The sequence below is a fragment of the Manis pentadactyla genome, chromosome 2 (assembly GCF_030020395.1).
Source record: "Manis pentadactyla isolate mManPen7 chromosome 2, mManPen7.hap1, whole genome shotgun sequence".
In the NCBI taxonomy this organism is placed as follows: Eukaryota; Metazoa; Chordata; class Mammalia; order Pholidota; family Manidae; genus Manis; species Manis pentadactyla.
In genome coordinates, this window is record NC_080020.1 from 32,493,791 (window position 1) to 32,610,772 (window position 116,982).

The 116,982-nt window shown below is 43.9% G+C and overlaps 1 protein-coding gene across 2 annotated transcripts; it reads right to left on the reverse strand.

Annotated features, from left to right (window-relative positions):
• Positions 1–462: 462 nt before the first annotated feature.
• Positions 463–76,001, reverse strand: ADAM19 (ADAM metallopeptidase domain 19). Of its 2 annotated transcripts, XM_036913770.2 has the most exons (23): positions 75,803–76,001; positions 73,025–73,110; positions 68,804–68,874; positions 45,164–45,242; positions 40,468–40,544; positions 31,711–31,903; positions 30,954–31,019; positions 26,467–26,538; positions 22,797–22,963; positions 20,796–20,880; positions 19,958–20,097; positions 18,025–18,202; positions 15,409–15,498; positions 12,637–12,832; positions 11,658–11,766; positions 10,166–10,370; positions 9,319–9,396; positions 9,121–9,229; positions 8,002–8,146; positions 7,116–7,200; positions 6,574–6,798; positions 1,392–1,544; positions 463–600 (listed from the first exon to the last, which is right to left on the reverse strand). In XM_036913770.2, exons 1-23 carry the CDS (start codon positions 75,867–75,869, stop codon positions 547–549), a joined length of 2,730 nt encoding a protein of 909 aa, XP_036769665.2. In that variant the 5' UTR covers positions 75,870–76,001; the 3' UTR covers positions 463–546. The 2 variants fall into 2 exon arrangements, with proteins under 2 accessions (XP_036769665.2, XP_057347157.1); XM_057491174.1 differs by lacking the exons at positions 40,468–40,544; positions 45,164–45,242; positions 68,804–68,874; positions 73,025–73,110; positions 75,803–76,001 and adding an exon at positions 38,212–38,232.
• Between the last annotated feature and the right edge of the window lie 40,981 nt (positions 76,002–116,982).

Sequence of the window (116,982 nt, forward strand, 5' to 3'; positions counted from 1 at the left end):
CCGGGCAGGGCCACAGCCACAGCTGGTTTGACCCCTCACAATCTAAGAGCTAAAAGGGATGGGGAAGTGCCCGGCCTCTGTCTAACCTGGGACCTTCAAAGAGAAAGAAGCAATGGAAAGCTCTCATGCATCCACCCCAGGATGTGCATGGATGGCTCCTCCAAGTTAAGTCTTGTCCTGAAGGGCTAAATGGGATGTTTCCCAGGTCAGGCTCACCAGCTCAGACCGCCTGGCACATCTCCACTGGCAGCTCTGAGGTGACAGGCCAGCTAAGGGAGGATGGGGGACTAGCTGTCATTCATCCTCTTCCACACTCTCCCCTCCCCACCCGGAGCTGTATATTGCACAAAACAACACTTCGATGCCATTGGATATTGTCCCTCTGGGCATCTGAGGAAGCCAAGGAGACTTTCAGAGATGTGGTGGTTACGGGAGCGGACGAGGCGGGCAGGAGGAGGTCGGACATGCTTCTTCCACATTCTGTGGCCACGGGTCCTCTGTGGTACCCAGAGTCCTCAAGGAAAGGGAGAAGCCTTTTGGATGAGTTCAGATTTTTGAGCTAGTCATCCCCTCAGCCCTCTGTGATCTGTATTCAGGAAACTGAAAAGAAAGAGATGAGAAGGAGAGAGACATCAGCTAAATTGTGACCAGTGGGATCAATGGAGAGCTGGCCTCTTGCGTTTGACCAGTCCGAAGGATAGACCTGTCTGTCTTTGAAAAAGAATGGTTTCCCATAGAAGTCTGTGGACATGTCTGCTTGTCCAGACCATCAACCCTACACGGCGGTGCCCCCACCCCGAGCTGATGAGCCATCCTCTCTCCTCTCTCCTCTCTCCTCCCGGAAGCTGCAGCTCAGTCCACGGATAACCCAGGGCCTTGCGGGACGATGTGGCCATCAGCCTCCCTCCTTCACCCTGGGAATGCCCCAACACCCAGGACCGGCAGCCTGGGAATACATCAGCCCAGGGGAGAGGCAATAAGAGGAGCCATTTGTGCACAGCCTACCACCGGCCAGCAGTTTATATAAATTAATTGCCTTGACCTTGATGGCAGCCTTATGGTTGGCCACTCCTGCTTCTTATTACCTCTTTGCAGAGAAGGAAACTTTGAGACTCAAGAGAATGACTTGCCCTGGGCCATTTAGCTGGTGGGTTTCAGGTGCAAGTTTGAAGGCTCCTCCTAAACATTGCCTTTCACATGAAACAGAAAACCCCTATCACCACTTTAAGGAATTGTCAAGCAGGCACCAAGAAATGCTAAGCTTTTGTCCTTGGCTTTTGAAGTTCAGCCCTACAATCAGAAGCATGAACTGGTTTGTTTGCTCAACCACATTCTTGTTCCCTGGGGCCTTCAGGCCCCAGCTTCTACTTTGAGGGCTTCTTCAGACTCACCTTTGGGGCAGATGATACCAGAGGCCGGGACTCCTGAGCACCAGCAGCAGGGGGCCACAGTATGGGGGGGGCCCCTGGCCTGGGGAGGCTCTTGCGGCCTGGCACTGGGTTGGCTGGGAGTGCTTTCTGGGGTGGCCGAGGCCTGGAGAAGTCCTGGGGAGAAAGCCACAAGCCTCACTCAAAGGCCAGAGGGGGCCCGTTAGAAAGAAAGTGTTCTCAATATATTACAGATCAAAATCAGGTGAGAGAAGGGATATACCATGTGGTTCCATCTGAAAAGAAATTTTGTGCGTGTGTTCACATGCTCAGGAAGAAGCCTTTTTAGAGAGCAAGCTGGCAGCATGTGTTGAAATGAGAAGTAGCCATTCTCTGATCTAATAATTCTACTTCCTATTGCTCACGTTAGAGAACTATTTGCACAGGTGCACAGAAATGAAATTACGAGGGTGCTCCTTGCAGCACTATTTGGGACAGCAAAAGAAACTATCAACACCCAAAATTTCCACAAGAGACAAACAGTAAAACTATACAGTGATATGTGACACAGCATTTAAAAAGAATGAACTAGGTTGATATACGCTGAGATGGAAAGATGATCAAGAGTCCTTGCAAGCTGAAATACAAGTTGTAGAGGACAGTTTATATAAAATAGGTCACCATGACCAGCCTGGCCCCTGCCCAGATGCACATGTACAGAAGAAAGTCAGGAAGGATGCAGACCAAACCTCTAACAGAGGCTGGGGTGGGGGTGGGGGTGAGGGGAGGGGCTGTCCAGGTGAACATTCAACTTGTTTTTAACAAGAGCATATGTGTATAGTATCTACGTAAATAAAAATAAAATTAAAAAAGAAACTTGTATTTTTCATATTGCTTGTCTATGGATGGCACAATTAATAAAGATTCTTTCCTTTGTGTTTTTAAATTGTACCTTCATGTTTTGTCACTTTCTCTATAAAGCCTTCCCAGACACCTTATTTAAAATGATAACACCCCCCGCTGCCTGGCACTCAGCATTCCCACTCTTTTATCCTAATCCACTTCTCTTTTTTTGTTTGGTATATATCACTTATCCCCCTCCAACATACTATACAATTTACTTATTTCTTACTTCCTGTCTTTCCACCTGCCACTAGACCAGAAGCAAGGGTAAGGTTTCTTGTCTGTTCGGTTCATGATAAAGCTCAAACTTCCAGAACACTGTCTAGTGCACAGGAAGCCCTCAACACATATTAGTTGAATAAATAAATTTCTGTGCTAGTCAAAATTCTTAAAATAACCATGTATTCCTTCTGTGATCAAAACAAATTGTTTTAAGGAGCAAAGAATAGACTGTGCCACCACCCACAAATCCCCAAGCCGGTGGGGTGTAGGAGAGAAGCCAGTTCCACAGGCGGGAGCTCCAGTGCCTGCTGCCCTGATTATTCCCCTTCTTGAGAAGGTCACCAACAAGCAGAAAAATGTCCAAAAGGCCAGCATGCAAAGAGGCAAGAGCAAATCAGGGAACTGAGATTTTCTCACAGAAGCTTCTCAACAAGCAGAAAACAGAGCAGAAAATAAGGTTCAGAGAATGAAAGAGCAGCAGATTCTTGTGACCAAAAAGCCATGTTTTCCAGATCCATCCCTTCCCTGAAGGTCAATGTGATTCCTTACCCTTCCAGCCCAGACAGCTGCTCAATTGCAGAGGCTGTTGGAGGCCAGGACAGAGACCTTCTGGGGGAGGCAACAGCTGGGAGCAGATGCCAGGCTGGCGTGGGGAAATGCTCTGCTCCCTTGGCTGCTTGCTGCGCACAATGAGTGACCCAGCAGGGGACGGGAAGGGTGTTATTCTGGGAAGGAGAGTTATCTGCATGCAACTCCGGGTCTCCCAGAGCAGCACCCTGCCTCAGGCCACATCTGCTATGACCCAGCTCAGGTCTACTGGAGGCCCACCCAGACTGTTTTCCAGGGCAGAAACAGTCCCTGAACCACTCTGGCCACCGCTCCCTCCCTCAAGGAGTGGCATTTCCATCAGTCAGGCTGCACACACCAGACACTGGTAGGTGGTCATTCCCTGCCACCTGCCAAATCCCGTCTGTTACCTCTTCTACACATTTCTTACCAGCTTCACTCTATCACCCCACCACCCCCTGCTCCCAGCCTCCATCATCTCTCTTTTAGAGACCACTTAAACCTTCTAACCAGTGTGTGCCCAGTCTCATCCCCCTCCCATCACACTGCTAGAGGAGCATTTCTTTTTTTTAAAACAAATTTATTTTACATATAATCATAAATATACAACTAGACGAATTATCACAAAGTGAACATACCTGTGTAACCCTTACCCTGGTCAAAAAATAGAAGATTAACAGCCGAGAAGCATCTATGGTTCCCCCACTGGGCTCTGCACCTCCCTTCTGTCTAAAGGAGGCCCAAAGAGCGATCCTTGTAAATGGCAAACTGGATCATACCACTCATGCCCCACCACTGCCCCTTCCCATGGAATGCAGACCATAGTCCTGACCAAGGCCTGTGGCATAATCCAGCCCCTCCTGGCTCTCCAGCCTCATCTCATAGCTCCTTGGCACCCTGGCACACAAGCCTTTAAGTTCCTTCCACAAAACCTCTCTATCAGGATATCCTTGGACCAAAGAAACTTGTTCTTCTCCTGCCCCTCCCAGCCTGCTAACTCCTGTTCATGCCTCATGTCTCAACTCAAATATCACCTCCTCAGGGAAGCCTTCCCAGATTTCTCAGACTAGGGCAAGTGCCCCTATAATTCTCTTTCTGGGCACCATGAACCTCTCCTTCATAGCACTGATTACCATTGTAAGTACATGCATTTGAGTGTCTCCCGAGAAGAATCTGAGCTCTGTGAGGCAAAGACAGCATCTGTTTTGCTCCACACTGCCTAGTACAGAGTAGAAGCTTCTATAAATTTTCAGAGAGAACAGAAGAGGTTACAAAACTTCACCCACCACCTCTCCGGGGTGGGCCACATCACCCAGCAAGAAGATAGTGGAGCTGAGATCTGGAGAGTGTGATTGTTCCCAGGACAGGGTGGTGTCTTACTCAGCTAGGGACCTCAGGGCCTCAGCCACCAGGTGGTGAAGGATTTGGAGTCAGATCTGAGTTCAAATCCTGGCTCCTTCACTTATAAACTGGGATCTCAGGTTAGTCTTTTCAACTCTGTGAGACTTGGCTACTCCCCAGGAGAAACAGATAGTAGCAATAACTCACCTCCTGGAATGGTTCTTAGCATGGAAGTGACGAGTCTCTCCAGACTTGTCCTGCAACTGCCTCCCACTGCCTGACCTTGGAGAAACCTGTCTGGGCCCAGAGGCCCAGCAGAAGCCATGCTTGAGATTTCTGTCTCAGGATACCCGCTACTGGCTGGGCAGCCTTCTGTGCTCTGGACTCCTGCCAGTAGCCACCAGGGAAAGGAAGAATCCGGGCAGGATATGAAGCCTCCCAGGTTTTTCCCCCAAGCTGAATTCTACTGTCCCTGGTGCTCCCCAGTGTACTGCTCAGGACCTTGGGGGTGAGACTGGCCCCATCTCCACTGAACAAGCCTCCGTGTGGACTTCTAGGAACAATGGCCTGCATGGCCTGCTCCCCCCACCGTCCTCTGTTCTCCCTTTACCCACCTGTCTCCATGCAGTTGCTTTATCCCTCTTGTCCCCTATCCCTCCACTCCCTCCACTGTAGGCCAAACTGTGTACCCCAAAATCATATATTGCAGCCCTAATGCCCAGTACCTCAGAATGTGACTATATTTGGAGATGGGGCCTTTAAAGAATTAATTAAGTTAAAATGAGGCTGTTAGGGTGGGCCCTGACCCACTGGTGGCTGGTGCCCTTACTCAAAGAGTAAATTTGGACACACAGAGAGGCATCAGGGCACAAGCACAAAGGAAGGCCACGTGGGACATGGGAGATGGTGGCCATCTGCAAGCCAAGGAGGTAGGCCTCAGAAGAAAACATCCCTACTGACAAGTTCACCTTGGACTCCCAGTCTCCAGAACTGTGAGAAAACAAATTTCTGTTGTTTGAGCCCCCCACCTGCAGTCCTTTGTTATGGCCGCCTGAGCAGGCCAATGCCCCCTCCCTAGTTCTTCTCTCGGCTCCTCTTGCTCTCTTCTCTCTTCTCTTCTCCCTCCCTCTCCCCTCTCCATCAGGCTTTTCCTTTCTGCATGGATCTCCTCCATGCCACCCCTGCCCCAGAAGAGGAAAACAGGAGAGTAATAGCTGCAAACCTTCAGGAGACCAGGAGACTGCCCCTGTCTTGGGGGCCCTGCAAGATCTCTGCCAGCCCCACAGTCCTAGGGGCAGCCTGGGCCCCACTGGCCCTCTGGATGGTGCCCAAGAAAAGTGGCCCCAGGAAGAAAACAGTCCTCTGCCCCCCTTGAGGAGTCACACCCAAAGCACACAGGCCAGCCCTGGCAGGCACCATGCCCGGCCACTGCCCTGGAAACATCTGTGCCCATATTGTGGGAACGTCTGCCAGGAAGAACAGTTGGAGCCGTCAGAGCATGGACACATGGAGTGCTTGGGCTGCTGGCGGGGTGGCTCCACTTCCAAGGGATGCCAGTGCTGGGGCTTGGAGCCCAGACCCGCTCCCATCTCCCAGGGGCCCTGCCCCTTGACCTGCCCTTGTAGGGAGCAAGACATCATGGCAGCCCCCCAGGAAGACCTCCCACCTAGTGGAAGACACTGACAAGTACAGCTGGGAGGAGGGGGAAGTACTATGATGAGAGATGTGCAGGGGCACCAAACTCAGGCTTGGGGGTCAGAGAAGATTTGTTGGGGACAGTGGCATTCAGAGATGTGAGGCTGAACAGGAGCTGGCTATGCAAGGGGGAGAAGAGAGTATTAGCAGAAGACATAGCATTTGCAAAGACCTAGAGGAGGGAGAAGGAGCATGTGGTACTGAAAGAAGGTGATTTGGGGTGGAAGGTGGGCAGTGGCTTGTCACAGCCTAGGCCAAGCCAGGGAGGAAACCCTCCATAGTTGAGGGGCTGCCTGGGGAGTGTACTTCCCTCTGCGCAGCACTCTCACCCCTGACATGCCCCTGTGTTTACCAGAATGGAGGAAAGGCAGGCAGCTCATGACTCTGCAAGTTTCATCTTCATAGCCCCTCTCATTCCCCACTGTCAGTGGCCTTAAAAGCAATGCCCCTAGTCCAGGGTTGCCGAGAATCCACTTACCTGGGAAAGGATGCAATTTGGTGCGGGGGGCACTGGCCGGCTTGGGGGAGGCCTCCTGGATGACTCCTTCCTCTCTACTTGGGACTCGTTCCCTGGGGAGTTCCTAGCAGCCCTGCTGAGGTGAACTGGCAATGGTGCAGGTGGGGACCCAGCATGCAGGTAGTCTGGAGGGGGCCGGGGAGGAGGCTGGGAGGGCTTCCGTAGGGTTTCAGGAGTGTTGGTCACCTGCATGCAAAAGACAAGGAATGCCTGAGACACAGGAACCCTCAGTGTACTTAAAGACTACGGGATGCCTTTGTGGGCCTCCCTGAGATGACCAGAGGCCAACGGGAGGGCATGCTGACCAGCTGAATCCCTAGGATCCCAGAGGTCAGATGCAACCTTTGAAGTCATGAGGGCATGTCAGAACCAAATGAACATCTCTTAAACCAAGAAAGCAGCTTTTATTACCAATCCCACAGGCCCACAGAGATTCTTAGGACAATCCAGCAGTCCTGAGGGATAAGGAACAGTAGCAAAGCGCAGTGGTGCAAACCCCTTACCTTTCGCTTGCCCTGGGGCGTCTGCAACTTGAACGTTGGGTTGGCATGGCCAGTTCCACTATTCTGGGACACCCTGAAGGGACAACTGGTAACAAGGAATGGGGCAGGAGAAGGAAGGGAGGGTGTTCATTGAGGGTCAGTGCCCGAGTTCCCTCTGACCCAAGCATGGCCAGCAAGCAGCCAAACCTTCCCCAAGCCTGCTCTGAGGGTGGCACCGGTTCTCCTGAACATGGCTCGCTAGGTGAGGAGACCCTTGCCGATGGAGAACTCTCAAGCAAAGGGAGCTGGCCTTCACAAAGCAGTTTCCTCAGTACTTTTTCTTTGGCCTTTTAAGAACTTTCTCCCCCAGAGACATAGGATGTTACCAGCCATCAACTAGGCCCCCTCAGCTATAGATCCAGAAAGACTTGGGATTTAAAATCCCCTCCAGAACAATTGTAGTTTAATAGGGAACTCGGAGACTACTCATACGAAATATCCAGAAGAATCAATCGCTTGAAAAAAAGTTAACTTTGTCTTGATGTCCAGTCACCCCTGTGATTGACTTGGACTAGTCAATCCCGCTCTGTTGCCTGTCTCCTGCTCTTTAAAATGGAAAGGAAATCAAACAAGTAAAGATTTCATTTCACAGTCCAGCTTAAACTGGTCCAGGGTCAGTCTACTGAGGATTCTGAAAGCAATGGCCAGGCTTAGTAGAGAGTACTTCCATAGTAAGGCCAACTAGTAATTGTCTGCCATGGTCTTGGAGCACTGCAGAAGGGAAGAGGGCGGCAAGTGCCTCAAATGCGCCCTCCCTGAATTAGACCCATCACCACCAACTTTTTCACCAGGAACTGCTTTATGATCCATAAGCAGACCCCAAGTCCTTCATGGCACCCCATCATACCTGAGCTGTTGCCTCAGCTTGGAAGGGAGGGCAAAGGGCTTCAGCTGGCCTAGTTTGCTGTTCTGTCTGCAGCAATAGTACATCATTGTGAGGACCACCAGCACAAAGACGGCCGTGAACACTCCAGCTATCACAGGGCCAGCACCTTCCAGAAACAGAGCCCAAGGGAGAGGCTGAGACACTATTTTAGCTAATAGCAGTGGATTTCAAACAATGTTTTCCTGATTCTTCTTCAGAATATTTGAGCTGCATTTAGCTTATATTACTTATTTTAACTCAAAAAGTGTAGTAAAAAACACACATCGTATACCACTGGGAAATTACTAATATTAACTTAAGCAGCCCGGTCAACTTGCTTTGCACAGATCTTGTAATAAAGCTTCTCCAACCACTTATGTTTAATTAAGAGAGTCTCTTTGGAGGCAAGTAGCTCCACTTCTATTATTTACCACTAGTTTTCAGCCTGAATCATGGTTTTCCTGGACACAAAGCAACCAACACAAAACGCTAGGAACCTTAGACTGATGTAAGACTAGAACTCACATGCATAATCCACGATTCCATGCTTGGTTTCATCAAAGCTGCCTCTCATGAATTATACACTTACATGTACAAAATATATAGACACCAGTGACACACTACTTTTATCTTTGAAAGATATTGCTAAACAAAAGTGCTTTGCTACTATTGAAAAAAACAAAAGCTTGGAAATCAAAAGGCTAGAATCACTGAGATGTGTTTAGTTTCCATTTTAAGCTTTGTGCATCCCAGGGAATCTGAACTACTTATAAAGTGCTCCACGTTCATGATTATGTTAGTTACTGAGAAAGACTGGTCGCCATCCCACCCCCCAGAAAGGATGGGATTCTTCAGTAACCTCACGTCTACCTTAATCTCCCTTGACCAGGCAGTTTAACCCTGCGCAGTGGAAAGGACAGAGGAAGCGCACCGAGCTGCGCCCCGCGCCAGGCTGCTAGCCTCTGCCGCTCTCCCGCGCCGCCCTGCTTTTACTTGTCTCCTCATCTACAGAATCAGGAGGATGCAGCTGACGCATTACCCCTCTGCAGCAGGCCACCTGCCCCAGGCGCCCACCCCTCTGACCGCGCAGGCGGCACTCACTCTCGGCGGGCATGGGCCCACTGTCGATGCTGCCCCCCAGGCCGGGCGTGCTGCAGAAGGGCGGGGCCCAGCCCCGGAAGCAGTGGCAGTTCTGGTTGTTATTGCAGACCTGGAGGGAGAGGCAGGAGGGGTCAGCTTCCAGGGGTCTCCAGCTCCACCGCCAGCGGTGCGCAGGAGCCCAGAACCCCCGGCACTTACCCCATGGCCATTGCACTTCTTCCTGCAGCCTTCCGTTTCAAAGAAGGAGGTGTTCCGGCAGTGACCCTCGAAGCAAATCTGTCGTGAAGAGGACACTGAGCCATCAGCAAAGCGGAAGAGACATTGGTTGGCCATCAGGGTACTAGGGTTTGGCACTTAGAACATATGGGACTCAAAAAGGCAGTACACTTCAGGTTATTTATGACAGTAAAAAATTTAAAACAACCTAAAATGCCAAGGACAGGATGGTGTTAACTAAATTCTGTTACTACTTTTGTAATTAAGGAGAAAACAAATAATTATATTGTTAAAATATTATATTTACTAGTATAATAAATATGTTATTACATACTATATACTATATTTTGATTATATGTTAATCACTTAAGTGTATATTAATGGGCACTAATTTTAACATTAGACATTAAAATAATGACAATGGTGACAGCAGGCTACTCTGTGCCAAGTACTACACCAAGTATTTCATATGTTTTTATAATTTCATTCCTAGTTAACTGAGATAAGTGCCATTATTTTCCCTGGGCTTCTCCAACTCCTAGTCTACTCCATTTCTCATTCATATAATAATATTGATTATTAATGATGAGGACAAAAGTAATAATACCTAGCCCATCTCCATGGTCTACAGGGATTATCTTATTTAATCGTTATACCAATTTTAGGGGGTGCTATTACTAACATGCTTAATAAGGAAGCCACTGAGGCTCAGAGGGGTTGTAGGAGCTGGGATCTGAGGCTGGGCATCTCTCTCCAGAGCTCACACTTCTCAATCACTCCTTCCCCTCTGCAGCCCAGCCCATGAGTGAGATGGGAGGAAGGGACTCACATGGTTGTAGCCACACTTGGTCCCAGTCATCACCAGGCCTGGGTCCAGCATGTCACCCTCGTCCTCAGGACCTCGGTAGACATGGGTGCCCCGGCACTGGATCTGCCTCCCGTTCATGTTGATGATGGTGTCGATGGGTACCGCATTCGACTCCAGGGGCCGCGCCTCAGAACTCTGACACTGGATCTTCCCACACTTGGCATCTCTATGCCCCAGAGAAGGAGGGAAGGAGGTGGAATCAGAGGAAGGGTAAGAGCTGGGGCGTAGAGAGCTTCCATCTTTCTTGACCAAGACAGCAGGCTTAGGCTGGGGAGAGGCAAGGGGCAATGAGTGTGTTCCAGGGACCCAGCAGGAGAGACCCCATGTGGACTTAGACCAAGGACAGGAAACAAGGTCCTTGTCCCTGAGCAGATCTAGGCCAGAGAGCTGGCCTTGGCACGTCCTCTTTACTGCAAGGACAACTGCCTGATCTGGGCAGCCTGCCCCCTCTGCCCCTCTCCTGTGCACCCAGGTGCTACACCCAGAAGCCTGGCACCATTCCTGAATCCCCATTCCCCCTCAGTCCTGGGTTCAAGCAGTTTTAAAGCTCTGTCAATCCTGCCTTCTAGGTACTTACTGAAGTTCACACCACCATCCTCTTACCTAGACACCAGGAAACTGATTTCCCTGCCTCCAGACTTGCCGCATTGGAGCCTAATTTCCAAACTGCTCTCAAGCCTGGCCAGACTCCCTTAGCCATGCATTCAAGGCTTTCCTTCAAGGTCCTTATCCAGGCTCATTTCTCAGCATTGCACCCTAGCATTATACTTTAACTGTATCAAACTGTTATCAGTTCTTCCTGCTGCCAGCTTTACTCCTCTATCTACTCTCCTGTGTACCAGCACCCCATTCTGTTCAACTAGATCATTTCTCCAGATCTTAGCTTAGGCATAACTTCTTTTGGAAAACCACCTCAACCCACTGAGATTGGGTTGGGTATCTCTCTCCGTATTTCCATTATCACACTATACTGCTAACTAAAAGTTCCATGTACTCAGGATAGTATCTGGCACATGGTAAACCCTTAATAGATGGTGGATGGGTGGATGGGTGGATGGACGGATAGATGAATAGATGGACAGATGGATGGATGGGTGGATGTTGGGTTGAAATGAATGAATGAGTGAATGAATGACAGGCTATTTAGACGAGGTATAATTAGTGCCCTGAAGAAATGACCCAAAAGGGCTGATTCCTGCCGTTCTGTAAGAAGGTCCCAAGAGGAAGTCTGACCAGCTTTTTAGGAAGCATTGCCACCCACACCCGCCCTCTGACTTCCTTGTCGCTGAATGGTGCATTGTCCAGCAATGGGCCTGGAACAGAGACTGACTCTAGCCGATTTATCTAAAGGCCCAGTTCTGAGGCCACCACACTACTGAGCTGGGCAGGAGTGAGGACAGAGCAGAAATTGCTGTCACCCCGCATCTCATGGGGTCTGCCTGTGGGTCATCACCTCATGTTGCACTTCTTGTGCTCCCCATTCATGTCCTTCCCACAGTTTCCAAAGGTGTCCCCAGCCACATTCACTTTCTCGAAGCAGAGATCAGGAGCGGGCCGGGCTCCTAGGTGGGCAAGAAACATTTATCAGTACACTAGCCAACTTTAGTAGAAATCAGAAGCTCCCTTGGTAAAATCATGAGGTTAAAGTTCTTAGGGAGGGAATATTCAGGCCTTCACTATTCTGCATCTTGCATTCTTCACTTTATTTATTGTGAGAGACGACTTTATTCAGCACATGCAGAGCTGCCTCTTCCTTTTATTTAGCTGCAATGTTCCACTGTATGGATATACCAGATTAATTTAATCAGTCACTATTGAAAGATACATAGGTTGTTACTGCTATCACTAACAGTGAATATCCTTGCAAAGCTAGCTCCACATATGTGTGCAAATACAAGTGTAGGATACATTCCTAAGCAGTAGAATGGATGAGGCCAGTGATAAATGCACTTAAAATTCCGTTATCTCCAAATTGCTTTCCATAAGGTTGTACCTACCTGTTTCCCCAAACTCCACACTATTGTTGTTCTTGTTGTTATGCTATTATTATTATTATTATTATTATTATTACATTATTATGGTAACTCTTTTGTCTTTGCCAATCTGATATATGAATGAGCAGTTACTATTTCCTTTCACTCAGTATGAGTGAGGTTGAACATCTTTTCAGAGCTTAAGGGCCATTTGCACTTCCTCTGCTGTCTCCATCCTCTGCCCATTTTTCTGGTAGATTATTCTTATCCATTATCCACTTAGAATTTAAAGCATCAAGGAACTGGGAAGAACACTGTCCACTGATTCTCCCTGAAGGTCTACGCTGAGCCAAGGGGATGAGAAAGGAAGCACCCAGAGATGCTATTTTGATTCTAAGCTACCCCTGTGCCTGAAGCAGGAGGCTGGCCTGGGGGCGGGGGCAGGAGGAGGGCCCTTACCAGGACCCCAGAGCTGCTGACACTGCTCCTGGTAGGTGAGGCACATGCCGTTGTAGCAGTAGGCCTGGCCACTCTCGCAGGGGGTGCCGTCCATCTGGTAGAAGTTGGTGGGGCAATGGGGAGACTTGCCTGTGCAGAACTCCGGGAGGTCGCACTGCCGTGCCTGCTCACGGCACAGGGTGCCAGGGGCCAGCAGCTGAGCCGAGGAATGAGAGGGAGAGTACAATTAATCTCCCACCTGTCCTCAACTCTACCAGCAAAGGGCTCATGCACGTCACTCTGTGGAACAGAATTTCCATTACCATAATTTCAGAGGCCTTTATTTTACATGGCCTCATTAGCTCAAACCATGATTAACCTCCTAATGTGAATAGTCACTTTGAGTTTTCACCACTGCTAACTCCCTCTCCATAGCAGTCATAAGGAGGAGTTAAGAAATAACATCTGTGCAACAGTATTCAGTGTACCAAGTACTTCAGCAATAATGGCTACTGTTACAGAGCTCCCACTTTCATGCCCAGTACCACTATTACTTAATCTACTTTTCATGATAGTCCTATGTAATACAATTATCCCTATTTTACAGATGATGAAACCTGAGGCAGAAGAAGTTAAGCAATGGGTCCAAAGTCTCATGGTTAGTAATGGCTGAAGAGCCAGGCCACATACATATGTATGTAGACACACGGATACATACACACATACAAACTCCCATATGCAAACACATAGATCCATGCACACTTATGGATTTACAAATGCAATACAAATATAAATACACATTTACTCCTGAACCTATACATGTACTCCTGAACACCACATGTACATCTGGGTGACACACACACACAAACACACTAAGCTGGTATTCACACAGTATCTTTGACTTTACAAAGCACTTCAACAAAAATATATCCCCATCATTGAGCCAAGCACTGGACTAAGTTACACATGCTCATCTCATGTGATCCTCACAATATCCATGAGACAGATACTACTACTTGCCTCATTCTGCAAGTAAAAAAACTTGATCAATAGCAAACCTTTGGACAAATGGTAAAGACTGAGTTTCCACTTGAGTTTTCCAGCTTCCCTTGGGGTCAGTGTTATTACTACTCTTCCCATTTTACAGATAAGGAGCCTAGACTCAAGATGGTTAGTAGGCTATCCCAAATTACATAATCAGGGCTTGAACTGAAGACTCAGACTCCAAGCCTCATCTTTCCCCACATACTTTTCTCTAAGGAATACTTTCTGAGACACTTTTCTCTATGGAATCCTTTCTGAGACTTTCAGGATTTCTGAAATCCTGGGAGTGAATGAGATGAACATTCTCTCTCCATGCTTGTTCTTGGGCTGCGGTCCAAGACCCTTAGGGACAGAACCCAGCACCTTCCTAGGTGAATGCTGGGTCCACCCTACAGTCAAATGAGATGACAAGTTTCCCTAGGCCAGGCAAGGAAAGCTACGTCTGAGAACAGCGCCCTCCCTGCTCCCAGGTATGTTACTTCACACCACCCATAAGGCCCTCCCTCCAAAGAGGGAAGCAGAGAATGGACCAGCTGAGCAGCTTGCTGAAGAGCATAGAGCTCAGCTGCAAGGGTGCACATGGGCCATGTGTTGAGGAGGAGGCTGTAGGATGCATCTCTACCACCCAGGAGCAGGATGGAAGTAGAGAAGACCCACCCCGGAGCCAGCACGTGAGGGTTCAAACCCCAGGTGCTTAACCAGCAGTGGGACCTGGGGCAGCTACTTAACCTCTATGTTCATGCAAAGTAAATGGGGATAATAACCCTCTTGTAGGGTTGTTAGAAGGAATGAGTTCAAATAAAGCACTTGAACAGTATCAGACAGAACACTCAGAGGTGCTAGGTGGAAGCATAGATCCACAGTCCCTATCCAAAACTGTGGGGCTGGATGGGCTTCACACTTCTCAGATTTTAGAAAGAAGACCCTGTACATATTCACACACATATATATGTATATACATGCACACAGTCCATATGTATATTATATAACCTCCCAGCAAGGCTTGGGATTATGCCTGATAATCAAACATATTACTAATTCTGCAAAAAAATACAAATTATTGACTTTAAGTGTACTTGTTTTTAGAGACTATAATTAGTCTCATGTCAATTCAGGTCAAATTTCGCCACCAAACGAGTTTAAAAAATGTTTTTGGTCACCCTTTAGAACTTTTTGAATTTCAGAGTTGTAGATAAGAGATTGTAAACACATAGTAATATTAGTAGCAATGTCTTCCACATCAATATTAAGAGGGTGGGCTCCAGGGTCAGGGAAACCTGGCTTGCCCCACCCTGGCTGTGTGATCCTAGATAAGCCACTTATCACATCTGAGCCCCAGTTTCCTCATCTAATTTGAGGGTATTAATATACATCTCATGGGGCTTTTGTGAGGTCTGAATGAGATAAGATATACAAAATTCTCTAGTGAAGAATTCCCTAATAAGAGATCTATTAATGTTAATCAAAATTATGGTTATTATTAATCAAACCCACTCTCCCTGGACACTTCTTTAAAAAAAAAAAAATCTTCCATCTTCCAGGAGGCACAGCCCTCTGAGATGATCTGAATGCAGTGAGGCCCAGTATAGGAAATAGTCAACTTTGTTCAATGGGCCTGCCCAGCTCCATGTTTCTGAAACTTTGATGCCGTCACTACCCGAGGATAGAGGTCTGAATCCCAGCCACCGGCCCCAGCAGAGCATGGGGCTGTCAGGTCAGGACGCGGGGCAGGGGGCCAGGGCCGCTTACCTTACACTGGTGGCAGCAGGAGCCATGGGCGCACTCCGCGCCTTCTCTCAGGGTGCAGTTGGAGGCATTGCAGCAGCGGCTACTGCATTCCTGCGGAGGCGGTGGGAGTGGGTGTGAGCCTCTGGGGCGGCAGGGCAGGGAGACAGAAGTCTGGGCAGGGCGAGAGCCTCCACCAGCCTCCTGTGTTTCCCCACCCGCCCCACATGCCCCTGAAGTCCAAGCTCCCTAGGAAGTCTTAACAAAAAAAAAAAACACTTTATAGCTTTATCACTAAGCTGTATTTATTGTTAGGATATATACAAATGCACAATGATTAATAACACCACAGCTTAGACACAACTACATTTTGAGAGTGAATATTTTTACAGGCGTTTTCCTATACATATATAGACATATGCTTATTTTACAAAGTCATAGTATCCACACTGCTTTTTAACTTAATAAAATATGTGCATTTCCCCCTGTAATCATGTATCTTTTAAAACATGATGTTTAGAATGGTATTACTCTGTATGGAAATCCAGAGACCCTGTCTTGTACTGCTACCCTGCTTGCCTCCTATATGCCTTAGAATCCATAAAAAGAGGCCATCGGGAGTAAGGCATGCCGGAACACCTCCGCGCACAGTTCACGGCGGTTCCTGGGGCCTGTTTCCTCAGCCTTCTCTCGCCATCTGCTGCTCTATTCTCACTGGCCCGAATGTTTCTGGAACAGAAGGTCTCTAGGAGTTCCAAACTCTCCTCTCTTCCTTCCTGACCTATGAGTCCTGATTTCCTGACATACAGCATGAGATATAAAAAGATGCTGAGACACCCCAGTGACTGAGTGTCCTTATCACACTGCCACTACATTCCTAGGTGGATCCACTTTGTTGACAGTGTGCCAGGCTCCACGCACAGGTCCTCCACAGCCTGTGGAGCAGGACTATTCTGTCTCACAAATGGGAAAACTGCAGGTCAGACATATCTAGTGGCTGACTGGTGCACACATGACTCGAGGCAAGTGTTGGAGCTGAATTCAAGCAGTGTCTGCCTGTGGCCCACCCCATGGTTACTGAGCACACCGGAGCCAGAATTGTCTAGGTCTAGCATGTTGGACAGACATCCTGCCACCTGACTACACGTACCCAGCCACCTGCTTCCCCAAAAAGAAGAAATAAAGACACTTAAGACACCTTCAGCCTCCATAAAGCGTCCTGGTGTGTGGTATGTTGGAGAGACGCATCTCACCACCTGCCTGCAGATACCTTCCATTAATCTCTCACCAGCTCGGGCTCCAGGCAGACCCATGTTCCTTCTCTTCTAACATAACCATGTTTCTTCCCACCTCAAGGCACGGTTCCTCCTCTAGCTGAAACGTGCCTTCTCTCCTTATGCTCCTTACTAACTCCTAACTTAGCCTTTGGTTTTGGGGTCAGAGGTCATACTCCCATCTACTACATACTACATATTCTCATAGGACAATGTCATTGGCTCTCCCAGCATTTACCATGGCTTGTATTTTTATACTTTTGCAATTATTTGGTCAATGTGTATTTCCCCGACTAGACTGTATGTTCCACAAGGACAGGAACCACATGTATTTTTACTATCTGTCTAGTCTCTAGCCCCCAACATAGTACTCCACACTCAGTAAATATTTGTTGAATAAGCAGCTATTCTGAATATAAGCCAATTGGCTGAACCCGTTGGTGGGTTGCTCCTCACCCACACTGATTCTCCCATTACAATACAACTCTCTCCTTTCAGAAGGGTCTGGGTTGATCTCTCTCGACTCACGGTGGTGGGGGTGATGGGGTTTTTAATAACTAGTTCTTGTTTTCTTATGAAAGTTACATGCTGACATATAAAAAAAATCAAACCATAGAGAAGGTCATAAAATCAAATAATCTTTTCGCATACATATGAACTCTCAGTCTCCACCCCAGAGTTTCCTGTTAACTCATGTATTCTCTCCCAAATTGTTTTTCATGTTAACATACATATTTTTACTCTTCAAAAAGCAGAGATGAAACTACCCAGTTCTGCTTTTTGCAGAACAACACTCATCTGCTAAAAATGACAGCTATATTAGAAGCCCACCACACTCATTTTGAAGATCAAAAGGAAGGAAGCAGCTCATCCACAAACAGTTCTGCTCCTTCTTCCTCCTAGCAGCCCTTTTCAGGCCGGACAGTACTTCCTACATCCCCTTTCAACCATCTCTTCTCCAGGCTAACCAGCACAAGCTTGCTATTTTGCGCATCCTCATAAGGCCCAGGTTCAAGTTCCTATGTCCAGCTACATGGCCCCCAGTATGAACTCCGGGCAGCTGGAGGGCCAACGAGGCTCCCTGTAGCTCCATGGGGAGGAGACTGAGGCTTTCGGTGGGACCAATCCCAAGAACTCCATCCTGACTTGGACACAAAGAGTACCATCCTCAAACTGGGAGAATCTGTGAAAACGGTCCATACTGAAGGCTTACTTTCCACATCTTATTTGTGGGGGTCTCTGACAGCCATGCAGGCAGGAAATGTTGAGACTGAGACATTTCCGACTGCACTGTCTCCAACTTTGTGATTTGAAACCAGGGCACATTCTTCCATTCCCACATCCCTTCCCTACCACGACACCTTACCTCTTCCTCCCCACAGTCACATTCTTCCCCATCCTCCAGGTACCCGTTCCCACACCTCCGGCCTCCATAAAGTGTCCTGGTGTCTGGCATGTTGGAGAGACACATCCCACCACCTGACTGCAGATACCTATCCAGCTCCTTCCTGTTGCATCCGTTGAACACTCTGGGAAAGGGGTGCCTGGCAGAGAATAAGGTTGGAGTTAGCTGGGAGTCTGAGCACCAAGCAGCCAGAACAGCATCAATCCTGCTGCCCATGGGGCTGATTGTGATTCCACCTGGACGCAGAGCCACGTCGCCCTTTGCGCATACATTCCCCCTTAGAACATCACCAAGGCATATTACATTCTGCGCCCTTGGAAGATCCCAATACATTTACTTACAAATCTTACTAAGAATTAAAAAATATTAACCATCCATAATGTTTTTTCCCCTCACTCGGCATGGAGGAAGTATTTAAGAATGAGAAACAGCAATTTCTGCCCTTTGCAGGAAGGGGTTGTGATAAGTAAGGATTATGAATGTGTTATACTAAATCTCTTGAGCCTGACAGATGAATAAAATACCAGCCAACCCAAACTTTTCCTGAAGCTGATGTTAGTGGAGATTTTCTTGGGATAGAAAACCAGGCCAAAAATGGCCAAGATTTTTGGTTTCATTTCTTTGTTGAGTCAATGATCCGATCTCTGTTCTATGGATACAGGAAGTGCTCCAAATTCAAACCAGCCAATTCACAAACGTGTGGTTTTTATTGCAAGAGTATGAAAGGTCCTGGGGTCCTGCGATTGGGAGATGCAATCAAATGTCATGTATTCTCAGATGGCAGATCACTACCACCATTTGCGTCTATAAAGAGTTATTCTGATTGCAACTCACTAAACCAATTAAAGTTTAATCTGGAGGTTTCCTTCAGTTGACAGGTATGTCACAGGGAATTTATTACTAATAAAACTTTGTTACTAGTTTAAAAACACATATAAGCAGTAATTAATATAACTCTCAATTATTTGTCTACAAAAATGCTTTTGACGTTGGGAAAGGGGCGAGTGTGACCATGAGCTCTCAGGGAACAAGCAGGGCCCACGGAGTCGTATCCTGCATGCCAACATCATCCTTTGTGCATCACCAACAAGAAGTGGTAGAAAAACACTGGACACTGGGGCTCTGAAACAGCCACACTTCCTCCTGGAGACGCTGAAACACCATTCTCTAAGGAGCATAAGCAGGCCCTACAGTGGTTTGGGTTGGGGGAATGCAATGTCCTTTACCATCATGCCTCCCAAAGAGTGGCTCGGGTCCTGGAAGAACCCAGTGCTCTCTGCATTCTGAGCCCAGACACCGAATAGGAAAGGTTGTGACTAAAGGCTGAGGCTGTTACCAGACTTCTCTTTCCAAAGCTCTGGTTTAAAAACCTTTCAAAATGACAGGGAGACAGCTGCCTTGTCCTCATTCCTCGTGGTAAACCCAGCCTGAAAATGCCCTGTATGGACGCGAGCATCCCCTCCTTTCACTTGTTCTGGAGGCTACATCGCACTTTCAGTCAAGCCTGGGTATAGCAGCACTGACCGAACTCCCTTGGGGTGGAGGGAGAAGGAAGGCTCGTGCTGTTATCAGAATGGGTTTTCTTCAAAAACTCATGAAGGGAAAAAGGCACAGGCTGTCAGGCCAGTTTCACAGCTGACGGCCCTAAGACAGGAGTTAAGTATACCTAGGATCCCACCAGCACCAAACTGCCTGCTTGAAACCTACTGCTCCTTCCACAGATTTACTTTCTTGGCCCTCTTCCAGCTTCTCTGTTGTCAACCGAATTTCTTTCCCTGGGCTCCACCAGAGGTACGGGAGAGGCTCCCTGGAGGCAGCTGGGAGGAACGCTTGGGTCGCACTGGCCTCACACGCTCCGCCCTCCTTCCCATCCTCACCTTCCCGCATGACTCACCCCGTGGCAGCTGCCATGATGCACCCGCCATCGGCCGCACTGGCTGAGCAGCAATCTGCAGAATCGTGGCTCATGCCGAAGTTGTGGCCCATCTCATGGGCCATGGTGGCAGCCACGCCGATGGCATTCTCAGAGTGGTCCTGCTCAGGGAGACAGTTCAGGTGAAGACAGCTCGCCCGCCAAACCCTACCTTTTCTTTAGGCAAGCCTCACAGCCCTCTGCTGCTCCACAATCACTGTGCACACGGGCACAGGGATAAAAGCCCGGGTTTTCAGCTACCATGTCATATCTACTGATAAATACAGGATGGGGTGGACACCCTAAAAGGATGGACAAGTAGATGGAGGGCAAGCTTCGTTGACATATACTTCACAGGTTAGAAATGAACAGTCAAATGCCCTCACAGAGTCAGGCAGTTTCAAAAGAAGGCAGTAATTTCCTAACCAAGACTTTGAGATAGGCTCTCGTGTCACAGTGATATGCATAACAATACAAGACCTAGAATAAAAATGTTGTTTTTGATCTCTATTATCTTGCTAATCCCCAGCACCTTGTATGTTTGGAATATATAAGAGATCTAGTGATGTACTGATGTAATTGCTTCAGGGTTCTCTTGAGCTTTTGACAATTGGGGGTAAACTACAATAAATGAAAATTCATCCCTGGATACCTCTACCTCTTAGAATGTAATGATTTCATTCTAAACAATTGCCCTTCTTGGGATTAAGCTTTTTTTTCTGGCAATAATAAATATAAAATTATTTTTTACAAGATAACTGCCTGTTTTGTGTGGCATTTTCCCACCTTCTGCAGCATCAGTGTAATGGCTGAGACTCACCATGTTGACCCCTCCAGACTGGTACACAGAGCACATGGCCATGAGCGGGGCCAGGCCGATGGTGGTGCCGTGGAAGGACATCCCCCTGCGGGAAGGAGAGGGGGTGACTCGCATGGGCGCTGAGAGGGCCGTTCCTATGTGCCCAGGAGCAAGTGGCCTTCTTCGTAGACCTTGGCCCCACTGAAATTCCCAGATCATTCCCAAGGAAAGAGGACCTGGCATTCTAGGCCAATTGGACAACTTCCAGGTCACCACACCTCTCAATTCCTGTCACCTACTCCCTCTCTGCCCCAGAAAAACAAAAAGTCACTTTTTCCCACAATATGCCCATAGCCCCCTTCCCTGGAAGGAAATGGGCAGGACTTGCAAAGCTGCATCCCATTCCTGCTGCAGAGGAAGAGGTCAGAGGGAGGGCTTGAGGGCAGAGTGGCAAGGTTCTCACACTGAAGTGAATCAAGCCCACTTCCGCCAGCCGCCGGGGTCCCATGCCACATCGCTGGCTCTGTGGTATGTGTGTGTGGCAGGAGGTGGGGAATCGGGTAGCAGCTGGGAGCTGATGCTTCACTCTCACATCACTCTGAGGCCAAGGAAACAGATGTGTCCCATCAGGAGACTCACAAAGTGCAGCTGGGTGCCAGGATGAGCTGTTTCTGACATTGTTTTGCAATTGTGAACCTAATCTGCCAACAGCCAGCTGCATTCCCCCAGTTTAATACATCCCTCTGTTAGCTGCATACAGGTGGGGCTGGGGACAAGGAATGAATACAGTACCAGTGTTTTTGTGCATGCCACAAACATGTAATATATCTAAAGGATCTGCATGGAAATTCATTATTTGATACTTTTATATCTCTGTGTTTGTCTTCTTATCTAGACAAAGATATAGTTCAGAGCTGAGACTGTCTTATTTATTCTGGGGTCACTAGAACTTAGCTTGGAATCTGACACATGTGGGTGCTAAATAAATGTTTGCTGAGTTCAGGGAGACTCTTCTTCACATAAACCATTTGCAAAGGAGTGGGAAAGATATTCAAATCAATACGAAGCCCTACATATTATTTTAGGAACTTAGATGAGGCTCTGAAGAAGTCCTTTTAGAAACCTATATTCAAGCAGAACACCAGCCTTCCCAAATTCAGGCCAAAATTTTGGTCACCAAAAACTCTTGCTAGGTGAATGTACCATCATGAAGTAACCACTCATAGCCCAGATTTTTAGAATAACTATTTCCCTTTGTTTCTTTTAGAGTAAACAAAGGTTTAACTGATTGTTGCTTCAGAGAGACATTTAGGAAACAGGAGGAAAATGGTTTTATTAGCATGTGCTCTTAGTCATAAATGCCTCAGAATACCTTTGAAGTCAGCACCAATAAATACCAGACAATCCCCCGACCCCCACATGCCACCATGACTCCAACAGTGTCTATTCTTTTCTCTCTGGGACTGAGAAACTTCAACACAACTCCCCCACCCCAAGGGCCCCCAAGTCTCCCTCCCAGCAAATACAGTTCCTGCACGATCTGCCACCTAGGCCATCTCAGGCTGTCAGCCCAGAGTCCCTGGAAACCAAGTGAAGGACAACCCGAGGAAGCCTCCCTCCTGCACCTGTTTTGGGAGATCAGCTCATATACTAGAACAAAGCACCAAGATCAAGATGAGCCCCTTAGGAACTTTGTTTCAAAGTGCCCCATGACCAACGGTCAGTCACTTCCCAGTCACATGCCCAACTGTTTGAGCTGAATGTGTATAAGCCTGGTTTTCTTATCTAGGTTGTAAACACCTAGATTCTTGGGATTGTTATGACTCAGGCTTTAAAATGTTTTCCAGGGTGTGCTGGGGGTACAGAGCACATGCCTGAGAAATACTTGATTACCGGGAGTCAGGATAGCCTGGTGCAACCATCGCTGGGCGCTGTGGAAAGAAGGGGGCAAACGGCACAGCACTGCGGGCAGCAGCTTTGCAGCCAGGGCCAAGGCAGAGTATACAGAGAAAGGCTACTTACGTGATTAACTGTGCATTGTCATGGTTCTTTTGGGCAAGCAGCTTGCGCCTCCAACTAAGAAATGACCAGAGGGTAGAGTACGGGTTCTCCGAGACTTCACACATATTCCCATGAGTCCACACTTCCAAGCCCACGAGGGCAATCCGGATGTTCAAGGATCGGTAAAACTGCAGGCACACACAGAGAAGCCACAGCGTCCTCAGTCTACGCCACCTGGGATAATTAAGCCCCTTCCTAGCCTAAGGGCTCAGAGCAGATACCAGAGTTCCCCTCTGCATGCGCCTCCCAGGGTAGGAGGAAACAGGTGTTACTATCCACGTTTTTCAGGAGGAGGAAATGAGATCCTGAGAGAAAGGCACAACATTCTGGTGGCAGAGCTGGGGTGACCTATCTTCTCGGGACTGGGATAGGACACAGTTGCTCTCAAATATCTTCAGGGCTCTCATAAGGATCAGCACTGTTCCCCCTGAACATGGGGCTCAGTCAATAGGTAAAACAGACTAGAAAACATATTTCATTTAAAAATAGGGAGAAAGATTCCAAATAAAGCTGGTCATAAGTAAGCTCAGAGCTAAGCCTTGCTGTTGTAATTAGTACCCTGAGCCTGGCTGTCTGGTACAATTATCCCTTTACATGGTCCTCAGCTCTTGTATATGACTTTTTTAAAAACAACTTTATTGAGGTAAAATAAATTTTTGAAGACAATTTTATGGAGCTATGACTTACCATAAATCCACCCATTAGGTATACAGCTTAATGTTTTTTGGTAAATTTACCAAGTTGTAAAGTGATCACCACAATCCAATTTTATAATATTTTCATCACACCAGTAAGATCTCTTGTGTCCATGTAAAGTCATTTCCCATTTGCATCCTCAGACCCAGATAACCACTAATCTGCTCTCTGTCTCTATGTATTTGTCTTTTCTGGACATTTTCTATGAACAGAATTATGCAATATGTGGTCTTTTGTCTCCAGCTTCTTTTGCATAGCATGTTTTTGAACTTGATCTGTCTCGGAGCGCCTATCAGCTTGTCATTCCCTTTTATTGCTGAACAGTGTTCCATTGTGTGGATATACATTACTGTAAGAGGTCTCCCACTCATTTTGGAAGTAAATGGGTAAAAATGACATCCAAATAGATATGTTACTCTCAAAAGTTTCCTTTCCCATCACTGGATGTGTTCAGGCTTCATCAAGGATACCATAAAGAGGTTGCAAGCATGAGAGTACAAAAGTCCCACATAAGCTTCAGGGTTCAGTCCATCCCAGAGATCCTGAAATTCTGTAAATGAGACCTGGTTTTCAGGGACCTTAAGGCTAGAGCAACACCTGATCTTCATGATATGGTATCTTTCATCTCATACACATGTAAGCAGGAAAAGGGTTTTCTTTAGAGCTAAGTACTAGAAGGTGTGTAGGTTCAAGGAATTCTTTGACCTCTCCTAGAGATTACTGAGGTAATGACTTTGAAAAAAAAAAAAGGCTCATGTAAACATAGGTCACCTGAGCAAGAGATACCATCTTAATCCAAAATTGGCAGGTATTACCCCAGCTAAAAATAACAATCTCAACACTAATGTTTATCAAGCATTTAGTATATATTAAGCACCAAGGCATAGAGAAAATCAGTAACTTGCCCAAACTTTAGCAGGAAAATGGCGGAGCCAGGATTAAGATCAGATCTCAGATTATCAGACCTCAGAGCCCACTCATGACCTCACATTGCATAAGAGCTGTTACTTACATTCAGAGAATCAACGTGCCCCCAAGAAATCGTGGTGTAAAACGGGCTCCAGACTGAGACAAATATCAGTTGATTTCAGTGGAAACTTTTATTTTCTTGTCTGGTGCCAGGTCAGTCATTACAGAAAATAAAGGGTTTGGATTCCAATTTAAAGTTGCTTCACTAGGGAGCTTTTTAAGGACTTAGACTTGGCTTTTTCACAGTTAAGGAAAAACAATTTGGACTGGGTTCATCATTCAGCAAATCAGTGCAGTTCATTCCAGTTTTAGTTCAACAACAGTTCAGTGCAAGTAGCTGGGTCAGCAAGCCTCAGAGAAGCGGTTTGCCTTCCTTCACCGCAGCCGGGAGGGACTAACGTCAGGAGAGACCCGAGACTGCTGCACAGAACGGGCCGTGAGCAAGGCGAGGGCTTCAAGAAAGGAAGGGTTTGCTGGTGTCTGTCTTCCATTTCTCATCAGCACCTTAGGTTCTTTCACCCAGACCAGCTGGGGAGTCCACAAAGGGGAGCCCCGGCCAAGTCTCCCACCTGCCAGGCCTCTGGAACAGATGTCAGGTGGGTGATTACAGGGCCTGCATCCTGTATGCCCTCAGGGAAACAGGCGGTCCTTGTTTTCTCAGACGGTGAGTGTTTGGGATGTAGGATCGTTTAGATGTTATCGGTGAGTGGGTTGTGAGCTAGAAAGAGGATTGAACCGCATCCCTGGATTCCTTTCTTCCAGGAAATGCCCGCCTTTCACCTGTTACTGACCACTGCCTGGTGTTTCCAGAGCCATCCAGGGCAGAACAAAAACAAGGGGCATAGACTCTCCCACCTGATGACTTCAGAACACTACTAAATGTGCTTGTAAATCCCTAAAAACATTTATATTCTCTTCTTTATCCTCTAGTGTTTAGAAAGAAAAAATAAATTTTCCTTGAGACCTGGGATCCATGAATCCCTCTAAAGCCCAGTGTTAAGCTTCAGACATTCTGTGAATGACCTGAAATTGTACAATAAATGTTTTCAGATTCTCAGAGACCTGTGACCCCAAACATATTAAAATCTAGTTTTAAAAGCTATATATTACCAGCCTGTCAAGAGGCTATTGTCATTCTAGGCTGCCCATTCTACTGCATTTTGCACTCTAACAAATACCCTCTTTCATATAAACAAAGTACTTCTAAGTACCAGACCAGCCTGTCCGTGTAGAACTCAAGAACTTGGGTATTTCTGAAAAGCATGTTTAAAAGGGCCTGATCTGGAAAGTTAACCATCCGTACGGTCGTTCTAAAAGACAAGCCATAATTTTAGAACGGTTCTGCAGATAGCAACCATGCAGATCGGCCCAAACAACCCACTCCTCAACTTACGTTCTGCAACCTTCCCATGCTGACCTACCTCAGTTCTCTTCTAAGTCAGAGAATTTCTAGGCTTTATACCTGGAAGGAATCTTGAAGAAACCTCAAAGTGTTCTTAAGCTGGGTTCCTCCGTGTCCTGGGTTCCACAGGGGCCACCACAGGGATGAGGGGCAGGGATCAAGGACAGCATTCAGGGTCCTCACCTCTGCTTCAGCTTGGAGCAGTCTACTTTCACCTGACTTTTATACTAGACATTGGCATGACATTTCATTTAAAAGAAGGATTCCACAGAAATAGGAAAAACAAAAATAATTGAAAGCGATTGATTTAGGCCAACCCATTAATTTGAACATTCAAAACAAAACAAAACTGCAACCTAAAGAAGGTAAGTTATTTGACTCGGGTCACATAGCTGAGGGCCTTGTTATGACCACCCTGAACCTCTGTGGTCCTGCTACGGCCTCGCAGAAACTGGCTGAGGTGGCCAATCCACCAAGTGGCAGCTCAGGCGCCACATGGTCTCCTGTCCTGTGGACCCTCTAAGGTGTTGGCACTTTCCCCACAAAGTACACACCTGGTCTCACCTTATCAACGTAATTGGCGATTTCCATGAGCTTGTGTTTGGTGGCATCTGGGTCTCGTCGATTCTTCTGAAACTAAACGGAACAAGCAGAACTAGATGAGACTGACCCCGGAACCGCTTCCAGGACCCCTTCTGTGCCCCATTATTTGTCTTTGAATTAATGTTTATTTTCTTCTGTGTTCTATAATCAGTCATTTTTAGAACTCTCTCCCCCCAACGCACAGTGTCACCTCAGGGAGGGCAGAACCTGGATGACAGACATCTTGGTGTCCCCAACTACTGGTTCAGTGCCGGGCACAGTGAGGCATGTAATAGGTGGGCAGTGAACTGAGTTCTTTCTCTGACCCTTGAGGTCAACCTTGTTTTCCTGTCTTCCACATTACAAAGCCTCCCACAAATTCCCACTGGGGCTTAGAAGAGAGACCGATTCCATCCTTGCCTCAGTCATCACCCCAACATGATGACACCATCCTGGGGCTCTCACAAGTCCTCCCTACACGTGACACCAGTCAACATCAGTCAAATGGTTGCTGAACCCGTACAAGGCATTGTGCTTGGCACTAAGTAGAACACAAAGTATAAAACCTGTTGGTAGTGTAGAGAAGCTTCCATTGAAGAGAGAGGGCCAGAAATAACAATAGCAGATTCCGTATTGAAGGAGTGCACAATTAAAGTGGGCTGAGAAAACTTGCACAGAAATAACCCCAATGGGAGGGCCGAGTGAACGACACAATATGGGTGCTGGCAAAGAGGACCCAAGAGACTTTAGCAATATAGGCCTCATCTGGCACAACAATCAGAGGGACCGGCAGTGCATTCTACAGCGAGAAGAATTCTGAGACTGCACAGAGCTCAGCAGGAAAGAGTGCTGTGCTTGATTAGAAATGTCTTCCCCAGGACCAGGAGGAGAACATTTCAGTATACAGCTTCATATTTATCATTCCTGCTTCAAAAGGTTAGATCTCTTTCAGCTGCAATGATGAAGAAAAGCTTCATGTAGTGTGAAGATAAAATCTGCTACATCTGCAACCTAAATTTTGCAAAGGATGGGCATTTCCTGTACACAGCCATTGTTACATAGAATCTGGGTACCTATCAGATCACCCTGGGCACACACTACATGTTACTCCAAGTCCAGATCTCACATTCTTCCAAGAGTGCCCACGCAAGAAATAAACAGAACAGCCAACTAAAACACCTTGGCATATTTATTGGGATTAGGGTGTGTCCCAATCACGACACAGGGGAGAAACCCACCATTTCCTATTCGCCCACTGCTTTTAGACTTTCCTGGGCTCCTCAGAACTGTCAATCATCTCACTTTCACCATTACTTTCTACAGAGTTAAATTCAATGTTAAGACCCTGTGACTTAGATCTTTCCAAGGTGTTAAGCCTGAAGTTATTCATTCTGGCTGTTTGTCAGTGGATAGGAAGTGTTGCATTACTTAGTGAATATTTATTAGAACATCAGAGTCTGCTTTCATTGTCTTTCAAACATATTAAACCTATCATCAAACAACTTCCTGAAAATACCACTACAGTTTAAGGAATGTATCATGTTGTCTAGAAGAGTCTTACGCAGGAGTCAGCAAATGTTATCTGTAAATGGCCAGACTGTAAATATTTTAGGCTTTGTGGCCACAATGTCTCTATCAGAACTATTCAACTCTGCCATTGTAGCTCAAAAGCAGCCATGGACAATACATACAGCATTAGCATGGATGTGTTCCAGTAAAACTTTATTTAAAACATGTGGTGGGCTAGATTTGGCCAAGGGCAGACCCCTGATCTAATGAAAGGAATATCTCAACCTTATACTTCCTAGGGTAACCCAGGAAGTAAAACATGGTGCATCCTCTGGCCTTTTCCAACTCCTCCCATTCTGTTTTATCATGAGTCCCTTGCACACCTTTTTTATAGCTGTCTTGCTCTTCCTGACTGGACTTCCTGTTTCACCTGAGGAATAAATAAGCTGAGAACCACCCCAGGCGCTCTGTCCTGGGGGGCCCAGTGAGTGAGCAGCTGCTCTGTTGTTTTGACTGCTGACAACTCTCTTTAGGCACAACACTCCCAGGGTCTCTGTTCCCTGTTCTGAGTTCCAAGCCCGGGGGAGGAGCCTGGCCTGTCTCAGCAGCAGGTTGTAAATCACAGATAAGGCAGGCATCCCCTTCCAGGCTTCCCATCCTCTCAGATTAATTAATTGTCAGGAATACATTTCTGCCTGCAGACAATGAGAGGCCCTTTGAAGAGGGAGTGGGGTACAGCTGGGGGTGGGGTTGTGGGCCTGCAATGCAGCCTGGCCTATTACAGGTCCCACCCCACATCCCACCATGAATCACTCAAAGCCCAGGACCCCAAGAAATGAGCACATTCCCCTACCCACCTCCACATGCATGCCCTGTAGGGCAGGCCTGTGAGGCTGGTGCTAAAGGCCTCCTCCTCGGGAACAGGGGGATGGCTTAGGCGACACCACAGTCCTGGAGGCATCTTGGGCAGACACTGTTCCTCTTGGCAGTTCACTGTGACCCTGGAGGTCAGGAATACTGAGGCTGCCCAGCTTCCATACCCCATGGGTTTTAAAACCTTGATCCCAGGTTCCACTGGGGAGAGTACAGGGCCTAAGAGCAGGGTCATCTCTGTAGAGTCACATCAGAGCAGCTGGGTTTCTATATGTTTAACTCTCAGGGCCCCAGGGGCTTTTCCTCTGAAAAGGATTCTGTGGGTCAAAAAGCGGTTCAAGACCTCTGTATTAAATGATCTTCCATGCAAAACTTAAATGGAAAAATGTCCCAGAGTCAGAGGAGCTCAGCTGTTCCCAGCAGCCCTCCCACCAGGGCAGTGCGAGGGGCAGGGGCAGCTTCCGTTACCTCCTCCTGTGATCGGGGAGCTGCAGCTTTTTAAACAGCCTTGGAGTTTGCTCCCACCACTCCCCCATCCTACACACACAGCAGTCTTTGGAAAGGAAAGCAACAGAAAGAAAAGAAAAAGCTGCTGGAAAAACCAATACTGACATCAATTAAAAAGCAAAACTCTTGTCAGAGCAGCACACGATGTCCCCTCAGCCTGGCATGCCCTTCACCTCCATTTCTCTGCCCAGTTAACAACTCTTTGTCCTTTAAGACAACGCAAGGGCCTCCTCCTCCTGCCACCAACATTTGAAGGCAGCTCTTCCAGCCTAGTGTTCTTCCCTCTGCTGCCGCCAAGATCTGTGCTCCAGGATGTGGATGAGGCAGAGCTGCCCGAGGATGACGCTTTTCAGGGCAGCTGGTCACTGACCCGTCCATCCGGATGAGGAAGGAGATGGATGGGAGGTGTGGTGACTGTCCTAAGGGGAGCCCCAGTGAGCCTGCAGCCTCGGAACAAGGCGAGTGCTTGGCTCATCATGACCTTCCATACCCTGAAGATGTGCTTGGTTATGTGGTTTCCTTGCTACATAAAGTGAGAATTGCAGGTGAAATATGACTCATTTAGGCAAATACAGACTCCGTAGCCTGAACCCATTCTTCAGGTACAGCTTCAATATCACTGCCTCAGGGAAGCTTTCCCCAGATCCCCAAACCATGTTGTATTCCCCATGATCTGCAATCCAGTCCTCTGTAATGAACCATTATTAGCAGTTCTCACACTTGGGAACTGTGGAGTTTTTGCACTGCTGTTGGAAACTCTGAGATGCTGAGCGGGTCTGTCTTTATCTCCTGGGGATCAGCCAGTGTGCTTGGCACATAACAGTGAATCAAGAAATTGCTGATGATTAAATGAAACGGAAGAGTGAGAGAGATGAGTGTTCATCAGCTCTTACGGCCTGCGAAAACCTAATCTGAGGAATATGGAATTAAAGGTCAAACAGCTATTCCTTTAGGTTGGTACTTCTCAAACTTGCCTGTGTATATCAGAGTCACCCAGAGGGCTTGTTAAAACATGGATTGCTGGACTCCGGCCCCACAGTGTAGGATTCAGTAGGTCTCAGGTTCAGGCTAAGAATTTGCATTTTCACAAGTTTTCAGGTGCCCCTGATGCTGCTGGTCTGGGGACCACATTTTGGGGACCATGGTGTTAGGTTCTCATTTGGCACCAGTGTGATTATTAAAATGGACCCATATTTGGGCAAGAAAATTGTGTTCAATCAGATGATTGAGAATACACTTACTCTCTTTGTAAAAAAAACTTTTTAATTTCTATAGTGAATTCAAGGATTCCCTAAGAATAAGCACTTTGACCCAGTTCAAGAAATATTAATCCAAATAACATGAATAGTCCTAATTTTCTATCTGATTAATATATTGAGCTAAAAGATACTTTTCCTTGTTTTCTCCCCAGCAATGTTTAAAATAGCAGAAAGAGGTGTTGGTCAGATTTAAGGTCAAAATCACATGACAAACTAGCAGAAGACGAAGGCTTTCAGCCTTTCCCGGAAGCAGTTCCAAGCCTGGGATGGAAACTGTCCAGGGAGCAGTTTTTCTGCCAAAACCCCCTGCCTCCCTCTTACCTCTGCATAATCAGCCACGAGGTAAAGCTCCACGTACTTCATGGAGTGTAAATCTTCCCTTTTCATCTAAGAAAGAGATACAAGCAGGTCAGAGCTGTAGAAATGGTAGACTTGGTCTCATTTCAAAAACTTGCTGAGAAATGGTGCTAGTTAATAAGCGATGACCCTTCTTGCTAGTTTTGTCCCTGGGCACTAAGGACCATCCCGGCTGTGGCTGCCATCACCCTCACCACACCTTCTGCCCACCAGCTTGGTTATGGCTGGAGGCTGCTCTGGGACACTGGGGTCAGGCCTTTATCCTCAAAAATAATGAGCTGCCCTGGCCAGCACAGGCAGAACAAAGGTCACCATACTGTGAGGGAACACACTGACAATCAAGTTCCTAAAAGCCATTTAAACTACATACCTCTATTTTTGGTATAAATAAATACAAGCATTTTGTGCATATGGCTAAGTGGCTTTTCCCAAAGGGGAGGCATATTTTTTTTCTCTCACATTTTGAAGTTTCTGAAATCAGCATCTCAGAGTATTTTAAATGTAGTAGTGTTTTCCCAAATGTAGAAATGGTAGAAAAGTAGTTATTCCATCAAATACAAGGGTATCTCCCACTCAACAATCACTTAGAGTAAGAGAAAAAAGCTATTTCCTTCCTTCTGACCCATCTCCCTTTCTTTTAGAAATACTCCTGGATCCAAAGTAAGGGCTCTCGGAAGAGACAAGTCCACCCCAAAGTTGACTCCTGCACTGAGAAACTCACCCTGCGAGGTCGTTTCTTGGATTGGTTCGTAAACTGAAGGACCCAGTCCCTGGTGGTGGGCTTGGAGTGCTCAAACCCACAGTTTCCTGGGGGCAGCTTGAGATGTTCAGATCTGTAGAGAAGGTGGTGGCCCTCGCTGTCAGGGAGGGGCTCGATGATGTAGCTGAGGTTACTGTTCACCATAATCAGTCCTCTGTCGATAGGAGAAATAGAATCTCTGGTCAAAGATTATGGTTCTGGAAAGGTTCCTTGCTCAGGCCTCAGTTTCCCCCTACACAAAATGATACCGTTGGTTTTGATCATTGGTTCCTGACCTTACTATGGGGTCATGCGCCCCTTGGTGAGAATCTGACGCAAACTCAGCCTTCCTCTCCAGAGAAATGCACATGTACTACATGAAATGCACTGCACAATTTCGGGATACAAAATGCTTATCACAAAGAAGCTCAAAAGGTTCTAGAAAGGCTTGATTTGGGACAGTTAATACTTATAAAAGATGGTAGGACCAGGGTTCCCAAAAGCCTCCCAAATCCAAACTTGGCATATGACAAATCATAAGCTGAAACTTTATAGACTCAGGCTATGGTGACTAGGGAAAAACCGCTGGCCTGGTGGGAGGAGCCCTGGTCTTAGCTGCAACATTAAATTGTCCAGTGCTCTTCACCAAACCTCTTGAATCACTCCAAGCCTCAATTTCCCCATGTGTGAATGCAAATGATAATTTACTAACTTAACTGGATTCTTGGGATGATTAAATGGAAGGACAAATGTCTTTGTACTTGGAAACCAAAGCTAGAGGTGTCACTGATGGCATTCCAGCTAGCCCCAGCTCCCCCATGTCAGCAAGGCAGCTCTTTGGTAAAGTGGCCTCCACAATCAAGCGTGTGTGAGTACTCTTCCTCTTCTCTTGGTTATAGATACTAGCGTTGAACTAAGAATAAGGATAGGTGTTTTTTCATCATATTCTTTCATTCACTGAGCACTTACACTATACTAGATGTAGTCTAGACTAATCCTTGTCCTCAAGAATTCACAGCCCATTGGAGGACAGACAGCCATTCATTCTACAAATGGTTCCTGAGCTGAAGCTATGTGCCAGCTGCTGAGGATGGAGTAGTGAACAGGACAGACAACAAACGTGCCTGCCCCCATGAAGCTTAGCGTCCGAACACAGGACTAAATCACTATGGCATGTAACAGAGACAGCAACAAGGTTTCCTGCCTGCTAATCCTGAGGGACTGGATGCAGCTGCCTGGAGTGCAACATCAGTGAGGCCTCTGGGAATGGTACCTGGACTCAGTGGGAAACAGCACCGACTCATGGTCAATGGAAGGGTGAGAAGAGGCCCATGAGAAGGGATCTGCCATCCCAGACACAGGGAGACACAGGGAGAAGAAGCAAGGGAACACACCCAGGGCTCCAGGGGAGGAAGAAGCCCAGCAATAGGTCCCAGGGGCCTTGTTTCATGTTCTCCAAAGCCTCTGGCCTTTGTGCATCCAGAAAATTAAAGTATCTCCAAGTCAGCCTCTGCCACTCCAAACTGGCAGGACTTCTCTGTTTGGCTGTCTCGGCTTCCATCCTCACCCCTGTTCCCTCAGGTCCCCATCCAGATGTTGCCCTTTGGGAAGGGCCTGTGATGCTCCCAGGACAGACAGCGCCAGGCTCTGAACAGCAGCAGCCCTTCCTGGAATCCATCGCTGGCTGACCTCATTCCGGTGCCAGGGATCCTGCCTGACGACTTCCTGGCTGCCTCGCCCGGGCTGACGCAGCCATCCCGGGCCAGCCCCTCAGCGGGACACCCAAGGTGCTCCCTGAACAGCTGGGGGTGGGGGTGGGGCAATAGCAAGGGTCATATCCACTCCTGAGCCCAGACAGGAAAGGGGAGAGGGCACAGCTGCTGCGGGCATCCTGTTCCCAGGCTGACCAAGGCCCCTCCTGTCACCTCAGTTTCCCCTAATGGATACAAACATTGGATACTCAGAGGGCTTGACCACAAACCAGCTGATGGCTTTGTGTGCATCAAGCTGTGGTTGTGGAGATAACATCCAGTGACTGGAAAGTTCCACAGTGGGACTGGTGAAAGTTCCAGTATTCTTGACCAGGCATCATTTGAATAAGCCTCTGCACCAAACAGGACTGAGAGCAAGCCAAAGGTTGGTGCATGGTGCATACTGATCGTGGTGGTTATAAATTATCAAGCTACTGCTGTGGACCAGATACTGTGCTGAATATTTTATTATTCACAACAATTTCTATGATTCTTGCAAATAGTATCCCCATTGTATAAGTGAGAAAACTAAGGCTCAACAGGATTAGTTAACTGACCAAAAGCCACACAGAACCTAAGCAGTCTGGTTCCAGGTCCCAAAACCTGAACCATGACCTCACACTGCCTCTGTCAGAATAGCCGTTAAGAATGGTTCAGAAAGATATCCCCAGCTTAAGGATGGTTACAAGAAACAGGTGCCAGCAACTCTCCTCTGAGGTGTGATTGGCAGTTACCCAACTGGCCTCTCTAAAGTAAGACATGAACTGGGAGATAAGACGACAAAGGAGGCATTCAGCCTACTTTTCACTTTTAGATACCACTTTTTGAAAGTCAACCATATACATCAGGTACCATGCTTACGCTTACAATAATCATGCCTATTTCATTTCCACATCAATGCTATAAAGCACCATCATGGGTCCCATTTTAGAGATAAGGAAACAGCCCCAGAGAGAGGAAATAACAAGCTCTCATGGGTTATCTGAAGCCAAAGATGCAACATCTGGCAGGTTCTGGACCCCATGCCCTTAACCTATTTATGCTACCTACCTCCATCAGTGAGTTCCAGCCTAGGGGTCGGAGATCCTAGGGTCACAGCTCTTGGAACTAGCTATTAGAATATTCTACAGATTGTATTAAGAGTGCCGATGTGGGGGACTCAGATTCTGTAGGCCTGAGTCTATATCGCTAATGAGTCCCACAGTAATTCCCTATATGGCCACAGGCCTCAGGAGCTTTGGCCTGGAGCCCAGGCTCTGCAGCAGGAGCCTGTCTCTTCACAAAGCCCCAGACAATTCTGCTTCAGGGAGTGGGCAGGTTGTACTTTGAGAAACACAAGCTCAGAAGGCCACTGAAGGTCCTTCCAGCATCGGACTCGTGGCCACTCCTCTCCCTTCCCCTACTGGGATGCCTGGCGACTTGCTCCAGGTCACAGCTGCAATCCTCTCGGACTGCCTGGAGACGAGGGAAAGGCTGGCACAAGCCCCAGCTCTTCGCAGTGAACCCCAGCTTTGATGGAGGAGATTTCTGAGAATTTAGCTTCTGGGGCCCTCCCCTGTGACCCCCACCCCCAATGTCCTGCTAGGTGGCCTCCCCTGAGCACCCACCCAACATTTATCCTTCTAGGAGTACCAGTTGATCTAACTTGCTAAATGTTAAGCGCTGGCAAAGCTTAGCCGGGGACGTGGAAGGGGGATCCAAGGAGGCTGGGTGGCCAGGACCTCACACACTAGGCAGGCCAGGCAGGCAGCTGGCGATTCTTGTTTAACCCCTAAATGACTGCAGCACAGACCCAAACGCATCCTTCACGGAATCAGGCAAGAACCTCTTCCTGGGAATGTGTTGGGGCAGAGCTAAAGCCGAGGGGAAACGCCCCCCACCCTACATCCAGAACCTCCTTAGCAGGCGACCACCCTGTTACTCTTCCTTGCTTCCCTCCCATTCACATCCACTGAGAAGGAGTTCCAGGGAACTTTGAACGCAGCACGGAAGGGAGAAAAGGAGGCACACAGGTGACGTGCCTCCACTGGGTTAGGGCAGCAGTGAAGGGGAGAGCTCGGGCTCCGGAGTGAGACACACTCTGGCTCCGCTGTCAACCAGCTTTGTGGTAAGCTGCTCAGTAATGCTGCACACCTCACAGCATTGCTACAATAATTGACTGGATAGGCAGTGTTTATTAAGAGTTGAAGGAACACTTAAAAACGACAGGGAATAGTCACTGAACATGTATCATACGTCGAGCAGCGTGCAAAGCATTTTATTTGATAGCCATTCGACACCTATGTATTGAGAAGCTTCTATGTGCCAGGAATTATTCCAGGCATGGGGAAGCAGTATGTCCAAGCAATCAAGTCTCTGACCTTACAAAGGTTGCTCTCGTCACCTAATGTACATCCACCAATGGTGTCACCATTGTTTCCATTCTACAGGTGAGACAACTGATGTGAAAAAACGAAAGTAATCTGTTAGGTTTTAAGTCAGGAGTTTGTCTGACTCCAGAATCTACACTTGCCACAACTTAACAGTACTGCCCTGTGAGGATGAACTCTGTGCCTGACACAGAGGCAGCATTTGTTATCTGTTCTGCAGAAGGAAGGCCAGGTATTCAAAGGGGAAAGGGCCATGCCACTCCTGGGCAAGGGAGCAGACAGACATGGACTGGCTGCATGTATGTGAGCCAGCTCCTCTTGCCCAGGCACCCACTTTCCTGAGGCTCTGCCCACTCTGCAGTGTGGAACTTCACAGTCTTTCATGGTCTGATCTGCCTTCCTTTTTCAGATGAGGAACCAAAGTCCACAAGAGAAGGAACTTGCCTCAGGTCACCCAGTGAATTGCTCTTAGAACCAGGGGCAGACCCAGGCCTCCTGGCGTGTGGCTTATTACTCCGGAGTGGGGCATGCTCGTGGACTCAGCAGCCTCCCGCACCAGGAGCCCCGGCTGTGGGACTGCCCAAGGCCCACGGGAAGCACTAACCCAGCCAAAGCAAAGACAAGGAGAAACTGGAATAGGGAGAAGAAAGTTCAGAGATCATATAGCCAGGAGGTATGGGGCTGGACCTCAAACTCCAGTCCCTCGACTCTAAATTCTGAGGTCCTTCCTGGTCATTGTGCCCACATTCACACACATTCTCTTGCAATCATTCTCAGCCTCGTGTCCTCTTTCTCCTTCCCTCTTCCACAGAGTCTGAGTCCTGGGACCACGGGTAAGTCATAACCACAGTGAGTGTGGCCCAGAGTTTTGAGGACAGAGCTGCTGTAAGAGTGATGCATCACAAAAAAAAAATCATTATGGATGATTTATTGTATGCCTTTCAAAGACTTTTAATGCAATTAAACTTGCCAGACATTAGTATATAAGGTACTATGCAGCCATTCAGAGGAGATAGATCTGTATGTATAGCTAAGATATAACCTTAGGTTGGGAAAAAATATAGACCATTATGTATAGAGTAATCTCTTTTGGATTAAAAAAAAACCACCTATACACACAATATTATATTTCAATTATGTATTCCCCCAACAGTGATTGGAAAGGGGGAACGGGTTTGGTTGGAAGGGTGGGACAGGATAAAGAACCTTCACTTTTTTTGGTTTTACACTCCTGTTATTATTTGATTGTTAATATGCTAATTAGTTACATAATGACAATTTTTAATGAGCATTTTCTTTAAAAATAAATGACCTACCAATCAGGTGAAAAAATGTTTTTACTGCAATCTATACCTCTCTTGCTCTTAGACAATGTGCTAGGGACACATAAACACACACACACACAGGTTCAGGCCAGAACACATCATCCCAGAACAGTCTAGATTTCTTCACAAAGAACCACTGCTCCTTACAGTTATACTCCATGTTAGTTTGCAAGCACTGGTGCATGAGAGAAATCGTGCAGACATTTAAAGGATGTATCCTTATCCAGAGTCAGTCTTGGGGGACATGGAAACTCAATATCCATAATGAAATGGCACGACACGTCTTTTTATTGGTGTATTTAATAAGTATCTATAGCTTCCACTCAATTCTTAAAGGAGTCAGTGGCCTAAATATGATTACAAAATACAATATTACATATTTTTGTTCTTTTTTTTGGCAAGGAATACTTCTAAAGGGATAAACAAGACACCCGAAACAATCTGGACATTTGGGGTGAGAAAGAGACCTATTTTTCATCATATGCTCTCTTGTACTATTTGAATTTGTTTCTACTACAATCACGTACTTCCTCAATTAAAGTAGCCTAAAGTACGGCTCTGGAGAGAAGAGGGGGCCCAGCAACCATTAGAAACTCAGGTGTATTCCTCTGTATTTGTTCCACCAGCCTGAAGATCCCATTTGGTATAAATCCTACCTATTTTCTCCAATCACAAGGACCATGTTTCCAGGAGAGAAGCACAATCACTATGGAGATTTTCCATCACAGTGAGGCTTTATGAGCCTTGGGGCGACTGGAGCATTAGTTAGAATTGAGCCCTCCCACTGGCATGTGCCTCGAGCTCTTAAATCAGTCAGGCCCACAGACACCCTTGGTTTCTGAAGGTGTGTAGTGAGACAGCTGGGAAAGTGAGGCTGGTGGACCCCACCAGAGGGAAGCATGCAAAACAGAAACACGTGGGCGGCTCCTCCGGTTCCCTGTCAGCATGGCTGCAGTAATGATTTACAAGAGGCTAAGCTAAGTTCCCACTGCTCTAGAGTAAGAGGACAGAGGAAAAGCAGAGAGAAGCAAGTCGCACCTGCATGTTCCCTTTCCTCTTCCTTGGAACAGGCGATGTTTACTTGTAGGCTGCAGGTGGCGGCAGCTGGGCCTGTAAACATCACTGGGTGGCCAGTTGGCTGGGCTCAACCAGGTCACTTGAAACAGGCGATTTGGAGCCAACACTGTTAAGGCCTCCCTGCCAAAGCTTGTTTCCGTCCTAATTCCCTCCAGTCAACTAACCATGAAGCTTTACAGAAACATGGCCTGATTTGTAAACAAACACGTGGGTTCTGCAGCATGAGGGGCCTTCCATTTGCATGTGAGCTTGGGTAAGTCTTAGCATGGCTTCACTCTTATCAAATGATAATCATCCTATATGTTTGTAGAGTTAATACAGTACTTATCATTCTCTACCGAGCCTATCACTGACGCCCATTTGCACATGAGGAAACTCAGGGCCCAGAAATTACTTTTCAATGCCTGTCTTTCCTCTGCCTATGTAGGGCATGGGCATACAGCAGGCACCAAATATTAATTTGTTGAATGAAAGAAACAATTATTGAGTGAATCAATCAACAGAGAGGAAGGGTATAGAGTGGAAGCACCTCCTACTGACTCATGAGAACAAGACATGGGCAAATCTTCCCAACTCTGCCTTCAGGAACATCATGTCAACAGCTTTAGGTTGGTCACAGTGGGAGTACTTTTACCAGCATATAAGCAGATGCTACAAATCAGGGTTTTTACTCCCCTTGAGCCAGTTTATCAACACACTGGGTATAGGTACCACACAGTATAGTCAATTAAAACCCAGAAAATTAGTATAAGTAATTAGAATACAGGTTTTTCAGATCATCATCTTTATTCCAAAAGGAGGGGAAAGTCTGAAGAGTCTAAATAACTAATATTACTTCAACATACATGTATAGATATCACTATATGCAAAGTACAAGGGTAGGCTGGAGAAGAGAAACAGATAGTTGAGATATAATTCATATTCTCAAGGAACACATATTCTGAGGTACAAACTCTAATGAGTATATGCCCTGGGGATCCTGGTAAAATGCAGACTAGGATACAGAAGGTCTGGGTGTGACTGAGAAAGTGCATTTTGAAACCGCTCCCCTCGGCAGACCCCATGTAGGAAGCAAGGGCCTGGAAGGTTACTGAGCGCTCTCCTACATGCCAGCCAGTTCAAAACCGTGGATGTCTATTAACACAGCCCCTCCTTGCAACAGTAGTGATATATTCCTCTGATCCACATTTTACAAATGAGGCCATCGAGGCCCAAGGTCACCCAGCTGATAAACTGCTGCTGCCTCAAACCTGGGGAGTCTGGCTCAGGGAATGAACAGTCACTCTCTTTTCTACATGCCACCAAGTTGGAACTTTTCAGTTAATTATCTGTCTTGAAGATTATCCTTGCTTCTCCTTTTCCCTCCAGCCCTCTCTCTTCACTTGCTGCCCATTTCCTTTTTCACCACCTACAAGTACTTCAACCAGAGAACAGCAAAGGGCAAGTGGGACTAAATGCTCAAACTTGTCAGTTTCGAGTATGAACCATGTCTTTTATTTTCTATATTCTGGTGCTTTGGCATCTGAGGCCTTGCCCCTCCAGGGTCAGCCCATTCCTAGAGATACTAAACAACTTCCCAGAGAGAGTGCCTATCAAATGTGGGCTCTCACTGCCTGGGCCACTACCGAGGGCCACTGTCTCACCCTATTCATCCTAAGCCTGAGTACCAAACATCTATGGAAAGCCCCTGGGCCCCAGATCTCACTGAAATCATTCAAATGAGCCAGCCCTAAGCCTGCTCACCCTGCCTTGCCTGTTCCTTCCTGCAGAAACCACAATAAAGACTCTTTCCCACGCTCCTCCCTCCCCCTGCCTCCTGCCTGACCTCCACACTTCCCTGTGTGCCCCCTCACCCCCAGCATGGCACACTCCTGCCTCTTGGGATGTTGAGTCTAACAAATTGTCTTTTCAATGGTAGTCATCTCCTGATCTGTTGGCTTCACCATACCTAAGAAATAATAGTTGACACATAATAGTATAATAGTAATAATAAAATCTCAAATTCCCCAGGAAAGAGAAAGCTCAATCCCAGTGAACCTATGATTTATCCAGGTTCCCCTTGTCCCTCTGAAGCTCAGCCCTTCTCAGAACTGGCTTGCAGACATTCTCAGTGGACAGCTTCTCAAGGTCCCCGCCCGAGGCCAGCTCTGCTTGTCCTAAAAATTCCATTCCTGGAGAGAGTGCCAGGTGCCCCCCAGCACTGTCAGGACCTCTTACCTCATTCCCCGGCAGGTGCTGAGCGTGACACTGGACCGTTCTGCCTTCCTCACTGTCCCGTGGTAAAAACAGTGATCCTGACAAGGAGAAAGGGGGTGGTCAGACTAGAGAACACCGATAAGCAATGTTAATGCCTCATGGAGGTCAGGGAGGAGTACCTACCAACCCTGACTTTACACTCTGCAAAGAGCTTTCCAAGCCACCATTTTATTTCATCCTCAGAATAGTCCTGGGGAGACATAGGCAGGACAGGGCAGATATGTCATCATCCCCACTGAACAGATGTAAAAGCTGAGGCTCAAAGGAACAGAGAGGTTTGCCAAAGGTCTCTCCGCTAGTTGGAGAGCCCACGATTTCAAATCTAGTTTAGAGCTCTCTCTGTGACATGATATTGGCCATGGGAAACACTGGTGTCTGAAGAGCCCTTGAGCCCTGTAGAGCTCAGTAATGTTCCCCCCAAAACTCAGGTCTACCCAGAACCTCAGAAAGTGATCTTATTTGGAATCAGGTCTTTGCCAATGCAATTAAATTAAGAGCAAGAGACACTGGACTGGTGTCTTGATAGGAAGAGGAGAGGACACGGAGAGCCCCACACAGAGCGGAGGGCAGAGCAGGCAGAGATCAGGGACGAAGCTCCCGGGAGAGGAGCACCAGGGTGGCCAAGCACCACGAGGAGCCAGGAAGAGGCGAGCAAGGATTCTTCCCTGGAGACTACCGAGGGAGCCTGGCCCTGCTGACACCTTAGTTTTGGACTTCTAGCCTCCAGAACTGTGAGAATACATTTCCATTGTTTTAAACCAAGTTCAGGGTCCTTTGTCACGACAGCCCTAGGAAACTGGTGGACACCCATCTTCCACAGCTCATGACGGCCTTCCTTCCCTGAACCCCTGGGTGCCTGGGTCAGACTTGACTTGGCACCAGCGTCCACAGATGCAGGGGATCTGACGCTGCTCCAGCCAGTGTGTCTCACGGCCGCCTGGTCTTGCCAGCCGGGCTGGATTCCTCCGTGACTGCAAGCGGCTGTGGAGCACCGCTGTGTGCCAGGCCCAGGGCTGGGCCCCAGAGACACACGATGAGCAAACCCAGACACAGCTCTAGCCTTTGTGGGACTCGCTGTCTTATGAGAGCCAATCTTAATTAAAAAGCCGTAAAAGATTTAATTACAAACTGTGAACAGTGGCTTGAAATGCAAGTTGCAGGTGCCAGCAGAGTGTTGTGTAAGCAGGGTAACCGGAGCATTTGTGCGGCAGACCAGGACCCCGCTGAGCACACGAGAGTGCCAACCCAGCCAGGCGGGCACAAACCAGGGCTGTCCCCGCACACGTCAGGGTCATGACAAGGGACTCATTCCTACAAGCTTAGTCCCAAACAGGTCAGAAGAGGGAGAAGGTACAATCCCCAGGGCAGAACCAGGTTCTGAAAAGGTCTTTAGAAGGATATAAACTATGTAGCTGCAGACACAGAAGCTTTCCTTTCCCCCCACCAACACCTTGAGCCTGAGGAGGGCCGATCAGAAATCTCGGGCATTCACCTCCATTACAGTCCCAGTGACCCATCGGCGGGACCACGCCGTCCTAGCTGTTCCTTAGTCCCCAGCTGGCAGGGATGTGACCCAGGAAGCGGCTAGCCCAAATGTCTGTATCACCTGGTTCCACTTCCCACCCGAATCTAGGCTGGAGTACAGCCTAATAACTAAATTCTGGCATATCCAGGCCAGGTTTAAATTCAAATTCCCACTCCTTCCAGCTACATAAACAGTTCCACAACCTCCCTCTGACCTCTAGCGTCTTTAGTCTCCACTTCACGAGGTGGTTGTCAGAATGCCACACGTCAGAGCTAATGCAGGTTACCTGGCCAAGAGCAGCTGGCCAGAAGCATTAATGATCATATCATCAGCATTAATTTCTCCTCTCTCAAAGGCAGAACATGACCTTGAAGGAGCTAGAAGCCCTCCCAAGGGGCTACCCCCTCAGCCTTAGCTGCACCAGTTCTAGGTGCTACCCAGCTGAGCCATGCAACCAGATCCCAGAAACAGACTAGGTTGGCACTCACCTCTGTGTCAGTCTCCAGACCACTGGTGCCCTTTCACCAGCTAATAATGCTCAGCCGGCAGAGTGGTACCTCTGCCCATTCAAGCTCAGGTATTCAGGAGGAGGGACAGAGACCAGCCTCCTTGGCACCAAACTCTCCTGGACTTTAAACTAGTCAGACCCTGACCTTGAAAGGAGCACGAAGGAAAGCCACCATGTCAGTGGACATCCCCCCGCACCAGGAAGAGAAGGTGAGGCAGGCAACGCTCGGTCCAGCCAGGATTCCACCTGCTTTCAAACAGCAGCCTGTCACACAGCTCCTCCACCTGCCCTTGGACTCTGGGACCTGGCGCCGCATCATCTAGCTCTCAAGTTCTAAACCTGATCCTTAGAATTCAGCAAAGGGGCTTTGAACTCCACAGCCCAGGATCATTCACAGGTGAAAGAGGGGGCTGGCCCTGTACAGGATAAACAGCACTCATAGATGAAATGACGGGAAGCCAAGAAGTTCGGAAATGTGGGTTAGCTATAGTTTCAAAATCTGGTAACCTCTACAAATAAAGAGAATTCAAATGTAGGGATGGATGGATGTAAAGAAATGCTTCTCTGGACTGATGCTAACAGTATTCACTGCCTTGGTGCTTTTTGAAATGGCCTAGCAACTGCTTTCTGTAACATGCCTTATACTTACAAAGGGCTTTCACACATGTCATCACATGTGATAATAACACCTGCCATTTACTGTTATTAACACTATGAGCGAACATCATAGATTTTTCTCCTTTAATTCTGACTACAGCCTTATGAGGTAGATATTATCATTCTCATTTTTTAAAAGGGGAAACTAAAGGCTGGAAAGGTTTTAAGTCATTCACAAGGTCACACAACAAAGTGGAGACTCAAACCCCAGCAGTCTGAGTCTAGACCCCATGCTCTGCCTCTCCTAGCAAAAGCAGCCCCAGGAAAGGGCATAGGACTTAATTTGTCAAAGCTCTGTTATCATCTAGCACCAACAGGGGCTTAAGTTCTAGTCTAAGCCTTGCCTCTCACTGGTTATCTGAACTTCAGCTTGTTACTTTTTCTCTTCTCCTCTTAATTTCCTCATCTGTAAAATGCGGCATCGGAAGAGATACTTATAAATTCCCATAAAATCAGTGATTCATCTTACCCATCCATAGTCCTGCGAGTCAGATCTTAGCATATCCAATTTTCAGATGAAGAAATTCAACACTAGTGTGGTCAAAAGGGTTGTTCAAGGTCACATAAGCTACTTAAAGCCAAGGCTACAATCCTGGCTTCAGACCCCAAACTCTGTAACTCTTTCTACTGGAACATATTCCCAAACCCATTTCCCCAGTGACCTGACCTAGATTAGGGCTGTAACCTACAGATCCAGCCGATGGGTCTGAGAAGGTTCCCAGAACTCCCGCTACCCCAGGCCAGGTTTGGTGGCAGAGGATGGCCCTCAACATCTGGGTCAAGCACAACTACATGATTTATTCCATTCCCATTTGTTTTTGAGTCCTCAGCTACCAATAAGAAAGCAAACTAGGAGCCCCATGATGCTGGGTGGGGGCTTTGCAAGAGCCTAGTAGCAGAGGACATAGGAAAACAATGAGTTGTCTCCTACTTCAGCTAGGATATGCTTCAGCCAGCAAGAGCTTTAGGAAGGAGGGCCATTTGGGAGTGAGGGGAAGTTCTCTTCCATGCCTCTGTTTCTGGAAGGCCCTTAACAACATATCTGCCCGATTCTGAGAGCACAAAGAACAAGTAAATGAACAGCCATGAAGTCATGGCATTCCTCTCAGCTCCTTGGCCTGAGGGGCCACCCCGAGGGGGCTTTCATGCAGGAAGTATGGGCTCATGGCAGTGTGTACACTGGGACCCACTCTGGAGCTGTGGGTACAGAAGTGTAGGAGCCAGCCCAGAGGGGGACACTTTATGAGGTTGTAACGGCTAGGGGCTTTCAAGGCAGACCTGTCCCCCCACCCCCCATCACCTCCCAGAGGCAGAGGCAGAAGTCTCAGCACAGGAAGAAGTTCCACCACAGAGCACTGAAGGTGTGGAGCTGCATCTGGACAGCCTCCCCAGAGAGGAGAAGATACAGCCTGCTTGCCAGCTGCAGGCACTGGGCACCACGCCAACTCCTGCCCCATCTGGGAAGGTCTTGATAAAGAAGGCAGCGTTGATCCTCACATCCAGCAAAAACCAACATAGCCCCTCAGCTACAAGTCACATATAGTTACTATGAGATACACAGAGTTCTATGCTCTAGACTTCTTAGATCTATGAAAATTTAGCTGTCCTGCATCCCTTTCCTCATTCAAGGGATTGTGCTAAATGAATCTAAGCTGGTAATGACTGACAGTCATTTTCTTTTAGACATTTGTACCCTGGCTGAGATATGTATGCTCATGATGATTTATACCAACTTTAATCAGATGCAATTACCCTGAAATATGCTGTTTCTTTGACCACTTTAGCCAGCAAAGGAGAGGGTGTGCTTATGAAACAACAAATTCACATCCTTCTTCTCCTGCTCATTCCCTTGGTCCCCAATGAGGGGAAACAGTCCCTTCAGATAAGGGACTGTCTCCCTACATCTCCTCACCTCCCAGACGTGGGAGAGGGCAGCAGCTCGTAGATAACTGTTGACCTGAACTTACCTCCGATTTCAGTGTGGTGGTTTGAGGACTGCCACTTGGAGTATAATGGGTTTCTGTATAGGTTGGAGCAAAAAGGTGCCTGCAAAGAATAAAAACAGACATTTGTCTCTTTTGCTGATGGACTCCACCCTCTTGCAAACAGTGGCCAGTCATCCTAACTGAACTGGGTGTATCACCATGTGGGAGACACTGGGCAGCCATAAGGGTCTAAAGAACAAAAAGAAGACCAGGAGGAAGTTTCTTACTAACTTTGTCTTCATTGGGATCATGCACACAACCAGATGGAGCTAACAGAACTGCAGCAGTGGTTTTAACTTTTTCTGGGTCCTGGTTACACATATGCGCAAACACATACTCAGAACGTCCCAGGGTCTATGGACCCTATTATGTACTTGGGTTGATTTTTCCAGCATCGAATCTACCAACTTTTAGTATAGCACAGAAATCTTCCTTTAAGGGAATACCTCCTCCCTGTTGCACGTTTTAGAGAGATTGTCAGTCAAGCGTCCTACCTGACCCTAGCCAAGGGTGACCTGTGATCCCAGCTAAGCCAATAGAATAATACTGCAAGAACTGAGCAGGTGTAATTCATCTGTTCCTTTGTTCCTACTGCCTGGCCTCTGCTTGCCCTTTCTAAGACCTAGTGGGTCCTATTTCCTGAGACCCAGCAGTTTGTGCATTATACTTCCAAAAAATTCCCAGTCTTTTTTCTGAAATTGGACATTGGTTTCTCTCTTGCCACAGACGCTGTGAGGCTGAGTAAGGCATGGTGACACCAAACAAGGCTCCTAGAATTTCTCTAAGAGTTAAAAGAAAAATAAAAAGCCTAGTGGACGTTTCAAGCAGCTCAGCCATATGAGGAGCAGAAAGCATCCACAGAAAGTCAAGGTGAGGGGGCAAAAACAATTTCTAATGGAAGAGAAACTGAAGTTAACAAAATAAGAATTAAGTAGATCTAAATATGTTAATATGGAAAGGTTTAAAATGGAGTTTGATAAAAACAAAAAAATTTCAAGGAAGGGTGTATTTTAAAAACCCATTTAAAATGAAAAACTAATAGCAATAGACACTACTGTTCGCATTAAATACAACAGGAGAAGCGCACATGCCCATTGTTAATAGTGGTTATCTCAGGGGACTGCTGATGTTCACAACATGTAAGTCACTTATTTCTGAAAATTGGTTGATTTAAAAAAATAATTATCATGTATTTATTTTGAAAACTGGAAATCTAATTAGAAAGGGCTTTAAAAAAGAAGAAAACACAGGCTGAGACCAGCACAGAAAGCCAAAAGAATCTGCAGGGCACACGCTGGTTTTGGAAGAGGGGACATCTCCCAGCAAGACAGGGTCATTGGAGAGGATCTCCACTGTCACTTCGGCTCCAAGCTCTGAGACTCCTGACTTTCAAATCCACGCCGCCCCCACCCCCTCCCGAGTACAGTCAGAAGGCAAATGCTGCAAGAATTCTCTCTCTTACGCTATGTCAAGCCCTTCAACATACAGTCTTGGACAAGGAGAAAAGAAACCCAGTGGGGAACGTAAAAATAAAGCAAAGCACAAAACCCCACTTGTGTAGAGAAACTCTCAATCACGTGGAAACTTTGGGTCAGGGGCTAACTTGCCAGGTTAGGTCTCCCAGCCCTTTGTCTTCCTCCTTAGGATCTAACCAGCCAAGGATCAGAGGGAAGAGTGACCCATTTGTCTGAAGGAGGTTAGCTATAAGCCCCATGAGGACAAAGGCCAAGCTGTTTTGCTCACCAGTATGTATCAGTGCTTAATATTTATTCAATGAAAGAATGACTTAACTAATTACTGAATGAATGAATGAATGAATGAATGGATGAGTCATCAGCATACTAGGAGCTTAAACACCGTCTGGAGTCTGACAGACTGAAGTTTCAATTCCAGCTCTGACTTTGACTGTCTCTTTGGCCATGAGTGAATTCCTCACCTCTCTGAACTTTTGTTTTTTCTTCTGCAAAAAAGAGGGTAATATACTACTTGATAGGGCTGTCAGATGAGTCAAATGACAAAATGTATGAAAAGGGCTCAACCCCAGGCCTGGCACAGAATAGAGCCCAGTAAAGGTCAGTGAATATCGTTTTTGCTCTCGGTAGGGACTGTGTGACAGAAAAACTGACGGAATCCACCTAACTCGCTCTAACTCTCTCCAGCCATTAAGTCTCCAGCATAACACTTGAGAGAAATGAAAAAGCAATTATCTTGCCCCTGCAGCCTTATTTCCTGGCTCTGCTTTCATAGTCAGCATGATGCACGGCTGGTCAGGGGTCCAGATTTTAATGGTCCACCCAGGTGCTGGTGGGAGATATGAAATTTCCCGTAGGAGATGCACTCCTGGTAGATACATCGTCAGCCTCTTCTGAGTCTTAGGAGGAAAAATCATTTACCCCATGACATTAAGATGCTCCAGTGAGAGCAATCCAGGTTGAACCTCAGAGGTGTCCACATTCCTGTGTGTCCTCAGAAGGGTAAGCATCTTTCTGCAGCTTCTTATTCTGAGGACCTGCCCCCGTCACAGCCTCAGTGTCACCAGGCACCTTAGGAATCATTTAGCCCCAATCACTAGACTGCTGGCTCCCTAAGAGCAGGGCCACAGCTGCCTTGTTCCAGGTTTCTCCCCAGCTCCCAGCATCTACCAGGCAGGCAGTACATGGTTATTCTGTGAATAAGTGGATGAATAAATAAATGAAAGAACCAATGAGGCTTCTACCTTGTGCAGGAATCTGCCAGAGACTGTTTGGCAGGAGACACCTCCAGCGATAGGGAGCCCCTAAGACCACCCACTCCATTTCTGATCACACAGAATAGTAGAGGCAGTTCTCACAGAGAACAAACACTACCTCTCTATAACCAACACTCACTGGCCTCATTCTGTCTCCTGAATCTGCAAGCAATAACCTGCTTCTACCTAACTGCTCTCTTGGGACCAGCAGCATCAGTGTCACCCAGGAATTTGTTTAAAACAAATGCTGACTATGAAAGCAGATCCAAGAAATAAGGTAGTTTTACATTTTAAATTAGTTTAAATGTTGGGCTCCACCCCAGATGTACTGAAGCAGAGAGAAACTCTGGGGTTGGGGCCCACCCATCTATTGTAATAACTATTGTAAGTGATTGTGATGCAGAACCACCGCCCTAGCCCACAAGTCCTTCTCAATATACTTTTAAGGTTGGCAAACTTCAGAGGAAGGTGCCTCATACCCAAGCCCCCATCCCCTTCCTGCCTCCACCACATCCTGGATCATTCTGAGCTTGAGAAACCCAGAAAAACTGCATCAAAGTAGTTCACAGTCTTTAAGCATTACCATTTCACCTTTACAGCACACCTGCAAGGTAGGCACTGCCCCTCTCCCACTGTGCAATTGAGGACACTGGGAACTTGGCCTTAGAGTCTAAGTTCTCACAGCACACTGTCAGAGCCAGGTTTCCAACCCAGGTCTGTTGGCCCAGACCACACTTTTAAGGCAGTTTTCAGCTCTGTCTCTCTTAGAAGGTGGAAGCATAAAACTAAAGCACTGCCAGGAACCAGGAGTCCAAACCACAATTTGATGGTGATGACAGTAGCCTTGAGGACATATGTGATATCTCAAAAGGAAGGCCATTGGCTCTTACGTGTGAATATATGCAGAGAAGAGCCATGGGGGAAGCAAAGCACAGGGCAGGAAAAAGAGGATGGATGCGTAAGAACTTCAGGGTCAGTTATTTTCGAATAACAACCCTTTCCCCAAATGGGGACGCAGATGATTGCCAGGAAGGTCCTTCCTTCTAGAAGCAAAAGGAAGGGTTGTGTTTCATCACCACCATCTGTGCAATTTTACTGACAGACCAAACTCTGCTTTCAAATGCTCCCCACTGCCCAGCGCTAGGCCCAGCTATGGTCAAGTGCCTGAGGGCGCCCTGGCGCTGCCCTCAGGACCAAAGGTACTACTGTCCCTTCAGAGAGAAGGTCCCAGGGCTACTGAGCAGCCCCGCTCCTCCACCCACCCCTCCTCTGGCCACATCTTGTTCTCATCTCCTCCCTGACAAGGGGCTGGCTCAGCAGATCGGCAGGAAGCCATTTCTCACCACTGGAGTGGATTAGGATTTTCAGGAAACAAGTTGTGAGTGATGTGCGTCCAGGAAGAGAGAACGGCTGTCCAAGATTTCCCACCCCACCCCCTCCTTTTTCTGGCTTTGAGGGGAAAGCAGTTTCTGCGGAAGTGCTTCCACCGCGCCCTCCAGGCTCAAAGAGGCAGAGACCCTCAGTCACTCTCCCAGTGCTAGTAGCAGCCAGCGAGGGACTGCTCACTTTGGGCCCAACCCAAGGGGCTCAGACCCCAAAGACCCCAAGCAAAACCTGCATCTTCTGAATCCCACCTGGGAAAACAAGCTGCCTCCCAAATACCGTGCTTAAAACATAAGGTCACCTGCCAGGGGGACAACAGAATTGCCCATAGCAACCTGGAAACTGTTTGTGCAAACAGCCAGACCCCAACAGCACACTGCAGTCTGAAACGGCCCTGACCCTCCTTGCCTAAGGCTCGGGGCTTTCAAAAACAGCACAATCGCTTTAAGGCCAATTTACTGTCAGACAAATTTCAAATGCCTCTCTAATGGTGAGGTCTTTGCAACTCCCTCTAGGGAGCAAGAAGCAGCAGGACTAAAACAAATTTGCAAAACATCTTCGCTGTTCTCAACTCCCCCTTCTTCTGCATTAGATAAGCAAACCCAGTGAAGACAAAGGGATAACAATTTCCAAACTACCATGAAAAACAACCTAGGCAGACATGCTCAGCACAAGCAAACCTGATAGTCCGGTGGCTAGTTAATCCCAGTGACACCCCTCGGCCCCACGTCTTGCTCCCTCCAGCTTTTTCAAGGGTATCCCGCCACTTAGGTGCTGGTGATACCTGGGGAGGTACATACAGCCTTGTTAGTCCCTCTTTTTCTCCCTGGAGGGTCTTCACTCTGCCCATTCGTGTTGGTGAGCAAGCCTCCCTCGCTTCTCGCTCACACTCTTAATGCTGTCGTCATGGGACTTAGCCCAGTTACGGCTCAACCCGGAAATGCTGTGGAAAAATAGAAAATCCCAGGCCCAATCCCGGACCCCATCTTAGCCCTGCTGAGAATTCTATTCTCTAGAGAAGGACTCAGAAGTTTGTATTTTTAATAGTTTTTCCAGGTGATGCTTTTTTAGGTTCTGGGAATTCTCCGACTCCACTGGATCAATTTTACCATTTTAAATTCTTTTCCCCATTTCTATCCTCCTAATCACCCTCCCCAAACCTAAAGATGATACCAGAGCAGCATAGAAGGAAAGTCCAGGGCTCAGAAAGCTTAGTTTTGAGTACCAGATGCACTACCCTCTAGATGACTGCCCTTTCAAGCCCTGGAGGAAATGAGGCAAAAATGACTGTGCTTCCTTTCAAAGTCGTGCATGAGCACTGTCAAGGCGTGGGCGCTGAGGCCAGTCAAAGGTTCTTTGGACTCTGTGGGGGAAAACGAGCTTGGAAAGACTATTCACAATTCATTAGGGCAGCTCTGTGTGCAGCCCTGTAAAATTAGATGTTAACTTTTAAAAACCTCATAACGGTACAACAGAGATGCAAATTATTTCCTCCCAGTACAAAAGATAACTCCAATTTTATTGCTCCCAAGATATTAACCAGTTCTGTACCTACTTGAGCAGTTTTATCTCAGCATTTCTTTTCTTCACTATTCAAAAAAATACATATATATGTTATTCCCTTATCCAATTTTAAACCAGTTTTATCATCTTTCTGGTTCCCCCAATAATTAGATAAATAAAACTTTGACAAGTGCTCACCAGTCGCATGAGAACTGTTTCGCTTGAGCCACATAAACCCCCTCCATTTCCTCGACTGCAAACAACAGAGTAATAATTACTATCTCACAGCATTGTTGAGAGAATCAAATGAGAAAATACACTGAAATACTAGCTCTGACAGTAAGTTCTGTGAACTTGGGCAAGTGGGTTAACCTCTCTGGGCTCAAGTTTTCTCATCTATAAAATAGAAAGAATTTTAGATTCTACTTCCTAGGGTTAATGTAGAATGTTAGAATAGTGCCTATGAATATTTAAGTTAAAAAATGTGTAAAGTACAAGGTATTTGTGGTCTATAAATATTATTTTCTCCAGGAATAGCTATGTGCACATATGGCAAAATCTTACTAATCGTTAAATCCAGACAACTGGGTATCTGAGGGTGCATTAGACTAGTCTTTCACCTTTTGGGTATGTTTGAAAATTTTGATATTTTTATTTTTTAAGTAGCTAGGTGATACTATGCAAGTTGCAAGCTACTCAGCCTCTCCCTTTCTTTCAAATGGAAATGCAATGCCCAGGCTGCGAAGGGGTTTCGGAAAGCACAGTGCAATTCTAACGCCATAGCCAGTCCCCACAAGACCTGGCTCGGCCATATTTAGGACAAAATAAAAAATTCAGTAAGTATTGCTTTGTTTTCTTTTGTTTTCGAAGAGAGAGAAAGTAAGGGGGAGGAGAGACAGCTGTTTCAGAACCAAGATTTCCAAACAGGTGTTCCTTCCACCTCTGACTCCAAAGGAATGAAGCACACGGATGGGCCAAAGGCAAGGCGCTCAGACCAGATCAGGGACGGCCTGGCCCGGGGGCCACAGGGGCCCACTTCCTTTTGGAAGGAACAGAAAGGCCACGGAAGGAGGACCTTTAAACATTGCTCCTAACGTGAAGAGTGGCGCCCTCCGACACCAAAGTCCCCGGAAGACACACCATCACCGCCGCAGGACCAGCTCCAGAAGCAGCACTGCAAAGCAAGATGGTGCCACCCACATGCCTGGCAACAAGCCGAGGCTCGGCATGTTTTCCTTAACCTTCTATTAAGGAAGTTTCCAAACAATGCCTTAAATCAACACTCCTTTTCACCAACTGCTTCCCATTCCATCTTCTCCCAGTCCCCACAAGACCTGGCTCCCTTCCCACTAGCTCCTGGTCCTGTGTTTTTCTTTTATGTTACATACCAAAGGATGTTTGGATGAGCACTGTTTACTCTTTGGGCCAGCAAGGTCTTTATTTAATCCTCTTAGTGCCTCCCTCTTGGCTGCTTCCACAAAAATGAGTGACCTCTCTGTGCAAATAGGGCCACCGTTTTGGGATCAGGGCGCTTACTGGCAGTGACCTGGGGGGCACTGAAAACAGCTCACCCAAGCAGGGTTCACAGATCTGTTTTACATATCTTGAATAGCCCTTATGGGTATTTACTGGAATTGGCAGTTAAGGGAAATGGAGTACTATCTCTACTACTTCTAAGAAAAATAAGAAACTGAAAACATTGCCTGACAGCTGCCTCTAGAGCAACCAGATTTTGGTAACAGGTTTATCAGATTAACCTGAAGGAAGGGGCTGATGCAGAGGTAACAGCCCCAGTGCAGAGCTAAACTGTTGCTAAGACTCAGGGGAAGTGAAGAAAAGAAACCTTCAGGATTGCTGGACCTCTGAGAATATGCTAACAAAGAGGGGTCTAGGTGGGCCACCTCATGAAAATAGAGCAAACAAAAGCAGGTGGGTGGAGACCACAAACCAACCTGTCCTGTGAGCGCTTGGTCCCTTTTAGGCTCTGATTAAACATCCCAGTGACTTTGATAAACGCCGCCCAATGTCTCCTAGCATCCTAAAGCAAAAAGCACAAGCCAAGAAGGTTAGAAGTTGGAGAGCCCTCCTAGATCATAGTGGACATCTGTTATCCCTGCCTCTGGCATTCCTGCCACCTTCTTGGGATAACAGTGTCCCAGTTTGCATTTAGCCAAATGTTCCCTCCTTGCTGCATGCTGCCTGGGGGCATCTGGAGTCAGTTCCGACAGCCAGGACAATCAGATCACATTTCACTGAATTTCAAGGTGAGTGACACCTGGTGAGAATGGCTGGAGCAGAGTCACACCAGTGGTGGCACCTGAAAACTGTCTGTGAATTCCTAGATCTTGTTCTTTCAAGCCCCGGTTCTTCAGCTCTTCCCTCATTCTATGCATTGCCCCATATCCTCCCCATAAAGTTTTTTTGGGGAAGGGAGGTTAGCATATAAATTGCAGAACTGACTTCAACAGAAGAATATTTACATGCCACCCTCTCTTCTCCCAGTGCTTCTCCCCCCTCCACTGTTACTGATGAAGAATTCCAAAAATAGCAAATGCAACTTACCCAACACCACACAGTCATATTTTGTTTCTAAACCCATCAATCTAAATAAACTAGAGTAAGCTAAATGTCAGTGGTAGATAATCCAGAGTTAGGTGGTCTGGACTCTCCCAGAAGACAGAGAGGAAGGATGTTTGTGCATCCTCATGAATAACTGCTCATTATGCAGCATAATACGGTACAAGCAGTGGGGCACAGGGCCTCAGGAAGACCAGGTTCCTCCTGGCTTGAACTCATCACATGTTTGCTTGCTTTGTGTCTTTGGCCATGCTGCAGTACCTCTTCTGTGCCTTGGACTCTGAATCTGCAGGCCCACTTACTAATTCCACACATATTTACTGAGGCCAGTTGTGTGCCAGGCCTGCACTATGGTGCTAGGGATGTGAATGAGGCAAGCACAGTCCTCCTGCCCTCCACCAGCACCAGCATCTCCCGTCATGAAGATCAGAGGCTGCTGAAGGGTGGCAGAATATGCCACTTTAGCACAGGATTATTCTGAGCTGAGGGCAATAGAGAAGAAGCAGATACAAGAAAAGCTCCCGGGTCACTCTCTACTTGCCTAAAAGAAGGACGAAAACTTTCAAAAGCAACCGTCCTCCCCTCTCTACCAGGAAAGATAAAAGCCCAGAGGCAACTTTAGACCCTGTTAGCCTGGAGAAGGCACCAGAGGAATCTCCACAACAAATCTTACTGACAAGCCTTTATCTGCTATTCACTGCTCATATATTACCTGTACACAGTTTACCATCTTTGGAAGGTTAACCACTTTCCTCTCTCTTGTCACTTCTCTATAAACGTGTTATTCTTTGTGGAGGATGCCTGAATTCTCACTCTTTGAGTTATTCATTTTTTCCTGAGTATCTCCCATGTATACATGTTACTAAACTTCTACTTTTTACCTTGTTAATCTGTCTTTTGTCAGAGGGTTGGTTCCCAGCTGAAAAATGTAGAAATGTAGAGGGATATTATTTTTCCTCTCCTATAGGGTCATCTGTAAAAGAATTTTAGAAACATGAACAGGCCACACAGAAGGTGGGTATTACCCTCTGGTCTCTGAAAGCCAGACCCTTCACATCCCTTCTTCCTTCCTACCTAGAACTGCTGCAAACCAGTGCAGCAACTGACTTCCAAGTTCCCCTAACAAGCTGCCTGCACAGCTACAGAGGAGGGATGCATGTGCACCAGTGTGTGTCTGTGTGTCTGTGCACGTGTGAGTGCTGAGGGCAGAGAGGAAGGGTGGCCCAGGGGTCAGGAACTAAAGATCTCCACTCAGTACTGCTGATCTCCTTTTCCACAGCCACATGCCCCTCGCCACATGCCAGTTTAATCTGTGCATTCTTACCCAAGCCCCAAGTCAAGCATCAAAAAGTCAAGAGATTAAAAAGCTTCTAGAATACAAGGAGCCTGACATCTTTCCTGACACTTAGATCACCTCCTTGCCTAGCACTCCAGTCTCCATCCAAAGGAATCCCATTTCCATGACTTGTCCTTCCTTTCCTGGGTTGGAGGGCCTTGGAAAAAAGGAACCATGCCAGATAAAATGTAGTCATTATAGCCCCTTGGCCCATCTGGACTCTCTCCAGGGAGCCTGATGTAAAAGGAGAAAATGTAGAGGCTGCAGTTTTTCTGCAAACCCGTAACCTTAGGGGAGAAAGGCAGAGGAAGGGGGGGCAGCGGGGCACATGGGAGCTATGGAAGGGGCTGGAAAAGATCTGTAAGCACAGAAGTCATAAAGACCCCATTTCTCCTTAAGTTGGCTGAGGACAGCCTGGCCCAGCTCCACTCACTCAATGATATCATTGTATTCAATGATAAAAAGCTGCCTTGAGAACCCCCAGAGAGGCCCCCAGTTCCTGGGAGAGCAAGTGCTTAGAATTGCAGATAAGGAGTGAAGAGTATGTAAGAGCCCAGATTACAGAGAGAACCCCAAGGACAGACTCTGCTTTTGCTGAGCCTTGCAGTGTCCTGGGAAGAGCACAGAACGCTACTTTTCACACAGATTTTTATCAGTGGATCTCCACCACGACCCTGCAAAGTTGATGACTGGGGGTTATTACCTTCATCTAATGAGAAAACTAAAGATCTGAGAAAAGAAGTGGCGTGTGGGAGGTCCCACCATAAGCTAGGGAACAACCCAGGGATTGGACCATGGCCCTGCTACTTCCTCAGGCAGGAACCTCAGACTGTCCCTTGAAGCCAACCTCTCCCTCAGACCATATTCAACCCATCTCCCCATCCCTGTGATTCCACCTAAAATATCTTTGTAATTCATCCCCTTCCCTCCTTATCAGCCACACCTCCCTAGATCAGATCACTACGATGCCTCACTACGATCATGATACAGCTTTCGAATGGGTCTCATTACTATTGTTTCTCTTGCCCCTTCCAGTCCACCCTCCGCACATCAGTTGGCGTAGTCCTTCTCAAATGCACCTTGGATGCTGTCACTATCTGGCTTTCAAAATATTCTGCATCAGCTTCCCACTGCCTGCAAGATAAAACACCCGCCCCCTCTAAGAAGTCTACAAGGCCTTTCAAGGGTTCACCCCTGCCTACCTGGCCAACCTCTTCTCTCACCACTTCCTTCTTTCCTCTCACTCTCTGCTGTGCCCATTAAGAACTTCTTTTCATCTTCAAATGTCACTCTTGGCTTTCAGCCTTTGTTCCCGTTACTCATTCCTGCTCCTGGAACCCACCACTGCCTGTATAAGCCAACCCTAGTACCCCTCCACCACCACCATACTCCTTCCTGACTTCACTTCTTTCTAGAGCCTTCCCTTCCCTGGTCTAGGGTAGGTTCCCCTTCCCCGTGCTCCCACGATAGTCTCAACTTCCCCCATCACGTTCAGTCCTCTGTGTCCTCCACTGAACTCTAAACCCCATGACGGAAGAGACCGCTTGCCATCTCCCTCCACAAACACCCAGGACTTAGCCCAACATCTGCCACCTAGTTGGCACGCACACTGTTTGAATGAAGGAGGAAAAGGAAGGAAAACCAGCAAGTTATGAATTCCCAGTGAATAGTCCAGAGCTCAAGCCTAGCACCATATAGACTCTCATCAGAAAAGCCAGGGATTCTCTGACGCAATTCGCACCCCTGTTGAGTCTGAGCAAGACCTATAACCCCAGGAGCCCAGGAGCCTATTCATTTAGTGGTCAAGGTGTCAGGCAAAGGTCTGTGTATGTCACTGCATTTTAAATAGAGAAAGAGTAAGCTTATTTTCTTAAAATCAAAATATTTCCTGGGTGAAATGTTAATGTATACAAAACCAGATCCGAGGTCCAGTATAAGTCTCCTCCTCCCATAGATTTTTCTCCATGGTAGTCATGCTCCATTACCCAAGCACAAAGGCTGGAGAGCAAAAACATCCCCCACCTTTCAGGGAGTCTGGATGAAGAGCAGAGGCACATCCTTGGAACTAGGGAGAAAACAGAGGTTCTTAAAGCACATCTCCTAGACACCCATATGTGTATTCATCCATCACCTGCATGCCCACACCATACCCTGCTTCTCAGCAGGCACCTCTGCCTCCCCAGGCTGGGAAGCAGCCATCCCTGCCTTGTGCTCTGCCCCTTGCCATCCACGGTTCCACCTCCGTCCCCTCAGCTCAGCCCAAATTTCCCTTCAGTCAGGATGGGTGGGAAAAGGGCTTCTTCTCATCAAAAGTGTAGAAAACTGCTTACCTTTAAAGTACACAGGAAGCATCTTGCCCAGCAGTATCCTGCCTACCTCCCTGACCACATGGTTTCACCTGAGGCAAGACTGAGTCTGACTCAAAGCCAAAAACAGGAGAATAAAAAGTTGAGTTCTCAGCCACTCAAATCCTCGGGTAGCCTGGGTGTAGAGGGAAAAAAAAACCCCATCCCTCCTTCCCACACACCACTTTTATGATTTAAAATGATTTAGCTAGTTGGAATACTGAATTCCTAAGACATTATTAGCACTAAAGCTTTGGTTCCCCCTGATTCAGACCAAATATTTATCTGTTAATTTCTCAGTCTGAATTTCTTTCTCATTATTCCTCTTACTTCTCCTGCCTCCCTCATTCAAAACCTCCTCTCCTTCAGATGGACCTAGAAGGTATTATGCTAAGTGAAATAAGTCAGACAGATAAAGACAAATACTATATGATTTCACTTCTCAAAACAAAACAGAAACAGACTTACAGAGGTGTGGAGATGTTGGGGATGGGTGAAATAGGTGAAGGGGATCAAGAAAGAGGTATAAAATTTCAATTATAAAATACTTAAGTCATAGGGATATAATGTAAAACATAGGATGTTCAATAACACTAATAATTTTGTATGGTGACAGACGGTAACTAGATTTATTGTGGGGGTCATGTCATAATGTATTAAAATATAGAATCACTATGATATGCACCTGAAACTAATAGGATATTGTATGTCAATCATACTTCAATAAAAAATAAATAATAATATATTTTTTAAAAAGCCTCCCTGTCTTGCTCCTGCAAGACAGAGTGCCAAGTAATCCTACTTAGGGAAGCTTTCTCTGTCCCCCACTCAGAAATTCTCCCTTCCTTCCTGCCTCCTCAGCACTGTACTTTCAACTCTGTTATTAAAGTTGTAATCTGCCTTGGATTATTGCTGTTTGCATGTTTTCTCTCCCACAGAGTGTAAACTGCCAGAGGGCAAGGATAGTATGTTTGCATGCACTTCCTACAGCAGCTAGCACAGGACTTTACACATAGGTACTCGATCAATATTTGCTGAAATCCACCTTGTAGAAGAGTAAAGACCATATTACAGAATTGTAGAATAGAGACAAGTTAGCTCTGGCTTAAGATGCATTGACTGATGAATGGATAAATAAAAGGTGGTATATCCATAAAATGGAACACTATATAGCAATAAAAAGGAATAAAGTACTGATACATGCTATTTAACATGGATAAAACTCATAAACATCCTGATAAGTGAAAAGAGCTAGTCACAAAAGACCACATACTGTATAATCCTTTTTATATGAAATATCCCAAATAGATATCTGTAGTGACAGAAAGCAGATGAGCGGTTGCCTAGAGCAGGTAGGGGTGGGGAGAATGAAGAGTGACTGCTTGTTTTAGTTTTCTAGGGCTGCCTTAACAAAATACCACAAACTGAAGGGTTTAAACAAACAAACATAATCTCACAGTTTTGGAGGCTAGAGGTCTAAGGTCAAGGTGCTGGAGGGACAGTACTGCCTCTGGAGACTCTAGGGGAGAATCTGCTCCAGGCTTCTCTCCTTGCTTCTGGCAGTTGCTTGGCAGTAACCATCACACCATGTTCTCCCTGTGTGTATGTCTACATCCAAATTTCCCCTTTTTATAAGGACACCATCATATTGGATTAAGGCGCCACCCTACTGTAATACGATCTTAACTAATTATATCTACAATGAGTCTATTTCCAAATAAGGTCACTCTGAGGTACTGTGGATTAGGTCTCTGACGTGTGAATTTGGGAGGACACATTTAATCCACAACAGTGTTAAATGGCTTCTTTTTTAAATGATGAAAATGCTAAAAATGAGAATGTTGGTGGGGTTACAAACTCCGTAAATATACTAAAAAACATTGAATCATATACTTTAAATGGATGAACCATAAGGTATGTAAGTTATAGCTCAATAAAGTTATTTTTTTAAAGGCAGGAGAGATTTGACAGTATTTGAAAATAAGTTCAATAAGTGTTTGAAAAGAGTGTAACTTGCAGAGAAGCCAAAGGCAATGTGCCTTTATCTATTCACACGTTCCATGTAAATTCCCTCTGACCCAGTGATACACATATAGGAGATGATCCTCTAGAAGTACCTTCCAAAGAATACCAGGGGGTTCACTCCTGCACCATTTGTAAAATGAAAAAACAAAGGAAACAACTTAAATGCCCATCAATATGGAGTAATTAAATTAATCAGGACATCTTGATTATTAACTGAATCGGGATAATGGATATAGGATTCATTGTATTTTTCTCTCTACTCCTGTGTGTATTTGATAATTTTTCATTACAAGAAATTTTAAAAGTTAATTATGGCATAAACATAAAATGGAATATCATACAGCCATTAAAAGTGACCCAATAAATTTACATGGAAATGTGTCCATAATATACTCTCATACTCTGCTGTATGAATGTAAAATAGTACAGACTTTGGGGAGGAATCTGTGGAGTGAGAGGTACAATTTTCCAAAATTAAAACATTTTATACATATATGCTAAATATATACAACTCTACTTCTAGGTATCAATCCTATCGAAATACTTGAAAATATGCTTAAAGATTATATATAAGCCTATTATGCAGCATTATTTGTAATAGTAAGAAACTAAAAAGCTAACTGTCCATTAATAGGGAAATTAATAAATTTTGGCTCATTCATTTAATGGAATCCTATTTCACCATTAACAAAAATGAAATAGGTCTATAAATGTGCTAATGTGGAAGTGTATTTATTTAGATAAATAATAAAAAAGTAAATTACAAAATAGCATATAAAATATTATCTCACTGATTTTAAAACTCCATTACTTGTGTAATTTTTTCTAGAATTTTATTACCAAAGTTTACAAACACTGCAAAAAACTCTTATATAAATGATTTGATGATTACCCATGCTATATTTCCAAGTGAAAAAAAATAGGTTATACAATGAAGCAAAACTGAAGGAACAAAACAGCAGCAGACTCAGAGACTCTAAGAAGTAACTAGTGGTTACCAAAAGGGAGGATGTGGGAGGGTGGTTGGGGAGGGAGGGAGAAGGGGATTGAGGGGTATTATGTTTAGTACACATGGTGTGGGGGACCACAGGGAGAACACAGAGAAGGCACATAGTGGATCTGTGTCAACTTGCTGCACTGATGGACACTGTCTGCATTGGGGTATGGGTGGGGACTTGATAATATGGGTAAATGTAGTAACCACATTGTTTTTCATGTGAAACCTTCATAAGAGTGTATATCAATCACATCTTAATAAAAAATTTAAGAAAAATAGGTTATAAACCTGAGGATACAGTATGACCCCATTTGTATAAGCTTACATGGGGTTAAAGAAAACTATGCAAAATACTATGTTCAGGATAAACGCTCACTCATGGATGCCAGCTATCGCTGTTATCTTAAGGTAAATAGCCTGTTGGTAAAGGGATCTTCAAACTCAAGAATCAACCTCTGGCTTCCTGCAAGTGCATGGCTTCCCTTCATGCTGACAAGGGTCCATCTAAGGCCAATAGGGCAGCTGACAGCTTCCTCCCATTCATGTTACCCTGTGCTCCTGCTGAAGGGCCGCCAGGAGAAAAAAGCTAAAGACAAAAGAAAACCATGGATATCCTTCCTGGCTGCACAGGCAGCCCTGGCTGTGGGTCCCTGGAAGGAGACAGAGCCGGAACCAGCGAACAAATCCTGACCTCCTTATCGGACAGTGGGGAGCCTTGCCAAGGGAAGGGCCGGGCACTGATTCTGCAGGCACAGAAAAGACGTGCAGTTTGGCGGACTGGAGAACCCTGCAAAGCCGTGTTCTTGAGATACAGTTAGGTCAAACTGGGCATGGCTGAGAGTAGAACTGAATTTCCTCCCAGGGCAACAGGTTTTAAGGTCAACTCCTCTTAATGACATTTGGAAACAACACAGGGGAATTCCCTCTTACTTCATTCTTAAATGTTTTTCCAAACCTGCAAAACACAAATAATAGCAACTATTTATTGCACTCTCACAGTACACCAGGCATCGTGTAAGTCCTGTATGGGCATTACATTATCCGATTCAGTCGACATCCAGCAAGGCGGCCACTATTACTAGCCTTATGAAGGTGGATGAGGAAACAGACTTGCAAACTTGCAAAGTTGTAACGACTGGCCAAAGCACACTTTGGAGGGGGTCGGGGGAGGTGGTGGGGGGTGCAAGGAACCAGGCTGTGAATCCATACCTGCCTGGATTACACACACTGTACAGTACACTGAAATCCAAATTCTAACCAGGGCCTAGGGAAGGCAGAAGGAAAGGGAAGAGGGAGGGCAGAAAAACAGAGAAGTAATACCAATGTCAACCAAAGAAGAGCATAGTGAGCAAGGGCAAGGCCTTCAAGAAGCAATACAGCACCATGGCTAAGAGCCTGGGCTCTGGAGTTAAACAGACCTAGCTTCACATCCTGGGTCTGTCCTTCCCAGCCAGGCGAGCTTGAGCAAGTTGCTGCTCCATGCTTCAGGTCCCCAATTGCCAAATAGAGCTAATACAGGTATCCACACCTCCTTGTTGTAATGATTCACTTGGATGAACCATGCAAAAACATCAGAACATCAGTGTCTGTTATACAGGTTATCTTGTACTGTGTAGCTATTACCATAATTGTTGACATCAGTATTAATATCTGGCCATCATTCCTTAACCAGAAGTTACGTGAAGACAGACTGAGCATCACAGAACATGACCCAGAAATTAGGAAATGCTTAAGTGATAACTACACACACTGTTTCTCAATATGTTTTTCTCTTATCACTTTCATACTTGAAGTCAGTCAGAGGAGCCACATGCAACATTTTGCATTACCAAAATTTAGAAAATATTTATTCGTTGACTTTGCATTAATGGAAGTTAACAGATATTGAAACTTGCTTGTTATGTGCTGGGCATTGTACTAAGCACATCATAATTTATTATCTCTAAACTTCATAAATACTGTCTATTCATTTCCTGTGGTTGCTGTGTAACAAATTACACAAACCTGGTGGCTTAAAATAACAGGAAGTTATTCTCAGACAGTTCTGGAGGCCAGAAGAACAAACGAGTTAATCCTGAGCTGAAATCAAGGTGTCAGCAGGACCGTACTCCCTCTGAGAGTTTCCATTCGTTGCCCCTTCCAGCTTCTAGTGGCTGCCTACACTCCTTGGCTTATGGCTGCGTCACACTAGTCTCTGCCTCTGTGGTCACACTGCCTTCTGCTCTTCTGTCTATGACCAAATCTCCCTCTACCTCCCTCTTATCAATTTATGTGCGCTTTCATTAAGGCCCATCCAGGCAATCCAGGATAATCTCCCCTCCTCAACATCCTTGACTTAATCACACTTACAAAGACTCTTGTTTGCCATGTAAGGTAATATCGTCCCATGTTCCAGGGATTCGAATGTGGACTCTCTGGTGAGTGGAGGCATTTTTCAGCCTACCGCATCCTGCAATGAGGTATTGATGTCTATTTTATATGCAGGCAGTAGAATATATAAGAGGCAGGTACACCTGAGTTTGAGTCTCGGGTCTGTTCGATATTGAGTAAATTACTAGAACTCTCTCATTGTGAATATAACAAGAATATCTCCTTCAAAGGACTGCCCTGAAGATTAAACAAGACAGTCTATGAAATGCCTTTGCACTATGAGTGGCTCTCAGGAAATACTCAGGAATACTCTCCATTGTATAGCTGCAACCCTTCAGATCACTTCTCCTAATTACTAAAGCTGATTTTATGCAATGTACCCTAAGAAAGCAATATCATGTTCCCAGTGATTTAGAAATAATGGAGACCCTGTCCAAAGATCACATCAGATTGGCTGGCAATCCATTTGATCTGCAACTCCAGGAGTTCTGGACAACCATGGGAACTCAATCTCAGTCTACAAAGCTACAGTTGAAAACTACAATTCAAACAGGACCAGGAGGTCTCTCTGGAGCAAGATGTGTCTAGTTCAGCACTTGCAATTTAAATCCACTTATGCATTCGCTGCCTCAGAGCCCATGCAGCAGGGTTAATTCAGCTCCTGATATTTCAAAAAAATGTTTGAAGAAAATTTCAAACACTCACAGGCAGCTCTCATCAAATCCTGGTGTGTCCCCACCCATCCATTCAACAGTTTCCTTGGCACCAGGCTCCTTGGGTGTTACACTGTCAGCTGTGGGGAATGGGGAGCCCAGCTGTGTGCTGAGTTTGGAAAAACATTTTGAATACTTTAGACCTGCCAAATACTTGGTTAAAGAATGATATCCTCTAATTTCTTAAGCCATGTGTATTTTAAGTGAAATGTAATCCATATGTCTGTGACTCATTTAAATACAGCTCAGGAAAGCCCGGTTTACCAAGAACACTGGGATATCATGTAAGCCTCTCTTTAGCTTCTCTTTCATCCAGGAAGTTGAATTTTGCCAACAACAAATGATGCTCCTGACAAGAGAGGGTCAAAGAGAGCTATCCTTTATCCTAGATAAGGTGTGAAAGTCTACCCCTGAGCTAAGACTGGGACAGATGGGGGATAGCTCCATGGCCTGGAAGTATTCAGAGTTTTTATCCAGATCATTTACATATTTCTACAAGGCCTCCTTGGAAGAGAAGTGCAGCTACTACCAGAGGTGGTAACAAATCCATCCTGTCTATTGCTGAAAAATTCCTTTCCTGCCTGCTAATTTCCCCCTCTCAAGTCCTCCAGTTATACAGTTCAAATAGGTTGAGAGAAAAAGAAGAAACTGTCTTGACAGTTAATGTTCCGCATGAGGTTTGGAGGTTGACACAGACACAAAAGAAAACAAATATCCATTAATAGCTAGACTTGTGCAAACAGGATCTCTCTTTAGCTAACCAGGCCAGTGCACAATGAATGGGGTAAAACCAAAGGACATCTCTCCTTTTCTCAAGCCAAAACGAATCTTAGCATCATCTGGACTCAAGGAAGGACATATACTGAAGAGATGAGTATTCCAGAATGTGCTTAAGAGACTAGTATAAAGAAGTATATGGCCAAAGGTCCTCTGGGCAAAGTGCCTGCTAGTTGAGCTGCTCATTTGTTTTTGAAGGTGACCTTGTAATAATCCTGACCTCTGGTAATGCAGGCCAATGAGCTTCCTACAAGCTGGTTCACCAGTTCCACATGCCCTCCTCTTGGGGAAAAGTGGAAAAAAGAGACAAGAGAGAGTCAGGGCCTACCTCCCCACAGAGGTGTCATCTCCCCAGATGCCTGTGGTTAAGGAAGATTCCGCTTGATTTCAGCAAGCAAGTTTTTGTGCAATATGGTTTCTGGGTTGATGAGGCAGTCCACAGAGCATGAAGGAAATCACATGGAGAAAAAGGATTATGGATTTATGTCTCAAAATTGTGGGCTGAGGAAATAGTAGCCTATCATTTCTTCCCTATAATTTCCTTTCTAGTGTTTATGCTGCTTAAACAGTGGGTCCTGAGCTAGCAGTTCATCCTCAACTTCAAGGTTCATGGTTTTGGGGGTACACACCTTTATCATGCTGCCCCCCAGGAATGTCTCCACAACTGGAGAGCAAACTCCCTGAGGCAGGGACTCCTTTTCCATTTTTCCACTTAACACACATCCTCTAAATAGACGGTGAAGGAAAAGCTCCTAGAGCCCACTGGGATAAAATCCCCACTTTACAGATGGGAAGGCTGAGGCCTAGAAGGGCCAAGCTGGCTTGTTGACCAGTACGTTGTCTGTCTCTGAACTCAATACTCTCTCCACTGTACTATACTGCCTCAATCACAAGTCAGGTTCTCCTCATAACAGCTAGGCACCAACATTTGCAGATGATATGTACATGAGTGAGTAAATGCAAAGCAATGTAATATATACCTTATGAGGGCAGTGCATTACTTTCATGACATATAGCTGAGTCTAAAAAACAAGGTAGAACCCTCTGCATAGTATAATTTCATTTCTGCTCCTCCCTCCCCTGACAAAAATAGCCTGTGCATGTGCTTCTATGTGATTGTATCTATGAATCTCTATGTATGTGTTCTCACATGCACAGAAAGGTCCAAGGTATGCCCACCAAACTGTTAACAGTGGATTCTCCTTGTGGGTGGGAGACTGTCATTCTTTTGCTTATTATATTTTGGTACTACTACATGGTTTACAATGAGTATATATTGCTTTTGCAATTAAAAAAACATGAAGCAAGAAATAACAGTAGCCACCATTTACTGACCAGGCACTATGCTGGACCCTTTACACTCACCAGCTCATTTCATCCTCCCCATGACTCTGTGGCATGGTACTATCATTATACCTCTGCCATTATAGGGAAACTGAGGCTAAAAGAGGACAGACAGCTAGTAAATGGCAGAGTCAGAATCTGAACCCAGGACTGTGTGGCATGAAAGCCATAATCAGATATTCCAATGATGTCACTCTATTTTATTTGTACTCAATGAGAGAAAAGGGTGTGTGTCTCCCATGGAATGTCATCCATATTTCCTGAGTTGCTTCACAGCAGAAAAAGGCTGCCAGCTGCTGTGCTATTGAACTAAGGCACCCTGGGTGTCTGCTGCCTGAGCTGAAGGCCTGTTTGCTACAGCCCAATCTCCTGGCCCAACCCCTGTGCTCCTCCGTCCTCACCATTCTTGGCGATCTCTCCATGTGTGAATTCCATTAAAGGCTTGCTCACTGCTATTTTGGGCTGTGCATTAGCTCGTGGGCTTTGATTTAATGGGATCAGGCCAGACACCTCAGGATGATGAAAAAGAAATTAGAAATGTCCTCTCCCTCCCCTCAGACTCCCAGAAGCCCTTGCCCTCAGCTCCTGGGAGGCCTGAGAATCTAATACATGGGGAAGTGTATCAGGGGTGGGGGGTGAGGATGGGAAATGGAAACCTTCATGGTCTATCAGGGACTTGGAGCTTGGCTGTGCCTTCTCCCTGAAACTGTCATCTCCTAGCCATCCACAGGGCTCACTTCCTCGCCTCGTTCAGGTCTCAACTCAAATATTAATTTACTGCCAAGGCCTTCTCTGACCACCATTCTGAACCAGCATGTCCCTCCCCAGTCCCTGTGCTCCTGAGTCCTTCTGCTGTTTTGTTTCCTCCACAGCACTTGTCATTGGATGCACTACACATTCACTTATTTATTTACTATTCCTGCCCCCAGAATATAAGCTCTATTCCGGCAGAAATTTTTATTCACAGCTGTGTCTGCAGTACCGACACCAGTGCCTGGAAGGGTGCATAGTAGATGATAAAAATGAATGAATCAGTTATGGAAGTTAAGAATTAGTGCCTCAGGAGTCAGCACAGGGCCTAGTTTCCCCTCAAGTATCAAGGGATCACGAGGACTTTAATGCATCGATTTGGAAAGCCAATAACAACTTCATCCGCCTTAAAGCTGTTTTGAATCTGGACTTGCAAGCAGCATGAATGAAGAGACTTTGGGAAGTAAACACACTAGGAAGTCATGTGCAGTTGAAGTTCCTCTTGCTAACACATGTTCAAAAACAAAAAGCCCAATTTAGACGAAAATAGCAGGAAGCCATTCCCGAGGGATACCTGGTGAGGTCATATTGCTTGGCTCTGCTGCTTCCATTTTTGTCAAATCTCTTGCCTTTTGCCAACTCAAGGAGTCCAGGAACCACATCCAGCCCCCCACTGCTCACTGGGAAACCAGATAGCTGCTTAGAGCAGCAGACAATAGAACCACATCCACGGGCTCTCCTCCGGAACCCAGTGTGGGACAGTAAGATGCACAACAGCCGTCACTCGCTGTGTGCTCTGTAAGCACTTTGTGCACATCACCTCATTTTAGTCCTCATAACCACCCTATGAGATCAGCATTACTCTTCCCATTTTATAGATAAGGACACTGAGTTTCCAAAAGATGCAGCAGTTTGCCCCAAGTAACACAGTTGGTAAGTTGAATCTGGGTTTCTGTGACTCCAGACCCAACTCAACAACACAAATGATCCTCGTCTCACTTGATAACTTGCTGTGTGACCTTAGACAAGAGCTTCTCCCTCTCTGAGTCAAAGTCACTACACCTACACAGAAGACTCCTGCAGTCAACGTTTTCTAAGACATCTTGCTGCTCTAACATCCTATGATCTCTTGCAAAGATTCCAAAACATGAGGGAAGCATGAGTCTTGGGTTCCCTGCTTGGCCAGTCCAACTCTGAAGGATTTGCCCATGGCACAATTCCATCTCTTGGACTTCCAGAGGAAACTGAAAGGTCAAGTGCTCCACCTGGGCAGACTAGGACAGATCAGGCTCAGGTGGCAGTAGGGAACTTTCAGACTAGACCTGAAAGTCTGGGCCATGAGAAACGAAAGAAGGTGCCTGAGAGACTGTCAAGAACAGAGCCTCTGAGGGCCTTTCCCTATGCGACCAATGGAAGATGATGCAAGGAGAAACCCTGGTAGCAGAGCCTGCACCATCTGGGATGCAGCCTGTCAGGTCTTTTCCAGGAAAATGGGTCAATAGGAACACGTTCTTGGGCAGGTTTTACTCTCAGGAAGAAAGTAGCAAAAATGTGTGAGATGCCACCTTTCTGGCTTCCTGAAGGCCACCATCCACTGGAGGCAGAGGAGAGACATGCATGAAGCCCATTACTGCTCATGCTGCAGGAGTCATGCTTTTACCACAACCCCAACTCCTTTGCAAGTGTCCAAATGCCCAAATTTGGAATAATTTATATTCTTGCTTTTCTTCCAAGCTTAGCAGCCATTCCCATCCTTCTAGACAGGGGAAGGTCCCTATCCATCCCTTTCTTGGCAGTGATGTGTTTGATTACTCATCTGCTTCCAGGCAATTCTGGAGTTTGCCCAAAGGAGACAGGCAGTTCTCTGAACCACTCAGCCTTATCTGCAAGTCTGTGCAGCAGAATGAAAGTGGGACCATTGGTGGGAAAATACCAAAGCCTTCAGAGTCCCCTGGCCAAGTAAGCAGAGCTCTCCAATGTCCACGCAGATTGGGAAGGGCAGAACAATGGGCAACAGCCATGCATTATGTCTACTCACCTGCTCGATAACATAAATCAAGATACAACTGCACTTGACGGCAAATCAATGTGGAAATATTTCTGAGCCAGGAAGCCACCCAAGATGAATGAAATGAGGAAGATGGAAGAACCAGCCTAGTGAAGCCACGAGACTGCTGACCTTGCCCGTATTGGCAGAATCTCAGATTCAGCTGACCCAGAACAGATGGAGCAGCCTGGGTGCCTCTCTCCTCTCTCCTCTCTGCTGTTTTCCTCCAGTGCCCTTCTCTTCCTGACACACACACACACACACACACACACACACCCTGGGTGCCTCTCCACACACACACACACACACACACACACACACACACACACACACACACACACACACACACACCTGGGTGCCTCTCTCCTCTCTTTTTTCCTCACACACACACACACACACACACACACACACACACCCTGGGTGCCTCTCTCCTCTCTTTTTTCCTCCAGTGTCCTTCTCTTCCTGACACACACACACAGCCTTTTGTGCCTGCAATGAACTCTAAGAGGCCCCTCAGGGAAGACGTTACAACTTCCAGTAACTTCACAGCAACTCCAGAGATTATGGAGGCGTTGTCTTTGCAAGACGCTCCCGACAAAGGAACCGCGGATTGAGAGCCTGGGTCACTTGACCTGCAAACTGCTTCCGTGCAACAGAGCAGCACCTGCGTCCGGTGCTGATGTGGAAATGAACTGTTTCATTTTAGACAAAGGAGAAGTCCACTTACTCATTCTTCTCCAGGTCCAGGATCAGTTCTCGCCCCTCAGCCATCACCCTGAGCTCAGCTTTGAGTGGATGCTAAAAGCAACAACAGGACAATGTCAGTCCCTGAAAGCAGACACGAGGCCCCCAGGAATGGGTGCAGGACCTGGCACCATGCACTGACACTAACCCACAGGATGGGAACATGAAAGGGCCAACTGTATGTCCAGTCCAAATATGAAATAACTTCAGTCCCAGGATGACCCAGTTCCCCTCCCCATCTGCCTTCTCCAGAAGACAATGGAAAGAAACTCCAAGCTGAAACATGGCTGCAGTGTTGCATGCAGGTCTGGTAGGGCCAACACCTGAGAACACAGTCTTCAACAAGGAAGTCTGTGTGGAGTCGTATCTGGATTCAAGCGCAGGCTCAGACACTGTACATATGAATGTGGGCATGTTACTGAGCCTCCCTACAGTTCAGTTTCCTCATTTATAAAATAGAGATCATAATAGTCAACCTTATGGGCATCTTGTAAGGATTAAGTGACATAGTGCATGTAAAGGATTTATAACAGTGTGTGGCACACAGGAAGCCCCCAGTACATCTTGGCCATAATCTAAAATACCCAGGGAAGCCTCTTCACAGTGAGCTCTAATTTTATTTCACTTTTTTATTTTATTTTATTTTATTTTATTTTATTTCAGTCCTTGGTTTGGATACTCCTCAACCATCTCAGAGTTGATAACTAGGAGAACCTCCAATAAGGTTTCATAGGTCCAAAAGAAGATACATTTTATATATAAGAGAAAATTTGCTGATGGCCAAAGTAGCTACACACACAGAAAAGACTATTAAAATATCACACAAATGGCCAGTGAGCATGAAAAACATGTCTAACATTACTCGTAACTGCCCACCCCCTGACCAAAAAAAAAAAAGAAAAATTTTAAGATGCCTTTAAAAAAATCAAAGTGACAAAGTTTTTTTCAAACATAAACCACAATGCAGTGGAGCATACTGTAAAACAGGCACTCTCACACTCTACGAGCAAGCATTTAAACTGATACCAACTCACTGGAAAATAATTTGACAGTGTGGACCAAGAGTTTTCAAATGTTTAGACCCTCTGATCCAGCAATGTAAGATTCCAGAGAACAAATGGATAGACAGGCAAAGGTTCATACACGTGGATGCTCATGACTTGGAATAATGACCAATGACACATGACCTAAATGTCCCAACGTAGGAGAATGGTTAAATAAATGGTGATCCGTTCATGACAAAACACATTAAAAATGATGACTTCACAACTTTTAAATTATCAAGAAAGCATACATTATAGTTATTAAACACAAAGTTTCAAAACATAACACTATGTTTTCTTGTAAAAGGAGAAAAGTAGAGAAATAAACCAAAGTTGCCATAATTATCTCTTGGCAGTAGGCTCATGGGTTAATTTTATTTTCTTTTGTGCATCTTTCCATGTTTTTATAGTTGCTTTTATATTTAAGAAACAGACTTGTTATCTTTTTACCTTATTATTGTGGGAAATTTCAAAGTAATTAAAAATCCAAATCAAACTAAAATTCCACATTTCAATAATTCAACTGAAGGCAGCTGAAGTTTCTTTGAGGGAAGAAATTATTTATTTAAAACAGGATATTTACATATTTAAACACAATAAAAACAGGATTCATTCTTTACTGTTTTACATGCATCCTCTCTAACTTGGGACCTGATAAACTCTGAAAGTCTCTTCCAATCCACAAAAGCTCTTGTTCAAGTGGAGCTCCTGTTCCTTACAGGTTGACATCAAAGCTCAGTTTTCGCATCTGGTAATGTGAATCTCCTGCTTGCTAACCTCTGGTTGTATCTGCCTCTTCCAAGCACATTCCTCTTCTTTTTGCCTCAAGCGTCACTTCCCATTAGGGTCCTGGGCATCCCTAAGACTTTTCGCCACCTAGGGCTCTGATGAGATCTGAACGTTCAGATCCAGGATGCTTGAGCAACGCTGTCCTTTGCTTTTTTTTTTTTCTGCTAATTTGTCCAATTGACTTCTCTGAAGAAGGGACATTTCAAAACCATGGGGAGAGGAAGCTGGGTGGATGTTTGCCTAATAACTTTCACTAAGGAATTTACTTCTCTGTTTCTGATGCCCTCATTCAGCTCTGCCAGCATGTATTCTGGTCACTGGTCCTTTGCCACTTCACTCTGCGGAGTTCTGGACTTGGGACCTGCCCAGTCACATTAAACATCAGGGACACAGTCCCAAGTGAGCATTTGAGGTACAGCACATAGCAACAGAGCTGTAGCAACTCCCTTCTCTAAGAGAAAGGTGGCCATGTGACAGCCCACACAAAAAAATGAAAGTTGACACAATTCAAAGTACTGTCACCTCTCCCTCAAAGAGATACAAGCTGCAACATAAATATTTATTTTTAAGTGGGTAATCCAAAAATATTTCTCTGTGATATGGAAGACACTTGGACACTGATATTTAAAATAGGATGCTCCTTCTTGCCAGGACACATTTCAAGCAAAACAATAAAACAGCATTGCAAGGATCTATGCTGCCTCCCTGTACAGCTATACTTAGCTTTTCTCCTGCAACTGCCTTCTGTGCTAGGAAGGGGCAATGTTACTTCTAGGAAGTATAGGGAGCTGATCCACTGTTTATGCTTCCTTAAGGTTAAAATTCCTTTCTCTTTAGGATTAGGTTAAATAGATCCTCAAGTTCCAGAGAGCACTGGAAACTTGTCCTACATATATGCATCCCCCTTAAGATCTAGTACAATATTTAGCATACAGAGAGTGTTCAATTAATGGATTAATTACATAAGTGAGAATAAGAGACCAGAATGAGACTTACCATCTACCCTCTCTCTCTGTCTCTGACATTCATTCATTTGTTCATTCAACAAATACTTACAGCCCCGGCACTCTGCTAACTGTCCCTACAAAGTACAATGACCCAGATTCTGGGCAGACAATGACTGGGAACAAAGGCAGGATCTGGGGCTCCACTTTGTTTCTCAGGCTCTTCCTGAGGATGCCCGGCATCCCACATCTGGAAGGAACAGAAAGACCTCCACAGAAAGTATCAGATCCATTCTTTGGGCAATAATGGACAGGCTGGACCATCCAAGATCTTAATTTTTAAAAATAACCTGCTGTACGATGGCCACCCATTAATTTGTCTCGGCATTTCCTGAAGCTATTTTCAGCCTCTCCTATTTTCTGATGAAATGAATTCCATGCATCTATCATCTTTAGGATAAAATGTTACAGGATAAAAAGCGACTCTCATTTGTCCTAAAACTTACTCTAAGTTCCCTTTAAAAATCCAAATTGGAACCTTTTTGGACATTTGTTCATTACTCTAGCCATAACTTCAAGGACTCCAGGCATTTCTCCTTTCTGCTTACCTTTCCAGACTCAAGAGCCACAGAGTCTAAAATCTTTCCTGACCCAGCTCTCTCTCTCTCTCCTACTATCATCTGTTACATGTTGCCCAATAAATCACTGATACTCTGAATCCAAAGGCATCTTATTAATTACTCCTCTCCCCAGCTCTCTTTCTTTTTTATTCCCTCTCAGCCCTATTTTATAAATGAGGAAACTAAGGTTCAGAAAGTGGAAGGTCCCGGAGTTGGTTACTGACACACAGCAACCACACCTCCCTTTCTAAATCTCTCATGAATCACTTGAGCTGTAAAAAACCAGAATCATAACGAATATCCTGATGCACAGGTCCTCTCAGCAAGATCAGAATGTTTTCTGTCTTGTTCCCAATTTACTTGATAAAGCTTGTGCATTTGCCTGGTGCCAGTACTAGATCACTTCCCTGCTTCTTATTTTAAAAAACTAGTTTGGATTATCATTATTATTTTTCTCTCCAAGAACATTACCTTATCAATAAAATAAAGTATGTATTATGCAGAGCAAAAATAACAATGACACTATTTAATTAACTCCCATTGAAAGTTGGTGATTTTTGTGGCACGTATTTGCACTTACCTTGTGTCAGCATTAATGTGGTTAACTATTGCTCAACTAATAGCATTGGGAAGTTCACTAGAAGTTTGTCACACGGTGAAGGGAAGTCCCAGATGGGACTTCCAAACCCATACACAGAAAGGACGGTGAATTAACGGTGATAACTGGGCCTACAGGGAAGCTGAGTAGGTGCCCAAGAATGGAGCTGTCAACTCCGGCCTCTAAAAATGAGATCTTCTGAAGTTTTACCTTTTCTTTCATGGGGCCTTCAGCAGTCTTCCACTGAGGTATTATTAGTTCATGCTGTAGCTGGGGGCTGCCTTCCCCACTTCCTCCTGCCAATACAGAATGCACACCATTGGAATCCCAGACCCCTGCCCCTGGCTAAGCCAAGCATGCACTGCCACCTGGGAGAAACCCCATATTGGGTCATTAGACAACCTGTTGGATTCCAGGCTCTTGGCACTTACTATGGGTCAGGCACTCTGCTAGGTGTCGGCCATACAGTGGTAAACGGAGCTAATGAGGTGTCTGTACTCCTCAACGTTTACCTTCTAGAGGTGGGATGGACAGTACATAAATATTCTCAAATTTTATAATAAGGTCATGGAATAAGGGGTACTGAAGAGGGAGTGCCTATTTTAGACAGCATGATGAGCAAAGATGGCATTTAAAAGAGACCAGAGGGACCAGAAGACAGCCATGCAAAGATTTGGGGGCAGAGTGCCCCAGGTATGAAGTGCCCAGCAAACGCAGTGGCTCCGCCTGAGCAGAAGCAGACTTGCCTTGTTTAAGGAACAAGCAGAAGGTAGATGTGGCTAGAGACTAGTAAATGAGGGGCCAAGGTGCTAGGAGATGTGGTCGGCAAGACAGCCATGGGTCTGATATTACAGAGGCCATGGTAAGTGTCTGGAGTTTATTATAAATAGACTTGGAAGGCATTAGAGGATTTAGACACAGAGCAATATGATCTGTATGCAGTTTTTAAAAGATCACTCTGCCTGCTGGGTGGAGATGGGGATGGGGGAGGGGAGGCAGGCGGGAGTGAGAGCAGAAACAGGAAGGCAAGGCTGGAGACTTGCAGGAGCCCTGGTGAGAGATGATGGTGGCTCAGACTAAAATGACATCAGTGGAGAGGAATGAAGTGGTCAGAACTGGGTAACTCTGAGGTCAAGCCTGTGGGTACTACTCCCATTGAGCTTCAGTTTTCTTAACTGTGACATGAAGACAATGATACCTGCCTGCCCATCTCACAGCATTGCTGGGGAGAGTCACTGAAAGTGCTTCCTGACCCACAAAGCACGCATTAACTCGAGCTTCCTAATGGCAAGTGTGCATTTGTATATCATTTCCTATTTTCCAAACCACTCTCACAACCCAGTTCTCCTTCATCCTCAAGACAACAACCCTGGAAGGGAGGTAGCAGAATTCCTATTTTGCAAGAAAAGTGAATTGAACCTTATTAGAGGAGAGAGTTGTTCCCAGCAGAGCAGACCTCAAACAGTTTGCAGATCATTTTAATAAAAGGGTAATTTCCCAAGACCTAGGCAAATTAGTCTCCACAATGACAGGCCAGTTCCATAAGACTCCTGGGTATGGGGTGAGAACTCCAAAATCTATTCTTTCTAAAGCAACCACATCAGTCACATAGACTGTAATGTGTGATATAAAAGATGGCCATAGTTGTTTTGTTAGAGTGGTGAGATTATGAGAGATTAACTTCTCTTTCAGATTACTGATATACGATATCCTCTATCAAAATATATCCTAAAAAATAATCTCATTAGACAAGCATTGTTTTCATCATATTGGTAAAAATCAGAAGCAATGCATTCAGTTATTCATTACATGTTTTCTGAGTACTTAACTATGTACCACGTACTATGCCAGATGCTTGATATTCATGGATGAACCAGAGAAGCAGAGTACCTACTCTGGTACCTCTAATAAGTCTAGATTCTTTGCATCAAAAAGGAATTATACCATATTTAAGAAAGTATTTAAAGGAATGGAATGAACTTCATGACTGCAAAAAATGCTGAAAGCAAGGTTCAATAATAAAGGAACACAGTACATTTTAAGAAAAAGTGTTCAAAAATTTGCAAATAAGGCTAAGAGCTAAAGCAGGACCTTTCAATGTCACATTGGAGCATTGTTTAACAGGCCCTGCCAGAGATCACTGAATAATCTAGGGAAATGTACCTTTGTTTGACTTTTAAAATTCACTAGTAATTAAAAGACTATACTCTGTGAAGTTATATCTTAACAATAGATTTCTGTCTGGTACACATGCAAATGACTTCAATCCAGTAGAAAGATAACTAAGAATTATGGTTGTTTGACCCTATGGGGGCACTGAGCACTTTTGTATCCGTCCCAGTACATGACTTCAACATGATTTCTTCAATGTCTGTATCAGCCCTGTTCCTCCAATGCTTTGAACCAGCTTCCCTGATCTATTCACTGCCTCATTAATGAATTGAATAAATCCTTGCCACCCATTCATCCTATATTTGTGAGAGTCATATTTTAACTTTTCAAAAATTATACTTCTCTAATTTCTTGATGCCATTTATAGTCATTAAAATCAGTTTTGAAGAATGTAATGATGTGGGAAATGCTCATAATGTGAAGTGGAAAATGCAAGACACAAAGCTATACATATGGTATGGTTCCAATCTTATCAATATACATTTATAGGAACACACACACAAAGACTGGAGGCAAAAAGGAGAGACTGGGAAAGCAGTGGAAAGAGAAGCCCAAAGCCGAAAAACAGGGGAAAAAGAGAAACAGAGAAAGGGTCGCAAGCCTGGGAGGGGACCTGCTGTTTTCGCCTGCTCTGGATCCCCCGGATCTCCACCACCTCCTGGGGCGCACGACGTGGGAACAAAGCCAGGCTCCTGGGCTGGGGAACGACGGGGGTGCACACGCCCCGCGGAGTTGCCAGGGGTGATCCCAGGTCCCCGTGCCACCCAGCTCACCCGCCTCCATCCCCCCGTGTCTCGCCCGCGCCTGGTCACTTACTTCTGGTCCATCCCGGCAGGGCGAGGGCCAGCAGGCAGAACCGGGCGGCGCCCACGCCCCCGGGCATGGTGGCAGCGGCCCCTCGCGCGCTCGGCGCTCACAAGCACGCGGCCATGCCAGCCCCCCGGCCAGGCGGCGGCGCGTCTGGAACCCACTGCTCGCCCAGCGCCTCCCAGCCCGGCTCCCAGCCATCGGCCGCGAAGCTCCGCCCTCGGCTCCGCAGGGCTCCACCACCAAGTGGAGGAGGGGACGCGCCCGCCTGGAGGCGGCGAGAGGGACCTCTAGGGGAGGAGCCCGCGGGACCCCAGGGGATCCGAGCGGGCTCAGGTGATGGCTAGCGGCAGAGAAGTCCGCGCCCGCGGAGGGACTGGGAATCGCGGTGGGCGCGGCCTGGGAACGGTGGGCTCGGGCTTCTAGGAGTTAAACCGGACCCTTCTCTGCACAGCTGTCCATTTCCTCTGTCCCGCGCTGTGCTAGATGCCTTGGGTGACACTCAGAGGCTACCTACCACAGTCCCCAAGAGGCCACTACGCCTAGGGACAGGCTCTGAAACAGTTAATGGAACAACCAGGTGCAAAGAATTAAGCTCTATAGGAAGCTGTTTTCTTAGCAGGACCCAAATCAGGGAGCCATTCCTTCTGACTGGGAAGAGAGGGGCGGGGAAGAGAGGATTCCCACAGGAGAAGACATCTGAGCTTGGAAGGAGGAGAAGTGGAGCACCAGGCGAAGAAAACGGCCTAGACCAATGTACTGGGAGAGGGGAAGCCCATGAGCTGTATTAGGGAAACACTGGAATTAAGGATGATTAAGATCTAGGCCTTTAGGAGGGAAATGGAGATGAGCACTGAAAATAATGACCATTTCTTACTGAGAGCTTACTATGTGCTAGAATAAGAATGTAATAACTAAGAAACCAACTGAGTGCAGCCACTGCTCAGCACTTTACATGCATTAATTTAATAGTTAATCTAGGGAAAACCTATCTTTTATTTGTCTGTTAATATGTGCCAGGGACTCTGCATACATCATCTCTTAATTAGCCCAGTGATTCCCTGCAGTAGGTACTATTACACTGTTTCAGAGTTGAGAAAACCAAATTTAAGAGGTCAGGTAATTTGCCCAAGATCGCACAGTTAATGTCAATCTGTATTCAAGCCCACATCTGTATAACTCCAAAGCCTGATGCAGCACACCTTAGTTTACAGATGGATAAAATAAAAATCAGAGAAATGGCTTGCCTAAGAGATCACACCAAATTTTGGTAGAGCCTGGCTCTAGAAACTGAGCCTCAGACAGAACTCGTAGTATCTATTCCTTTCATTGAGCCTCTTTTTTCAAACTCAGGTTTGCACAACTAAACAAGAGGCTGTGTGTTGGGAAGATAAGGCACTCCTGAAGATGATGGTAGGTCTGTCAAAACCACTGGATACCCATGGGATAAATAAAAGATATTGTTCTCACCATCGATGCATTTAGAGGCTATATTAATCGGCTCAAGCTGCCATAACAAAACACCACAGACTGGGTGGCTTGAACAACAGAAATGCAATCTTCGCGGTTCCGGAGGCTAGGAGTCCAGGATCAAGGTGTTGGCTGGATTGGTTTCTGGTAAGTCCTCTCCTTCTGGCTTGTCCTTACGTGGCCTCTTCTCTGCTTGTGTGGAAAGAGCAGGATCTGCTATCTTCCTCTTCTTACAGGGACACTAATCCTATTAGGTCAGAGCCCCATCCTTATGACCATAATTAATCCTGATTACCTGTTTAGACTCTGTCTCCAAATACAGTCATGCTGGGGATTAGGGCCTCAACATATTAATTAGGAGGGGACACAGTTCAGTCCATAACATTCTGTCCTCTAGCCCTCAAAATTCATGTCTTCCTCACATGCAAAATACAGTCACCTCATCCCAACAGCCCCAAAAGTCTTAACCCAATCCAGTACCAGTTCCAAGTCCAAAGTCTCACCTAAATATCTAAGTGATATATAGTGTGATTCATCCTGAGGCAAAATTCCTCTTCAGCTGTGAACCTGTGAAACCAGACAAGTTATGTGCTTCCGAAATAGAGGTATAGGATACCATTCCCATTCTGAAAGAGAGAAATCAGAAAGAAGAAAGGGGTGATGAGTCCCAGGCAGGTCCAAAACCTAGCAAGACAAATTCCATGAAATGTTAAAGTTCTAGAGTAATCCTCTGGCTGAACACTTTGCCTCCTGGGCCCACTGGGGCAGTAGGGTTAGTTCCCACAGCCCCAGGCAGTGGCCATGCCTGCTCAGCAGCCCCACCAAACTTGTGGCCCTACTTTGCTGCAGCTCTACTCGTGAAGCACTGGGTGGGGGCAGCCTGGCGGCTCCCTGACACCAAGAGGGGACCCACCTTCTGAAACCCAGAAAGAAATGGGCTTGTCCCCTGTATCTGTATGCTCTGGGCATAAGGTGAAAATGGCAGCTCTGACGCTGAATCACTGACAGGGTCATTCTTCCCTGTTCTTAAAGGATAGAGCATATTCACAGCCAAATACCTCTGTTGTCCTATCCTGGAATTCCAGAAATTCAAAAGCCTGTCTTTATTTCATCCTGTCTCTATTCCCTTTGGTGGAAACGGGCAGTGTCTCTGCTGATATGATCCCATCGCTCTTCCCGGCTTCTGCTGAAATGGCTGATTAACTGCATGGGAGACCTCCTTACAGAGCACTTGTCCATCCACACTCTTGGAACATGCGTTCTCATTTTTTGCAAGTTAGGTGGGCTGAGAATTTCCAAATCTTCAAGACCATTTCCTTTTTTTGCTTAGGAATTCCTTCAATTTATCTCTCTCCTCTTGTATTTTATTATAAGCAACAAGGAGAAACCAGGCCACACCTTCAGTAGTTTGCTTAGAAATCTCCTCAGCTAAACATCCAAATTCATCACTTATAATTTCCATTTTCTATCAGTCACTGGAACACAATTCAGCCAAGTTCTTTGCCTCTTTGTAACAAGGATCTCCTTTCTTCCAGTTTCCAATAACATGTTCTGCATTTCTATTTGAGACCTCACCAGAATCACCTTTAATATTCATAGTTCTACCAACTGTTCATTATGGCGTGTGTCTTCTCTAAAGTGATACATGCTTTCTTTATAGCGCCTCTCATTTCTTCCTGAGCCCTCACCAGAATCACCTTTAATATCATATTTCTAATGACAGTCCCTTCAAGCCAACCAAGAAGTCTTTTCTAGCATGCACCTCAAAGCTTATCCAGCCTCTCTACTACCCAGTTCCAAAGCCTCTTCCACATTTTTAGGCAGTTATTACAGAAGCACCCACTTGGGTACCAAAATTTCTATTAGTCTGCTAGGGCTGCTATAACAGAATACCATAGACTGTATGGCCTTAAACAATAAAAATCCATTTTGTTACTAGTCTGGAGGCTGGAAGTCCAAGATCAAGGTGTTAGCAGGGTTGATTTCTGGTGAAGTCTCTCTTCCTGGCTTGTAGATGACCACTTTATTGCTGTATTCTCACATGGCCTCTTCTCTGTGTATGTGGGCAGGGAAAGAAAGAGTTCTGGGCTTTCTCTTCTTATAAGGAAGGGCTCTATTGGATTAAAGCCCCATTCTTATGACCTCCTTTACTCTTACTACCTCCTTCTAGGCCATATCCCAAATACAGTCACACTAAAGGTTAGGACTTCATCGAATGAATGGGCATGAGGGGAAGGGGCAGCAAGATATCACTCAGGCACCAACAGGAGTCTAGCTGACCAGCCATAAGACTAGAATTCTAGTCCCAGCAATCCCCAGCCAGCTCTATGACTCTGGGTAAGTCACTTCTATTTTCTGACCAATGACCTGAGAACAGTGAAAGCTGCCTCAATCCCTTTCACACAGAAGCTGTGAGAAACTGTTGAGATAATGGCAGTGGAAGTGCTCTGCCAAGTAAAAAATGCTGAAGTACCAACTCCAGCTGATTCTGTGGACAATCTATTTGCAAGAGACATACAACCTCCACACTTGAAATTTGTTTCCATTTGCTGGCACTCAGCTAATCAATATTTAATCAACATGAATCCCTGAAAACTGAAAAGTAGCTCACAAGCAAAAAAGTTCAGTGATTATTGCCCTGACTGAGGAGAAAGTCTCAATTCTGTCTGTCAACCCTCCTCCACATCATACACAGAAGCATATTTTGACCCCCCCCAAAGCCTTTCCACTTATTTGTAAAGAATGTATTTGTTATTTATAAAAAATACTACATCTTACATAATCTTTAAAATATTCATGACATTTAGCCTAGAAATTACATTTCTGGGAAACTATCCTTAAAAAAAATTTGCAATGCACATAAAGATTTATGGACTGGAATGTTCATAGTACTGTTATTTATAATAATGAAAATATTGGAAACAACCTAAATATCCAACTGTGAAGGAACAGTTAATAAATCATAGAATATCTATATGATGGGTTATTATCCAGCCATTTAAAATAATGTTTACAGACATTTTATCTCTCATGTTAGGTAACAAAAAGCAGGGTCTAAAACTGCAGTGAAGAATGATCTCAGCAATGTAAATAACAGACATTTTTTAAAAAGACTAGAAGGAAACATACCAAAATGTTAGCAGTTGTCACCTCTGGATGGTGAATCGATGGCTAGATGAAGGTTTTTTTGTTTAGTTTGGTTCCTTCTTGTCTTTTTTTTCGTACCTCTTCCATTTTCTGTAATAATTATGTATTATTTTAGTAATGCAGGTGGGTGGGTAAGTGGTAAACAAAGGAAAAGAATACAAAAGGAATAACAGTTTATCCTGAGTTTTATGCAAAGATTTTTGCATACTTGACCTCTCTACACAAGCTTGACTCCATCCTCTGATGTTAGGGAAATTGAAGCAGAGCTAGAGCCACCAGCTCCAAATGTGGGGAATCCAGATGACCCAGGTCACTTCTTCTCTAGTGATAGTATACTCTCGTGGTTAGGAGGTGGCCATCCTGCCAGGCTTTCAATCCCTTTGCTGTTCTTTGCCAGCTATGTGACCGTGGGCAAATAAACTTTTCTGTAACTTTGTTGCCTCATATATAAACTATGCTGATAATGACAGTTCCTAGCTCATTGAGTTTTTATGAAGCTTAAATGGGTGCTTAGAATAGCACCTTTCACACAGTAAACAGTCAATAAATGATAGCTTTTATCCTGCTCTACTGATAATAAGTACAGGGGTGGGGAACTTATTCATAATGCTTTTCTCGTATAGTTGTGAAGCATCTAATTATGTACTTATTCTTTGATTATTATGAAAGAAAATGGCCCAGTTGTATTATAATTATCTTTTTCTTACCCTACCCCCACTACAGTGTGATGAGCCCTTTGTGAATAAGGGCTACACCTTGTTTTTCTCTCAATCCCTCAGCATTTGGAAGGCACAGTAAATGTTTAATTAAATCATAAAATAAATAATTAATAATAATTACTTCATTCTGGCTCAGCACAAATTTCCATATTGCTTGTGGAAGAATTGTCTTCTTTGTCCTATGGAAATAATGTTGGCCCTGGGAGAACTTTGCTTTGCAACTATTTTCCCAGTCACCAGCTTTTTAAAAAAATCCTGGTTTATTCAAGTATAATTTACATACATTAATGTTCTCCATTTTTTTCATTGACATGGCCATGAGTTTTGATTAACATATACCATCAAATTACCACTTCCACAAATCAAGATAATCTCCAAAACTTCTCTCTTGTCTCCCGTAACTCCCAGCCCCTGGCAATCACTGACCTGCTTCATGTCCCTATAGAGTTGCCTCTTGTAGAATGTCATATAAATGGAACCATACGGAATGTAGCCTTTTGAGTCTGACTTCTTTCATTCAGAGTAATGCATTTAAGATTCATCCACGTTGTCACATGTATCAGTTGTTCCTTCCTTCATATTGTTCAGTAGTATTCCATTATGTGGCTGTACCATTGTTTATCCATTCACCAGTTGAAGGACATTGGGTATTTCTAGTTTTTGATAATTATGAATAAAATTATTATAATTTTCAAGTTTTATGTGAACCTAAGCTTTCATTTCCCTAGGGTAAATAATTAGGAGCAGCCTTGCTAGGTCTTGTAGTTAAATATATGTTTTTCTTTGTAAGAAACTGCAAAAAACATATTTTCCAAAGGGATTGTACATTTTTGCATTCCCATCAGGTATGAGAGTTCCAGTTCTGTGCATCCTCATCAGCACTTGGTTTTGCCAGTTATTTTGATTTTAGCCATTCTAATAGTTGTATAGTTTCCCAGCAACACTTTTGCAATTCAAATGCCCCATGAGGGGACCAGTTTGGGATTATTAGATCCATTTTGGTAGAAGGAATTGAAGCCCACAGAGGGTCTCTTACTCAAGTCTCTTGGTTATGTTCAAGAGTTCAGTCTTTAGTTCTTTTCTCCCCCTCAATAATCCTCCCAACCTCTGGGAAACCCATAAAGCTCATGCAAACAGTCATTCGACAACATTGATTAATTATGTGCCTGGCATTTGCTAGAATCTACAAATACAGATATTTCTAAGGCAAGGTCTCTGCTATAACAATTAGGGTAGGGGCAAATTAGGGAAAAGATAAACGGGAATAGGAACTGACAAGTCAATTAAGTAGTAGTTACAAAGGGTAATCAAATTTCTTAATGTGTGACTTGAGTCCTTTGATTTCTCAATGATGGGTACTGTCCCCCAGGGTTGTGGATAATAATAACATTCATGTATTGAGCTCCTCAAATGGTGCCAAGCAGAGAGCCTATATTATTTCATTTAGTGCCCATAACAGTCCAATGAGAGATATTAGGTCAAATCATATGGAATTACTGATTTTGTAGGTGAGGAAGGGTAAAACTTTGGCAGTGTAAAAATGGTTCAGCCTAATAATAATAGTTATAATTAATGTGCCCAGTGCATTATCTGCACTGGGAGTGCAGGATATGCACTCAGGACAACCCTCTGTGGTAGGTACTACTGATTTTTCTACTTTATAGATGCAGCTGAGGCTGGAGTTGGTAGTGGAAGAGTAACTTAAGTATGTCCAGGTTGGAGACAATGCCGGAGCTCACACTGAACTGTGAGGAACTTCAAAGCCTCTGACGCCATAGTGGTCTATAACCACTGTGCTACTCTCACATTACTACAGATGTGCAAACCGAGGCTTGAAGAGGTACAGTTGCCTGAGGTGGCTGTGGAATCTACCATGCCCAAGTTCTCAGAGCATCCCAGCTTCACACTCCTGGCCAAACTGCCCTTTTTCTTATTGCCTCTCTGTCACTCTGGAGATTGGGCTGAATTCAGGCCATCCTCAAGCAGAGGGTGGTGCCTCCACATCTGGCAGAACAGCCAGGAAAGAGGCTTTGATACTTATTTGCTCCCTAATGATACTTGACCATAAAAGAAATATATTTTTTAAATTAACAGACTTTATTTTTAGAGCAGTTTTGGGTTCACAAAATTAAACAGAATGTACAGAGAATTCCCTATTTCCCTATTCTCCTTTCCCACACATGCACAATGTCCCCCACTATTGACAGCCCCCACCAAAGTGGTACATTTGTTATGATTGATAGGCCTGCAATGATATGTAAATATCACCCAAAGTGCATAATTTACATTAGTGTTCCTTCTTGGTATTATACACTCCATAGGTTTTGACAAATGTATAATGACATGTTTCCACTGTTAAAAACATCATATGATTTCACTACTTTCAAAATCCTATGTGCTCTGCATATTCATCACTCCACCCAAGCCCTGCCAATTACTGAAATTTTTACTGTCTCCATAGTTTTTCCTTTCCCAGAGTGTCAAACAGTTGAAATCATATGGTATGTAGCCTTTTTAGACTGACTTCTTTCACTTAACACTATGCATTAAATTTCCTCCATGTCTTTTCAGGGTTTAATAGCTCATTTCTTTTTATCACTGCATAATATTCCACTGTTATGATGTACCACAGTTTATTTATCTTGGTTGCGTCCCAGGTGATTATGAATAAAGCTACTATCTATATGTCATGTGCAGTTTTTTGTGTGGACATAATTTTCAATGCAGTTTAGTAATACCAATGAGCATGATCATTAGATTGTAAGTTAAGATATTTAGTTTTGTAAGAAATTGTCAAACTGTCTTCCAAAGTGACTTTCCCATTGTACATTCCCATCAGCAATGAATGACAGTTCCCATTGCTCTACATTGTTGCCACTATTTGGTGTCATCAGTGTTTTGGATTCTAATACATATGTAGTGGTATCTCATTTTAATTTTCAATTTTTTAAATGAAATATTGTATTGAAAGTCTTTTCATGTGCTTATTTGCCATCTGTATATCTTCTTTGATGAGGCATCTGTTAAGGTCTCTGGCCCACTTTCTAATAAAATGCTGTTTGTTTTCTTACTGTTGCATTTTAAGAGTTCTTTGTGTACAATTTTGGATAACAGTCCTTTATCAAATGTGCCTTTTGCAAATTTTTTCTCCTTATCTATAGCTTATCTTTTGATTCCCTTTACATTGTCTTTCACAGAGCAGAAGCTTTTAACTTTAATGAAATCCAGTGTATCAATTCTTTATTTCATGGATTGTGGCTTTGGTGTTGTATCTAAAAAGTCATCACATACCCAGGGTCATCTAGACTTTTTCTTATATTACCTTCCAGGACCTTTACAGTTTTACATTTTGCATTTAAGTCTGTGATCTATTTTAAGTTAATTTTTTTTGTGAAGAGTGTAAGGTCTTTGTCTAGATTCATTTTTTATTTTATGTGGAGATGTCCAGTTGTTACAGCTCCATTTGTGGAAATGATAGTCTTTGCTCCTTTATCATACTGCCTTTGCTCCTTTGTCAAAGATCTGGTGACTATATTATGTGGGTCTATTTCTGGGAACTCTATCTGCTCCATTTATCTATTTGTCTCTTCTTTTGCCAGTACCACACAGTCTTGGTTACTATAGCTTTATAGTAAGTCTTGAAGTCAGGTAGTATCAGTCCTCCAACTCTCTTCTACCTCTTCAATATTGTGTTGGTTATTCTGGGTCTTTTGCTTCTCCATATAGAAGCAAAACTTTAGAATCACTTTGTTGATATCCATAACATAATTTGCTAAGATTTTGATTGGGATCGCATTGAATCTATAGATCAAGTTAGGAAGAACTGACATCTTGACAACGTGAACATGGAATCTCTCTCCATTTATTTAGTTCTTTGATTTCATTCATCAGGGTTTGTTGTTTTTCTCATATAGATCTTATATATATGCTGTTAGATTTATACCTAACGATTTCATTTTGGAGGGTGCTAATATAAAGGTATTGTGTTTAAAATTTCAAATTCCATTTGTTCATTTCCAGAATATAGGAAAGCACCTGACTTTTGTGTATTACCCTTATATCATGCAGCCTTACTATAATTGCTTATTAGTTTCAGGATTTTTTTTATCAGTTCTTCCAGATTTTTTACATAGATGATCATGTTATCTGTGAACAAAGACAGTTTTATTTCTTCCTTCCCCATCTAAATATCTTTTATTTCCTTTTCTTATCTTGCTGCATTAGCTAGAACTTCCAGTATGATGCTGAAAAGGAGTGGTGAGAGGAGACATCTATGCCTTGTATCTGCTCATAGTGGGAAAGCTTCAAGTTTCTCACCATTATGTACAATGTTAGCTGTAGATTTTTTGTAGATAAAGGTTTCCCTCTATTCAAGTTAAGAGTTTCTATCATGAATGGGTGTTGAATTTTGTCAAATGCTTTTTCTGCATCTGTTGATATGATAATGTGATTTTTCTTTTTTAGCCTGTTGATATGACAGATTATATTAATTGATTTTAAAATTTTGAACCAGTCTTGCATACTTGGGACAAATCCACTTGGTGATGGTGTATAATTCTTTTTACACATTGTTGGATTTGATTTGCTAACATTTTGTTGAGGATTTTTGCATCTGTGTTCATGAGAGATTTTGGTCTGTAGTTTTCTTTTCTTGTAATGTCTTTGCCAGTTTTGGTATTAGAGTAATGCTTGCCTTATATGATTCCCTCTGCTTCTATCCTCAGAAACAGATTATAGAGAATTGCTATAATTTCTTCCTTAAATGTTTGGTAGAATTCACCAATGAAGCCATCTGTGCCTGATGCTTTCTGTTTTGGAAGGTTATTAATATTGATTCAATTTCTTTAATGGGTATGGGCCTATCCAGCTTGTCTATTTGCTCTTATGTCAGTTTTGGCAAATTGGGTCTTTTGAGGAATTGGTCCATTTCCTCTAGGTTTTCAAATTTGTGGGCACAGAGTTTTTCATAGTATTCTTTTATTACCTTTTTAATGTGTACATGATCTCTAGTGATGTCCATGCTTTCATTTATGTTATCAGTAATTCATGTCTTCCCTTCTTATTTAACCTCCTTAGAGGCTTATCAGTTTTACTGATCTTTTCAAAGAAGCAATTTTGGTTTAGTCGATTTTCCTTATTGATTTTTTGTTTTCAATTTCATTGATTTCTGTTCTAATTTTTATTGTTTTCTTCTGCTTAATTTTTTCTTTAATTTGCTCTTCTTTTTCTAGTTTCCTAAAGTGGAAGCTTAGGTTATCAATTTCGGATCTTTCTTCTTTTCTAATACATACATTCAATACTGTAAATTTCCCTCTGAGCACTGCTTTCACTGCCTCAAAAATTTGATTAAGTTATGTTTTCATTTTCATTCAGTTCACATTAGTTTTAAATTTCTCTTGAGTTTTCTTCTTTGACCCATGTGTTATTTAAGAGTATATTGTTTAATCTCCATGTACTTTGAAATTTTCCAGCTATCTTTTGTTATTGATTTCTAGTTTAATTTCACTGTGGTTGGAGAGCTGACATTGTATGATTTCTATTTGTTTAATTTGTTAAGGTATTTTTTATGGCTCTGAATTCAGTCTATAGTGAAGAATGTTCTCTGTGATCTTGAGGGGAGTGTGTACTCTGCTGTCGGTGGATGAAGTAGTCTGTAGATGTCAGTTATATCCAGTTGATGAACGGTGTTGAGTTCGACAATGTCCCTCCTGATTTTCTGCTTGCTGGATCTGTCCATCTGTGATAGAGGGGTGTTGAAGTCCCCAACTATGATAGTGGATTCATCCACTTATTTTTTGCAATTTTATTAGGTTTTGCCTCACATAGCTTGATGCTCTATTGTTAGGCTCAGACCCATTAAGGATTATATGTCTTCTTGGAATATTGACCCCTTTATCGTTACGTAATAGCAAATTAAATAAATAGCAAAAAAATTGTTTACTTTTTATCGCTGACACCTTTCTTTGCTTTAATGTCTGCTCTGACTGAAATTAATATAGCTTTTCCTGCCTTCTTTTGAATAGGTAGCATGGTGTATTTTTCTCCATCTATTTACTTTTAATCCATGTATGTCATTATGTTTAAAGTGGTTTTCTTGTATACAACACATAATTGGGTCTTGTTTTTAGATCCACTCTAACAACCCTTGTTTTGACTATTGACATTCAAAGTGATTATTGATATAGTTGGATTAATATCTATCATATTGCTACTGTAAATAAAGGTAAATGTGCCTTTACATCTGATCCAGGTTCACTTTCAAATAACATATACCACTTCACGGGTAGTGTGAGTACCTTACAATAACAAAATAATCCTAATTCCTCCTCCCGCCCCTTGTATCATTGCTTTCATTCATTCCACTTACAGCTAAGCACACACAAGCATATGCTGATGCTTGGTTCTCAGGTGATACTGATGCTGTTGATTAGGGAGCACATTTTGAGAACCACTGCTCTTGGATGTCATGAATTGCAGTCATCCTTTTGCCTTATTTCCAAATTTTGGATAATTTTTCTCAACAGTGATCAACATTTTTAAAAATCAGGAGATTTATTATTTTTTTAACAAAAAATCTGATGCTTTAGTCAAAAAATTAGAAGATTGTAGAATAGTAATAATAAAATTTCCCTTGGTGACACTTGGCTGGAGAGCAGTATTAGCTGCTCCCTTTAGGTAGACTATTTATTCTCCATTTTGTCATAATAACCTCCATCCCCACCCACATCACTCATTTATTTCATAGGCATTTGATTTTGCTATCCCTGCAAAAGATGGTGGAGCCATAATGCAGAATTTTCAGGAGGGGCATAAGCAGGGCTGGTTAATCCTATCTGATTAATCCAGGCACCCAGGGCTGGCTTCATAGGAGTATGACGGGGAGTTGCATAGGACTCCATTCTTAGAAGATCCCCATACTTGACTACAGCTCTACTGTTGGTATATTAAAATTCTTAATAATTTTTGGACAAGGGACATTAATTTTCATTTTGTATGGGGATCCACAAATCATGTGGCTGATCTTGCAGCCACCCCATCCTTAAAGGTAACCTTTTCATCAGATTGCTTAGGAGAGGGGAAAAGTAATTCCAGGATCAGAGACCCAGGGGGCATTTCAGAAGCCAGACTGTTCAGCAGACAAGGTAATTATTTCATTTTATAGTTAGCGCTACCAAGGTCCAGAAAGAAGGAATTGACTTCCTCAAGGTCATGGGCAAACCCTGAAAAGGGAGCCAAATGGAGGTCTAAAGTGATGAGTCTGCAAGGCGGTGAACACTAAGGCCACAAGTGAGTTTATGTGTCTGATGTCCCTCTGCATACCAATGAGAAATTTCCTGTTTGTCATTTAGCTCAGTCAACTTTGGGCTGATCTGATGGAAGTAAGAGGAGGAGATGGATAAAACAGAAGGGTGAAGGTGTAATCTTTGAATTGATCAAGAAAGTTGTATAAACAGACCCAATTTAGAATAAAGGCTGGGAAGGAGGAAAATGTTAAATAGGAACTCCACCCTTATGACTGTTACAAAGGGCAGACCTCACCTAAACCCCAAATAAACTGCAAAGAGCAAAGGCATTCAGGGAATGCCAACATATTACCTGATTAAAAATGACAATCAAGGTTCAAGGAAGCATTTAATTTCAGCTGGCCCCATTTAACTAGAAAAATAGCTCAATTATTTGTAGGTCTCAGCTGCCTGGTTTTAGTTTAACAGCTGTGTATACCCCATGAGAGAACTGAGGCCTTGCAGCTGGTTTAGTGGTAGGCTGGACTGGGAGTTAGGTAAATAAGGCAGCCCCAGGTGGCTTTGCATCTGTTCATATCTGTGCTTGTGGTTTGGGTGGGGTGCAGCCTCCTCTCCCTTTCATCCACCTTCCCAGAAACAGTCAAGGAACCAAGGCCTGGCTTAGAACTCAATTCCCATGCCCGTTGTGCTTGGCTCAGTGATGGGCATGTAGCTGTAAGCTGGACCAATGAACTTCCTCCTCTGGGCCCTTGGCAGCTCTATCAGAAAGTCGCTTCCTTTTCTTTTGAGATGGTGAGTAAAGCTTGGGGCTGTTTTGTCATTTTTGCTACCACATTAGGAAAATGCCTGTCTAAAAATAGAGTCCAATAGTGGCAAGACATAGAAAAGACAGAGGCCTAATAATATTATTTCAAACTGTGAATCCAGCCATGTCTGAAGTGAACCTACCCCTTGAACTTCTCAATTACATGAACCCAAATTTTTCTTTTTTGCTTAAGCTTATCCGAGTTAGGAGTCTATCCCTTGTAGCTGTTTTACACAGAAGCCCTCTTCATTCTAGATACTGTTCTAGGTGCTAGGATTATAATAGTGGACAAGACACATGCCACTCCTGTCTTCATGGTACTGAGAGTCTAGTGGGAATGTGGCAATAAGAAAACAACTACACAAACCAAATTTAACCATTACACATTGGGATTGCGAACAAGAGAAGCTAAAAAAGAGAATAAGAAAGGAAGACTACTTTAGACAGCATGAGAGAGGTGGCGAAGGCCCTCAGTCGAGTGTCTTTTAACCTGACTGTCAGCAGCATAAAGAACAGGGGGAAGAGAGTTCCACAGAACAAACAGGAACTGCTCTTAGGCTCAAAGGGGGCTGACTCATTCAAGGAACTGACAGGAGGCCTTCATTTATTCATCTGTTCATCTACTCAACAAATATCTATGAGGCAGTGTCATGGAGCTAAGCATGAGACAAAGATAAGTAAAAGCAATCTCCAACAAATTGACAAGATGGATTGAAAGCCGCAAGATGTTCAAACCATTTGATTTAGCAATTCCACTTCTAGGAATTTAGTCAAAAAAAAAAAAAAGAAGAAGCAGCAGGGAGGTCTGCAATGATGCAGTGACAAGGATATTCACTGCAGCATTCTTCATTTTTTCAACTCTGTATTGAAGTACAACACACATACATGAATTGAGTGCACAGCTTAACTATTTTCACAAGCTAAATACATCCTTATGACTGGACCTCAGATCAAGAAAGAGAACATGACCAGCCCCCCAGATAAAAAATATCACTTGAAATCAGGAGATGAGCATAATGGTTTTCAATCTGATTCCAAGGCCTGAGAAGCTCTGCTTAGTTATTTTACTTCTTCTTATCTCCGGTAAGTACCCAACAGGAGCACAAGGCCATTAGTAAAAATTGTGTTGTTTAAAAATAAGATACTTTTACTTTCAACTTATATATCTTATTTTTTCAAATGATTACTAAGTTGTTAGGATATACGTACTTACTAAGTTTGGATCTAACTACTTAATAAACAGAATTGTTATGTATTTCTTTTGGCCAAGAGATGTCTTGAAGAAAATTACTGAGATGTTAAAGGTACCGTGTATCAAGGAAGTGTAGGAAACTCACTGAGGCAGAGTATAGGGCAGTCCCAGTGATTCCTGCCCTGGTGTTTGTGTTCTTACGTGAGCCCCTCCTCGTGGTGCTGGGGGGACCTGTGACTTGCTTCTCACCACCAGAAAATGGCAAAGGGGACAGGATGTATGTGATTATGTGTACATGATAATCACTTAAATCATAACACCCAACTGGGGAGGACTGTCTCCCTCTTTCTCTCTCTCTCTCTCACCCCCCCACCCCTGCCATCCACCGCCCCCCCCCACCCTCTCTGTCTCCCTTGCTTGTTGGCATTCAAGAAGCAAACTGCCATGCTGTGAGCTACTCCTTGGAGAGAGACATGCAGCAAGGGGGTGACGGTGGTCTCTGGCTAACAGTCAGCAAAAAACTGAGGCCCTCAATTTGGCAGCCTATAAAGAATTGAATTCTGCCAATAACCACATTAGTTTGCAGATCCTTCCCCAGTTGAGCCTCCAACATCTTGATAGTAGCTTGGTGAGACTGTGAAGTGGAAGACCCAGTGAAGCTATGTCCAAACCCTTGTCCACGGAAGCTTTAAGATAATGAATGTGCATTGTGTTAAAGTGCAAGTTTGTGGTGATATTGGTACAGAACAATAGATAAACACCCACCATGTGGATATTTCCTTGACCAGCATCATTTAATGAAAGACCATTTTTCCTGTGTTACCTTTGATATAAATTAGACACAGCATTTTTTATTATGAGAAGTAGAAACCACCTAATTTCTAATAGAGTTTTGATATATAGATAATGATACTTTATCCACTTGACAGAATAATAGGTGGCCATTAAAAATCATGTAGAAAAATACTAATTACATGGGAAACTTTTCACTAAGTAAAAAAATGAGTTATAAAATCATATGTTCAATTATATCCTAGTTGTGTAAAATCTGAGTTTTGTGTATATCTACACTGTAGAAAAACTGTTAAAATGTCTTTGGGAGAGGGAGGATTATAAGTGTTTAATAACATTTCTGTGTGTTTTTAAATTTTTCTACAGAGAAATTACCCACAAATTTCCTACCAAGAGATTGCATTGTTTTTACACACACACTTTTTTTTAAAATCAAAGAACAGTAGCTGCCTTGAAGGAACTTAGTGTGGGAAAAGGTGACAGGTTTGGACAAATAAGGGCACTATAAAGTTAGAGATTGTATATGCATGACATTTAGAGACCCAACTAGTACCATCTTAACACAGAAGCTCATGGACTGTGACTGGCCGTGCTTGAGTTATATACCACCCTCAAACCAATTCCAATAGCCAGAATACAGGGTTTCAGGCTAGGATCATGAGCCCGACCTGTCGTCAGCACCGCATGGAGAGTTGCAGGGGATCTTCCCAAAGGAAAGAAGGTGTGACCAGAAAAAGGGGGATGGAAAGGTGAAAGACCAAAACAAGCAGCAGTCAGTTTGCCTGAAGGAGCAGGGCAGAGGCACAGAGGAAGTGACACCTGCAGAGAATGTTCAAAGGTGAGAAGGTGTTTCCAGGCAGCTGGGGTTGGGAGGGCATCTGAGGACCGAGTGAGTGGTAGGAAGTGCGGTACAGGAAGCACGCAGAGAGGGAGAAAGAGACCGGATCATCCAGAAGCGGGCTTCTGAATCAGGCTAAGGTGTCAAGCCTTCATCCTGAGGGTATGAGGAGCCCCAAAAGGATTGAAGGCAAAGACAGGTATGATTGACCACCTTTGCTTCCCCCACAAGGTACAATGCCTGATGAATACTATTACAAGCAGAACAGTAATGTTATTTCCTTTCTCTGGCACTATACTCCAGGAACTCAACAGTGGCTGTGAGGAGAATAGTTTGAGGAACATTTTACAATAATCCCCACTAAACCAGTGTGTCTCCATGTTTTTTACCATAATCCTCAGTGAGAAACAGCTTTTACATCACAAACTGAATTTTGCTGAACTGCATTTGGAAAAAGCAAGATACTGCCCTAGATTACCGACTTTATGATGGTTTATGACCCTTGTGATGATCAGTACAGCCCCTGTGCCTGGCACATGCTTGTCCCATGGTGGGCCCATAATATTACTATTCTACTAAGTATGTTTCCTGAATGAATGGATAGATGGATCGATAAATGATGCAAAATGCCTTGCAAACTGAAAAGAGTTACACAGATGCAAACAGCTATATTTATGAGTCTGTGTTAGACAAATTATCAGAGTATGCAATGTGGGGGAGGCTGAGAGCAGAATAAAATTTGAATTTAATGCCAGCTGTGTGGTATGATTCATACTACTTCCTGGGCCAGGGTCCTTCTCTTCAGACCTACTTCCTCTTTTACACACTGTGAGTAATTTCAGTGGTATATGGGGCCATGATTCAGAGACCAGAGATGAGGGAGTTTTCTTTGATGCCCTAAAGATTCCATCTCAAAGAGGACAAGGGTACAAGGTAGTCTTTTTCTTTGAATAGAGACCTGGTTTAAAAAGTCAGTGCTGTAGATAACTTGAAAATGCATTTGGTTCAGGGAGGGTCACCAGGGGCCACTTAAGTCTGTCATTTCCTCCTGAAACTGATTATTGATCGTATCAGTCACAAAGCCCTGCCCATGTGTTCTCTGCAACCAGAGTTCTCTATGTAAAAAGCCAAGCCAAGGAAACTACTTTAAAAAGAGCTATTTGCCCAAAGATTACCGATGCTAACTGAGGCTGAGCAATGAACTTCCTCTCAGAGTCAATATTCCTGCAAGGTTTAGGATTAAGATCCCATGTGGAGAAGGGTTTGCCAGAAGAAATAATGCTTTTCTGTCTTTTTCAAAGAGCCAGAAACCTTTGTGATGGACGAAGTCCTCATTAAAGATCTTTAGCTTATTACTGCACTAACAGTTTAATAGTTACTTTTAGACGACTGTGGGGGAACTTCCAGTACCGATCACATGGAGCCTTTTCATTCCACAAGCAAGCTGCGAGTTAAGACCATGCTCTGAACAGGCCTGAAGTTTCAAGATTAAGGGACTTTGGGAACAGGCTTGGTTGGATTCCAGTCTCTCCTCTATGCCTTTTAAGTAATCACTTTAGTCAAGTTAAAGAACATACCTCCTTGAGCCTCAAACTCCTCGGCTATAAATTTCAAAGATGCTCTGAAGAATTTTTGAAAAATATTAGAATAAAAATATGGAGGAGAATTTAGCACTGTGCATCACACATCATTAAGTGCAGAAAAAATAGTGTGGTGGTAATAATGATGATGATGATGGTGATGATTCTTCTTATTATTTTGTTCTAAAGCAATATGAAGAAATGAAAGATCACGGTCATATTCAAAAGCCAGTTGGGAAGATGAGTTGGATTCCCAAATAACCAGAGTGCCAGGCAGTATGTGGGATAAAGTAGCTCATTCCTATTTTCTTGGCCCTTATCCAAGCTGGTTCATCTACTGGAAAAGACCTCTCACACCGGATTCACTTGTTCAAATACAACCAGACATGTCAGATGCTCTTGCTGTCCTTGGTCACCGGAGTCAAGCACACTCTCCTGCAAGCTCCCCTGTCCGCCCACCCTTGTTAGTGTGGGATTCTCCCTGCAGCCTTTCAATAAACATTCTTTCTACTTGAGCTGATTTGAGTGAGCTTCTTCTTCTTGCAACCAAAAGAGCTTTGATTCAGATACTGCCGATGAATGTCATTTTAAACATATTGAGTGTGAGGGTGTTGGAAACACGAGGGGGGATTGAAGCAAGCCAGGCAGTGGGTAGGAGACAGGAGTCATGGGTTGCTCATCAAAGCTGGCTCAGAACCTATGAGATCTCTGCCGAGGGAGTAGAGACGAGAGAAAAGACTGGGAACATGACTAATTTCAAGAAGTACTTAGATAAATTCTTGTCCCACGAAATGAAATCACACTACCAGTGAGTATCTAGTATGTGTAGCAGACACTCTCTAGATACTGGGAGAGAATGCAAAGAAAAGCAAACACAGTCTCTACCTTTCAGCAAATTTTACAGTTCCACCTCTAACTTTTTTTTTTTTTTTTTTTGTGAGGGCATCTCTCATATTTATTGATCAAATAGTTGTTAACAACAATAAAATTCTGTATAGGGGGGTCAATACTCAATGCACAATCATTAATCCACCCCAAGCCTAATTTTCGTCAGTCTCCAATCTTCTGAAGCATAACAAACAAGTTCTTACATGGAGAACAAATTCTTACATAATGAATAAGTTACATGGTGAACAGTACAAGGGCAGTCATCACAGAAGCTTTCGGTTTTGTTCATGCATTATGAACTATAAATAGTTCAAATATGAATACTCATTGGATTTTTATACTTGATTTATATGTGGATACCACATTTCTCTCTTTATTATTATTATTTTTAATAAAATGCTGAAGTGGTAGGTAGATACAAGATAAAGGTAGAAAACATAGTTTAGTGTTGTAAGAGAGCAAATGTAGATGATCAGGTGTGTGCCTGTAGACTATGTGTTAATCCAAGCTAGACGAGGGCAATAAAACATCCACGTATGCAGAAGATTTCTCTCAGAACAGGGGGGGTGAGGTTCTAAGCCTCACCTCTGTTGATCCCCAATTTCTCACCTGATGGCCCCCCTGCGACTGTGCCTGTCTTAGGTTGTTCCTCCCTTGAGGAATCTTACCCGTCTCTGGCTAACCAGTCATCTTCCCGGGCCATACAGGGAAATGTAGAATTGGTAAGTGAGAGGGAAGCCTTACTGTTTGAAAAGGTTAGCTTTTTACTTCTTTGCAGATTTATGCCCTGTGGCTTCTATGCCCAGCATTTGTCTTGATCCACCTCTAACTTCTATTGAGTACAAATGAAGTGTAAGCATGACGATCTCACAGTTCTTTCTCTCAGGGGTCTTACAGCCTGAGATGGAAGAAGAGGACAGGCTCATACCAAATAATATACTCAAAATTGCTTTGCAAATGGAAAATAGCTTTGTCAATATAATTGATTTTCATATTCAGACCAGGAATAGTACCAGTCCACAGCTATGGAGGACCTACTTTACCAAAGACACATATCTTTTATACATATTTTTTGAAGGAAAAAAAAGTGCCCTAGAAGTAGGTACTATTATCCTATCTTATAATGGAGCCTCAGAGAGCCTCAGGAGGGAAGGAAAGATGAGAGAAAATCAGTCATGTTTCTATATGCTCCAGCACATATGTTAAGTGTTAATTCCTATTAGCACAGCATCTAACACAATAAGCTCTCAATAAATATTAGCTATTGTTATTATCACCAAAAAAAAGAAAAAGCAGTCATGTTTCTAGTCTTTACTCTTATCTCCCTTCTCTCCAAGGTCATGAAGCTATTGACTATCAGAACCAGAAGTAAACTTTTTACTTTTATGATTAGTAGATTTTTGACAGAAGTATGAGGGGGGTTCAATGAGAAAAATCGATCTTTTCAATAAATGCTACTGCGACAACTGGATATCTGTATATAAAAAAAGGAACCTTGACCTTTACTTCACATTATATGTAAAAATTACCTTGATCACAGAGCTAAAAGTAAAAGCTAAAACTACAAATTTCTGTAACTCTGAGATAGGCAAAGATTTCATGAAGATACAAAAGCATAAACCATAAGAAAAAACTTACAAAGTAGACTTTATAAAAATTTGTAAAACCTGCCTTTCGAAAGACACTATTAAGAAACTGAAACAGCAAGCCACAATCTGAAAGAACATATTTGCAATGCAAATATCAGATAAAGGACTTGTAACCCGAATATATGAAGAACTGACAATTCAAGATAAAGAAGGTAACTCAGTTAAAGAAAACAACCACAAAAGCAGGGGCTAAAGATTTGAACAGACCCTTCAAAAAAGATGATACATGAATGGCCAACAATCACATGAAAAGATGTTCAACAGGATTAGTTATCAGGGAAATGCAAACTAAAACCACTACATGATGCTACTTCACGCCATAGATAATGAGGGAACTTAAAATGACTGCCACTGCCAAGTATTGGTAAGGATGTGAAGCAACTGGAACTCAGAGTTCCACTCTGGATAACAGTATGGCCGTTTCTGATTAAGTTAAGCATACGCTTATTCTATGACCCAGCAATTCCCCTAGGTATTTGTCCAAGAGAAATGAACGCATATGCCCCAAAAAAAGATTTTGACACGAACGAAGTGCACAGCAACTACATGCACAATTGGAAATGAGCAAACTCAACTGGCTAGGCGGACTGTGGTACAGCCAACAATAATATATTACTCAACAGTGAAAAAGAGCTATTAATATATGCAAAAACAACGATGACTCTCAGAAACTTTATGGGGAGTTAAGGAAGGCAGAAACAAAAAATCTCTATAATTCACAGAGTATGAATATACTAAATATACTCTATAATTCAATGTATATGAAATTCTTGAAAAGGCAGTTACATAAGCTGTACTGACAGGAAGTGTATCCGTGGGGTGAAGGATTTGGGGCTGGGCGGGGAGAGGTGGTTGGAAGGGGCAGGGAAGGATGTTTCAAGGTAATGAAAGTGTTCTAAATCTTGATTGTGGTGGTGGTTGTGTGGGTACACACATTTGTCAAAATTTGCCCAGCTGTATGTAAACTTAAAATTGGTCCATATTATTATATTTGAATTATGCATCCAAAAATTATCACTATTTTTTTTTTTAGAAAGTTGCCTTGAAACATGGTGAATCGTCCCACAGGTGCTGCGGCAGGGAGAGGGCCTCCACGGGCACACATGCTGTGGAAGACATGGGAGGAGACAAGGGCAGGAAACCGCCAGGGAGCAAGGAGCAAGTTAGTCTATAAAATCACTGTCCACTTCACCAGCATCTTTCATGCTCTTGGAAGGCGCAGTGCCCCCTCAGGTTCCCTGTCAACAGGGCTGCCCAAAGGACAACAATATGGAGAAGGGGGCCTGGGGCCTAGGGCAGACTTAATTCTGACTTAATTCTGAGTTCTCCGTAAAAGAACCCTCCTGGTCGCTCTCCTCCTCCTGCGTCACACCGCCTCCTCACTTCCTTAGGCTCCCCTCTCTGGCTCCCACTCAGCTGCCAGGGCGCCTCACCAGTTCCCTGGGCAGCACGGAGCCTCTGAGCGGCCGTCCGCTCCTGAGCCCTTCACGTCCTTCAGGGAAGCCGCATGAAACACTGAATGGAACAAATCCTTCTAGTCACAAGCGTTCAGACATGCTCATATGCACTGTTCTTTTAAATAGCTGGAAAGTTGGATTGAGGAGTTTGGGGCTATTATTAGTGCCAAACATTATAAAAAGGAAATGCCACCGATAATCTTAGATGGCTGTATTTTTATATGGGATAATTCGAGTGCCTCCTTAGAGTTCTCAGTCATAAGAAATCCTTAATAAAAATACTACCTCGGGTCATACTCTTAAACCCAGCTTAACGTTGCTGAAATCCACTGGGGCTATTCCAGGAAGGACTGAGGGGGAGAACTAAGAGAGCACTTTCAGCCCATGTTTATGGCTTCTCCCTTCTGGTTGCTCAGGTCTGTCCTACCAAAGGAAAATAATCAATTAATCAACAATGTACAGATATGTATTTGTAGTGACTACATGGTGGCAACAGGGCAAAGGGGCTGGTATGTAGGCTCTTGTCCCACTTACCTGGGATTGGTTCCCTGTGTGTCATCAGGCAAGTTGCTCAACCTTTCTGAGCTTTTCCTACAAAATGGGTTGTTGTGAACCCTATGAGCTAATGCCTGGTATCTGGCACTTAGTAAATGTTCAGTAAATGTTAATTCGTTATTATTATTATCTGTTCAGTCATGCCTCTCACCAAGGGGACTACAAGAGGGTTGTTTTGCCTTTAGGAATTCTACACTCTATCTGGGTACACAAAGTATATGAGAGAATAAAAGAACCACAAATAATGAGAGCTTGTTTTGGTGAAGCTAAAAAACTTGACTTCAGTCTTTCAGAAACTACCAGCCCCCTGCTTTGGGCTCTGCTGGAGAGCAATTTGTCCATGTGTGTCAGAAGCCTTCAAAATTGTTTGCCCTTGAAGAAAACAATTAAACCTGAGAGCAAAGTTTCAGCCTGGATATTACCTAGTGGAGCAAAATTTTGGTAACAGTCTAAATGTTTAACAACAGAAACTCAGTGCATATTTAGACATTACAACTAATGAACATTTACACAAAGCAGATCACAAAACAATATGTATAATATGGGTCCATTTCAAAGGCATGACCTGAAGTAGTGTTTTTATTAAGAATTTCTTGTGATCAGGAACTCTGAAAAGGAAACCTAGTTTACTCCTATATAAAAATTCAGATATGTAGATGTCTGTATACATATATAGAGAAAAGGTGTATAGACCTTGAACACAATGGTTTTATGTGTGGGCAGTGTTTTCAGTGGAGTTTCTTGTTTCACTATTTGTATTTCTATAGAGATGTTTTGCTTTTTAATTGGGAAAAAAAATCGGAAAACATTTGGATCAATCTAGAAGACAGAAAGAAAAAACAAAGCACAAACAATAGATAAGTAAGCAGTGACCCACTATTTGCTTAACATATCTGAGAATTTCAAGCCCTTTATTTAGCTTTCCACAAATACACTGATTCACTGCGTGACTTTGAGCAGGTTCTTCCCCTTCCTGGTCTTCAGTCTTCGGTCTGTGAAATGCATGAGTTTGGCTAGATCAGGGATGGCAAATAATTTTTATCTTAAGTATCAACTCCATATGATCGCTAGAGAGGGCCTGGATCACTGAGATGAGAAGGAAGGTCTTAAAGGTGGCTAGAGCTCGGTAACCAACAATGCCTGTCATGGGCATGAGAATGAGAAATGACAAGGTGGACCATGCAGCTCCTATGCATAGACCAGATGCTGTCAGGTCTCTCAGAAGTCTATGAGTCTGGGTCATTCTCAAGCAAAAATATTAATCTGAATTTGGAAAGCCACAGGGGTTGGGGATACATAACTCCATGTATTCATTTTGGTTAGGTTGTACCAGAGCACTTATTTTCCAATTTATTTCACAAAATCCACACATGACTTGGGATTTATTAAAGGAAAAAAATAGTCATGGCATTTGTGTCTCCATTGTATTTGCACCCATTGCTTCCCATCCCAAGATCAAGGAATAAATCTGCAGCTGTTGTTTCAAGCTCTTCAATCTGAAACAATGTGAAAACCACAGCTGCTAGAGGCATAAACCTGACTCCAACTTTGTCCTTGGTCTTTGTCTCATGTTTCATGGAATTCTCTAAAATCCACACTTCTGGGGGTTGAGTCAGAGAGTCCACGTCTCCTAATCATCATCCTCCCAGAATGCAGAGGTGATGAGTGTTTGTTCCCAAGGACACTTTGCAGTATGAAGTAGAGCCTATTCCTGTCTTGACTCAATGGAACCAGGCCCCCTAGAGGGTTGTTGACGTTCTGAAAGTCACACAACAATTTCAGCTAGCACCCAGTTTTGCCCACTGTCAAGTAGACATGGATACTTCAGCAAACATCAGCATCTGGCCCTCACCAGCTTGGCTATTTGGAGGAAGGAGCAGTCCAGAGGGCTTTAATGCATCTCAAGTTAACCATGCTAATCTACCCTAGCGCCCACAGAGAACAGCAGGCTGTATTCAGGGATCTCAGCAACAGCTGTGCCTTCCAAACCAAGACTCTGTTCAGAAAGATGATTCGAATGTGGGCTGTGTGTTTCAGCAGGATTTGTGGGACTTTCCTACTCAAATGGTCCTTTGTGTGCTTCTAAAAGACAGAGCATTAACCTCACGCATGGCTAAAGCATGATGGATGACTTGGAGACCTCAACTTACATTTGGCTGGTGGTCAGAACTGAACCATCAAAACGCCTCGTTATCTGATGGACAGTGCCAGGCTTGTTCAGACTTGTTTTTGATGGAGTGGGTAGATCCTGGGGCTTTCATTCGTCCAGGATTGATAAGCTAACCAAGGCTGGACTGTTACAAAGGCTGACTCCAGAGTTGCTCAGGGCAGCAGAATTCAGTATTCTGAGTTAGTAACCTCTATTATCATTTTCATTTATATTATGCATCTTTTCCTACTTCCAAATCTTTTTTGACATCTGCCCTTTTCTTGCAAGGTATAGTCCTGCTCAAGACTGGGGCACCGAAAGCATAGGACCTGTGCTCAAGTTGCTTCTACCCGGCTCCATAAAGGCACCTGTTGGGTCACATTGCCTTCCCAGTAAGATAATTTGCAAATGAGAAATGCTTCTGTATTCGTCAGTGCTGTGGACTTTCTTCTCAGGCCAAGGGGAGCCAGGAGTTGATCTGCCTTAGCCTCGCCTGTCACAGGCTTGCATCATTACATGACAGAGTGCAACACCCAGGCTGGAGGTAGGAGAGGTTTCACCTCCTTCCCTCTTCCTTCAAACCAGAGTGGAGAAGGGGCTACTTGAACTTCTAGTGAAGAATTCAGCTTCTAGGGATTTTGGAATGATTCAAACATCTTGATTCCCATCAAAAGTTGTGGAGGAGACTTGGGCCAGCCTGCTATACTGACACCCTGACCAGGCCCAATGGCAGATAAGTAATCATGTGGGAGGAACTAAGCTAAGTATCTGTGGGGTCACAGATAGTCATAGAACTCAGAATCTGGGCATTATATACCTAACAAATGATCCCAAGGAATGAGTCTATAACGGGATCCTCTGCATGCTATGCCTAAGATGTGTGGAACCCTCCCTGCAAAGAAGGAAGCCCTGGCATGGGGGTGAAGGGCAGCTGCATCTGCCATCACGGACCCCTGATTCTATGTGAAGATGTTTCCCTGCTGGCTGGCATAGGACACAGTAAATCAAAGTGAGAGCAATCTCACTAGGGTGAAATATCCTCTCATTAATCCTCAGACCCAACCAGCCTTCATGCTCTGGCCTACCTCAGAGTAACCACGAGAGCCTCTTAGAAAGTTTAACTCCTTGGAATTTTTTCAGAGGTCATACTTTTTGAGCTCTGGCTCTTCATTTACTTATAGTAATCTATTCTAAAAAAAGAATTTGTTTTTTCTATAAACATGTTGTCTAAGTGTTGGTAATCACAATGCATGTCAGAAACAATTTAAATTCCCATAGTAAGGGATTGGATAAAAAGACTTTAGTATCTATCTATACAAGTAAACCATTAAAAGTTGTATTCTAGACTAGCGCTTCCTGGTGGAAGTATAACCTACCACCTAGGAAACGCTCTAATCAAACCTCTACATCTAACTGCCAATTTACAGGAAATTTAGGGGACAGAGGAACATGTTAAATAACATCAACTGGATGCAGTCAGCAAAATTCAGAATGTAAGTACTCTACAAAACAAACCTAATTTCTTCTTTAACAACAAATAATACTAAAAAAAAAGAAAAAAGACCAAATAGGAACATATAGAGAAAGAGACAGGATATGTCTGAACCAAATGTAATGAGTAGATTTTGCTTGAATCCTGATTTGAACATCTTAATTGCAACAACAACAACAAAAAATTATTTGTGAAACAATTGGGAAAGTTGAACACTGGTTATATTTGATGATACTAATGAATGACTGTAATTTTTGGTTACTTTTTAAGAATCCTAATCTTTTAGAGATATATACTGAAATGTTTATGTAGAGATATGTACTAAAGTGATAAAATTTTGCAATTTGCTTTTAAAAATTCCATTGAGTGTAGGAAGTTGGAAGTATAAAATTGGTAAATGTGGGTGATAGGTATAGAAGTTTTATATAGTTTGACATTTTCATAATAAAAAGTTTTTAAAAAATCATGTTATAGAGGAAAACCTAGTGTCATAGAAAAGCGTTTATGACATACTACATAAAAAGAAAGAGTCTAAAGGGGGTTGTATCTTAAGTCCCTTTATGATTTCATTTTTATAACTACGTGAGTATACATGTGGAAAGTCTGCAAAAATTTATGAACCAGAATGATTAATGAACTATGATTAATTCTGAATGACTGAATTACAATTATTTATATTTTTTATGATGTCCACTACTATGAATTTTTACAATAATCATTATTTCTCTTATAAACAGAAAATAACAATAAATCTACTGATAATTAGAACAAGATTATGCAGAACTGTATTTGCACAGAAAAAGTTATAGAAGGATCATGCCTTCAGGTGATAGGCTATGAGGCTTTTCTGTGTTTTTCTAACTCATTACAAAGAGTATAATTTGTTGTGAAAAGAAATTTAGAACCAAGATACTCAGATTTATTTTAAGGCGTTTTAAGAAAATGTTTGAGGGGAGGGGCGGAAGATGGCGGCGTGAGTAGAGCAGCGAATATCTCCTCCCAAAACCACATATATCTATGAAAATATAACAAAGACAACCCTTCCTGGAATAAAGACCAGAGGACACAGGACAATATCCAGACCACATCCGCACCTGAGAGAACCCAGCGCCTCGCGAAGGGGGTAAGATACAAGCCCCGGCCCCGCGGGAGCCGAGCGCCCCTCCCCCCAGCTCCCGGCGGGAGAAGAGCAGGCAGAGCGGGAGGGAGACGGAGCCCAGGGCTGCCGAACACCCAGCCCCCGCCATCCGGGCCAGAGTGCAGGGCCCTCGATACTGGGAAAACAGGGCAGCAAGAACAGTGAGCAGGCACTGGAGGCTGGGCGACAGAGGACATAAGAAAAGCGCGCGACCATTTTTTTTTTTTTTTTGCTTTTTTGCTGTTTTGTTTTGGCGAGTGCTATTTGGAAGTCTTAAAGGGATAGGGACCCCAATACTAGGGAAACAGGGCAGAAAGACCGGTGAGCAGAGGCCTGAGGCTGGCACTGGAGAATAAAGAAAAACGAACAACCACCTTTTTTTTTTTTTTTAAATTAAAAAAATTTTTTTTTTTTTTTTTTTTTTTTTGGTGGTCGTTGTTTTGTTTTGGCGGGTGCTTTTTGGAAGTCTTAAAGGGGCAGGGCGGGTCACTTAATCCAGAGGTAGGGAATCCGGGATCTCTGGGCACCCAAACCCCTGGGCTGCAGGGAGCAGGGAGGCCCCTTGCGGAGATAAATAGCCTCCCAGCAGCTCCTGCTACAACGCGACGCCACCACTTTGGAGTAGCTGCCCGAGCCGGGCCACGCCCACAGCAACAGCGGAGATTAACTCCATAGCAGCCGGGCAGGAAGCAGAAACCCTGTCTGGTGGCAGCTGCGCAGCACAAGCCACTAGAGGCCGCTGTTCTCCCAGGAGAGGAGGGCCACAAACCAACAAGAAGGGAAGTTCTTCCAGCCGTCACTCGTCCCAGTTCTGCAGACTATTCCTATCACCATGAAAAGGCAAAGCTACAGGCAGACAAAGATCACAGAGACAACACCAGAAAAGGAGACAGACCTAACCAGTCTTCCTGACAAAGAATTCAAAATAAGAATCATAAACATGCTGACAGAGATGCAGAGAAATACGCAAGAAAAATGGGATGAAGTCCGGAAAGAGATCACAGATGCCAGAAAGGAGATCGCAGAAATGAAACAAACTCTGGAAGGGTTTATAAGCAGAATGGATAGAATGCAAGAGGCCATTGATGGAATTGAAATCAGAGAACAGGAACGCATAGAAGCTGACATAGAGAGAGACAAAAGGATCTCCAGGAATGAAACAATATTAAGAGAACTGTGTGACCAATCCAAAAGGAACAATATCCGTATTATAGGGGTCCCAGAAGAAGAAGAGAGAGGAAAAGAGATGGAAAGTATCTTAGAAGAAATAATTGCTGAAAACTTCCCCACACTGGGGGAGGAAGTAATCGAACAGACCACGGAAATACACAGAACCCCCAACAGAAAGGATCCAAGAAGGGCAACACCAAGACACATAATAATTAAAATGGCAAAGATCAAGGACAAGGAAAGAGTGTTAAAGGCAGCTAGAGAGAAAAAGGTCACCTATAAAGGGAAACCCATCAGGCTAACGTCAGATTTCTCAACAGAAACCCTACAGGCCAGAAGAGAATGGCATGATATATTTAATACAATGAAACAGAAGGGCCTTGAACCAAGGATACTGTATCCAGCACGACTATCATTCAAAGATGACGGTGGGATTAAACAATTCCCAGACAAACAAAAGCTGAGGGAATTTGCTTCCCACAAACCACCTCTACAGAACATCTTACAGGGACTGCTCTAGATGGGAGCACTCCTAGAAAGAGCACAGCACAAAACACCCAACATATGAAGAATCGAGGAGGAGGAACAAGAAGGGAGAGAAGAAAAGAATCTCCAGACAGTGTATATAACAGCTCAATAAGCGAGCTAAGTTAGGCAGTAAGATACTAAAGAGGCTAACCTTGAACCTTTGGTAACCACGAATTTAAAGCCTGCAATGGCAATAAGTACATATCTTTCAATAGTCACCCTAAATGTTAATGGGTTGAATGCACCAATCAAAAGACACAGAGTAACAGAATGGATAAAAAAGCAAGACCCATCTATATGCTGCTTACAAGAAACTCACCTCAAACCCAAAGACATGTACAGACTAAAAGTCAAGGGATGGAAAAACATATTTCAAGCAAACAACAGTGAGAAGAAAGCAGGGGTTGCAGTACTAATATCAGACAAAATAGACTTCAAAACAAAGAAAGTAACAAGAGATAAAGAAGGACACTACATAATGATAAAGGGCTCAGTCCAACAAGAGGATATCACCATTCTAAATATATATGCACCCAACACAGGAGCACCAGCATATGTGAAACAAATACTAACAGAACTAAAGGGGGAAATAGACTGCAATGCATTCATTCTAGGAGACTTCAACACACCACTCACCCCAAAGGATAGATCCACTGGGCAGAAAATAAGTAAGGACACGGAAGCACTGAACAACACAGTAGAGCAGATGGACCTAATAGACATCTATTGAACTCTACATCCAAAAGCAGCGGGATATACATTCTTCTCAAGTGCACATGGAACATTCTCCAGAATAGACCACATACTAGGCCACAAAAAGAGCCTCAGAAAATTCCAAAAGATTGAAATCCTACCAACCAACTTTTCAGACCACAAAGGCATAAAACTAGAAATAAACTGTACAAAGAAAGCAAAGAGGCTCACAAACACATGGAGGCTTAACAACACGCTCCTAAATAATCAATGGATCAATGACCAAATCAAAATGGAGATCCAGCAATATATGGAAACAAATGACAACAACACTAAGCCCCAACTTCTGTGGGACACAGCAAAAGCAGTCTTAAGAGGAAAGTATATAGAAATCCAAGCATATTTAAAAAAGGAAGAGCAATCCCAAATGAATGGTCTAATGTCACAATTATCAAAATTGGAAAAAGAAGAACAGATGAGGCCTAAGGTCAGCAGAAGGAGGGACATAATAAAGATCAGAGAAGAAATAAATAAAATTGAGAAGAATAAAACAATAGCAAAAATCAATGAAACCAAGAGCTGGTTCTTCGAGAAAATAAACAAAATAGATAAGCCTCCAGCCAGACTTATTAAGAAGAAAAGAGACTCAACACAAATCAACAGTATCAGAAACGAGAAAGGAAAAATCACGACGGACCCCACGGAAATGCAAAGAATTATTGGAGAATACTATGGAAACCTATATGCTAACAAGCTGGGAAACCTAGGAGAAATGGACAACTTCCTAGAAAAATATAACCTTCCAAGATTGACCCAGGAAGAAACAGGAAATCTAAACAGACCAATTACCAGCAACGAAATTGAAGCGGTAATCAAAAAACTACCAAAGAACAAAACCCCCGGGCCAGATGGATTTACCTCGGAATTTTATCAGACATACAGGGAAGACATAATACCCATTCTCCTTAAAGTTTTCCAAAAAATAGAGGAGGAGGGGATACTCCCAAACTCATAATATGAAGCTAACATCACCCTAATACCAAAACCAGGCAAAGACCCCACCAAAAAAGAAAACTACAGACCAATATCCCTGATGAACGTAGATGCAAAAATACTCAACAAAATACTAGCAAACCGAATTCAAAAATACATCAAGAGGATCATACACCATGACCAAGTGGGATTCATCCCAGGGATGCAAGGATGGCACAACATTCGAAAGTCCATCAACATCATCCACCACATCAACAAAAAGAAAGACAAAAACCACATGATCATCTCCATAGATGCTGAAAAAGCATTTGACAAAGTTCAACATCCATTCATGTTAAAAACTCTCAGCAAAATGGGAATAGAGGGCAATTACCTCAACATAATAAAGGCCATCTATGATAAACCCACAGCCAACATTATATTGAACAGCAAGAAGCTGAAAGCATTTCCTCTGAGATCGGGAACTAGACAGGGATGCCCACTCTCCCCACTGTTATTTAACATAGTACTGGAGGTCCTAGCCATGGCAATCAGACAAAATAAAGAAATACAAGGAATCCAGATTGGTAAAGAAGAAGTTAAACTGTCACTATTTGCAGATGACATGATACTGTACATAAAAAACCCTAAAGACTCCACCCCAAAACTACTAGAACTGATATCAGAATACAGCAAAGTTGCAGGATACAAAATCAACACACAGAAATCTGTGGCTTTCCTATATACTAACAATGAACCAACAGAAAGAGAAATCAGGAAAACAACTCCATTCACAATTGCATCAAAAAAAATAAAATACCTAGGAATAAACCTAACCAAAGAAGTGAAAGACTTATACTCTGAAAACTACAAGTCACTCTTAAGAGAAATTAAAGGGGACACTAACAGATGGAAACTCATCCCATGCTCGTGGCTAGGAAGAATTAATATCGTTAAAATGGCCATCCTGCCCAAAGCAATATACAGATTTGATGCAATCCCTATGAAACTACCAGCAACATTCTTCAATGAACTGGAACAAATAATTCAAAAATTCATATGGAAACACCAAAGACCCCGAATAGCCAAAGCAATCCTGAGAAAGAAGAATAAAGTAGGGGGGATGTCACTCCCCAACTTCAAGCTCTACTATGAAGCCATAGTAATCAAGACAATTTGGTACTGGCACAAGAGCAGAGCCACAGACCAATGGAACAGACTAGAGAATCCAGACATTAACCCAGACATATATGGTCAATTAATATTTGATAAAGGAGCCATGGACATACAATGGCAAAATGACAGTCTCTTCAACAGGTGGTGCTGGCAAAACTGGACAGCTACATGTAGGAGAATGAAACTGGACCATTGTCTAACCCCATATACAAAAGTAAACTCAAAATGGATCAAAGATCTGAATGTAAGCCATGAAACCATTAAACTCTTGGAAGAAAACATAGGCAAAAACCTCTTAGACGTAAACATGAGTGACCTCTTCTTGAACATATCTCCCCGGGCAAGGAAAACAACAGCAAAAATGAGTAAGTGGGACTATATTAAGCTGAAAAGCTTCTGCACAGCAAAAGACACCATCAATAGAACAAAAAGGATCCCTACAGTATGGGAGAATATATTTGAAAATGACACATCCGATAAAGGCTTGACGTCCAGAATATATAAGGAGCTCACACGCCTCAACAAACAAAAAACAAATAACCCAATTAAAAAATGGGCAGAGGAACTGAACAGACAGTTCTCCAAAAAAGAAATACAGATGACCAACAGACACATGAAAAGATGCTCCACATCGCTAATTATCAGAGAAATGCAAATTAAAACTACAATGACGTATCACCTCACACCAGTAAGGATGGCTGCCATCCAAAAGACAAACAACAACAAATGTTGACGAGGCTGTGGAGAAAGGGGAACCCTCCTACACTGCTGGTGGGAATGTAAGTTAGTTCAACCATTGTGGAAAGCAGTATGGAGGTACATCAAAATGCTCAAAACAGACTTACCATTTGACCCAGGAATTGCACTCCTAGGAATTTACCCTAAGAATGCAGCAATCAAGTTTGAGAAAGACAGATGCACCCCTATGTTTATTGCAGCACTATTTACAAAAGCCAAGAATTGGAAGCAACCTAAATGTCCATCAATAGATGAATGGATAAAGAAGAGGTGGTACATATACACAATGGAATACTACTCAGCCATAAGAAAAGGGCAAATCCAATCATTTGCAGCAACATGGATGGAGCTGGAGGGTATTATGCTCAGTGAAACAAGCCAAGCAGAGAAAGAGAAATACCAAATGATTTCACTTATCTGTGGAATATAAGAACAAAGGAAAAACTGAAGGAACAAAACAGCACCAGAATCACAGAACTCAACAATGGACTAACAGGTACCAAAGGGAAAGGGACTGGGGAGGATGGGTGGGTAGGGAGGGATAAGGGGGGGAGAAGTAGGGGGGTATTAAGATTAACATGCATGGAGGGATAGGAGAAAAGGGAGGGCTGTACAACACAGAGAAGGCAAGTAGTGATTCTAGAACATTTTGCTATGCTGATGGACGGTGACTGTAAAGGGGTTTATAGGGGAGACCTGGTATAGGGGAGAGCCTAGTAAACATAATATTCGTCATGTAAGTGTAGATTAGTGATACCAAAAACAAAGCAAAAAAAAAAAAAAAAAGGGCAGTTCCTGTGTGGTAACCTCCAACGAGTCCTACACAAGGGTATAAAGGGCATATAAAAGTGTAGGCAAAGGGTCTGTTTGCGTTTATACAGAGGATCAAAGCCTAATTGGGTGCCCTGAAAATGAACTAAGATACGATATGAAAAAGAACTTCCAACATCAGCACTCTCTGGAAGACTCATGCCAGAAGATGATCATCAAAAAACCCCAACAAAGATCCACGCACTGCTACAGCTGTAGATGCACCCATCCCACCAGCTCCTGGACTTGCCATGGGAATGAGGAAGGAGATATCTAAACTGGCCTGTGCATACAGTAAAACAGCAAATTTGACTGGATCTATACTGTTGGAACTCAACCAAGAATTTGGAGAAGTGCAAATTGTAGCGCTCCAAAGTCTTACAACTACAGACTATTTACTGTTAAAAGAACATATGGCATGTGAACAGTCCCCAGGAATGGGTTGTTTTAATTTGTCTGATTTCTCTCAGACTGTTCAAGTTCAGTTGGACAATATCCACCATATCATAGATAAGTTTTCACAATTGCCTAAGGTGCCTAACTGGTTTTCTTGGTTTCACTGGAGATGGCTGGTAATTACAGATATGCTTTGGTTATGTAACTATACTCCTATTATGTTAATGTGTGTGTGCAATTTAAGTAGTAGCTTAAAACCTATACATGCTGAAGTTACTCTACAAGAAGATATATCAAAGAAATAATCAATCTTCCCATGTTTTCTTCCGCCTGCTACTTCTATAGCTTTTCTTCTTCCTTCCTAATTACAACCCTTAAATAGAATTCGTGCCTCATATCAAATTTACCGAGTATCATAATTCTTCCAAGTGGTAAAGATACCTCAAGACAAATGCTGGGCATAGAAGCCACAGGGCATAAATATGCAAAGAAGTAAAAAGCTAACCTTTTCAAACAATAAGGCTTCCCTCTCACTTACCAACTTCACATTTCCCTGTATGGCCCCATAAGATGACTGGTTAGCCAGAGACAGGTAAGATTCCTCAAGGGAGGAACAACCTAAGACAGGCACAGTCGCAGGGGGACCATCAGGTGAGAAATTGGGGATCAACAGAGGTGAGGCTTAGAACCTCCCCCCTCATGTTCTGAGAGAAATCTTCTGCATACGTGGATGTTTTATTGCCCTGGTCTAGCTTGGATTAACACATAGTCTACAGGCACACACCTGATCATCTACATGTGCTCTCTTACAACACTAAACTATGTTTTCTACCTTTATCTTGTATCTACCTACCACTTCAGCATTTTATTAAAAATAATAATAATAAAGAGAGAAATGTGGTATCCACATATAAATCAAGTATAAAAACCAAATGAGTATTCATATTCGAACTGACTGTTTATAGTTCATAATGCATGAGCAAAACCGAAAGTTTCTGTGATGACTGCCCTTGTACTGTTCACTGTGTAACTTATTCATTATGTAAGAATTTGTTCTCCATGTAAGAACTTGTTTGTTATGCCTCAGAAGATTGGAGACTGACGAAAATTAGGCTTGGGATGGATTAATGATTGTGCATTGAGCACTGACTCCCCTATACAGAATTTTATTGTCGTTAACAACCATTTGATCAATAAATATGAGAGATGCCCTCACAAAAAAAAAAAAAAAAAAAAAAAAAAAAAAGGACAGACTTCCAATGGTAAAATAAATAAGTAACCGGGAAGTAATGTATAGCATAAGGAATATAGTCAAGATATTGTAACAGCTTGGTAGGGTGATAGCTGGAACCTAGAATTATGTATATAAATGTTTTACCACTGTGTTGTACACTTGAAACTAATGTAATGTAATACTGTGCGTCAACTACCCTTCAATAAAAAATAATTATTTAAAAAAAAAAAAAAAAAGAAAATGTTTGAATACTTCATAACTACCAGTTTCTGTATTTTATCTCTGCACAAAATCGAACTCTTCCCCTGGCAGACCTTAATTCTGTTCTTCCAACAAGGAGCAGCTGCTTGAGGTGGCATGAGTCAGTGGCTCCTCTCTGGGTCTTTCTTTCTTTCCTTGTCACTTATGTTTTTCATGAAACTCAATAGATAAAGCAAAGTGTTCTGAAAGGTTTTAGACAGATGTGAGGAGGTGACAGTGGCTAGTACCTTCCAAACATTTGTACCATCATATCTTAAGAGAGAAGCCAAACACTATGGCAGGTGGACACCTGAATAAGACAAATTAATTTCCCTCCCAATCATTTTTTCAAGGTTAGCCTTGTTCTAGCAACTAGGAAGATTCTAAATGTGTGTCCCAGAGACATTATAAAAAAGGGTGGGAAGAGAATTTTGTGTGTTGTTGCTAAAAACACAAAAGGGAAATATCAGTACACAACTACTGCTCATAATATGCACCCAACACTATGTATAATCATTAAACCTCTACAACAAGCCTGTGAAGTATGTATAATTATTTTTGTATTGTTCAGAAAGGAGAACTGAGGTTCAGAGAGGTGAATTTACTTGTTTGATATCACGTAGCTCCAAAGTAATGGAGCCAGAACTCTTTCACAGTTATGCCTGATCCCAAAACGGATAGAAATTCTTAAATACTATACTATACAGCATCACTGGAAGTGAAAGATGCGCAAAGTGAAGAGTATTCACTGGGTTCCAAGAAGTTGGCTGGCTCCTTGGACCACATAAAGGGGCTTTCTTATATGTCCCTGTGTTTGTCCAGACTAATTTGCAAGAAATAAAACCTACTACCACAGCAAAATAAAAAAGCTTGAATTAGCTAGGACCAGTGTACGTGTGAAGTTGAGCTCTAGCAAGTGGAATGAAAGACTCATTGTCTGTGTTATCTCTATGTCTTCCTCTCTCTGCTTCTGTGTTGGTGTCATTCGTTCCTACCAATGATGGGCTTTACCCAAAACAAAAAGAGCATGGCCATGGGCAGATCCAAAGTCACATTCCTAGAGAATCATTTTCTATGAGGAAAGCACCGTTGCTCTACCATGTCCACTCAGCAAAGTCCTTGTGAAGGCTCTGGTTGCTGAATAGATCATCCACCCCTTGGGCACATCACTGTGATCACCCACACCAGAATCATGTGGTTACAAAGGATGCCCTAAGATATAGGTGGGCGGTGGTGGTCACAAATAGAGGGAAAATGCAGGCAGCTAGTTATGCTCTGGAAGGTAGTGACAACATTAGGGATGAGTTGATGGCCCATTTAAATTTGCAGCTTCCTGTCATGTTTTCTTCCATCCTAAACCAGCTCAGGTTTCTGTATCTGATGGAAGAAAGTTCCAGTTATGGTGGATTTTACCCTAGCATTGTTTGTCAGTAAGGGCAACATGGTGAAGCAGAAAGGGGTCTGAGTTGGAGGCAGAGAAACTTGAGTGTAACTGTCATCTTTTCTGCTCACTTGCTGGGTGGCCTTGGATAAGTCACTTCACTTCTTTAAGTCTTCAATTTTTTCATTGGTTAAATAAAGATGAGAATACCTATGTACACACTTGTTAGAAGGATTGAGTGAGATAATTACATAAAATACCAGATAGAGTGATACATAGTTGGTGCACAACAAAGCAAAGCTTCTATCAATTAATCCCACAAATATTTACTGAACATGTAATACATTGCAAGCACAGTGCTAGGTATTAGGCATCATGGATCAAGCAAGAAAAACAATGTTTTCGTACTCTTGGACCTTCTAGCAGTGGGCTGGTGGGGAGGAAATAGAAAAGGAAACAAAATAATTTCATGGTGCTAAGTGCTTTGAAAACACAAAATGATTTCTATGCTTGTATTTACTAGTAGTATAAAAACCCTCCTGTTTAACACCCCTTTATCTATTTGTTGGGATTCAATCTCAAAGACAGTTCAGTAATTACATTAATTTGAGTTTGGAAAGACATTGAACTATTGGCTCTTAAAGTGACATGATGATGAAGGAGAGAGGAAAGGAAAGACTTTGGTGGGAGGAAAATCCTGATGCTGTCCTATGGGATATCCAGGTGTCAATTTGTTAATCATTGCCTGGTGGGCTTCAGAATCATGTGGGGAGACTTTAAAAGACATAGACTACTGGTTCCCATCCTGAAATATTCAAATTCTAAAGGTCTGTTTTGTTTTGTTTCGAAGTTCTGTGCTAATGCTTATGGGCAGTCAGACATGGGCTGCTTGTCAGCCAGCCTATAAATTCTGTTAGCCACTGAGGTAGAGAATACAGGGCTGTGCCTGTTATTCTGCTATAGCCACTATGTTTATTTTTCTGGTTTCTAGGATATTGGCCCTGGCTGCCCCTCAAGGAGTTTTCAGTATAGGAAGAGATATAAATGAAGGTCCTGTGGGTATATAAAGCAGGAACTGATTTAGTCTCTGGCAGTCAGGGAAAACTTTCTGGAAGGGAAAAATTCTGGATGAGTTAGAATTTAATGCCATTGCATTAATAGGACACACAAAAGAGAGTGGATTAAAATAAGTAGAAATTAATTTCTCTCATATAAAAGTATTGAAAGTAATCCCATGCTAGTATTAGACTCCTCTCCTGTTTTTCTACAGTCCTCAACATGAGACCTATGTGGTCCAATATGGTTGCTCAGATTCCAGCCATCACATCTATATTCCTGACTGAGAAAGGACAAAGGGGCAAAGAAGGGCATAACTTCTTTCTTTAAGGGTACTTTTCCAGAAGTTCCCCTTAAGTCTTAAGTCTCCCTTTCTAGGCCCTCTTTGGCAAGAAGGGACACACCATGCAGCACTTTTCTCTCCATAACTCTGTTCATTATCTTTCATATTGTGACCCAGACTCCACCTAGAACAAACTACCTGCCCTAGCCATTCAGTGCTCAGATCTAAAAGATCTCTAAAATGACATCAAAACCCATCATGTCACCGGAATAATGGCTGCTCAGAGATACCCTCTTCTTTCTGGTTGGTAAGAGAACTCACTCTGAAATCTCGTCATTGAACTAGGACAAATCACTGAAACCAATTTGGAAAAAACTACAATTCTAACCCTTTCATATGATTAATTATGGCACATCTGCCTGAAGCAATATTGTGCAAAAATGAAAAGTGATCAGTTATGAAGCTGTAGAGTATGAAAAACAGCTCATATAAAATGTTAAGGAAATGCACAGCTATGTATATGCAAAATTGGGCATATGTTATGATTGTAATTATGTGAAAAAGGTGTGTATATATGGAGAACTATTAGAAGATCATAAAATAAAAATAATTACTGGATGGATTAAAGGCTTTTTCTTCTCTGAAGAAATACTATATTGTTATATTGTTTTTATAGCAAATAAAATTTGAAATGTCTTGCAAACTTCACTTGTTGACAAAAGCAGGAAGGAGTGCTTAAGAATCACCTGAGCAGCTTATTAAAAATGCAATTTCCAGACTCTAGTCATAGAGATTGTGATTCTATTAATTTAAGTCTGAAGAATGCTTCAGTTTTAACAAGCACCCCAGGCCATTCTGTTGGAAGTGGTGCACCGACCATATTTTAAAAACACTGCCAATAGCTAGTGTCTCAGAAACACCTAAAACGTATAGAGTTGGGACATTATCTGTGCCAAAAGCTGTCCAGCTTTCAGTTGGGCTAAAGATTATGGCCAGTATTCCTCTACTGTTGTTCAGGAAATGGTAGGAAACTTTAAAACAAAGACTCTATAGTAAAACAAAAATGTTTTCTCTATATAAAGTGAAATACCTCTAAAGGGTACAGCTTTGATTATTTTTCTTTTAGTCTCCCATCTAAAGTTGAGGCTGTCTGATAAAAGCATCTCAGGTATTAAGAGTTGCATATCTCCAATTCTCTTACAGTCCCCACACATCCTGTAACTTCTCTATGCCTTTCTAATAGGCCCAACCCAAGCTCAGCTATAATCTGCCTTTGTGAGTGAAGTGTCATCATTTCAAACGCTACCTGGATAGTACAGTCGGCAATAAGCCAGCCCTCTGGGTGATTCTATACTCATTTTATTCATTGAGGTGACCAGCCTGCCTTGGTTTGCCTAGGAATTTTTCAGTGTCAGCAGTGCAAGTCCTGGGATTCCCTGCCCCTAAGACTGGGCAAAGTGGGACAGTTGGTCACCCTACACCTTTCCATTGCCTATGACCTATGTGATTGCATACAGCTTAAAGACATTCTCTAGGATGGGATTGTCAGCCTCACAGATAATGTCCCAGGGAGCACAGGCAAAAACTTAAGATGCTGTCAGTAATTTTTAGAAATAAAAGATTTCCCTGAAGTGGTTTCAGAGAAGGAGCCAGAGATCTTAGGATGCAGCAAACCCCTACATTCTCACTTTTCCTATAAGCCTTCATCACATGGTAAAAAGTTCACTAGAGATTTGTGTATGTTAAACTCATCAGGAAGGGGACAGGTAAGATTGGGTTAAGCAGAATGCCAAATGTAGAGATAAAGGGTAAATCTGTCTGGAAGATGTGGAATTTGTCAAGTAGAATTAGAAAGTAGCTCTTTCTACTTCTGTTTTCAGAAAAAATAGTTTTGTTCTGAAGCCTTTGGAATTTCTCTAAACTCCTAAGCAGTAAGATGATTCAGAAAGCTAAAAAAAGGAAGTGCTTCAGCAGTCTGTTTCAAAATGTAGGAGAGAAATTTTTCAGAATTACCTTGCCCACATCAAAATTATACTTCAAAATATTGCAAGTAGTGTAAAGAATCCCCAGATTTTTATTTCAAAATCAGTACCAAGCTACAACTTCCAAAAGTAGCTTATACTCTTGGCTGATGAATAATCCTACTGACAGCTGGTTTATACTATGAAAAATAGATTTCTATGGGAATTCAGCAGTTTTGCCCACTTAACTTCTCAGGTGCAATATCAACTTTCATTAAAAAATCCAGTGTAGCAAATAACAGCAACCTACAAAAACTGTAAATTTCAGGTCTTCAATCCTTTAAGGCCATCAGATACTTCATGCAGAAAAAAAACAATTTAGCCACTGCCTTCTCTCAGTAAAGGATTTAAGGTGATTAATTCAGAAAGCCATATGTGAAGTCAACAATTGATAACTGAAGCCACCAGCTGTAACTGTATTAGCATTTTACAAAGTAGATTCTGTGAGATGTTATTACTAAACATTGTCTCAAGTTCAATAAGTTTGGGGGGGACAGAGATAAAAAGAGTTCATGTTTCTCCACTTCCAGGCTTTTGAGAACCTTCAACAGTGATGGTGGGCACTCACTTGCTCCCAGCTGGGGGCATGGCATGTTTCCGAAATTTATTTGACCAAAGGTTGTCAGAATATATAAAGGCTTGGGTTCTAACTAATACACTTAGAGAAACACTGCTTTTGTCTTTCTAAATTTGATAACTCAGCTACTTGAGAGTTGGAACTAAATCTATTTTCAGTCTATTTGCACTGAAAACAGTTTTATTTGCAAGTAACCAATGTAGCTTTGTCCAAAGCAGGTAACAATTGACATGCTAAACATATTGACATTTCAACACACTGTTAAATGTGGCTATTCTCATTATATTATCGTCTCCAATTTATAATAAGAACAAACAAGGCAATGAGACATATTAGAAAGTGTGGTGGCTTCAAGCTTAGAGAATTTCATTTGATGACTTGGAGAGGAAAATGAATTAGTGCCATTTGGGCAGGGCTTTGTTTAGTCAGTAAATCTTTAATCAGAACTAACAGTGGTTTGAAAAGCTATAAATGAGCAGATGTGGACATTTGTGACTAAGCATGCTTATCTGCACTTGGTACTTTGCCACATAAGAGCTACCCATATTTCCCAGCCCAAATTATACTGTAGATCTGGAAACAACCTAACCTCCTGACTTCAGATCCCAGCACTGAGGAAGAGAAAGATGAAAAGAGTTTCCCAGCCTCAAAAGTCATAAGAAGAAGACTGGTGCAGGGCTATTCTCAAGACAGGTAGTTAGGAAACACTAAACTATGCTCTATATCATCCCACTGCGTTACACAGGGATTCCCCAACCAATTTGTCTATAAGAATAAGGTGTATGATCAAAACCTAGTT

Bases quoted from the DNA above. Each gene is read 5' to 3' on its own strand.
- ADAM19 (XM_036913770.2), bottom strand. From the start codon at position 75,869: ATGCCCGGGGGCGTGGGCGCCGCCCGGTTCTGCCTGCTGGCCCTCGCC. The intron at 10,371-11,657 runs GTGATGACCCAC...TCTGGGGCATAG, and splicing joins CACAAGAAGTGCAACATGAG to AGATGCCAAGTGTGGGAAGA. The intron at 9,397-10,165 runs GTGAGTCCCTTC...TCTTCACGACAG, and splicing joins CCAAGTGTGGCTACAACCAT to ATTTGCTTCGAGGGTCACTG.